Source organism: Perna viridis, chromosome 5 (assembly GCF_037379345.1).
Source record: "Perna viridis isolate PV_CMFRI_1.1 ecotype Kerala chromosome 5, ASM3737934v1, whole genome shotgun sequence".
NCBI classification, from domain to species: domain Eukaryota; kingdom Metazoa; phylum Mollusca; class Bivalvia; order Mytilida; family Mytilidae; genus Perna; species Perna viridis.
Window position 1 is genome coordinate 19413288 of NC_142449.1, and position 116458 is coordinate 19529745.

At 32.2% G+C, this 116458-nt stretch overlaps 7 protein-coding genes across 14 annotated transcripts; 4 read left to right on the top strand and 3 right to left on the bottom strand.

The window, feature by feature from the left end:
* Positions 1-10405: 10405 nt before the first annotated feature.
* LOC148616410 (charged multivesicular body protein 1a-like) lies at positions 10406-27862 on the bottom strand. The gene is made up of 8 exons (XM_088583424.1): positions 27776-27862; positions 25215-25234; positions 22805-22882; positions 19488-19634; positions 18848-18916; positions 13750-13809; positions 12804-12997; positions 10406-11169 (listed from the first exon to the last, which is right to left on the bottom strand). Exons 1-8 carry the CDS (start codon positions 27780-27782, stop codon positions 11148-11150), a joined length of 597 nt encoding a protein of 198 aa, XP_088439550.1. The 5' UTR covers positions 27783-27862; the 3' UTR covers positions 10406-11147.
* A 163-nt stretch (positions 27863-28025) lies between these two features.
* On the top strand, positions 28026-35157 carry LOC148616411 (uncharacterized). Of its 3 annotated transcripts, none has more exons than XM_088583428.1 (2): positions 28026-28271; positions 33821-35157. In XM_088583428.1, exon 2 carries the CDS (start codon positions 33915-33917, stop codon positions 35037-35039), a length of 1125 nt encoding a protein of 374 aa, XP_088439554.1. In that variant the 5' UTR covers positions 28026-28271; positions 33821-33914; the 3' UTR covers positions 35040-35157. The 3 variants fall into 3 exon arrangements, with proteins under 3 accessions (XP_088439554.1, XP_088439553.1, XP_088439552.1); XM_088583427.1 differs by lacking the exon at positions 28026-28271 and adding an exon at positions 31138-31240; XM_088583426.1 differs by lacking the exon at positions 28026-28271 and adding an exon at positions 32574-32758.
* A 5747-nt stretch (positions 35158-40904) lies between these two features.
* Positions 40905-48704, bottom strand: LOC148616412 (uncharacterized). Of its 2 annotated transcripts, none has more exons than XM_088583430.1 (6): positions 48553-48704; positions 47297-48149; positions 45351-45477; positions 44896-45005; positions 43065-43174; positions 40905-41715 (listed from the first exon to the last, which is right to left on the bottom strand). In XM_088583430.1, exons 2-6 carry the CDS (start codon positions 47972-47974, stop codon positions 41619-41621), a joined length of 1122 nt encoding a protein of 373 aa, XP_088439556.1. In that variant the 5' UTR covers positions 47975-48149; positions 48553-48704; the 3' UTR covers positions 40905-41618. The 2 variants fall into 2 exon arrangements, with proteins under 2 accessions (XP_088439556.1, XP_088439555.1); XM_088583429.1 differs by having other exon boundaries at positions 47033-48149; positions 48553-48703.
* A 4203-nt stretch (positions 48705-52907) lies between these two features.
* On the top strand, positions 52908-63758 carry LOC148616413 (allurin-like). Its single transcript, XM_088583431.1, has 6 exons — positions 52908-53090; positions 54765-54867; positions 60639-60772; positions 62226-62332; positions 62738-62841; positions 63356-63758. The coding sequence occupies exons 1-6, from the start codon at positions 52941-52943 to the stop codon at positions 63592-63594; spliced, it is 837 nt and encodes a 278-aa protein (XP_088439557.1). The 5' UTR covers positions 52908-52940; the 3' UTR covers positions 63595-63758.
* A 1107-nt stretch (positions 63759-64865) lies between these two features.
* LOC148616414 (glutathione S-transferase kappa 1-like) lies at positions 64866-72234 on the top strand. 3 transcript variants are annotated; one of them, XM_088583434.1, is made up of 8 exons: positions 64872-65027; positions 67036-67120; positions 67348-67448; positions 68302-68430; positions 69262-69297; positions 69941-70057; positions 71487-71580; positions 72064-72234. In XM_088583434.1, exons 1-8 carry the CDS (start codon positions 64959-64961, stop codon positions 72111-72113), a joined length of 681 nt encoding a protein of 226 aa, XP_088439560.1. In that variant the 5' UTR covers positions 64872-64958; the 3' UTR covers positions 72114-72234. The 3 variants fall into 3 exon arrangements, with proteins under 3 accessions (XP_088439559.1, XP_088439561.1, XP_088439560.1); XM_088583433.1 differs by lacking the exon at positions 72064-72234 and having other exon boundaries at positions 64866-65027; positions 71487-71642; XM_088583435.1 differs by lacking the exon at positions 71487-71580 and having other exon boundaries at positions 64868-65027.
* Positions 69434-78693, bottom strand: LOC148616415 (uncharacterized). Its single transcript, XM_088583432.1, has 7 exons — positions 78621-78693; positions 76028-76159; positions 75042-75246; positions 74434-74623; positions 74060-74108; positions 73240-73442; positions 69434-72789 (listed from the first exon to the last, which is right to left on the bottom strand). Exons 1-7 carry the CDS (start codon positions 78669-78671, stop codon positions 72480-72482), a joined length of 1140 nt encoding a protein of 379 aa, XP_088439558.1. The 5' UTR covers positions 78672-78693; the 3' UTR covers positions 69434-72479.
* A 2811-nt stretch (positions 78694-81504) lies between these two features.
* Positions 81505-115589, top strand: LOC148616416 (integrator complex subunit 8-like). 3 transcript variants are annotated; one of them, XM_088583437.1, is made up of 28 exons: positions 81505-81846; positions 83282-83413; positions 91960-92062; positions 92565-92711; positions 93109-93171; positions 94922-94982; positions 95369-95542; positions 96144-96236; positions 96739-96891; positions 97565-97662; positions 97867-97999; positions 98683-98747; positions 99321-99508; positions 102612-102701; positions 104264-104400; positions 104665-104775; positions 105297-105504; positions 106613-106722; positions 107456-107540; positions 107782-107909; positions 108584-108643; positions 109614-109675; positions 110001-110119; positions 110467-110570; positions 110915-110965; positions 111412-111550; positions 112284-112327; positions 113935-115589. In XM_088583437.1, exons 1-28 carry the CDS (start codon positions 81714-81716, stop codon positions 114049-114051), a joined length of 3108 nt encoding a protein of 1035 aa, XP_088439563.1. In that variant the 5' UTR covers positions 81505-81713; the 3' UTR covers positions 114052-115589. The 3 variants fall into 3 exon arrangements, with proteins under 3 accessions (XP_088439563.1, XP_088439562.1, XP_088439565.1); XM_088583436.1 differs by lacking the exon at positions 102612-102701 and adding an exon at positions 101916-102020 and having other exon boundaries at positions 81576-81846; XM_088583439.1 differs by lacking the exon at positions 102612-102701 and having other exon boundaries at positions 81576-81846.
* The last annotated feature ends 869 nt before the right edge of the window (positions 115590-116458 follow it).

Here is a 116458-nt window from a genome sequence, read left to right on the forward strand (position 1 = left end):
GTAAAATCGCTCTACTGAGAGACAGTGTAAACATTCTTGTTAGACAGGAATGGGTGAACTGCTAGATACATTTTCAATAGGCTGGAGATGTCGGTATATTGCCACTTACAGGTGAAATTTAAATATTGGAAATTTAAAATAACCAAGTTATTCTTCAAGTTTAGATTATTTATTTACAGATACAAATTTTATCATGTTGTTTTTTTTTTCGCAGACATGCATCCCAATATGAAGAATATAGATTACCCATCATTACTGTCACCAAACAGCTGTACATAATATCTATTTCTATAATCGATAAAAGTTTTCATGAACAAAGGTTTTGAAAGATTTAGTTTCTTAATTAAAAAGGCTTATTTTCACAAATTATCATTGCATGTTAAATAAGACCTTAAGTCAGTAAATGATCATTTTCCGGACGTCGTGAAAAATAGTAAGTCAAAGTCTGACTTGGCATGACACTGCGTCAATATTGTTTAGAGTTTAAGGAAAAATAGATTAAATAGAAAACAAAGTCATCAAACAAGTAATCAATACGAAGTTAACTTTTGACTTTAGAGCTTGATTTTAGTCTGACAGGAAGTGAACTTTTAACCTTAGAACTTTAATTTTTTCTAACAGAAAGTAAACTTTTAGTACCAAAGGTAATACAAAGCAAGGATCGTTTTAGTTTACTATGCTTAACAACATTAAATGTATATAACTCGCTACCTAGAGTTTTGTAAACGTATGTAGAAAAATTAATCCAATGGATGTAAAACTGTTAAAGGCATTACTACTTTCGGCATTTTTCCTTCGCGATCTCAAAGTTGCTTATTCACTTTTGTTCCTTTGAGCGTATTATGCTGGTCATTTTATGCTCTTTGTTGTGTGTGTGTCTTTTCCAGGTCTGATCTTTGACTCTGGATTGTATTCTTTTTATTTCCGCGAGAATCCTTTGACCTTAATTACTATATGAAAATATCAATATATTCGACTTCATCCTTTTTCAGGTTACATCTTTAATTTAATCAACCATAATTGTAGTAAATAAAAGTTTCGTTTTTAATACTCAATTTAGAAAAGTATTCTGTATTTGTTTGGCTGTAAAACCTGAACTGACTAAATTTTATGCATTTCTTCTTTTGTGCCACTGTAAAATAATGACAACACATGTAATTTTCAAAAACATAAAAAAATGGTGCAGGCTATTTAAACCGTATCAACAAATTAATGGTGTACGCAGGAAAAAATTGCAGCGTAAGTTTTTTCATATGTTAATAAAACACTTAAGAATTATATGTTTATTATATGTTTTCATGTGTTTAAGAAAACTATGAAAAGCATATGTTTCTTATTAACAAAGATATAAATAAAAAAAAACAATTAAATAAAAGGCATATGATAATTATATGTTTTAAATAGAATTTCACATACAAAAAAGAGTGTGGTTTTCTTATGATTTTCAAAAACATAAGTTTTCATCAGTTTTAAAAAGCAAAACAATATCACATTTTACCATAATGGTCCCAAACATATGTTTATATCTGTTTCAAAACATATGAAAATATATGGTGCAATTTTCTTTTTGTAATTGAATAATTTATAATGTTCGAATTTAGTATTAAATTGTAGATTTGCTTGCACAATTAAAACTTTAATTTTTTGCCAAAGACTTCGTCATATTCTTTATATTCCAAATGCGGGTTTCTTCAGTCAAAGTACATTGTAAATATCTGTTTAATCGTCAAGTATTAAATATGTTTTGCCTTAATAAAGGGAAAAAAAGACATAATCAGATGAATATCACTTGGTGATGCGAAACAATAATTATTTTTAAATTAAGAAAAGTAAGTAAACATCTTTATTTGACGAAGATGAAATACTATTTAATCATCGCATATTATCACACTTGAACGGAATAGTATTATCACATAAATGGAACATGTATAGATCAAACAATTATTATTGACTGTTATTTTGAATACATCGTATGTTTGCGTTCAATATAAGATTATGAAGATAGGAGAAGAATTATATATATGTCAATTTTATATCATTATTTTAATAAATGTAAACACCTATCAATGATTAAGAATTGAATTATTTGATATAGAAATAGTTAGAGTACATAAGTGGCTCCACATAGACTGACTGAATCGCTATTCTGTCTCTTTGTCAGTGGAAGGAGATAAGATATGGTACAGACCATACTTTGCTTTAAAATTAAAAAAAAATGTCCGGAATAACGAAAAAAAAGGATTAATAATTTTAAGTTTTTATTTATTTATTTATTTATTTATTTATTTATTTATTTATTTATTTTTTGCAAATCAATTACTGATCATAGTAAAATCAGCTACTCATAGAAATTGATTTCTGTTTTCTATGAAAATTGAAAATAAAATGTGTGTCTATTCATTGCTCTAGACTACTAATCGCGCATATGTAGAACAGTTAGAGATACCATATGTATGTAGAACAGTTAGAGATACCATATGTATGTAGAACAGTTAGAGATACCATATGTATGTAGAAAAGTTAGAGATACCATATGTATGTAGAACAGTTAGAGATACCAGTGGTTATATTTGGTAGCTTTCAATATCCATCTGCAGATATATATTTTTTTATCTAAGAATTCAAAGGATCATTGACCAATTCTTAATCATGGACAATAATCATCTTTTGATTTCCGCTTGAATCTTGGTTCCCTTGATTACTCTTATATTTCCCCAAGCACATCTCTGTATGAACCAGGCAGTGGGTGAAAAATGGTATGAAACACTATTTAGAAAGTTTGATTTGACTATTTGCACCATCAGAATAAAAGACAAAAATTTCCATATCATTTTGGTAAACTTAGTTATAATTTCATTGAAATGCACTGAAAATTATTACCATTTCAAGGGTGGATAACTCTGTCAAAAATCCTCGTTTTTCAAATATTCTGTCGGCAGAATTCTGCGCAAAGCCAGTAATGCAGAGATCAACTAATGGTCTTATCAAATAGAGAAAGCATCTTTGAGTGATTTGATACTGTAAAATCGGGGGTTTTGACATGCATGTTCCTGGTTCTTTCCATTTTGCCTGATTCTTACAAACACTGACACTTAATCTTCCTACGGTATTTCCTATCATTAAAACCATTGAGCGATTTAGCAAGGTGTTGACACGAACATCAGTAATCTTTAATTATCTCATTGGCAGTCATCAGGCAATAGTAAAGTTATTTATGCACATATATATATGAAGCCTAATCTTCCTATAAAATATCGTCCAAATCACATAGGTTCGAGAGAAGTTGCACTCACAAGAAGTGTAGACAGACAGGGTGATCAAATTATGAAAATTATTGCAATCATGAACCTTTTAGATTAGTTATCTTCAAAACATAGATTGTAAGAGATTGTAATTAGTTGTAATATATATATGATACAACGTATGTAATTAAATCACGATTCTACAAGATTGCAGAGATACCTTCTTTTTTTTAATTTAGAAAACGAAATTTGACGTTAGCAATGTTTTTTTTTTTAATCATGTGTTCTTAAATAATTTCATAAACAAGCAGTAACAATGAGTTAAAATAATGAAAGAGTAATCAAGGGAACCAAGGTTATAGCGGTAATCAAAAGAATGTAATCCAGAGACAAAGACCAGACATGGAAAACAGACATTCACAACAAAGAACATAAAGTAACTAAAATCATACATACAAAGTGACAAAAGTAAATGAGCAACTCGGACTCCACTAAAAACTGGGAGCATGGACTAGGTGCACCGGTATGGTAAGCGTCCTCTGCTTTCTAGAAACACCCGCCGAATTGCTCATAAAAATTCAAGTCCGGGGTAGACAAACGAGGGAAGGAAAACTATGACCCGTTGAATAAATCAGTTTTCATGGTGTTGATAGATACATCATAACAATCCACAAGTTCATGATAACGGCCATAAAACTTCTGTAGTGATGACTTCAATCTTGTAGCAACATAACTCTGTTCCAGAAGCCTATTTGTTAGAGTTCTAGCGCGATACAAAACGTCTGTGTAGTTTTGGCAAGCTCTGGCATAACGTATGAGTTGTGATATGAACACTCCATACGCAGGAGCCGAAGGGATGTTGCCACAGATGAAAGGAAAGTTGACAATTCTGAATGAAAAGTCATCACGTTTGTCGTAAAGTTTGGTCAATAGTTTTCCTTTACCATCGATTTCTAAGTGTAGGTCAAGATATGAGGCTGACTTCACAGTGTCTGTAGTATCCTTTATCTCAAGTTCTTTTGGGTAGATACGATGTATCAAATCCCCGAAATTAGGATTTTTTAAAGATAATACGTCATCTATATAGCGGAAACTGAGATTGAAGGATCTAGCCAAACGATATTCTTTCTTTCTGATCAGATCAGCTATAAAGTCAGCCTCATAAGAGTGAAGAAATAGGTCAGCAAGTATGAGTCTTTGTTTTAATAATTGCCTGACACCAACGGCAATCGTGCAGATCACTCTATAAATGCATGTTTGATATTTAAAAGTGAAACCAAGGGAACCGAGATTGGAATGCTAATCCATTAACATAACATAATCAATGGATTGACAAAAATATACAAAAACATGCCACAAAGCCCCTAAAATAACCATTTTTATATGCACAAAAAAAAACAAAATAAAATTAGCAATCCGAATTCCACAAACTGAGCATGGACAAGGTGCACCCTGCTTTTCTTGAAATACCCGCCGAGTTGCATTAAATGACGTAGGAAATCTATGACACGAAAAGCGAAATGGTTTTCATGATTTAGATGGATACAGCATATCACCGAGTTCATAACGACGACCAAAAGCAGTTGAAGTCACGAGAATTAAAACACGCACGCATCAAATAATTATGTATTATAATGAGTGATTTTTCTTACATTTTGTATTTACTCATTGTTGAGTAGTAGAATAACAAAGAAACATACGACAAACATCTTAAGAGAATTTAGACATAAATATTGGTTAAATTGCTAAAAGGGCTTATTTCATTATTTCTAAAGAATACATGAAGGCCGAAAGAGGTAAGAGAATAGTTTATGTTCCAAGTAAAAATCATGACATTGTATTTGTAAAATGAAGAAGATAATGTGATAACAAGAAGTGGCGTTTACCTGTTTAAGTAACAAATACAATTTAGATCCGAAAGATGTTTTCGTTTTGATATCATTATTAGGTTTCATTTCAAACATTGATCTTTAATTGTATTCTTTAAAGAATAGAATAGAACAAATGAAAATAATTAACTTCTTAATAAGAAGAAATATCTAATTTTGATTATTTATATAGTAATGTTATGTCGTTTTTCATTTGTAAATAATCAATAAATTTGATAGTAGGATAAAAGAGGTTTAAAAAGTCTTCAAATAACGAAGTTTAATGCACCGACATATAATGCAGCTGTATCTGGTATCACATTTTAGAAAAATCATCTACTTTCAAGTCAGAATTATTGTGCAAACGAACTGCGGGCAAAATTTGTAAAACTTTTATTTTTCCACCACAAATACAGAAAATTTTGACGTACTTTTGCAGACTGTAGTTTTGTGCTAATATTCAACCAATTTTCACCAATTGTATATTGTGCATGTTTGTTGACTACAACGGGTTGTAAAGTACAGATGTTGTAACCAGGTAATTTCTAAATGAACTATCAATGTTGTTTAATGATGGAAAGTATTTTTAATTGGGAAAAAAATGTCAAAATCGGTGGTAAAACAATGATTCTTAATTGGCAATTGGACATTTCTGCCGCTTATGCATGCTTTCTAATGTGACTTCTTCGTATCGTCAAACAGTATATGTCAGTACAAACCCACCTTCAGAACCTGCGCACTGTCTCTTTTCTTTCGCTGTCGCTTCGAGACAAAACACTCATTTTAAAACGTTTACGCGATGATTTAACGGCTGAGAGGCTACCTAATACTATACTGATACTGATACTTATTCAATATATGGTTTACTTGGATGTGTGGTTCATTTCTTAATTAATCCAACTTCCATAAGGGGGCGGTTAAACGAAACAGTCGTTATTTTGGCTACGCCTAGGAAAATTTTTGTTAAAAAAAAGTTACAAAAATATATTTCAATATGAAAAAGGAGAGTTGGTATACAAAGGGGTAGAACAAGATGCTTTCTTCAATGCGATCACGGCAAGAGGCCGGAACAATGAAGTTGATATATATCCTCTCTTTTCCGCCGAGATTTTCCCATAACCTGACAAACTTCAAAGCCAAGGCTATTCCAGCATCCAGTCACTAACTGTATATTCATAACAAGTCTGTGGGAAGGACACAAATTTGTATGTCAGAATGTTCAATAATTTTACTCGCTTTTAATTTACGACAAGGTTCTCTATTAAGAACCTATTCGTTCGACACATGGTTACTATTAGTAACATCGAGTTAGGTTTTCATTCAAGAAAATGTTCGAAGTCAATGGTTAATAACCTTCTCAAGTTAAAAAAAAATCTTTTACCTGATACGAATAATCAAACGTCTTAGCGGGGCAGTTTTCTTCTTGGCATTGGAGGACCTGGTACCACTATATAATAACATGGAAATATTTTCATTCTTTCTTTTGGCTTGCATTGGCATGTTTAAGACGAATATTGGCGCTATGGAGTGACAAAAACCAAGATACAATAATGCACTGATTAGTCTTTTGCATTATAAGCAACTGTTAATAACGAACTGTTGTCGGAGCTATTTTCTGTGAATTGTATTTCTTGTATTATTGGTATTATCATTGTTTTCAACGTATTACGTGCTCTCCGTATTTTTTTGTAAACAAACTGATACTTTTTACTTTTTGTCGTAGCTAGGCCAACAAGAAATTATGAACAGGATATCAGTGGTGTTCGTTTGAGACGACTAATATTCCACGTTTATCTCTATTTTTGACAAGAACTGGAATGGTTATAAAGAAAACTTATGTGTACTAACAGTTTTGTTAGTTATATGAAATATTGACAAACTTAACCAAATAGGAACTTGTATTTGAACTAACTAGGAAATTACACTTTCAAAGCTGCTATTTAAATTGAAAATTGATATTTTACTGCAAATGTTAGATGCCAAAAAATGATTTGAAAATGTGTTTTATTAAATACTTCCTTTTAAATTACAATTTTGAGACCTAACAGGTCAAGGTTGAGATTTCATACCGGACTGCTAAAATTTGAAAAATGCTGGCATGTTTACCAAAAACTGCTGTAGACGGTACTGTTTTCTGGTTTTCTTAAATGTAGCGATTGTTTCTTGTATGAGATGGAATTTGCGCTGATCTAATGTAAAATACTTTAGATTTTTCTTACCAGTAAAGGGAACTAAGTCATACAAAAATTATACAACATTATTTCGTAAAAATAATGATTGAAATTTGAGCTCATTCTGTCAGATACGTGACCACAATCGATGCGTACGACATCGATATTTCGATAGAGCTTGAAATAAGCATTCCATCGACATATAATTTAGCCGTATTATTTTCAGGTGCATTAAATTATCAAAAGTCGATAGCCTGTTACATTGATACTTTTAACCACATAACTTGGACTTTGTATGACGTATAATTACGACGGTTTCATCTTTTATCTAATTTCTATTTTCGTCTCTTCTTTATTATTGCCCTTTACTTCTGCAAAATATTTTGCTTTTTTATATCTGTCTTCATAGGTTTCAGATAAACGTCTCTGGTATACATTTTTTTTAATTTGCTCAAGGGTCAATCTCCAACTATATATTCAGATTTCCTTTATGATCTGTTTGATTAATGATTAAGTATTTGTAAACGTATAATTCGTATCTATCTTTTCCGAACAGCAATGATTTTCACATTGTCAGGAAATCGATACAAATATATAGTATTTTCTATAGTAGTTAATAAAAACGACTGTAAATTTTGCCATCAGCGGCAAAGGATCGCATGAAAAAAATTCTAAACGATGTTTGACAATTATGGAGACAGTAATGAGTGATTTGCTTTCTACCAGTTCTCTTGTAATAGCATCTATAGCATTGATAGCAAATACATTCGTTTTTATGTTGTTTATAGCAACAAAACATTTACGACAAAATCTGTTTTTCCGCCTGTTGTTTGCCGTATTCTTGTATCATTCTCTGAGCTGTTTCACTATACTCATCAATCAAACTTATGTGACAAAGAGGACAAACTTACACTGTGTTATACTGAAAGTGATAGGAACGTCTTGTAGATTGGGGTCCGTCACACAACTTGCAATAATTGCTGTTGATAGATTCCAGGCAACTTTACCAAAATGTAAGTCGGTTATCCTCTCTAGACGAAAACGTCTTGGCATTGTGTCCATGATTGTTAGTGGCTTCATATTTGTTGGATATTTAACTGTTGGACTATTATTTGGAACTGGAAAATGTACAATGTTCAACGGATATGGAGATGCTTCATCGTATATAAGAAGCGTAACGGCACATTGGATTGTTATAAGTATATTTTTCTTTGAGGTTCCTTTTCTAGTCGCAACAGTTATAAACGTGAAACGAACATGCAAAAGGATTGGTGTGTGTTTATCCGCTGGGCCAGTACTGCGTCACAATGAAGGCAGCTCTAATATCTGCGTTTACCCCACACCAACTGTCCAGCAAAGCATCAGACAAAAAGTAAAGGCACTGAAAATACTAACCATTCTTATCGCGACTCATGTCATAATATTTGTTCCTCAACTGGCTATTATGATTGTAGGCGAGATAATGGATACACCCAAAAGCATATTGTTTAACTATGGAGTACTGTTACAAGCAGTTAACTTTTTCATTGATCCTATTGTTGCTATGATTACTGTTAAACAACTTAATAAATGTATCATTACAATGTTCAAATGTAATTATTAAAATATATTTCAAATTGATTACTTTTTTGACGGGTTATTTTGGTAATAACAGTGTTATATCAATGTACGCTAGTCAGTGTTAAGACCGTTTTAATTGGGTATGTTTAAGATTATATTGATGGTTTAAATAATTTTTGTTGTTGGTGGTGGTGGTTTTTTTTAAATATTGTGCTAATTTTGTAAGAACGAACAGTGTGTACAGTATATTACTGTTCAAATACCGTACAAGTTGAATTATGTCCATACCGGAATGTGCAGTGAATTCAAAACAGTGCTTATATACTACTTTTTGAATTCAGCAAAGTATTTATTCACAATGTCCCTACTGTATTAAGCTTCTATTGAAGAACTTTTGTGAAGAATTTTTAAATTCTTGCTCTTTACATTGAAATCATCATATTATACCTTAGTTTCGCATAATGACATATTTGAACGTATATTACACGACAAAAATACTGTGCTTTTTCTGAAGTAAGCAAATGCATTTTATCAATGTTCAACTCACATTCTACCTTTCAATGATTCCAGACTGTGTTATGTATTGAATGTGTGATATGTTGTTCCTGTGTGTGTTTATTACTATATAACTGCATGCTATTTTTACGGATGCTTGTTTCTAATCTTTTTTTAAGACCATTATTTAATCTCTGCATCACTTGATTTGCTCAAAAAATGTTTTTCAATATTAGAAAAAAAAAGTTCTTTGCCTTTGAAATGTCCTTTTTCAGTACATTTCAATGAAAATATTACTCAGTTTACCAAATTTAGTGATATAGAAAATTTTATCTTTTGTCCTTGATTCTGGTGGTGCAAATAGTCAAATTAAACTTACAAAATGGTTGATTTTGTCGTACCATGTTTCACCCACTGCCTGATTCTTACAGAGACCGACACTAAATATCTTATAACTCTTTGTCTAGAATAACTATACCTTTTTTTAAAATCTATTACATTGACAGTGGTTAGTATCATCAATGGTTGTTGTATAGCAATTTTTGTACCTTTTTCTTGCTGTTCTAAAAAATCTAGGAATATTATCAACGTGACGACCTCAAAAGTTCCTTTATAAATACGTACATGCAATGGTGTATATGTTTTCAGAATTCGCTAATGTATTATCGCTCAAAGTTTCTTGTATCTGTGTACATTGTCAGTTCAAGGTGGTGTATTTTTTTCAGAATCCGTTTCTGTAATTGTCTCTCATTGTCATTGTCCTGTAATGTTGTTTGAAATGTCTAAAATAAAATACTATGATTGTCAAATAAAAAAAAACCTGAATGAGCTGAAGATTTTTTAATGATATATGTTTACAGTGACAAAATAATGAACTTAAACTTCATTTTGTGGTTTCTAAAAGTAACCATGGTTTCTAACACATCAACCATTCCCAAGTTGGCATACTACAGTAATAATAAACAGGTGTGAACCAATTAAAATAAATTGGTTCAAAACAATGCTTGAAATTGACTACTATTTATTTGTTAATTCTTTACAAATTGCATATGATAGATGAAAAAGACAATTAATTATAATATTTATTATATCAAATCAACAGTTCATTTATAAAACAAATATCTATATAAACAAGATTCATTGTCAATACAGATGTCCAGAGAACCTGCAATTTATATACAACTCCTCAAGTTAGTTTCGCACGCTTACCATACTTTGACAGAACGTTGAACACTAATTTTACCATAGAAATGGTAAATTGAATTCATAATACATAAATTAATAAGAAAAGGGAAGTGATATGTGTACAGAATAACAGTATACACTTCTCAAAAGCATTTATGAAACACACACATACTTACACTACTTAATGGTAGTTTCTATTGAAAACTGCATGGAATACAAAGGTACTTACAAAACAAGACGATTTTTTCTACTCTCATAACCTATGCAAGAACTTTCATTTTGCACATGAATTAAGTTTTAGATTTGGTGAAATATCACTGTTTCCAAAATTTTAACTTCATGAATTTTCTTGGGAATCTTTCTAAAACTGCCAAAAAAGTAAACGCTTATGTGTGCATTCTCAAAAATATATAGAAATTAGCAACCAAGAAAATTAAAAGGTCACATCATACTTTCACAGTTGATGCCAAGCCAAATTGACTACACAGAAAACAAAATCAGCAAAGTTGGACAAAAGGATGTGAAAATGGATCATATAAACATAATATTAAAGACATCATGATAAAATATCAGCCACTAACAGTCGTTTACACAAGTATAAATAACAGATTATGAAATATTCTGGTTTAATTCCGTAATGCTTGTAACCTGAAATAAAGATTGAAAAAGAGTTAGCAAAATGAAAACAATTAAATCAATGGAATAAATCTCACATATGTGTAGGTTATAGATTTATATGCAAACATTTACAACTGATAGAGTTTGTATTTGATTCATGAGGATGGAGTAACCATCTACCAAAGCATTTTTAATAACTGCATTCATATTTGTATAAATATGGCTTAATAATGTGCAAATCATAAAAAAAAACATGAAGTTACTTATGTTGTATTTAGGTTTACCCCATTCATACAGGAATTGGATAATGGACAGCAACAAAAATTGCTTCCAACCTATGTCCCATAAACATGAAGCCACATCAACTGAATGTTGGCTGGAAAATGAAAGCTACAATTTGTTTGACCCATTTATAAATAAAAAATATATATTTTAAGACATTACTTAATGTTGTATATTACATTATATGTAAAGGACCATATGACGAAATAAAGCTTTTTATTGGTTGAATGCTGTATAATGAAATTCATCTACTAAATGATTATTTATAAAACTTTACTTTGAAGTCTTCTGTGTGTTGTTCAACCTATAACCAATCATGTAGATTTACAATGACAAAAAATGCATCAGGAAAAATCAATTCCAGATGCAAATATTTTAATTTCAAATAACAAATACAAAGTATGATAATACAGTAAGGTAGTGTGGCACATGTCATTGGTATAACCATACAAGGAAAATACATTAAAATAAGTAAATAAGAAAATTAAAATGTTCCAACCAACATCTTGGGGAGGATTACAGCTCAAAAACAACTGCTTTTAAGAGGTAACCACAGAAGTATCTTTAAATTCAACTTTAAATTTTTCAAGTTTAAAGAATGTGTTCAACTAGTAAGTGATTTGTTTTGTCTGCTACATGCTAAAACAGAAAAAAAATTTTTTGAGTAATGATGTTTCAATCCACTTTGCAGATTTGGTACAATACTGGCATCAAAACTGGAAACTCTTAAGAGTAATCAAAGAAACCAAGATTCTAGTGGAAATCTAAAGAAAGCAATCCTGGGACAAAGACCAGACATGGAAAATAGAAACACACAACAAAGAATATAAAACAAAATAATAATACATACATACAAAGTAACAAAAGCAAATGAGCAACTCGAACTCCATTAAAAACTGGAAACATCAACTAGGTGCAACGATAGGGTAAGTGTTCACCCGCTGAGTCGCTCATAACATGTCAAGACCAGGGTAGATGAAAGAGGAAAGGAAAACTATGACGCATTGAACAAATTAATTTTCATGGAGCAGACGGATACACTGAAACGATCCACGAGTTCATGATGACGACCATAAAACTTCTGCAGTGATGACTTCAATCTTGTAGCAACATTACTGTTTCAGAAGCCTAATTGTAAGAAGTCTAGCGTGATACAAAAAAGTCTACATAGTTATGGCAAACTCTGGCGTAACATATGAGTTGTGATATGAAAACTCCATATGCAGGTGCTGCAGGGATGTTGCAACAGATTAATGAAAAGTTGACAATACAGAATGAAGTCATTGCATTTGTCGTATAGTTTGATCAATAGTTTTGCTTTACCATCAATCTCTCTGAGTGTAGATCAAGCTATGAGGCTGACTAAATCATTATTACATTACCTTCTAGATAAATCATCCTCTTTTTTCTGTTCGGTTGATTTAGAAGAACTAACAGAAGCTGTGTTTGGGTTAAGGTCTTTCAGCTGATCAATCATCTCTAAACCTTCTTCCTCAGCTACCTGTTGTATTAACTGATCAACCTGATCTTGTGGGGTAGATAGTGTCATTGCTGATCCCATAGAATTCTCTATTGTCTAAAAAAATAATTTGCTTCTATTGAATACAGGGGTCCTAGGTTTTTAAGAGAAAGAGTAAACATTCTGCTGCAAGCTTTTGCTAACTACCAAATCTGGGTCCATAAAAAATATAATGTCTATTTATTGACAAGTCAGGAACTTTGAATTCCATAACTAGATCAAATTTCAATACCCATGAAAACTGATACCAACAAACCTTAGTAAGTTCTTCCACAGTATCACATATTGCCAAAAGAACTGTAAAGTTAAAGTCATTTCTAAGTTGGAAAAATTCCATAAAATCAAAAAAGATACTACTATACATGTTGTAGTGGATATTTTACCCAAACAATAGATAACAATAATACAGTGAGACTTGTTTTTGAATCCCAAGTATCAATAATTTAAACTAAACATATACCCTAAAGAATAGGTTTTTGATGGAACAAAGGATTTATATAACAACAAAATAAAGATAATCCAAGATACAGTAAATATCTACACTACTCAAAATACAACTTTGAATGGTTCTTTTGTCCGGATGAATTGTAGTAAAATTCATACTATCCATAAAACACCAGCTGCATGTCCAAAATACATTTATATTGGTTTTATAATACAAGGTTATTGCATTTAAATTGGTGAATATTGTCACAAGTATATATTATATTACATGAACTTGTGGTGCAATATACTCTGGGAGGAATGATACATCTGTAAAATAGAAGAACATGAAATATCAATGATTCAAAAATGATTATTAAACTTACAGAAGTTCTAACATCAAGATCTTCAAACTGTTTCTCAAATTTCTGCATAACTGACTCAACCTGAAATAAAAAAAATGCAGATTTTAGCCTTTGGATTGTTATTGATATAGATAACTGAAGTGTGTGGTACCATTTCAAAACTACTTCACCTTTAATCTATACTTCACCAAAATCTCAACTAAGACCCAAAACAACCAAAAATATGAAGTTGCATGCATAGTTGTGCTACGTAAACCTCAACTCGTACAGGAAGCTAGTATTCAAGAGCAACCAAAACTGCTTCCTACATATGTCCCATCTATATAAAGCCACACATTAAATATGAAATCAATCCATTCATTGGGAGCCTAGAGAATTGCAACAAAAATTTGGACAGACAGACAGAGGAGCAGACAGACAAGGTAATTCCACTTGGTGAGTGGAGGTATGATATGTGGAATTTGGTGTAAAAAAAATTTTAATCAAAAGTACAAAAATAAAATTGTCTTAATTTCTCAAATTCCTATTTGAAGTCTTCTAAGGTAATGTTAAATTGCAGGAGCTATACAAATGCATGTTTGTAAACTATAATGTTTACAATGGGTTACTAGGTGTAAGCTTTTGCATTAACCTTAATTTGAAAGGGTAGAATACAAAATTAAGGGAGATAACTCTCTAAATGAAACTAAAATACAATAGAAACTATTGGCTTTTCCAATTGGATTATCTCCTAACAGCAGACAAATTGTAATGAATAATTATACAGTTCATCATATAGACCTATAAAGCAACTTAATAACAAAAATAAAAATATGTAGCCTTTTTTTAGGTGCATCACATTTTACAGAATTTGCATGATTCTTAAAAAGACTGGTACTTAATTACCAAACAAATAAAGGCACTAAACTCCACTTGAAATGCACAGGAATCAGTTACTTTTAGAGTTTACTGTACAATATTAACCCATGGAACTTATTACAAGTGAAAACAATGCTGTGATGATTATTCTGCACAATTAAAGGAAGGGGAATAACACAAATAAGAATATTCAGAATATTTAGCATACATTTGAACCCAAAATTTCAGAATTGAAAACTAATTGTCCCTTGTATTTAAGGAGGTTTCTAACAGTACAAATACAGGAACTGAAAGTTTAGCACAAGACTAGTCAAAATTTTAATATCAACAAATAATTTAATTTCAGATGAAACACGCTTTCTGATGGGATGAAAAATTTGTTCCATCATCTCGTAGACCAAATTTTGTTATGTGACTGTGATGACATCAACTTTTTTTGATGATTAATAATTACTTGTTAAATTTTGATACTAAATCTAAATGACTGCTATATATTTTTGGTCTATTTTAAATCACCCCAATGCCCATGTAGACACTTAAATATAACCTGCTACACTGGTTACATAGTGTGAACCACATGATTGAGGTTATTTAAGAATTGGCAATAATAAAAATTTTGTCTACTGAAAAATAACATAAAATTTCCATGTGCATACTGTTTATAGTGCGAAGTGCAATAAACAAAATGTGCTCATGGAAAATTTATGTTATTTTTCGATAGGCAAATTTTTTATCATAGCCAATTCTTATAAATCAATTTGAAAACATATTTTTATCTTTAAACATGAGAAAAGTAGCTCTGAATTTAACTGAATAGGGGCATGTCAATATTTTTTTATCCATTGAGATATAACAAAACTATTTTAACCAATCAGATTACAGTAATTATCTCAAATTAACTTATTTCTTCATAGACTGAAAAATATAAAAATCATTCCCGAACTATTAGATGTAATTCTCCCACATGTTGAAATTTAAACAAATTCTTTTAATGTCTTAAACAGGACTTGCTACAAGACCATCATATAGAATTAATTTAATTGACAGCTGTTCTACACAGTACAGCTTTGGCTGCAAATTCTTATAAGACTTCAGCCACCAAATGTAAGGTGACCAAAGATTAGACATGGCTGCTGACACTTTGTGGAACAATCTACCTACCTAGTGATTTAAATAGCATATAGCTAAGACGGTGATAGAGCAGTTTGTTATCGAAAAAAAGTTGTTGTTACCTGGAGACGTAGCCAAAAGTGATGATGTATTTTCAAGGGGTAACAAACTCTCTATCACCCTCTAAGCTATATGTTATTCATTTTCTATCGTCATTCTTTTTCAAACTACATCTTAACAATAAGTTTTTTTTTATGTTTGTCTTTGATTTTATATTTTCTTCAATAAAACTGTTTCATTTCCTTTCAATTTCTTTCAAGAAACTGTAAACATCAATTGTGAATTCCACCCCTTTTGTGACCTTTATTCAATGTATCGTTGGTGAACCTTTTCCCTGCTTACAAACAGAAATGACAATAAGATGTCTTTTTGTATTTTTTTTTCTCTGTTAATTAGTTTACGAGGCAGAATTAACAACAACAAAAACAAAAAAAGGTCCAGAATTAATGCAGTCTATGGAAATTGAATAACAATGACATACATTCTCATTTGAACACTATCTTTTCCCTTTCCAGCTTCAGTCACTTTTAAATTTGACAAAACAATTAGAAATGTTTGGATACAAATTCGTAGAAGATTTGGCATCATTGTACTTTATTTTTTTACAGTAGTTTTATTGAATAAAATTTTACCATTTTATCTGAATTTCAGTAAGACAACTCTTCTCTTAATATTTTCATATTTTAAAGAATTGAATGTTTCTTTATTGATGTTCCATCAGTGTGTAAAAGCACTGAACTGAATTATCTACATTTTGGAACATGAAGCATGCTAAACTTCATTGAATCATTCAATTATTATAATTACATTTCATGTGTTTCACTCACTTTTTTTCAATTATATTTTAGATAAACATAGAAAATAGGCAATACACAGTAATCAATAAATTCCACTTAATTGTGGGCATGACCTATATAAATAGCTTCAAGATGTGTTTACAATTTCATAATTTCTTTATGGTTCAATTTTAAATAACTTCTTAATTTTTGGTTACCTGTGTTTTGTTTCACAAAAAAAATGCAAGTGCAAAATAAGTCATAAGTTATGACTTCCAATTCTTTCATCTATAATGATAAAATAACTTACAATTTATTTTACTTTATGCATATTATTTTTTTTTCTGTGAAAAGGACTGCTGTTTAGTACATGTACATTTTCTGTCTAAAATTAGCTCATTGCATTTTAGTTTTTATCACTGTCAACTGCATAGAGTAGTTTTTATTTAGATAATAGGCTAAAAAAAATTGTTAATAATAATAAAATTTTTAAGATACATGAAAAGAGGCCACAATTTTAACAACAATTTAGTGTCAATTGAATTTTAACAGGAATTAAGTATCAGTACTAATTAAACTTATACAGGATGTGATTCAAGTTTTTCAAAAATTCATTGAATTCAATTTTAGTTCTCATTAACATACAGTTATAGACCACATCACCAGTCTTAGTTTGTCATTCGTTGTTGTGATTTTGAGGTAAAAGTTATATTGTGTATGAAATTGCCATTTAGCAAGAGTTGCTGTTCTTGATTTGTTTGATTAATGTGAAATTAAATAGTTTTATCAAATACTTAGATTTGAATACAGAAAGGGCTATTGTAATACAGAAAAGGCTATTATAATGTAAAATACGGAAAGGGCTATTGTAATACAGAAAGGGCTATTTTAATGTAAAATACAGAAAGGGCTATTGTAATGTAAAATACAGAAAGGGCTATTGTAATACAGAAAGGGCTACTGTAATACAGAAAGGGCTATTGTAATGTTAAATACAGAAAGGGCTACTGTATATTGTAATACAGAAAGGGCTATTGTAATACAGAAAGGGCTACTGTAATACAGAAAGGGCTATTGTAACGTAAAATACAGAAAGGGCTATTGTATATTGTAATACAGAAAGGGCTATTGTAATGTAAAATATAGAAAAGGCTATTGTAATACAGAAAGGGCTATTGTAATGTAAAATACAGAAAAGGCTATTGTAATGTAAAATACAGAAAGGGCTATTTTAATGTAAAATACAGAAAGGGCTATTGTAATGTAAAATACAGAAAGGGCTATTGTAATACAGAAAGGGCTACTGTAATACAGAAAGGGCTATTGTAATGTTAAATACAGAAAGGGCTACTGTATATTGTAATACAGAAAGGGCTATTGTAATACAGAAAGGGCTACTGTAATACAGAAAGGGCTATTGTATATTGTAATACAGAAAGGGCTATTGTAATGTAAAATATAGAAAAGGCTATTGTAATACAGAAAGGGCTATTGTAATGTAAAATACAGAAAAGGCTATTGTAATGTAAAATACAGAAAGGGCTATTTTAATGTAAAATACAGAAAGGGCTATTGCAATGTAAAATACAGAAAGGGCTATTGTAATACAGAAAGGGCTACTGTAATACAGAACGGGCTATTGTAATGTAAAATACAGAAAGGGCTATTGTATATTGTAATACAGAAAGGGCTATTGTAATGTAAAATACAGAAAAGGCTATTGTAATAGAGAAAGGGCTATTGTAATGTAAAATACAGAAAAGGCTATTGTAATACAGAAAGGGCTATTGTAATGTAAAATACAGAAAGAGCTACTGTAATACAGAAAGGGCTATTGTAATACAGAAAGGGCTACTGTAATACAGAAAGGGCTATTGTAATGTAAAATACAGAAAAGGCTATTGTAATACAGAAAGGGCTATTGTAATGTAAAATACAGAAAGAGCTACTGTAATACAGAAAGGGCTATTGTAATACAGAAAGGGCTACTGTAATACAGAAAGGGCTATTGTAATGTAAAATACAGAAAGGACTATTGTATATTGTAATACAGAAAGGGCTATTGTAATGTAAAATACAGAAAGGGCTATTGTAATACAGAAAGGTCTATTGTAATGTAAAATACAGAAAAGGGCTACTGTAATACAGAAAGGGCTATTGTAATACAGAAAGGGCTATTGTAATGTAAAATTATAGTTTATGTAGCAAGAAACAACATTGTTTGTTCAGGTGGGTTTTCTGCACCATAAATGACCTCTACTAGTGGCAGAGAATTTTATATGAATGAATACTTAATTCTGTTGATCATGACAAACCTTTTCTAAGTCCATAGAAGACATTGCTTTATCTAATGCTTTTGTCACACCTTCCATGTTCTTCATTACCTACAAAATAAAGAAAGTAAAACCACCAATACAATTTTGAAGTGCCATACAAGAAAATGCAGCCATGTTTCTTTTCTTTTTCTAAAACAAGTACTTGTTCATTTAAAAATACTTTGACTAAACAGTATCAAATTTAAGCTTTAATAATCTCTGGACTCTACTGTAAAACCACATTTTTTTAACAAGTGATTTATTTTAAATAAGAAAAATTGAGAAATACATACGGGTAAATAGAAGACAGACATGAAGTTTATTAACAGCTAAAGAGACAATTGACATCCTGAAACATGGAAGAGTAATCAAGGGAACCAAGGTCATAACAGTAATCAAAAGATTGTAATCCTGGGACAAAGACCAGACATGGAAAACAGACATACACAACAAAGAACATAAAGTAACTAAAATCATACACACAAAGTAACAAAAGCAAATGAGCAACTGGGATTCCACTAAAAACAGGGAGCAAAATTCCACGTATGCTATTATGGGCAACTCTATAATAAAGAGGGACAAGACAACCATCATAATTGATTATATTGATCCCAGTTATTTTCTACTGGGTTATACCTACTCCCTTCATGGTCACTGCTGTCTGTACTTTGGAAGCCACACCATCTACCCGAGCAGCCATGCGTAGATAATTTAAACTCTCATTCTTCTTTCTTATAGCATTCTCAGCATATATTCTAGCACCCTCTATATTTTTCTGCGCTATTGCCTAAAATGTAAATAAACAAAATTGACCTTCAAATAACAATCACATGATTTAATACTGCCTTTTCCTTAATGTCTGATACTTCTATGTCAAACTGTGAAGATTCTAATATTCAGATTACCACATTATGAACTTCTAGTAATTTCACTAGTATTGTGAATTATTACAGTATTATTGTGTAGGGTTTTCCATATTGGCTTATTTATTGGTCAGAGACTAGCCATATTGGACTGAGGGGTAGTTATTGGCTTGTATAAATATGAGTGATTACTGTCTGTTTTGACTCCAAAACTGCAGTTTTTTTTATTAAAGTTACTATCTATACATTTAACAGTTAAATCAATGAGTGTATCAAAACCTTTATACTGTCAGCTAACATAGCATTATCGCTTAAGCTTTTCCAAATAGGCTTGATTCTGGTCCGAGACTAGCCATATTAGACTGAGCGTAGACCATTAACGCTGCCAATATGGAAAACCTTACACAATTATACCTTTATTGACACGTCCAATACACCATATTGGCCTATGCAAATATGATTTTAATCAGGCCAATATGCATATCAGACAGGTAAAAGCCTATTTGATAGCTACATCACGTCTTGGCAAACTTTTGTATTTTGTATTGTACTGGCAGTTTGGATCATATTTAGGCTAATATTCAAATAGTAGTCTATAATAATCTATTCAAACAACCAAAATGCATAAACAGACTATTTTTCAATGATATTTATTCACTGACAGTGACTGGGTATAACCTTTGAACTCATACATTTGGATTGTGAATAAATGTTGACTCATAGTAAGATGTTTATCAGGATCAGAGTGGCATGTCTTAGGCCCCCAATTCCTTTAACGTTTTAATCACAATCCTCAAAATCAAACTTCAGCTTCTTTTGGAGGTATGTCACACTGTGGTAATAGTCAGGTTATCAGACAAATGCAGGTTTATGACCTCTAATTCTTGCACCTTTTAAGTCATAACCCAAACTACTGGCTCAAGAGAGCCTGAATCGCTCACCTGGTTAACCATTTGCTTATTTGAAGAACTTGAGAAATGAGACAGGCTAAATTAAATCAACTAAATTGTCAAATGCAAGAAATGCTTTTCATAGCATTTTCATGACCTGAACCAGAATTTTGCTAAAGGCAACAATTTTTTAATTTTTTTTTCAAAAACCTGTCTTATGACCCCTAAGTTCCATTTTTAGTATAGGCAGCCATATCTATTCACGGATTAAAAATCACAACAGTCATTTTGAGCACAATACACTAAAGAACTATTATGCTTATTTTCATTCAATGATCTTAAATGGTTTTAGAGAAGAAGATTGTACATGTGAAAAAAAACAACAAAAAAACTGTTTCAGGGGTTGTAACTCCTACATTAGTCAATGAATGGTTTTGAAAATTTCAGCATAGGTCCTTCTCATGATGCTAAACAATTTTACCCATGCCAGAAATTTGCTAAAGGCAACAGTTTTTGAGTTATTTGCAAAAAACTGCCACCTGACCCATATGTTCTATTTTTAGTAACGATGGCCATGTTTTTTCATGAATCAACCATCCCAACAATCATTATGTGTGGGATACCCTAAGGAACACAAATGCTAACTTTCATCGAATTCTGTGCCATGGATTATGAGAAGAAGATTTTTAAAGTTGCACATGCGAAAAATGAAAAAAAAGACTATTTCAGGGGCCGTAACTCCTACATCAGTTGACCAACCTTTTTGAAAATTTTGGCATAGGTCCATCTCATGATGCTGAACAATATAACCATTGCGAAAAATTTGCTAAAGGCAGCGGTTTTTTAGTTATTTGCAAAAAAACTGCAATCTGACCCCTATGTTCTATTTTTAATAACAGCTGCCATGTTTTTTCATGGATCAAAAATCCCAAAGGTCATTTTGTGTAGAACACCCTTAGGAGCAATCATGCCAAGTTTAAAATCTGTCAGTCTAGTAGTTTCAAAGGAGAAGATTTTTAAAATTTGTCCACGAGGACGACGAAGACGATGATGGACTTTGCCTTCGGCCAGGTGAGCCAAAAATTGATCCCACCTTTCCTATTGTGGTATGACACATTTTCAAAGTAAATCTATATGCTTAAATGGACATTCTTATATGTCGTCTTCATATCGTCAAACAGTATGTGTTGGTACAACCCCACCTTTAGCACCTGTACACTGTTTCCTTTCTTTCGCTGATGCTTCGAGACAAAACACTCATTTAACAAGAGGCTCCCAGGAGCCTGAATCACTCAACTTCTTGAATTTTGCCTTTCAAAGGCAATAAATTAAACAAGAAGTTGTCCAACAATTTTGACTAAAGAAGTCTTTGGTAGGACTATCACAAGATCTTTTCAACAATTGAAAATTGACGACAACAGACGACGATGGACAACGACGACAACGCAAAATGATGGCAATAGCTCACCTGGCCTTTGGTCAGGTGAGCTAAAAAGGTTTACTTGATAATTTAATGGCTGAGAGTTTATCTACTTGAAATCAATTATATAAATACACACATTTAACACATACAATGACATAAATATACAAATTTATAACATAAATGTACATCATCTACATTTTCCTGGCGGCTGCTCTCATTGCCTCCTATGAAAATTAGCGGAGATGTAAACACGCATTTATCCAACTTCCATACTGGGGAGGTTAAATGGAACAGCCGTTATTTTGGCTACGCCTAGGGAAATTTTTGTCACAAAAATTACCGCATTTGTCATACATGTATTAGAAAAGAAATAATTCCTTCCGGGGGTAGATTTGTACTCATTTTAACATGGGTTAAATATAAATGCCCTACCCATGTTAAAATGAGTACAAATCTACCCCCTCCACAAATTATTTCTTCAACAAATATTTTACAGGTGACATTATGCTGGAACCAATGGCAATGACAACAGCACCATACCATTATATAACAATTTCCAACTCCATTCACAGATTTAAATTCTTATGCTATCTCATTTTCATTTTAACATGCTATTGCTGGCTATAGAAACTTAAATTTATAATGAAGAAATTGGCATAAGATCTTGATTTTAAACAAATTCTTCCCCAAACAATGTTCAAACCTCCTTTCACTTGGTCTTTAATTCTATTACACACACTGTAACCTGAAATCCTGGATCAGCTACTGCCTTAACACATACCTTTTTAACTTTAGCTTGTTCTTTCTTCTGATCTTTTTCTGCTTTAGAAGCTAGTCTTTCTAGTTGTTTATTTGTAAACTATAAACAAAAGAAATGTACATGTATTAACAGATACATGTAGTGACTTTGTCATGCTACAAAAAAGTACTGGACCAAGCCCAGATTTAACTATGTATTTTTTTAATTACATGTATCAGTGCTTCATTTTTCATGTATATGTCACTTACGGTGATAAGTAGATTTAATAGAAAATAAATGCTGAACTAAATCACATGATGAGACTTTTAAACTTCTGTGGTGTTCAAAGTTCTGTAACTATTAACTATGGAAAAAATACTGGAAAGCAATGAAAACAAAAGGAATAATTTCATTAATGCAAACACTGTACCAATACATTTTGTAAAGAATTAATTTATTAATAGAAAAAGGAATGGATATGGTGAAATGCAGCAAATGCACTAGCAGATAAATACAAAACAGTAAATACTTTCAGAGATCACCAAAAAGGTCTTCAACATTTATGTAAACTCTGGAAGGCCCAGATCAAGGATTTATTAAGAAACATGTCAACAGACTGATCAACTAAAGAAAATCAGTATACCATAATACATTTGTAAGGTCACCCAAAAATTGGCTTATAGAGCCTACATGTTGGCAAAGTTCAGTACAGTAAGCCTGTAGTAATTTATCTCATCATTGAACATGTTTATGTACCAGTATATATGCACTTTTTATTTTGCTGTGAACAAATATTAGTACAATACCAGTAAATCGTTTATTCTTTTAACCAAACCCTAATGTAAAATCAAAAGTACTAATGTACTGAATCAATTTATATTGATTATTTGAATTTTTACACCGCAAATAATCGTCAAATTGCAAAAATAGGGTATAACAGGAAAGTTCAGGGATTGGATTCAAATGTATCTTAACAAAAGCTTATTATTAATATCCTATTCAATTCTTTTGATTTATTTTTAAATCAATCATTCTGATTGATTAGGATATTAATTTTTTTTTTAATGCACACACCAAAATTCACGAAGCCTCATAGCAGTGGGCCAATTTGCGTGATATTCAAGCTTGATGTCAGTTTACATGGAATCCCTAGATGAATGAACACAAAACCTACAACATACTGCATAACTGAACTACAAGATGTATTACACTGTACCACCATTTTATGTTCCCATTACTTTCTATGTTAAATTCAGCTATTTAAGGCTCATAACAAATAATATGAGTACAGATGGTGCCAGAGGGGTTTCATTATGATAGGCATCCTTTATCTTAACTCTCATAAAAATATCAACATGGCATACATGTACCTTATGTGTCTTCTAAAAAAGAATCGAAGAGTGAAAGTTGCCACATGCAGAAACCACTACTTTCATTTTGATATGCCGTATCAATGGCATATAGTTTTTGTTCAGAATTATTTTACCCTACACTTACACAGAAACTGAAATTTTTAAACATGTCCTAAGATATATGTCCCTCTCCACTAGCTACATTTCTCTGTTGCTACGCTTTATATCTCAAGTGCTACAAGTTCACACACAGACATCTACATGTACATGTATGTGTTATGTAAAAGCATGTAGTTCCTGGGCACCTACATGTAGTTTTAGAGACACATACATTAGAATGGTTATTACAAAAAGCGATATCACCAGATCACAGACAGATAAATAATAGCCTGGAACAAGTTTCTTAATCGGAATGCTGTCCCATTTTTGTAAATACTTAGTGTATGGAACCTCCAGGGCCTGCATGAAATATCTGAAGACAGCTCTTCCAATCGGTACTCAGCATTCCTCTTTATATTTCATTTCTATGATTGATGACTATCTATAATCTTGCAGGGTTTCCATTTCTAGCTCAACATCAAATGGTTTATTATGAGTCTACAGGGATTTATATTTTTAACTAATTAACGTCTATAACTAAGAATAAAGCATTTGTAGGCATCTTGAATATATTGACAGTAAAAGACTGGTTTATTTGGGTAAATGCATAGAAATACAAACCAAATTAATCAGCATATTTAGTTTCGTGTAAAAGTTGTTTATGGGGTTTGTTCATTGTAAATAACATCGAAATGAATACATGTACATGTATGATGTATTAGAAATAATTATCAATTACAAGTCCTAATAAAGTGGACCTAACTACATTTTGTATCTGCATTTGAACCTTAATGAGGTATGCCAATGGGACAATTTTTCTGTGGTAGTGCAAGATAATTGCAGATGCAAGCAGGCTTTATAAAATCGAAAGGCTCTTGCAATTGCTATATCAATCTGATCTTTGACCTAAATTGATAATCAATGTACACACTGTGACATTTTAGTTCCTAAGAATGCATTGTAGATTAACTAAAAGACAATGAACAAGACATAGAACTTACCCGGAGTTGGAACAATGTATCTGAAATGTAAAAATAAAAAATAACAAACCTAGTACCGGTAGCTGTTACATGTACACGTACATGTGCATTTTATGGAAAGACACTCATTGTTGTATTCATTGGCCTTTGTTACTTGTTCTTCAATTTTTTAAACCAAGATTGTCTTTGATTGATATACATATATATACATGTACCAGTACTCACATCATATAGCATACATTTTACATGAACAATGTCAGTCTTTGCAGTCTAAATTTCAGACAAGAAGTCCTTACTCATAATCTGAAAAGAATTTTATATAGGATACATTGGCTTGGAAGCAAAATTTATGCAAGCTCTTCCCTAATTTTAACAGCATTGGCTGGTGGGCTGGTCCAAATTTCAAAGACTACAATGTACATGTAAATAAGGAGTAGTTGAACAAGTAATGAGACAAGATAGTGTTGTACATGTACACTAAATGTACATGTATAAGTGCATGGCATCACAGCCAGGTTTAGTATAAAGAAGCAAAATCATGACAAACAGTATTTTAGGATTCTTCGGCAGAATAAAATGGGCATACACATACAATACATGTATACTTCATTTTGAGTAGGGTTATGATCACACTACAATATTTTAACCGTATGCATTCTTGGTTAAAGAAAGCATTACATTTAGGTGCATGTAAAGCATATACTGACATTTGTAATCATTTTTTTTTGTTTTATAGGCACTGCATCCCACAAATCAAATGAATACAAAACTTAATCTTTTGAAAATAAATTGTACTTATCTATTTATTTATTCCAACAAAAACAACTGTTAACAAACAAATTTGTCATGAATCAATAAACTAAAAAAAACATTGAGGAAAGCTCACTTGTTGATATCCCCCACTCCCTTGCCCAGTAAACTATATACATGTAGGGTACCCCAGAAGTGATGTGAGCATTCAGAAGGAAAAACATTATAGAAGGTGCAAAATGGGATCATGTAATAAAGAATGTGTGAAAGTTTCATCAAATTCCATTCAGTGGTTTGAGAGGCGTTAGAAATTAGAAGATGAACAGACTAGAAATTTCATTTTAGCTCCAGTAATTCCTTTTTTTTTAATTTCATAATTTGTACATTCCTGGAATAATATCATTTTCCCATGAAAGGCGACAATGTTTTACACAAAACCTATGATGTAAACAAATGTACGTCAATGATTTTTAAGCACTGTCTATTTCAAGAAGACAATGAATACCTTTTCTATGGTAGCTACATTTGTATGCTTTGATTTGGAGACTAAGGCATGTTAGGGTCTTGAACAGCCAGCAGAACCAAACAGCAGAGAAAAGTACAAAAGTACATTTCCTGTAATTTTTAAACCATATTCATTTATTTTATAAAAATAAATATAATTAATAAAATAAATTTAAAAAAATATGTTTTTATTTGTTTGGCTTCAGAAAATGTTAAATTTTCTCTGTAAAAAAGGTCAGTTTTTGTTACTTCTGGGACACGACATTTTTCATTGGTATATTGGGGAATCTAAAAGGGAAAATTAAGATGCATGTAATATCCATAGAGCTCACACTGCTTCGTGGTGCTGGCTATAACTAAGAGTCACATTGTTTCACTGCATTCATGGAAAAAATTTACAAAATTTTACACTCCAGCAAGAAAAGCAAGAATTTTAACTAAGGACTCCAGCAAAAACATGTACTAGTCATACAGTCGATCTTGACATTTTCATGACAGGAGCAGTGTTCTCCAAAGAAATTTTGGATAGCACTGTATAGATGAGTTACACATTCACTGTAAATTCAAATTGCATGTATTTGGAAGTACTTCCACACTTGCAGCCTTTTATCCTTTCTTTGTCTTGAAAAAACCGGTAAACCAGTTTCAATCATGTTTGACGTGAATGGTGAATGTGGAAATTGTCTATTCACTGTGTGTGACATGACATTTAAGGATAGGCCTAGTCCAAATTTCCTCTGACCCTGCAACCCTCTTCTTTGCATAATACCAGAGAAAAATTACATGTCTGCTACAGTTCTGTTCCAACAGTAACAAGCTCCTCCTAGTCTCGTCTCGTGTCACTACACATGCATTATTATTCAAAGTGTCCACAAAACAGGGTCTCTCTTGAAAAACGCTCTAGACTTAAAGTTCGGGCATGAACTTGTTTGACAGGAGAGGGTGAATAATCCAATATGAGAATTATTCCTTGTAAATGTAATTATAGTTGCTGAAAATATCTTCAGGTCTTCTCTGATATATATAGTATTATATGTGAATGTACAACCGAAAATTTCGTTTAAACACATGAGCTTGAAATCTTATTAAAACATGCCGGTAAGCTGTAAAACATGGGTAAACTTCAGAAGGAGGAGATACATGTACATCATGTCCATAGTTCAAAATCCCTTCTCACATTGAGAACGTACATGTACATGTATATGTGTTGTACAAAATTATTAACCATGTGATTTGAGCATTTATTGAAAACTGTACATGTTCAATTTCACGTAAGCAATAATTCTTATGACTGTGTGTAAATAAGAGACAAAATTTAACTAATTTACCATCCATTTTTGTGTTCAGATCTTCAGTTGATAGATTTGTTTATGACAAATTCTCACAAGAAGTGACGTAAATTTATCGGTGTAAATGTTAAGCGAGATTTCATTGGTTAAAAAATAATGTCAACAAAGAAATTGGATTCCGGGATTCTATTTTTAGAAAATCACATGTCACATGTTGCAACAATATAGTGTGTATTGTGTGGGGGAAAACGTACCTGTATACATATATATGAACACTGCATGATAATATGATTGACAAATTCATTAATTTTATGTTGATCACTGTCAATCACAGTAATGAGAAAATAAGCTTCCATGTGTAGTTCCTAACAAAGCCAATACACAAATAATCAATACAAAAGCGACTTCTTTGTCTAAAATTTAGACTATCTGCCGAGGATTAAGTTTAAGAGGATCAATTAAAATTATTATGTCATCTCGTATGGCTTACGTGAAATGTTGTGGTGGCTCAATTTAAGTCAGTATCGAAATGCAAGTAAGTGGCTTTTCAAAACTGTATTTGATCTGTTATATTTATCAAAATGTGCATTTTCAGAAACTAAATATTGTAGATTTTGTCACTGGATGTTGTTTGTCAAAATTAAAGAAATTCAATAGCTTTCGATTAATCATGCATTGATACTTGATAACTTAATCTGAAAGGGAGGTTTATATATTATTGCCGGATCGTACATATATGTTTTGTGATAATTACAACATTTTCAAAATGGAAACGTGATTTATTCTGTATCCCGGCTATACCGTGTAACACCAGGTATACCACACTTCCCGTCAATCTTTCAGTCTGTCGATCTGTTCGTTATTCACTTTATAAAATCTGATCGATAGGCTCGGTGATTCATGCACCAAGTTTGCATTTTATATCCAGAAGTACCTAAAGACCACATCGATAACCAGCCTTGGTTTGCCATTCAATTGTTGCGCTTTCGAGATAAATAAAATATGAAATTTACACCTTGCAAGAGTTATCGTTCTTGTTTTGGTTTAATTTGATTGATTTTATTCGGAGATGAGTGTATTGTTTTCTCAAAAATACAGATACATGTATGTATGCATAAAGGACTATCGTTACGTAAAGATATACACGTAGCATATATAGACCGAAAAAGATAACTTGTTCGGTGGGTCTTGTACTTATATATAACACATTTATCAACTTCTGCTTCACTGTATGTGCAAGTTGCACATGATATTTCATGTCATTCTTGCCAGTTTTTCAGTATTATATATCACTTCCTATTTATTTTTGCTCCTGGATTTATATGGATTGTTAGGGGTATGCATGCTTGATTAGCATCCCGATATGAGTGACCTAATGTTCGACTCATATTATGTTTTTTTTTTAATTTAATTTTAATTTTGCAATTAGAATTTAAATGTTGCGTGTAGTTCTGTATGCATGCAATTCAAATGTTTTTAAAAATATACTTTGAAATTGTTAAGTTATTCAAGGGTAAAAAAATCATGAAAAACAAAACTTACAAATAAAAAAAAATAGCACGTGTGGTAAGAAACCACTAGCATGTGGGTCATGCAAAAAGTATGGCACGTTAGGCTTAATGAGTTTCCAAAATTAACCCCCCTCCTCCCCCAACTCTCCCAACATAAAAAGAGTTTAAAACTCATGTACTCTGTATCACCTTACTAGTCACACAACACGGACTTTACGACGTATGTCGTCACAGTTGTGCAGAGTTTTTTTTTACATTCAACCAGGAAATAAAACGAATACGGGTTTTCAAGTACATTGTAGTTTGAACCGTCTTAAAGCATATTGTACGTACCCTTGACTTATAATGAAGGGACAACCATGGCTTTATCTCGATCACTTGCTGTGCAATTCGAAGAATTATAGTTAATATACAAAGGAATGAATTTAGATTTAACCCCTAAGAACTTCATTCATATACTTGTGTTAGCTGTAATTTGGTGCAGGTCGGTACACCTAAATTTTAACTTAGAAATAAGATATGTCATTACATATTTTCGCTTATAACTAGAAAGTTACGAGTCGTTGTGAATACTGAACTACAATTCAATGTTAGTGATACAGTTCAATTATGTTAACAGGTTTTCTTTAAGAAGCATGTAAGTACGAAACAGAATACACTGATAATATCAAGTTTTATTATATACATCTATAGGATAATAGAAATATTACCGTTTCTCCTTCAGGCAGTCGTAAAAGTGTCGTTCGAAAATTGAATTTTAATAACAGGTCATCAGAATTTGTTACAAATTAATTGCCTTCTATAACATAATTTGTCTAAAGAATTCATACAGTTTTTATCATATACATTAAATAAGGGAGAAAACAGTGCAGGGTAGGATCCAGGATGTTCGTGGGGAATGGAAGTCACTATTAATTTTACATTTGTACCGTTTACTACATGAATTTTTATGCAAAACTTTGGCAAGATTAGCAATTAGCCCGTACCCTCCCACTCCCTTTTACAAAATGTCTGCAATACCCGTACTTTACTTAGTTTAAGAGTCACACACAATAGCCTAGTAATCATGACGCATTAAATTTAAATTTCTATTGAACTTCTGGACCTTATGAGTACCATATACGACACGTTTTATTCAGAACTTATGTAAGACCAAACATGCAGACTGAGTATACAGTACAACAGTATAAATGTACATCTATTGCTCAACGCATGTCGACTTCAGTGTTATTTATACTTTAGATGTCATGCTGTGCATCAATATATACCTGTAGTACATGTTATAATTAGAATAGTGCCTCAAATTCACAAATCTCTGACCGAAATGCATAAAATAGACTTTAAAGTGAATTTCAAGACAATCATGTAGATTTGAGAATTTAAACTTGCCACATATTTAAAATTCATAATGTTATATGTTTTAGAAGAATCATTATTTTGTTTTATTCAATAATTTGAGTTGCTTGTAATTTAATCTGGTTATCCTTATCCATAACCTGTGGGTTTGATCTTTCACTCAATTAAGTTTCTTTGTGTCAAGTCCTCTTTTTTAAATCGTATCCTATTTACTCATAAATTACAAAGAAAACAAATTGAATTTCTCTTAAAACAAACCCCATCAAAGACCACAAACGACTACAAACGTTCTTATAAGACTATAATCCAGATTATTTAATGATGAACGTTAACTTGAGTTGTTTGTTTTGAATGTTTGTGGTGTTTAGTGAGGTTTTATTCTTATTGACACCAAAACCATTAAAATTCAGTTAATGGATAATTATAGCTGTAGTCCACGTGTCTTTGACAAGTAAACCCTCCCTTAATAAAACGGTTTTTATATTTTCTTCCCTCTTTACAATTAAATATATAATCATTTCCGCCTTTTAAACCCTACACTTACATCGGGATAATGAATTCTGTTTTCCGTTAAAACGGAAAGACAAACGGATGAAAGGTTATTGTACCATTACATGTGAACGGAGAACAACAAATTGTAAGTTGTATCAAATATTTAATTTCTTAACACATATTTATGTATAATCTGCATTATATATAAAATAACTGAATATTGCATTTGAAATTGCATAGGATGCTGAAGGCAGTACGTGTGTATTTGGTTAATGCATTTTATTCTCTTTGAATAATTGTAAATACAATGTTCTGCGGTCTCAGTCATCAATCTCATTCAATCTTGTAAGTTTATCATTCTTTTTCGATACCCTTACAAGCCTCTTACTGTAGATTACCATACTCTCGACTTTACTTTACTTGCTGTTAATTCGAACATTGGGTGTAGAAACTAAGCTTTCATCTTCTCTAACTTGTTGACACTTCAGCAAACAAGAATGATGGCAACTTAGAAGCTAATCACACAATCTGATTTTATTGTAAGTTAATAACATTATGATATTTATTCTGGTGTTGACATTGGACAGGTACATCGCTGTATAAAGCATTTTAATGTTCAGTTACTCAATATCGTTTTATACACGCATGCTTTACATGATTCAAGTTGATACTAACTACAAAAACATTCTAAAATATCTTATTTCCCTCTTTTTTTGTACTTAATATCTTTCAGTCCTAAATAAGCATGAGTATACTCTTGTATAATTGGATCTACTACCTGGGTCTAGTGTATGTTTGTGCTAGATGGTAAGCTCTATACTGCATAATCATATATCTAGTGCTATTTAGGTGACAGTAAGAATTCATAAAATCCATATATTGTACCTTGTAGTCTTCGTTCTCGTGTACTTCTGTTCTAAACTACTTTTGATATAATGGGTTCGTTTGTTTTGATTCAGAATCTGGTCACAATGCCAACACTCGTGACTATGGTATCTTCAACAGGTGTATTTCAGTATTGATGGTATAACTTCCTGTTGTTATTTACCTAAAATTGTGTTGCAATTGAAACATTAAATATTATGATATATTTCTTATACTCAGTGTAATGGTATTTCTAGAATCTAGCTGAAAATATAACATACATGTATTATTGCAATCTATTTTTGCTTCTTGCAAATGTATGTTTCTATGTTTCGTTTCTAATGATGATAAGCCAATTTTTGGCACTAGCACCTTATAACAGAGCATCTTACCTACATAGGGAGAGGCTCAAGTAGGGATAAAATTTATTATTCAAAACATTAACCTCATCAAATTTTATTTTCAATCGATGAAACAAAGAACTCGATTATCTTTTAACGAGATTGTCAGGTAACTAATTTGGGAGGCGATTAATGTGCCAGATTCCATTTATAAACGATGCCTAAATTATCTTCTATCTTATCACTAAATCATAGCTCTGAGATTCAACAGCTTAGTCTACTGATCAGCTGATTTCTCTGAGTATCTTTGTGTTTTTGTTTGCGATGTTGACCTACAAGATTTAGGGTAAAGCAGGTAGCTTTATTGTGATGGAATATTGCCATTTCTTCATGTGACTTTGTTTCGTTACTACGCATTTATGTCAGGTTCAGAAGTATAACGATTCCATGTAACCAAAGTAAGTTATGATACATTATAATTCATTAAAAGATCGCAAACCTTTTTGTTCAATACAGGATTAATTGAAATTTAATTTTAAGTTTCTGTAATTCTTAACGAAAGTTGATAGAATTAAATGGAAATATGTAATTCGCTTTAGTAATTATCATATCAGAATCTAATTAAAACCGCTATAAGTATGAAACCGGCCATCGGTTCAGCATCCTAATTGTCAACTTCACATTTACAATGAATAATACATTATATGCATTGCTTAAACAAGTAGTCCAAGCAATGCACTAGCACCTCAAAGTTTTTAATTCTTAACAGCCTTCGGATGCTTTCAACAATATTTTTTGCACCTGTGCTGATTTTTTCATAGGTTCATGTCTTTGTTTTGTTGTCAGATACAGTATTGATTATTGAAGTATCGTATAATTTTGTGTCCATTTTTTATTTTCTCATTATTTCTTTTCCCTTTTTTGTTATAATTGTATTGACTGATGCACTCATCAAGGTCGTTCAAACTTGAAGAGAGAACGTACGAAAGAAACTCTTTTATGACGAATATATCAGGCAAAAAACCCATAGTGCTACTTCTTTCAATTCTTAGAAACGGACCCACACTATATTCATGCACCAATATCACTGAATAAGGACTTAACTTTTGAACGCGACAATTGTGACTTTAATCCCTTTAACAAGGTTTTACTAGGGATGAGTTATTTATAAAGTTTTGTCGTACAGTTTATTGCAGCCCCGGTTATGATCGAACTAGCTTTGTAAATTCTTTCTTAGTTCAGTAAAATGTTCTTATAACACACATTCACAGCACGCAAAACTTGAATCGATATGCATTGTACTTGAAACTGTAGTGGGGAACACTTACCTATGTGATTAAAATGAAGCATATTCTAGTACATTGCACGCAAATGAAGATATATCAGCTTTAATCATATCTCTGCATTAATGCCGGGTTACTACTGGTAGATTTGAAATGAACATTATTAACTTAATGCGCTACATATAAGCTTTTTAAAATTAGCCTTGTGTATAGTTTGTCATTCTTTATTCATTGCAGTTACTGAGCTTGAGAGAGGAGAGGAAGTCAAATTACATCTGGCAACGAGAGCTGGTAAATAGGTACAGCAATGAGATAGTTTATCTCTGTAAAAATGCCAAACAAAATCAACGTTGATGAGGATTACTTCTTACTTGATACTGTTAAATCAGGGAAAGAAGACCAAGTGAGAAATATCTTAGGAAATGGTAACTATAGAAACCGGGATTACAAAGATGAGAAGGGTAAAACTGCATTCCATTGGGCAACGGAGTACGGGTATGATAAAATTGCATACTTGCTGCTAGACTCCGATTGGAATGTTAACTCAACTGACTTCAAGTTACAGACTCCACTGCATATTGCCTGCAATCATCGGCGTTCGGACATTGCATTGGCCCTTATTCTTGCCGGGTGTGACATAAACGTTTGTGATGAATCCGGAAATACTCCTTTACAACGTGCAATACACAACAGTTTAGACACTGTGGTTTACATGCTGTGTGAAAAGGGTGCAACAATTAACACACGAAATAAGAATGATTGGACCCCGCTTCATGAAGCAGTAAGAGTCGGCAATGAATATTTCGTTGAAAAACTTTTAAAAAGGAGCGCCGATGTAAATGCAATAACGGCATATAAAGCAACGCCATTTTCAACAGCAATATTTTACTATAGAATTGCTCAAAGAAACGCTTATCCTTCTATAGATAGTATTTTAGAAATGCTCATACATAACGACTGTAGGCTTAGTCAGTGTGACGGACAATGGTCTCCGTTGCTGTCAGCCATTTCTATATGTAACAGTCGTATTGCAGGGATGTTGTTATGGCATGGTTGTCTCATAGAGACCAGCATGATGTACAGTAGAAACTTACTTGTTGACACTTTTGCCCGGTGTGAACCAGCTGCTGTCAAACTTTTGGTGCTATGTGGCTATCAACTTACATTTCAGGAGGTCGAACAATGCCATCGACGTATTCCGACGTTTTCACGGTCTTTTAGACGTCTAGTGGCATCGGATATGAAGAACGGCACTCATGGCGTCCAGATTATGGTCTGGCTGCGTGAGCGAGCAGAAAATGCTTTGACTCTGTCAGAAATTTGCCGAATATCAATTCGACAGTCGCTAAACCGTGGTGCTGCTGATACGTCCATCGTTAAAAATATTGAGAAACTTCCATTGCCTAAATGTTTGAAGCAATTTATTAGAATGGACGAATTTAAGCATTCTTTCTGATCTAAGTCGAATCTTGTGCAATAATTTATTTAATTTATATTTTTATGATTTTATTTATTTATTTATCATTGTCATTTTAATTTTAAAGAATTAAATCCTTCGTGTTATTCATCTTAAATTGGCTTAGTGCACTATTTTACTGAGCGTGCATCATTTGTATCGGCTTCAAAATACTATAAGGTATTGATAAGACATGTTTTCTATACAATTAGGCCAAATGAAAAAGATGTGTGTTTTCTATTACCCTACCCACCCTAAAAATAGTATATTCTAAAGTCTTTCGTTTATTTGTTAGTTTTTTTTTGTTGTTTTGTTTTGTTTTGTTTTTTTGTTTTGTTATTGTTATGTTTTTTTGTTTATGATTTTTAATAAGCAGTCTTAAAGTCTAAAATGCTTCTCCAATGGACCCAAGGTTAAAAATGTAAAATAAAAAAGAATACCTACCTTCCTACCCTACTTGTTTTCAAAGGTGTAGTAGGAAACACATATGAATGATATTGGCTTAAATCATCCCAAATAACGTTAGTTTACCTAGTTTATCTAACCTATTTGTTCATGCCATTTCTTCAGAGTGTCTAACTGTTATTCGTTGTCCAAATTTTGGTAAATTTATCTATCAAAAACATTGTGAGAGGTAAAAAAAAACAGTTCGTTATAGACTGGGAAAGGCTTTGAGTCCATAGTATAGTTGTTATCTTCTCGCATGTCAAATGGGGTCATCCCATGATTGCGTTGGTAGTGGTCAATGCAAGTCGTCTAAGCATACGTCAATTCGATACCGTAGTTTTATTCTTATTTGAGTAAAACACTGCATTATCCTCAGATTATTGAAGTTTTGTGGCACCGGGCCTGGTATCGAACTGTTTATTAACTCCGCCATTATAAACTACTAATCTCTAGCCTGTATTAAGAATAAGGGAAGAAATTACTTTATTACGTTTTAATTAATGTTGGCAGATTCATGATAGAAATGAGTCTTGAGAATTTTGGGGGGAGTGTGGGATAAATTTACGTCAACTCTTTGACAAGCAATTACTGAATGTTAAACATGCTGCATCAGAATAAAAAAAAAATCGGACTAAATGGGTATTCACTTTCTGGCGGCCTGTTCTTCCTGAGTCCAGAGAAGTATTTTGAAATATACTATGATACAATGAGACCCTAGTTTACATGCATACATGTGAATATATGGCGAAATAAATTCCCATATATTGTGCAATTACTTTTACATCCACTTTCACAATTTGACACAAAAAGATTGCGACCGAAGATATAAGGCTTTAATCTCATATTTGCTAAATGGTTACCTTCAGTATATCAACCAGCGCTCGAGATGGAGACCACAGAAACAGCGTTTACTGCATCTGTTTTTGGACCAACGTTTCGAATTTGACAACAGTGGTCATCTCAGCTCTAAGATTTATGATAAAAGAGACGACTTTAGTTTTATGAATTTTCCTTCCCTGTACAGCAATACACCTTCATCTCCTGCGTATGGTTTATATATTCCACAAATGATTTGCTACACTGAAGCAAGTACAAACTACTCTGATTTCCTTGAGCGCCATAAATATCTATGTAACAGACTTCTGAATCAGGGGTATCAGAAAATGCATCTCAAAAGGTCTCTTACCAAATTAAATTTTTAGATATCAGTCCTTGGTTGAAAAATACTCAGCTTCTTATGAAATAATGAGCAATGATTGTTTTTTGTGCTGATGTGACCATGATTTACTAATTATGAAGCAATCGCATGCAAATGCTATTTAATCACCACCGGTATATTCACGCTGAAATGGAAAAGGGGGGTCTACCGCGCTGTAAAATCTTTGAAATGCCTGTACCAAGTCCGGACCATTTGCGGTACCAGCTGCTCCGGTGATGTATTGTCTATTTTGCTAGATTTGTTTTGGTTTGGCTTGATTATGGATCGGATTAGTGTTCCGGTAATTTTGTTTTTACCTTTGTTTCTTTATTTCTTTTAAATAAATGAACTGAATCCTTTCCCGAGTGACTGAACTCTGGGGGCCCACATGGATCCCAATTAAAACATATACTTGTAATTAGCCTTTACACTGGTCGAGTCTAGCATATGTCTATATAAACATACCGATAGAATAAGTCATCTATTTATTATAAAAAACTTCATTTATGCAATATCAAATTTTGATTTTAGGTGTGTTTATTATATTTGCCATTTCCAACGAAATAGAATTTGTGGGGTACACAAAACTCGATCCCTCTGAAACATTTTGTTATTTCATGTCAAAATACGTCAAGATGTACACATAATCAAGCTCTGCAGGTTAATTGGTACTTCATTTGTTTTAATAATTTGTCAGGCACGTGTTTCCTGGTTAACCATCTAATTGTTAGGGTTACACATGTAAGGTATCACAGAAATGTACGTGGATTTATCTTTTTATGATGGGGTTACATTTGTGAAATATCATGTACTTACACTAATTATCTGTTTTTATTGGTAGACACTGATTTACTATTTATTTATGTAAAAAAATCAGCGAATTGAATAAACACAGTTTTGATTATTGCGTAATAATAATAACGCTCTGCAGAACATCAAAATCAAACGAGCCCCTAGCGAAATATTCTAATGGCAGATAAAAGTTTGATGCAATTAACAAGATTGTTTAAATCAACTGTACGTTTATATAATTATGATATCTCAAGTCTTTCTTTCCTGAGTCCGGAGATATACCCTATTCGTTTTGAACTACGAAGCGATGGATGGTTAAGTTTGACTCCTGTCATCTTTTGACAGTTTTAACGACAAAACGGTCCTTGTTTTTTTGAATAAACCTTTATTCTAAGTAGCCTCAGTTAGTACATTTTGTATTTCGAAAAAAAAAAAACCGCCATCATGGAATTTTCATGCACCGTTTTAAAATACATAAATGGTACAAATAATAACACCAATTAGATAACAACTAAAGAAAACGGAATAAAACAGAAATAGCAATATAGCCGTAAAATACTCATTAATACAAATGTTAAACCCGGTACATGAAAGAAAAGAAAATAAAAAAAAATACATGGAATCATAGCATTTTTAAAATAAAATTTTAAAGAATACACCCATTTTTTATCGGCCTTTTAGTTCAATCTGAATCTCTATTAATTTGCGCGGAAGTTTTCTAGCAAAATAACAGTAAGCTAAGTTCGAGTGAAATGTCACCAGTGTTGTCTTAAACAATCGAGGCTTGATTCTTATTCCTGCTGTTGTCTTGTTTACCGACTTTAAAATCTTGTTTAAATAATAATGATACGGTTTTTACGGGGATTTTCAAATCGCTTTTACTTGAATTCAAGATGGGTAAATTAGCCAACTTTGATAAGAAAACAAAAGTTATTGTTGAACATTCTTCAAATCAATGTAAAGCTGATTTGATCAGTATGGCTGAAATAATGTAAACTTAATCATGGCAATATACAAATATTCAAATGAATGTATTATGCCTTTTTGTAATTGATGCTTTTGCATTACGGTGATAAGTTACAAGTTTAATTTTCAGTTTGGAAATTAAGCTGTGGTAATACACTAAAAGAAACTCACTGCAGATCTACATTTCACATATACAAGAATAACAAATTTAATTTTCAGTTGGGATATTAAGCTGTGATGGTACAATTAAAGATAATCACGACAGACCTACATTTCACATATAAAAGAATAAATTTATTTTTTCTTATTTTGTTTTATACTTGTCAATATATCTTGAAGTTATCTTTCTTTTCAATGTGTTAAGCTTAATATGTTGATGAATAATTCAAATCACTGACCAGGATTATAAAATGAGACCACTAGAACAAGGTTTTCTAAAGTTTGTATGGTGTAAATAGTCATATAATTCAAAGAAAATTTAAATTGTTTACGTGTAAGTTACCAAACATGATGTCAAGAAAGTCAATGGTAAATATTAATACAACGACTCCACATTCCTATGTTGGCACTCCGCACGTTGGTGGTGACAAATTGCTTTATCACTTATAAATATGATTAGAGTGTTTGATCAAACATTAAGATTGTTAAGATTGACAAAGGAAAAATTATATAGATAGATTTTATTTATTTTTTTGTTCTTTTTTATGTTTAGACAAAGGAATTCAAACAGAATTAATAATTCGCTTTTAACGTTCTTAGTTCATGCTCCCAGTTTTTAGTGGAGTCCAAGTTGCTCATTTGCATTTGTTGCTTTGTGTGTATGATTTTAGTTACTTTATGTTCTATGTTGTGTATGTCTGTTTTTCATATCTGGTCTTTGTGCTTGGACTGCATTCTTTTGATTACCGCTATAACCTTGGTTCCCTGATTACACATCCATACCCGCCAGACAAAATTCATCAAAGAGCTTATTCTTCAAGGGGTACTAAAATATTCATCGAAATCTATATTCATAACTTGCAACGAGTATAATTTTTTTTGTTTTTTTAGAGGGGGGGGGTTAGAAAAATGTTTTTTTTTTTTTTTTGTCGGTATAGTTCAGCTAATCATGTTGTTGGGAGAAGTTGATAGGGGGTGGGTGAAATAAAATAAAAATATAATAAATAAGTAAATAAATTTATATACAATTTATTGATATTGACATATGGAATATGGTGAAATAAAGATACGGAGCTCTCTCTCATTGCTCTGCAGAGAATCAGGATTTTACGAGTTCCTGGTATTTTGTTTGAAAGCCAAATATTGGTTGCTAAAGAAATGATTTAAAAATCAGCCATTCACCTGGTATATAAAAAATACTTACTTTTCTCGAGCGAAATTAACTGACCATCCATATTATATTTCATTTAGTCTTTAGTACTTTTCGAAATAAAAAGTACCAATTACAATGAAAACACAATATGGCGTCATTTTGTCTCTAAATGTCGATAATAGACCTCAACGGGTTGAATGCTAATCTGTCTCAATATATTTCAATTTGTTAAATTGTTTTCATATAGTTCGAGTGTTTTTTTTTTTTCGTCTTTTTTTTTTTTTTGTTGTTGTTGCGCTTTTCGACATTTTCTATTTAAAAAAAGCTGTCCGTAGCGATTCTGTTTGTCTATGACCCTTGAATTTAACTATGGTTACCCCTGACTAAGAAAGACGGATAAAGATGTACAATTGCTTAAAGTACATGTATCTGCAGTTGGAAGGGAATTTGTATACAAAATTAAGTACATGTGCATAACGTCGTTTAACAGGAACGAATATTGACGTGCATGGGATGCTTTCAATGAAATGGGAATCGTGAATTCAAGTTTTTGACATAATATCAGAACATTTTGATCAGAAAAAAGAAAGAAATGAGAAGAAATTGGCGGACGGGCATGTTTTATACTAAAATAAAGAAACCTTAAGCTCGTACACGACAATCTTTCATGCATTTTATTGTTGTAAGTATGCGCTTCTGAATTTGTCCTTTTAAACGCTGTAGTGATACAAATGCACTTACTACATTGAAACTGAAATGCGTAAATTGTAATATATCCATTGCTTATAGAATGAAATGTGTAATTTTGTCGCGCCATTTAATTTAATCTTATTTCAGAGTAAATGTTTTGCAAAATAAATCAAGTACAATGTAAAATTATCTGACATTAACTTTTCCAGCAAACACTGCAAAAGCTTTGTGTTATTTTTAAAAACGCTTTAAATCTTGACCTTTAACTTATTTCAATATGTATGTATTGTTCTAATGTATACTGTCCTGTCATACCATGGTCGTAGACCATATTTGTAAGACTCGAGTTCCGTGTTCTGATTTGCTCTAGTTATGAATAGGAGTGCAAATTCGTAACTAGAGCAAATGAGTTAAAACACTAAAAATTCAACTCAGCGTGCTGGATTAATACCTAGCAAGATTGTAGATTAGCCCACTTAGATAAGAAAACAAAAGTCATCGTTTCACACTTATTTAATAATGTTATTTTACAATCAGTGTTTTGATATGAACTGTTTGATACAAACTACTGACAATAATAACAAAATAAACAAATCATGTTGAATTTGTATTCATATATATTACAACGGTACATTTACTAGATTTCATTAAATTGACTTGCACTACTGTACGTTGAGTTAATAAAATTGTTCTGATACCTTTAAAACTAACTGAATATTTATAAATTAGCAATTCTTTACATGTAGTTACATGTAGTTACCTGTAGTTCACTTCTAAGCGATGTTGCTTGAAGCCGAAAATCACAACCTGTTCCATTCCCAAGCATGGAAGCCAAAATGCTTTTGAAAAAAAATTTCTTCAGAACAATAATAGTATTTCAACTTATGAGGACTTTTTTCCGACACGATTGTATACTCGTAGAACTGCTTTTCTCATGTGTTGAAGAGGTCAAGCCAATAAGACTGAAGCTATGTATTCACCATTTCTTTGCATTCATGTGGAGATATGAAATATGTGAAACTTCTCGGGTTTATGTTTCTTTTCGTTGATTTCTCTACACACACCATAACATCTAAACACAAGAAAGACTATTTGACTTGGAATCATTGAGGAACTGTATTTCTCTTCATGAATTCAGATGATTTCTCAAAACCACGCACGCATTCCGACACATCTATATGCAGAGACCATCCACACAAGTTGGGTGCTCATTGTCGCATTTGGTACATCTTTGACCAATATGATATGGTTTCTGGCCGATAATGTTCCCCCTTGAAAACCAAACACAAAAGAAAATGAATGGAATGGCGGTCAGGTAGCGGAAGTTTAAATAAAGATTAACAAAGTGACTGTTTAGGGGGTATATTGGGAACTTCTATACCCTATGATCTCAGATTATTATATTTTCTGATTGGAAAGGTCAGTAACTTGTATGTATGATTGTCGCAAAAGAAGCATAATGTCTAAAATGAATAAACCGAGAAATATACTTCATAAAATAACATGTCTTTTCGATATTCTTACTTTCTATTCTTATCTTATTGACAGAGATATCAAGGAAACCAAGATTCTAGCGGAAATCAAAAGAATGAAATCCAGGGACAAAGACCAGACATGGAAAACAGACACACACAACAAAGAATATAAAATACCCAAAATAATACATAAAAAGTAACAAAAGTAAATGAGCAATACGGACGCTACTAAAAACTAGGATCACCGGTAGAGTAAGCGTCTTCTGTTTTTCTAGAAACACACGCCGAGTTGCTCATATAGTCAAGCCTAGGGGAGACGAAGGAGAAAAGGAAAACTATTACACGTTGAACGAATCATGCAGTTTTTATGGTAGGACTTATAGTATGATAACTATGAAACGTCTGTAGTGATGACGTCAGTCTTGTAGCAATATAACTCTGAAAAAAGTCTAGCGCGATAAAAACAATCTGCTTACTATGACAAGCTCTAGCACAACTTATGCGTTGTGGTATGAAAACTCCATACGCAGTTGCCAAAGATGAAAAGAAAGATGACAATAAGGAATGAAAAGTCATCTCATTTGTCGTAGAGTTTGGTAAATATTTTTTTCCTTTACCGACGATCTCTAAGTGAAGGTCAAGATATGAGGCTGACTTCACAGTGTTTGTAGTATCTTTCATCTCTAGTTCTTTGGGGTAGATGCAATGTATAAAATCCCCGAAACTAGGACTATTTATTGATAATACGGCATCTATATAGCGGATACCGAGATTAAAGGGTCTAGCTAAACGATTTTCCTTCTTTTGGATTAGGTCAGCCATAAAGTCAGCCTCATAAGAGTGAATGAAAAGGTCAGCAAGTAGAGAAGCACAGCTTGTTCCAAAATGGAATGCCGGTCGTATGTTGAAAGCGGTCATAAGGCATCAACTTATGTTGTAACACTTTTTTGTCTGCTAAGGCCAGCTTAGTATTATGTTTAGATAATTATCTTTAAAATGTTCTGATGAGCCCTTCAGGTGTTTACTGCTATAAGATTTAAAAGTTAATTTGAATTGATGTATCTAACGTGATAGACACACCTGTATGTACTTTTGTAGACACGAAACTCCAGAAACAGATGAGTATGGTTAAACAATATACATACCCAGGCCCATAATTACAAACAATAAGATAAGCGTTTCGCCAGCCTAATTTATGAATAAATGGACATTTCCACATAGCACATCCTACCGTTTCGGTATCAGCCCAAACCATCTGAAAAAAAAAACATATTTATTAAATTTGCACTCACTTGAACTTGTGTATAATGTCCGATTATAAATGATCTCCACAAACTACGGGTTTCAAATCCAGCCCAGTTTAGACTTCAAACTTTATGGGTTAGTTCTAGGGAGTGAATTTATTGCTTTGACATTCGTTTGGTTCAACTTCAATTTGTGAGTTTAGGTTTATCTGTTGAAAGATATATATCTAGAAGGGTCTGAAAATTCCCGACGATGTTGGAACTGTCAAATTTGCAAAGCACATTTTTGGTCGTTCCCTCCGCGGGACTCGAACCCGTACCGCTGTGACATCTATGGTAACACCGCCTGCACTAAATCCAGCGCCCTAGACCACTCGGCTAGCTAGGCTATGTAAAATGTAGCTTTCGCTGGCCGGGTCATTCCTCCTCGTAGGATTAATCTAGGACTGTAACTTAGTACACGATGTATGGTAGTATGGGACAGTTTATCTAGGTGTTATCATGTAGGATAGAGGATCACAGCGGTACGCGTTCGAGTCCCGCGGAGGGGACGACCAAACATTTCTTCGCAAATTTGACAGTTCTAACATCGTTGGGAATTTTCAGACCCTTCTATACGTTTACGTTATCTTCCCTGCATCAATTTGATCCGATGGATATATATATATATATATATATATATGTATGTATGTATGTATGTATATTGAAAGTATGTATTTCTTTTTTATTCGTCACAAATATCTTAATTCAAATCCCACTCCGTATACAATTCAGACAATGTAAATGGTAAAGCTAGTTCAAGGTGCAAAAAGATGATTGTTTTGTCTTCATATTTTATATTGTACGTAACTTATTTCATTTTGTTATTTGTTTTGTTTTGTTTGTTTGTCTGTTTGTTTTTGTTTTGTCTTGTAGAAAACCACACATTTACCTCACACATCTATCAACAAAATCAAGAACGGTATCTCTTGTGAAGTGCCAATAACATCATTTTTATCTCAAAATGTAACAATAAAATAACAGAGACTGCTTATGTGGTCTGTAACTGTTTCTTATTTAGAAATTTGTTTTTGACATGCACCAATCAATTCCTGTGTGAAGTCTTATAATACTGCTGCTTAAAAATATACTCATATGATTCTCATGTGAAAACCTTGGCGGTGTTCTTAGAAAAGCAGGGGACGCTTACTCTACCGGTGCACCTGACCCATGATCCCAGTTTATAGTGTAGTCGGAGTTGCTCATTTACTTTTGTTACTTTGCATGTATGAATTTAGTTACTCTATGTTCTTTTTTGTGTATATCTGTTTTCCATGTCTGGTCTTCGTCCCTTGATTACCGCAATAACCTTGGTTCCTTGATTATTCTTGATAACACATGATTATTATATATTACAAAAACGTATAATTATCGACTGATAATCACATTCATTAACCATATTAATATAAAGGAAGTTTATGTGTCGGTAAATTTCGGTAAACGAAATCCATCTCCAAGATGTTCTACCATGTGCAATACAAAGGACAATGTCAAAACAAAAAAAATTATGTTTACCTGACAATTATCTGTGCATCATTTAACTACAATAAAGCAAAATGTGGTGACAAAATTCAGGGGAAATTCGTCTGGATTGGAATTCGAGTGTAGTTAATTTTGTGCGAAAACAGAACAATTAACGCAAATTGAAAAAGTTCAATTCAACTAAAAATTTTCTTGTAAACTAAAAGCATACCTGTTTGTAATGACCACACATTTTGCCGTTGACGCATCTACCAGTGTGTATATTATAGTTTGATTTTTCTGCTTCCCAATTAGATGTTGCTCCCAAAATGTTCCGTGTGCCTAGATTAATAAATATACTCACTATAGAATCAATATATATTGGCAACAAGTTATAAACAGTAACAGGAATATTATAAAGATAGCAATGGCCTACGCCTTTCAAAAAACTAAAGCATTTAATATTTTTTTAACTTGTCATTTTGTCGGTAAACGCAAAGGATGTATTGTATTTTATTGAACAAGTATATATATAGTAATCAAAATGTCTACATGTAATGCCTATTTTTATGAAGTTTGAAATAACAACAGGAAACGCTTTAATATGTAGATGAAGTTATCTGCAATGTCAGTAAAACTTTTCCTTGTAAGAAAGAATAACCTAGTTTTTAATGTTATGTATTATACCTCTTCTCGCATGCATGTTTTGTCCTATGTAATTATAGGGTCCACGTGAAGATCTTGATTTGTCATGGGTCCAGATACATTGTTTAGCATACTTCTGTGCAGACTTTTCTAGATCAATATCCCAGATCTGTAAAGAAGGAGGCACGTATTTAAAAATATGAACTATCTACATGTAATTTAATTCAAACAATGACAAATCAGTTAACTGGGAGCATGGACCAGGTGCACCGGTAGGGTAAGTGTCTTCTGTTTTTTCTAAATACACCCGCCAAGTTGCTCATAAAAAGTCAGGGTAGACCAAAGAGGAAAGAAAAACTATGAGACGTTGAGCAAATCAGTTTTCATGGTGCAGATTGATGTGATCCACGAGTTCATGATGACAACCATAAAACTTCTTAAGTGATGGCTTCAATCTTGTAGCAACATAATCCTGTTCCAGAAGCCTAATTGTATAAGATGTCTAGCGCGATACAAAAAGTCTGCGTACTTACGGCAAGCTCTGAGCACAACTTATGAGTTGTGATATGAAAACTCCATACGCAGGTGTAAAAGGAATATTGCCACAGATTAAAGGAAAGTTGACAATACAAAATGAAATGTCATCGTGGTGTCTATAGTATCCTTTATCTTAAGATTTTTGGTGTAGATGCGAGTTACAAAATCCCCGGAACTATGATTGTTTAATAAATAGAACTATAAAGAGTTGAAATATCACTGGTTTTTAATGCTACTGTGTTCTGATAATAATCTTAAATTGGGGGTTTCATCAGACCTTTCGATTCTTTTCATGATCCACATTGAATTAATACCACTACCGGAGTAACAAGTGTCATGGTAGGCCTGGATACCCTTAGAGGTTGAAAGAGGTTTGTTGGCCCCTTCTACAGATCCACCTATGTAGCGTTATTTGTAAAGATTCTTGTGGCGGTTAGGAATCCAGTACATAGACGGTAGACCACAATTATTGTCTTTGGTAGAGAGACCAAACGATGACAAGACAAATTTATGGTTTTCCACTATCTGTTCTTTGAAGAGTGTGGTAGCAGTATATGTCTTACTACTACTATTATTTTCTACGTCTACGAAAATTGCGCCTTTGGGAAATAACCTATATATAGGGCAAGGATTTCATACAGTTTAAACAAAAAATTCTAATTGAAATTCCTGATGTCCATTACAGTTTCCATTGTCTTGAGTTCCATATATTGAACTTCAAAGCGTCCACAATACACAAAAAATGTTCCGATATGCATGCCATGTGCAATCATATCTGGTAATTAATAACTTGCTCAAATACAGAATGCACGATGTATTCCACCCATTCATTTTCATTTATCATATAATTACATTTAAGATTCAAGGTGAAAAGATGAACACGTTTGTAAAGTGTTATGTAACATAACGTATGAGGTAATTTCGAAGGTGCATTTTTAAGGACATTCAGTTAATAAATGTATTCGAAAAGCAAGGCCGGGTATTAAAAAGTTATTGTTAAAACTATAGTTAATGGACATGGACCTCCGGAACTCAAAAGTAACACTACAGTAATTATGATATTTCATTTATGAGTTTTAGCAGGACGACAGACAGTACAAATCATTATTAACAAAACTTCGTACTTTATATCAGGCATGACTTAATGCTTTGGTAGCACTTCTATTTTACTATTGTAAACTACCTACAAGTTTTTTCATATTAGCTGCTGATGGACTAGCGCCTTTCCTAACTCTATTATGGTCTTCTAGTAGTAAAAACTTTTCGTCTTCATTGATAGTTTTGCCTTTACCCCCGCTGTATGTCACTATAGGTTTACCTGGCTGTGGTAAATGTCGGTCTTTTTTCTTAGGTTTGCCATGTCTGAGGACGTCTTCTGGACTATTCGGGCCGAATTGATTATAACTTATTCTAGTACCGCCTGGGATTTGTACACTAGAACTTCCACTCACCCTTACTTTAGCTCCTGGTGGTAAGTTAGCCAGGAAATCATTAACAGAAAAACCGATATCACTGCTATTTGTTGTAAATAACGGGAATGAACCACTCCATACTTTCCTGCGAACACTGGTCCCTGTATGAGTATTCGGAGAGACATTAATCGTGCTCGTGGAAGAATTAAATTTGATGGGAACTGTTTGTGACCACCATGACTTATGAAATGACTTCGGTTTAGATGTTTGATTATGTTTAGGTGATATATGATGAATCTCACGACCATCAGGGCCAACTATAGTTCTTCTTGTTGCAATCGGTTTGTAAGGATTTCCTACATGATATCGTTTTGATGTAAATATCCTAGTTCCAGGAGGCATATTAGCCAAAACACTATCTGGTATACTGTCTGAATTGAACCTTTTAGCAGTGTGACTTCCACTACCACTGTTTATAACGTGTTGGTGTACTGTTGGTGTCCAACTTCTGCTTCCTTTATGGAATGTCTTTGTAGTCCAAGTACGTTTCCCTTTATGGCCAGTATTCGTTTGTGTACTCCGATGTACGTTTTTATTTTGCCCATAACCAATCGTCTGTACTATCCTTCGAGTGACAACTGTTCTGCCATTACAATATTGCAGGGATGTGTCCAACAAAATCCACAGATAAAAGTAATCTAGTGACATTTTAAACATATATTGTAGTGCATCTTTTCATTAATATACTAGTAAAATATCAGACCATTACACCTACAAGTGACAGTCAGCATGGAAAACACGAGGCTCTCAGCTATAGGTGACATAATTTACTGCAGTGACTATTTAATGTTTCTTCACATGCCAGAGAGGATGTTGCCTCAGTAACTACTATCTGTAATTAATGTGCACAAAAGGGATATTACCACTTCCGTGGAAATTAATATTAGATAATAAAAATGTTTTTCTGTTGAATTTTATTAGAAATTGGTTTTCATATTCGCATATATTGCATTCAAATGATGTTTCCTTCAATTTGAATTGTCGCTTATTAAAAATGCAGAATAAAACCTGTTAACAAAAAATTAAGTTTGTTTGTTTGTTTTGTTTTTATTTTATGATTAAGATTTATCAATAACAATAACTTAAGGCAAATGAAAATCGATTCACCATTTGAAGTCCCATAAACAGTACTACGTGAATGGAAGGCATTATACACCACAATTATATACATTAATTTTCCACAATAATTATGAAGTGGTAAGAAAGGAGTATGCAAAACTATATTAAGTACATACCTGTATATTACCTATAATAGTCCTGTCACTTCCGCTGTAAATACTAAGCCCTCAAATAACAAAATAACAAATTAGTTTTAACATGGCGGGTTGATAACCTCGTGTAATAGAAAGTGATTTACTGTTTCGTCCGATTTCACTTTCGCCTTAAACATAACTACTTATATAATCCGAAGATTTCGTTTAATGTACTTAAGTAACAGTTGTTGAACAAAATGAATATAATTTCATGAAATTTTGTATGCATGTTTGGTGATTTCCTAATGGCTGATCACAAAAAGATTATTCTCTTTCAGTCTGACGTAAAACATGCATGTTGATTTATTTTCTTGAATAGAATCAAGAAAAAATAGTAAGTCCTCAGAAAAACAATTTTTCGGTCATATTTAGGTCAATTAATATACCAAAAAAATCAACTTTAAAATTGAATTAGTGCAATGTATCAAGCCTCGACAGTTTTGCTGATTGTGGTCGGTTTAGAACGATTTCTTCCCATGTAAATTCTAAGGGAAGCGAGAAATATTTAAAAAATCCAGAAAGAGTTACCACACACACACACACACACACACACACACACAAAACTAAAATTTAATGCAAATAGAATAAAAATTCATATGCGAGAAAAATATTCTATGGATTAGAAAAAAAATGTAATGGGAGTTTTTAATAATACCATAGATCTCATAAAGTTATATGAAACTTTGAGCAATTCCATGCGATTTAAAAACAATACTTTGGGAATTCTCCTATAAATTTAAATTTTATATCGAAATGCATTAAAGTATGCAAGTCCACATCCAATCGTTAAACATTGTAACCTGGTAGTTTGAGAGTAGGGCAAAGTTTGCGACTTAAGCTTTATTTAACTGTAATGTGCCCTCTGTCACATCCTTCCTAGTCATGGTGTGGAGTTAATATTCATTCTAGATTCATTCAACTCAACATCTCTGACATGGTACGGTACACAACTCTTTAAAGTCAAAGGTCGAAGGAAGAGACGGAAAACTAGCATTAAAAAGTACATACTGAAACAGCAAAACACGTCTTTGATCTTTCAAAATTAAACTTGAGAGCATAAACCAGGTAGGTCGGCGTCCACTTATTTTCTACTTGGTTCATGTACTTGTGAAAGGTGAGGATGGTGTTGTGTCGATCGATCGACAAGTTATCGCTTTGAGCAGTATTGCAATGCCTTAAATATAAGTTTGGGAAAGGTTAAGTACGACTACAAAATTAAAGTTATGTAAGCTATTGACAGTTCGTATCAAAGAGTAATCAAGGGAACCAAGGTTATAGCGGTAATCAAAAGAATTTAATCCAGGAACAAAGACCAGACATGGAAAACAGACGTACACAAAAAAGAACATAAAGTAATAGAAGGACTTATAGCAATTATAAAAAAAAGAACATGTGTGTATCCACCATACAGCAGATGGTATAAGAATTATTGGGGGAAGTTAGGTCATTAAACTGTCATAATATAGTTAAAAAAAAAAGAGTGAAATCCATTAAATTAGAACGAATCCCCGTGTCTATACTGATTTCTGAAGTCATGTCACTCTTCATTTTGTTCAAAATATGCATTATATTTTGTTACTTAAAACACGAAACAAGTTCTTAGTTAAAAATCGATTAAAAATAATGTTGGTTACTCAGCAATATTTTTTAAGCATTTAATTTTAATCGTTAGAAATTTTAAAATCGTAAAGACGGCAATTTTCCACACTGTTTCAAGTATATTTCACATTGTGAGCTTTAATGTTTGTTATTATAACTTGAAAAGCGGCTTCGTACGTGGCCAATCAATGTGCAGTCAAACATATCATATACAAATAGGTATAACGACCTATCTTACATTGTCGTTGTTTACTTATATTAGATTATACGGTCACAGTTGGAATGGCCATGAAATAGCTTACCCTTTTTGAAAAATATGTTTCTACCTTTAATGTTTTCTCCATATCATGTTTGATTGCAGATGTTTTAAAATCACGTTCCCACGAAAACGCCCTTGTAACGATTTAAGACTTACAATGTAAGTAAAAAGGATGGCACAAAAATGGTCAATATTTAAAGAAAAACAATGTTATGGTATGGGTATCGTTCCTACGCTGTTGTAAACTAAGTATGATTGCTTCCTTTTTGGTCAATTCTTTTTAAGTCGCTAATATTGTTAGCGACCTCTTGCACTCGTAATTTCAGCACTTCACATTATTATATATTACTACTCCACATTATGTTGTTGATCTATGCCGTGTTTACCGTCATAATTTTATATAGTTCTATCTTTTTATGAGATCAATATGTACCCTTTAAAAATATCATACACATGCGTTCTGCGTATGTTTCTTTTATTGCTTGTATGAGAAGGGGAAGTTTATATTCAAGATAAAATGATCGGTTAGCATTGGAAATTACTTATTTTCCGATTCAGACACAGGGGTTCGTTACAACTGACTATATAGGCCATATAAATTATCAGAGCCCCGATGTATAAATAGTCATTGACAGTTGTTTAATCTGGTTCCTAATCTGGTCTCCTGGTCAATGTCATTAATGACCCAAAGATCGCTAAAAATTTGAGATAAACTTGTGGAACGAAAACATTACCCGCACTTCTTGGTAACCAGTTGTTTTGATTGAAAAACTTTCGGGTCATCACTGTTACATGTACGAAAGAGTAATCATATCAAAGAACCAGGCGGAAATCACCCGATTTTAGAGTATATCGCATTCTTACCGTTTCTAGTGTTTCAAAATCAGTGGCATAGAATAATGGACGATTATCGACTTTGAAAACTTCGGTCTCTGATTTCTATTAGTTTTTGTTTAGTTTATCGATGTATGTTTTGGATTTATTGTGAAAATTAAACAAAAACAAAAACAAAACAAAACAAAAACAAAAAAAACCAAAAAAAAAAAAAAAAAACATGAATGCATGCATACATGAATAAAGTTATTCTAATAACATCGAAAAGTTTTTTTAAAATGTGTTGATCTTGAAACAATATATATCCATTCGATGAAATTAACATTTTTTTTTTTTTGTATTCAAATATTTTTTACTTAATCTATATAAATTTCTCAATAATGCTTTACGCTTCAGAATTTTAGTCATTCAATCTAATTAAAAAAAAATGCCTGCTTCGATACTTATTATGGCAAAACAATGTCAGGATATGTTTGAGCACCTAAGAAATATGTACACAAATTCATCTGGTTCATTCATTTGCAGCAGAATAGAATTTATAACCAAACAAGGATATAAAGTCGTCTTTCTTATCATAATGCATTTTGTTGTTATTCCATTATATTGCACTGAGGGTATATAGTGGCATGGGTATTCGTCCTTCCGTCTGTACTTCTGTTACATGAGTGGCATGTATATTCGTCCTTCCGTTTGCATTTCTGTTACATGGAGGAGTACTCTTGACTAGTTCCTCATGCTTGTCCGTTTCACATTCTACACCACTGGATGGAATTAAATTAATTTTTCATAAAATATTTATTAGATATCTTAATTTCAGATTTCAAAAACATTGTTTGAAAATTGAAATTTGAAAATTGAAGATTGAAAATGCTTTAGGGACATGTTCCATTTAGATTTCCGCTTATTTGTCAAAGAAAATTCCGTTTTTAGCTAATTTTTTTTGTTCAATTTAATTGGAGAAGTATTTAAAGCCAAATTTTAATTGTAGAAAAAATCGTTTTACAAAAGTTGGAAAATGCAAAAGATAATAGAGAGAGCAATATTAATTAATATACAAAAGTTGGCATGACGTAACTATTATACATGTATATAATAGTCATAAGTTATGGCATATACTTCGTAACTACATGATTAGTTTTCTCTTTAAGCTTTTTTAATATTATTTTTTTTATCTGTTTATTTATTTATTTATTTATTCATTTTTTTTCTCTTTTTTTTCAATCATTTTTATTAATTTTTATGTCCTATATATTATACTGGACGTTCGTTTATCGTGAAAATGACTTGAGGATTTCTCTAGGAAAACACGAAATAACGGATAATTCTTTACCACCACCCATCCTGTTAGAATTACATCAAGTATATGCATGCGATGTCAAGGGTGAACCACAGTGGGAAATTTTCAATGATTTTAAAACCAGCCAAGGGTGTGATTGGCTGCTAGAAATTTTAACTTAAATCTTAAATCGCATAAAAGTGTTACATTTCATAAAAAAATATTTCTCAAAGTATACACAATACAATCAAACGCATACTGAGCTTTCAAATGAAAATTCTAGTTCTTTCATTAAAGTCTCCGAAGGGAGCCTTCATTTTTTTTAAACAGGGTATAAAATAAACCAATTTAGAATCTACTATTACACTACATTGTATCTGATCAAGTCTTCTTATAGCAGTGATGTGGACATTGATAGTATTGATTGCATGTGTTATTGGTATTGGTAATGGAGCGTTGTCGGGAACAGAAAGGAGACTGTTTAAAGATCTTCACAATGAAAAACGAAGAGAAACTTCTATAAAATACAGAGTTTCTAACATGAAGGAAATGGTAAGATAACTTTAATTTGAAAAAAGTACTACATTCAGGTCAATTATATTACCGTAAAACTATTGATTTTTTTTATTTTTCATACAATTCTAAAACAATTTAGAATTGTATCTGTGAAGAATCTCAAAAATTGAAAGACTAGAATTTCAAGTTTATTTATTTAAAGATGAGTTGTTAATAGAAGTTAATTCAGTCGGATAGTCCGTATATAGATAAAGGAATCTTTATGGTGTAACGCAACATATGTACCACCGTACATAGTACATATAAGTATATTTTCAGAGATCACCAAAAGTCTTCAACAAATGTAAACACTATACCTTTAAGTATGTTTTGAAAGGCCCGACAACTAAAGTAGGAGAAATCATTTTTATTTCGAATCACTAAAAGATAAAATTATGTGACATGCAATCTGAGGATGGCGGAGATGAATAGGGGAATCATATGATTTTCATTATAGTTTTAAGCATTATAGTTATTTCCTAAAATATAATTGCAGTTTATTCCTAAAGCAGAATTAAACCTGACCGTCATCTGACTAGCAATTACACCTATCCTTTTTTTCATTTTATTGATTATTCATGCTAGATTTTCATATGAATGGTGCTGAACACGGACTCAATCAAATGCAGCCTAGGTGGTTATCTCATATTTCAGTGCGCCTTTATTGTCATTCGACTCAATTATAAATGTTATAGATAAATGAATCGAAGGAGATTGTACGAAAGTGTGTAATCATAAAGTTGAGAAGGATTACTTACATTGTAAATAATAGCATTCCAAAGCCATACTCGCCGACTTAAACTGATATGGAGGCAATAACATTAAATATGTGATTATGTAGTCATCATAGTCAGAAACAAACTGCAAGAAAATATACAACAAAAATGTTTAATGAATCTTTTTTCAATGATATTTTTCTAGATTTTTAAGTCGTTAATATTATGAGCGACTTCTTGCACTCGTAATTTCAGTACTGTATATTCGTATATGATTAGCTTAATTATACATTAGTACACCACCTTATGTTGATTATATGTGGCATAGAACCATCATTTCTAGCTTAATACGAGGTCAAATTGTATCTCTAAAATATCATGTACGTGTGTTCTACGTGTGTTTTCTTTTGTTACTATGAGAACGAAAAGTTAACATTAAAAGATGAAATGATCAGTTAGCATAGAACTTTCTGTAATATAACTGAGAAACGCTTAGTCCCCGAGAGGTTGCCAGCTGTATTCGGCTCACCCGATGTTAGAGCATATCGCAACATCGCTTGAGTTCGTACCATTTCGGACTCGCTCGAAGTTTACCGATCTTAGCAGATTGACGAACGGTTGTGTTACATTCTTAAATTTCGAAAAAGAAAGACAACTATTTTGATAGTAATGTGCAAATGTACGATGTCAAAAGATGTGTAATGAAAAAGAACATAATAGTATTTTATCAACTGTCACCCTTGCATAGTTTTCCTTAAATCGACCTAAATTCTTCAAAATTTTTTTGTGATTTTGTGAATTTTAAAGTCCATACCCCAATGTTTGTTGTGAAAAAAAATCACTGATTGCTTAGGAGTTAATTTCAGTAAAGCACAAGATTCGTTAAATGTTGAAAGCGGCATAGAATATTTGACGATTAGCGACTTTGAAGACGTCAGTCTTTGATTTTTTTCAGAAATGGAATTCAATATTACAAACGGTGGCACAGGAGGTTGCTGATAAATGTGTGTTTGAACACTCTAAGCGGGGATATGGTGAAAATCTGTTTAAAACATCAGGTATGCCACTCCATTATATTTTCTTTTTTTTTTGAACGGTTGAAAAATATTGCGTACAAATCTCCTTCATAGCATATACCCGTTAAGAAATTATAAAATTTCCTTATATAATAACAAAATTAAATCGTTGTTCATGCTTAATTATTCAGGGTAAGGGTTAGGGTAGTGGTTCACGTCATTTTGATACCCCGCCTCACGAAGTGGCTAGGCATTATGTTATTCTGTCCGAAAAGTTACATTTCCATCCGTCCGTCCGTCCAAACGGTTTCTAGATGACACCGAGAACGGGTCAATGATTGTTTTTAGAATTTGCATAGTGTTGAGTACCAGGAAATACAGGTTAATTTAAATTTTCGGCAAAATCCATAATGCAGTTTTCGCGTTTGACTATTTCGAGTATTTGCCTTTCCCTATTTTGTACTGGCAAGCTATGTTCTATTTACAATATGATATGAAATTCAATACATAGGTGTTGAATTGATGTTTCCACGGTGAAAGGAAAGTTGACGATTGGGAATGAGAAGTCATCGTGTTTGTCTTATAGTTTTGTCATGATTTTTCCTTTACAATCGATCTCTAAGCGTTGGTGACAATATGAGGCTGACTCTAATATTTGTAGTGTCCTTTATCACGAGTTCTTAGGGGGGTGTAAGAGAGAGTAATCAAGGGAACCAAGGTTATAGCGGCAATCAAAAGAATGTAATCCAGGGACAAAGACCAGACATGGAAAACAGACATTCACAACAAAGAAAATAAAGTAACTAAAATCATACATACAAAGTAACAAAAGTAAATGAGCAACTCGGACTCCACTAAAAACTGGGAGCATGGACCATGTGCACCGGTAGGGTAAGCGTCCTCTGCTTTTCTAGAAACACCGAGTTGCTCATAAAGTCATGTAAGCGATGTATGAAATGCTCGACACTAGGATTGTTTATAAATAATACGTCATGTATATAACGGAAACTGAAATAAAAGGATCTGGCTAAACTATGCCCCCTTTCTTGGATTAGATCTGCCATAAAGTCAGCCTCAAACGTGTAAAGGAATAAGTCGGTGAGTAGTGGACCACAATTTGTTCTCATTGAAATACCGACCGTTTGTTAAAAAAACGCGTCCACAACACTGGGCAAACATATTTAAATGATTCAGCATTTTGATAACATCTTTTCCGGTCGGTATATTTGGAAGATGATTTAAAATAGTTTTTACAAAGTATGAGGACTATGTATCTGTATACCGGTGTACCGTATTTTCTGGAGAAGCAGCAATGTTTTAACTGGATAAAGCACGTGACGTAAATTTCGAAATCACAATATTATAAACATATTATGACATCTTATGAATAAATCAAAGACTGAAGTCTCCAAAGTTGCTAATCGTCAAATATTCATTGTCCCTGATTTTGGCATACTTTGGAATTGTCAACTTCCCTTTCATCTGTGGCAACATCCCTTCAGCACCTGCGCATGACCTGTTCATATCACAACTCATACGTTATGCCAGAGCTTGCCGAATCTACGCAGACTTTTTGTATCGCGCTAGAACTCTAACAAAAAAGGAACAGGGTTATGTTGCTATCAGATTGAGATAGGGAAAACGTCCTTTGCCTAGAAAAGCAGAGGACGTTTTCCCTACCGGTGCACCTGGTCCATGTTCCCAGTTTTTAGTGAAGTCCGAGTTGCTCATTTGCATTTATTGCTTTGTATGTAGGATTTTAGTTACTTTATGTTCTTTGTTGTGTCTGTCTGTTTTCCATGTCTGGTCTTTATCCCTGAATTACATTCTTTTGACTACCGCTAATCTGAATAAGGATTCATAAATATCGGGGCGTGCTGATGCATATGACCTATATAGTCTAGTAACGAGTCTCAGTGCCTGAATCGGAAACTGGGTAATGTTCAAAGTTAACCGATCATTTCATGCAAAGTTCCCTTTCTATACTCGTACAAGCACGAAACACATGCACGTAGAACACACGTGTATAAAACTTAAGAGGTACATTTTACATGAATCTAGAACTATGACGCTATGGTGGTGAACACGGCAAGGATTTGCAGCATTTATCGGCTATAACTACATATTTATGCAAATCACATGCGAATATTAAGTACAACAATTACGAGTGCAAGAAGTCGCTAACAATATTAGCGATTTAAAAAGGAATTGCCTAGAGCAGGACACTCTGCATTGGTGCACTAAAAAAACATTAACTCTTAAAGTAAGAAAAAAATCTCAAACACCGCCAGAAAATGCAAGATTTTAGTGCAGAGCCTCTTCAGAAATGTATTATCTTACTCTTAGGTGTGAATTTTCTCTGTCTCGCAGTTTCAGTTATGTTAGATTTAAAATGTCTTAATTTTCATAGCAGTCAATGGCAGATAACTTTTCATTGACCATAATTGAAGACGGAATCTAGGTTATAGCGGTACTATTTCCCGCATGTGCAGTACGCTGTCCTCTCTGGGACAATCGGAACTACTCGGTCATTTCCGCCACACAAAAAATAACCTCTGATGCAGAAAGAAGAATTTCTTCTTTAAAAAATTGTCGGAATTGTAGTCATACGCGAATCTAATTAGTTTTATCCACCTGGTGGCGCTAAAAAATCAGTTGGATAGCACCAGAAATAAAGAAAACACAACTTTTCCAAGAATTTTGGCGCGAAGCGAGGAGCTAGGAAAAAAGTAAAAGTAAAAAATTCAACCAGTTTAACTATAATTTTAGAATCGGTTCGGTCAAATTCCGGGCAGATCCATCCGTCTAGTGCCTCCGAAGTTTTTCTTTTGTGTAACTTGAAAGGCTGGGGTGCATGTTCCGATTGCTTTCTGGGAGTTAGTTAAAGTATTATTTACAAATTGCGCCAGAATGGCTTTCAGATTTTTTCCCTTTCTTATTACTTTTTATTATTAAAAAAAAACTGCATTCCATACATTTATTATGACATGAGTTTGTTTATATTCGAAGTTTAGTGTCACATTATGTGCTGATTATATGTATAATGCTTTATATATGATTATTGAAGATGTTTATTGATTATAGTTAAGTGTGCACATCCTGCTCCAAACACTGGTTTCTTCTTCAATTAAAGTTTACATGCCAAATAATCATTCCAAAAAAAAGGTGCAGCTTTTTTATCAATTGAGATCGAATATAAGAATTGATATAGCAGTTGCCAGAGCCTTTAGATTTGTAAAGCCTGGTAGCATCTGCAATTATCGTACATTACTGCAGAAAAATAGTACCATTAGCACACCCCACTAAGGTTCAAAAGCAGATAGTATGGTCCACGATATAGGTGCATGTATTTCTAATTTAAAATATTTGTGTGTGTGTGTGTGTGTGTGTGTGTGTTATTTACGCCAATAAACAAACTCAATAAATAACTTAAGCTGCGAACTATATATGCTGATTAATTTGGTTTGTATGAACCACGGTCCAATTAAAAATAGTTGACCTCTAACCTCTTATCAGTACCTGTCTATGTCTGTGCATTTACCCGAATAAAGCAGTCGTTAAGTGTCGATATATTCAAGTTGCCTATTTATTTTTAGAAGCATGAAAAACCTCTTATGCTCATCTAGAAATGAAAACCCTGCGAGATTATAAATAGTCATCAATCATAGAATTAAAACATAAAGAGGAATACTGAGCGGAGTACCAATTGGAAGAGCTGTCTTCAGATATTTCATGCAGGCTCTGGCGGATAAAAGGGGCAGTGGTTACGGCCATGAAACGTCTATAAAGAAAGGGGTTTCAGACTGTTATTTGCCACTTATCTTTTGTCAATTTTTTTACAAAATTGTAGCATAACCCCCGAGACCATTCTGACGTATTTTTATTGCGATTACCCCCTCGTGACATCACAAGCCCTGATCTGACAATTAAAAATGAAACTTTGCATAGACGATGCCAAAGAAATTTCGATTATGCATTTCTCGGGGATTGTGCATTTTTTTTCGTCCGGTGTTATTGGTTTTTGCAATAATCATTCTATTTGGCTATTTTGGTCATGTGTATGTTATTATATTAGAGCTGTAGGTGCTCCAGGGACTTAAAAGTGCATGGCAAATAATTCCTGCACCAGACACGATTGGTGAAAATATATTCTAAGACTTTATCATTAATGTTAATATATGTATCTCTGGAGCTAGGTTCCCAGAAACTAAGCCCTTTTACATGACACAGGCGTCTGTGAAATAATTTGTAGCACTTTAGCTATAAAGCTTAACAACTGGGAAATGTAGCTAGTTTAGAGGAACATGTATCTAAGGATATGATTTATTTCAATGATTGTGGCTTAATTTTGACTAATTTAACAGACAGTTTCGACCAATTTAAACACTGTGAATGTCTGACTAGCAGTTTCAGTAGTTCAAACATGCACTATGGCGGAGAGTTTTGTGTTCATTCATCTAGGTGTACCCTGGAAGCCGATATCGAACATGAATATTCTGCAAACTGGCGCACTGCTACGATGCATCATGAATTTTGGTGTGTGTGTGTGTGTGTGTGTGTGGTTTTTAAATATCCTTCGTAATCAGAATGGTGAAATTAAAAATAAAACAAATAGTTCAATATTAACCATTTATAACAATAAGCTTGAGTTAAGATACGTTTGAATTCGATCCCTGTACTTTCCATTTATCCCATATTTTTGCAATTTGACTATTATTTTAGGCGTAAACATTCAAAGGATATAAATTGATTCAGTACATGAGTACTTTGATTAAATTCTACTTTAGGTCGAAAATCGCCCTTTCTGCAATTTAGGTCGTCCTTTAGAAAAGAGATCGTACAGACAGTATAAATACTCATAATAAAAATAGAGCGCTTGAATTTTTACGAAAATGTAATCAAAATATTTTACTTCCTATGCTAAACAGCAGATATAAACAGCTTTATGACAAGCATTTTCTAATATTAAAAAATGATTTTTTTTTAATTACAAAGTCATTTTCTAATATTACAAATTAGATTTCTTATATCACAAAACACCTTTTTAATATTAAAAAAACATTTTTTAATACTAAAAATTCAAATGATTTTCTAATATTAAAAAAACTATTTTCTAATATTAAAAAAACTACTTTTGAATATTAGAAAATGGATTTGTTGTATTCAATGACGATTTTGTAATATTAAAAATTCAATTTGTAATATTGCAAAATGTGTGATATTTTATAATATTACTAAATCAGGAATTTGTAATATTAGAAAATGAATTTGTAATATTAAAAAATACAAGTGTTTTCTAATATTAAAAAATGATTTTTTAATATTACAAATTCATTTTCTAATATTACAAATTAGATTTCTAATGTCACAAAACACTTTTTTAATATTAAAAATTCAATTGAATTTCTAACATTAAAAAAAATTTTAATATCAGAAATTGATTTTCTAATATTAGAAAATGGATTTGTCGTATTCAGTTGCGATTTTTTAATATTAGAAAATCATTTTGTAATATTAAAAAATATGACTGATTTTGCAATATTGCAAAGGGATTTTTTAATATTACATTTTCAATTGCTAATATTACAAACTCATTTTCTAATATTACAAAATGTGTGATATTTTATATTACTAAATCAGGAATTTGTAATATTAGAAATTGAATTTGTAATATTACAAAATGAATTTCTAATATAAAAAAATGATTTTGTAACATTAAAAATTCATTTTCTAATATTACAAAATATCGATTTTTGTCCATTTTGGCTTGCCATACAGCTTAGTTTAACATCACTTCTATTATTTTGTTTTAGGTACGGATAGGAAATCGGCGATAAAAGGATCCCTAAATTCATGGCAAAAGGAAGAAACGGATTATGATTACACTAATGGCAGATGCAAGACTGGAGAAGACGGTGTAAAACGGATGTGTGGACACTACACTCAGGTAAGCTAAAAGCTGAGTGTTGTATGTCTATTTTGGATGGTTGTCTGTTCACAAAACGGTATTTTTACGTTTCCAGAAATTCGGGGGTCAGTTCCAATTTCATACATGCCAACCCTACCGCTTTAGGCGGTAGTCTACCGATATTCTGGTGTTTCTAACGCCTACCGACTTCAGAAACTTTTCTACCGATTTCAAAAATGATTACCGATTTTTATCTTAATTATCTTTCATCTTAATTTAATTCATCTCTACGTTATGGTTGAGTCCATAATGAGACGACTTAGCCATTACTGGGGGAGTTTAGTAAAGGAGAGGGAAAGGCATGTCCCACGTAGTATATACCCCGACCTTTTCATTGGCTATTTGAATATTAAAAAAGTTTATTGGCGCGCTAGATTTTGAACTTAGAAAAATCCCTGATACAATACAAAGATAGGGGATGATTCCCAGAAATGGAATTCCAAGTTATGAAGCGTTATGACAATACATTCAAGTGCTGATGGACCGATAAATTCCCCTTCATGAAGGCCTCACGTAAAGGAAACATGTATGCCTTTATTGAATATTGTCGGACAGGTTTATTTTGTCCTTTTTTTCAAAAATATGCCCAGCACTGGCAGCAGGATGCAGCATTTTTCTTCGTCGTAAAAAAAATCAGGGAGATGGGCAAATATTATGAACAAAACGGTAAGTTTTCACTCCCCTTATCAGTTGTCTTTTATCCCCCAAAATGTGCCGAGGATGCAGCATTTTGCTTCCAGGAAAAAAAATCCTGGGGGGGGGGGGGGTACAAAATGTTGGAGAATTCAAACTTATAAAGATGTGACTGGAAGCACGTGGCCGGTGATTTGCAAGGTTAATTTTTGTTATGTCCTGAGTGCAATCGGAACTACTTGGCCATTTCCGCTACACTAAAAAAATAACGTTTTTCTTCAGTGTAACCAGAAAGGCTGAGGAGTCCTGATTGGTCCAGAGTGCTTCTAAAAATTCATTTGTATCCTTATGAAACGAAGTCCGATCGACTTATATCTCAACTATTTCCATCTATACGTGAACTGAAAAAATTTCGATAACTTCTTTATCTATTGAAAATTTTATAGAGATAACAAGTAAAAAAATCAAAGTAATTTTATCAAAGATAAAAAGTTCAAACTGAACATAGTTTTGTTCATATCGATATTTTGTTGAATGTGTGTAATAGGTTTCTTATTTTCACGTCAGCCAAAATTAATAACGGAATTTCTAAAACGTTCTTGAGTGAGCTATCCAGTCTATTCATAATTTAAGCATGCATGCTTACGTATGTATGCCAATCTTCTCATATTGGATCATATTGTACACTTAGTACGAGAAAGTGGTTCCCTACGCGAAGTAAGAAAGAAAATAAAGATGGAGTTCAAACAACCATCAGACATGTGACAATCTAATTATACCGGCTTATTGGATTTTACAGGTGAATTGGGCGGAGTCTTACCAACTTGGATGTGGGATGCAATCTTGTCCTAATCCAAAGAGACCCGGGACCAAATTTCTTCTTGTAGTGTGCGAGTATTCTCCACGGTGAGTAAAACCCGTTATCAAAGAGTCATAACGCCATATAGAGCTTAAGAAATCCGAAAAGTATCAAAAAGACGTCTTAGGTATAAAGTGTTCCTATACCTTAGTATTTGTATGTCTTGAAAACAAGGAATTGCCATTACTTCCTTAACACTGGGTTCCTGGTTTTCAGTTGTGCTATTTTCTGTATTAAGGACGACACAGTATTTTAGACACAAAATGCTTGAATTTTTAGTCCATCGCTTGATATCACTTTGTCCCTTTATCCATGCTACGATGATGAAGATTTTATCACCATATGCATCTCCTTAATAGTTCAAAAGGAAAGAACGATTCACGACTTCACTGAATAATTTTATCCCATAATGCAAAAGAGGTCGCTTTCGTAAGATTTGTTTTGTATTAAAGGGGCAACATGAAACGTCCAGACGTAGGACTGAAAGCTTACCAGACAGGTTCAGTCATATGTGGTAATTGTCCGCCAAATTGGCAGTGCATGAATTTTCTTTGTAGTAAGTATAGTATTGATGAGTGGAAATAGATCTTCTTTTCAGGGACAAACACGTATAAGAGGTTTGGAGTCAAGTAAATGAAACAAGAAAAGGCCAATAATAAAGAAACTTTTCAAGGAAAAAGAGCACCAACGCAACCGGAGGATTGGCTACCCTCAGTTCTTATCGGTCACACATAGTCACAACTGAAATGAAGACTTATTGTAGAAAAGTTAATGTCATTAGAACCATGTGAAAGTCTTTTAGTGTGGCGACTCTATCTTCAAGAAAAAAACAAATTATCACTTAGTCAAAACTAATGTGTCAAGGGCAAAAGGTCTATCACACAAACACAAACCAAAATAAAATCATAACATTGTTGACAGGGCATCATTGCATTTACATGTATTCAAGAAGAATGTTCAAGGGGTTTACTAGTAAATTGAATTTTAAACCCTTGAACAGCGTATGTTTAACATTTGTATTTGTAATACCTCGTATTGTTTATTTGTAATTCTTTTGTCTTTACTACCAGGGAAAAACTATCTGACGACTTCCCGAACAATTACTGATGTTATTCTTGGGCTCTTAAAAAGATTTAACGACGAAGAAGATTTAGGTGATAGCGACGACAACATCAAAGACAATGGACTGGTGGAAAGGATAGATACCGACAACTTAGATAGAATAAACTTAAGAGGAAATGAACCTATTGAAAGAAATGACTACAGGGCTGATGGCGAAAATAATGACAGTGACTTGATAAAAAAATAGTAATATTCAAGCGGCTTGAAGACGGATAATGATTTTCAACTACCATTGATTAACGACAAACCACAAGCCTTTTTTTGTCATTGCCATTATTAACTACTAAGACGTTGTATATGCCTATCTATTTCATGACATTGTCATTGCAAAATAAATATATCTGCACGTTCCGTTTTCTGAAATTCAGTTATTTTTTCATCAATGGAGAAAAGAACGGACATGGTGAAACTTATTACATAAAGCAGCGTACATCTTAAAGCCAAAATTGCAAATACCTTCAGAGGTCACAATAAAGTTTTCATGCTCTGAAATGCCCCGACAATAACAGTGACAAATTCTTGGTAACAGATTGATTTCTAATTAACAAATGGGCACCACATGTTTGATTTTATTTTATATGTAGATATGGGAATCAATCAACTAATGACTTATTTACACGTGAATATGTATCCATACCTTGATATCCAAGTTACATGGTAAACGATGATTTCTTTTTGGTATAAATGCTTTTTATGTATAGATATTTTTTTAGTTTCATTATGAAACACCGAACAAGCATTTTTCCATTCTGTTGTCTTGCATATGGGTACTTGTAGCATTCCCGGATATCATTTTTACTTCTGGAATACAAAAAGTGTTACTGCAAGAATTAAAGAAAGAAACAAATTATCTCAAACTCAAAATAAGAAGAAAGGGTGATACAGGATATGTTCCAATAGACATAACAGCCCAAACAGATTGCAAAAAAAACCCTAAAAGTCTAATTTGCCTTCAATTCACGGTGAGGAGTTTCCCTAACCCAGAGACTGGCAAATACAAATACACACACAAGATGAACAAAATCTACAAGTTCTTGACATGAGAGATGCGCAGAAGATGTGACAGCTAGAGTTGCACTAGTTTGATGTTGTCCACCCCAAACCTCTCTCAAATGTAGGCCAAAAATACACAAAAACGTTTTCATATTTTAATTGTTTCATACATTCACATTGCAGTAGTTACAAACTTTAAAAAGTAGACTATGTTCTTTTCTTCGAGTAAGCTTAATCTTAATTTGAAACTTCTGAGTGATGTTTTCTTATATTTTAAACCTGGTAATTTGCTAATGATATATGCAATGGCAATGCCAAGTGATCAACATTGTGTTTAACCTAAACATTTCTTTCTTAAATAAGACCACTCACTGAACCATAACGACAAAAAAATCAGAAGTATCAACAATTGGGACATAACCGGTTGATTCCTATTTCCGTTGTTCTAATTTAAGTAATTTTTACATTTTAACGTCCTTCAATTGGTTCAACTAAGCAATTGTTGTATGCCATTTAAACGTTTTCAGTCAACCATTGCAAAAAAGGGAACGGATTAAAATGTCCAACACTAAGACGGTTGATCTTTATTACGATGTTTTGTCACCGTATTCTTGGTTTGCTTTTGAGGTCAGTATATTATAAAGATATTGAATTAGTTCTTGAACAAAGTAACAAAATTTGCTTAATTTACTGCATGTACAACACCCATAATTAACTGTTCAGAAGATTTCGCGATTAAATATACTAAACGAGTCTGAACTTCTGAAAAATTCTTTAATTTAGGTTTAAAATTCCGTAATTTCAATTCTGTACTGTTAACCAAATGTGTCTCCGGTAAACTGAAGCGTTGAAAATAAACAAGCATCATTTTGGAGTGTATTGGTACATCAACTATGTGTTCATAAGATAGGTCAAGATGCTCTTGTTTTCTTTTTTTTTTACTTGAAAAACGACTATCACATACTAAAGCATTTGGTATTTCAAAGATTCTTGAAAAAAACTATACTTGTCTGACAAAGGGGTTACATTTTGTTTAATTCTGCCCTAAACTCCTACAACATAAGAGCTTGGAATTTCGTTCCTCAATACTTCAGCCGTGTCATCAAGTCTGAAAATAACTTGGCAAACAACCATTGCTGGGATAATCTATGTTCATCCGATCATTATAAAGTACACATGTACGTACGGAATACAAACTTGCATTGAACATTTAGTTTTGGGAAGGCAAGTTGACAAACCCCCCCCTTTTTTGAAACCATGTCATCGTCTCTGAAAAGTTGAAAATGTTACATGTAATCTAAAAGGAAGGTCCTACATGCTGCAACACCCACTTGGTTTACCGTATGCTAACAGTACGTCAATTATATTAAAGCATCCTTTCTATCTCGTGCATGATCAAGCATCGTGGAGAATTTGAAGCTAGTGGTATTCGTTGATATCAAATTCTTCATTTCACGGGGGTGGGGGCATCTGGGTTTAGGACAACCTCCATCTGTTGGGAAAATGTGTTAATTTTGAGCAAAATTTAGGAAAAATGAGTAAATAATAGCAACATTAAATCCACCTTTCCAAATATCTCCGGACCAGCACCTTCTTTCGATATTTACTTTGTAAAAAGAAACAGTATTTTCAAAGTAAAAAGAGACATTGATTTAAGCAAACAAGAGAAAAAAACATACACACAAAGATATCCAATCTATAAACAAGGCCTTTCGTCAATGTTGAAGACCTTCATTGTCAGAATATCACTTTACCAAAAAAGAGAGAGAGATATTTATCGCCTTGTAAAATACCAAAGATGACTCATCATATTTATATATAAGTTGTAAGATATGAAAATTTAATACTTCAAATTTCATATGTTTCGTATACATATTTCATATTATATAAATTTAAAAAATCAGGTGTAAGATAGAAAATCACACACACTTCAACGCAATAATTTCATGATTATATAAAATTCATTATCAACTATTAAAAGGCCGTCCGTGTAAAAATCAGGCAGATCCTATGATATGGGTGGCACAGGGTATATTTTATCCCACTGATTTTTTTGTTCCGATGTAACGGCTATACTATACGTATGTCAAACAGTATAAAGTGTTTAAATAGATAATGAATAGCTCTAACAAAGCAACATATTTTGCTCAAATGAAAGTTATCTTCCTTTTTCAATAAATTTCCATGCTTTCTATGCAGTCCATTTCTCCTTAATCATTGCAGTTTATCAAAACCAAACATTCACCTTTGAGAAAGGATGCATTTGTGATATTAAATGGATGAAAAATTATTAATAACAAAATGTCATGTGCCACCCACTGCATGGTTTTTGCAGAGACTCCCTCTTATAGAAATAAATCTAAGCACTTTGTGCTTGGCCGACACTTCGTATTGCCTATTGTGTCGGTCATGTAAAAAGAACAGTTTATGCTCATCTTTTGTCATAGATACGTATACGGATATTTGGCTTAGCAAGTTCGTGGTAATATAGGCAAAAATGGTCTACTTTTTAAGTTTGACAACTTACAGCATAAAGAACCCAGCTGCAGATAAAAAAAGAAAAAAAAACCAGATTGATTCCAGTTTGTATATATGTAGTGACGAGTGTAACGTCATTTAATTTTCATACTGGTAGATTCTGACAAGATACGTCTCAAAATGGAAACAGATGGACCTGAAACTGAAACCAATTGCACTCGCCGATGTTATGGGCTATACAGGTGTGTAAAGGTTATGTTTAATTTCACACGTAAGAAAACTCATTGTACCTTTAAAACGACCAATCTTTAAATTTTATACTATGCTACTTTCTTCATAAGTCTTCTTCATTATTCGAACTTTCCTCAGACAGAAAACCAAGATATAAATATTTCTCGTAATTCTAGTCAAATCCCTATACTACACAACATACCATCAGCCGTTCCATTAAATTTTACTTATAAAACAGGAAATCAGCCTCCAGGAGTAAACCCAGTGAAGATGCAGTATATAGCTAAAGATTTAATGAGAATAGCTAAGCATACCGAGGTCCCCATGAATCTGCCCTCGGTAAGTATACTCCGACTTCACAAACCAATTATAGATCAATTTATTGCTTGAAAAATAAGGAAAAAGCATGATAGGTTTAAACTAAACTTGTTAAAACTCTTCAGACACCCGTGAACGAAACTGTCAATAATTAAGGTACGTTGTACAATACTTATATGACTAAGAAATGGCTGAGAGATTGATTGTTGGTTTAACGCCCGAGCAGCAATATTTCAGCTATATTCAGGCAATGAACATGAAATGGATAATAAAATGAACATGAAATGAAGATGAAATGAAAAGAGGGATGGGACACAAGGATAATAGGTCGACAAATTTTTGATTTCCACTAGAAAAAGGAGGGATGGGTAGGGTCGGGCAATTTAGCCTCCTGTGGCGGAGCGCAAAGGTTCCTACTCCTATCGAATACCACAGCAGGGTTCTTTAACGTGAGAGGAACGTGGCATCTTTCCCAACACGTTGCACCACTATGGTTTGCGGTCGGGTTTTCCGTATTATAGCCTGACAACACCACCATGTAACACACCAGGGGTACCCCATTCCACCATCTGGGGCACACATCCTAGTTGCTCTGTGGGCAGAGCACCCAAGCCCCCCGGCCAGAGTTCTGAGCACTATTCAGTCACCTTTTACAAGCTTAGCGCTGCTGCAGGCCTATTCTTTTGACACCCGGATCTGCACGGGGCGAAATGACTGAGAGGAAAACCAATGTATTATAGGAGTCTGAATAAATACCTACAGCCAATTGCAGCATAGAATGTTTTCTGGTGCAGTAGCGCTTCACTGACTTGTCATCTCATTCTGTGTAACCATGTAAACCAGTTATATTATCCGACTAAATGTTTACAAATAGAACCCAGAAGAGGTTATTTTCAAGAAAGGATCTAAGCCAGCCATGTTATTTGTAACAGCTGTAGATATGGAGTGTCCAGAATACACAGAGGAGCTGTCTCGTCAGTTCTGGATGAGAGTCTGGAGTAGGGTAAGAATACATAGCAGAATAGACAGTAAAGCTAATCTATCAGTTCTAGATAAGGATTTTGAAAAATGTTTTTTTTTTGCATGTTAGATTGGGGTAGAAACTGAGGCAGAAAACACATGCAGTTATTTCTACATGAAAAAGTTATATCCTACTTGTTTGGATGACTTGTGCATTGACTTTTATGCCAATAAGAGTTGGTAGTTCAGTGAAAGTCCTACCCAACCTTCAAGATTACAATATATTTGTCATTCTATCAGACAATCATTCTTGTATTCGTTGTCTAACGACAATTTGCCTCACACTATTTATTATTTTCCCCAAAATCCTGGTATCAATTTAATTTCACACAGGAAAATAAATCATGTGGAAGATAATTTCATTAAGGAACTTGTCCCCATGGAAATCAATGGAACCAGAATGCAAACGTTTAACAGAAGGAACACAATACTAAGATAATGATTAGACAAGTAAAATAGACAGTCACAAAATAGAACAAGAAATAACAAAAAACAAAAAAAAACAAAATACAATAAAAAAAATACAAAAAGAAAGGTAGCGACCTGGAATCCACTAAAAAGTGGGAGTGCCATAAGGATAAGGGTCCACTGCCTTTTTAGAATCACCCATCAAGTTGCACAAAAATGTCACGTCCGAGGTAGATGAAACATGAACGGAAAATTGTAACACATTGAAGAAACAATTTGTTCTCATGAAGAAGACAGAGTCACCATAATGATTCAAAGTATGCTCTGTACTGTCGGCTGGAGTCACAATGTCACATTTTTCTTCTTCTGAGTTGATTTGTATTGTATTTATTTTTTTTGGTTATAGGATGAAGGGATCACCACAGATGAAGACTGTAAACAGGTATGCGAGCCACCTGAAAATGTGGCAACCATATTTTTTTTCACCTACCATCGTCTGCCTTTGACAACTACTGCTATTGGTATATTTGTATGTAATAGTATCAGGTCCTGTGCTACAAGATTTAAATGGACAATACTCATTATAATGGTTTTTTTTTTAATTTACTGTTACAGTACATAATTTACATGCCTATAAAATAAATCAAACACCTTAATACAGAGTGGATTCAGCAAGTATGGTACAGTTATATGTATGATACCACTAAAATGAACTTTCAACAGGACAAATCACATTCAATGTTTGGTTCTCTGTACAACTCCTAAATCATGTTTGCCAGTTATGATTGGTTGATTCTCTATGTGTAACCCAAGTTATTTTGATCATCTATTGGTTGACTTTAATTAAATCCAAATCAGTGAAAAAAACTTTTTGATTAAGGGTCATTTCATAATTTGGACTTGAATCAAGTAGAAATTAAATTGAAAGGAGTTTTGAATTTTTGATTAAGTTATGTTTGCATATACAGCCCTAAATGTAAGTCGGTTATGCAAGTATCACATCGCTTGGTCATAGTTGGAAATCAATCCTTCAATAATGTAGTATTATATGTCCATGACTACCTAGATCTGCACCTCTTCTTCAGGCAGCAAAGAAAGCAGGTATGAAAGATGACATGATCAAAAAGCTGTTGGAGAAAGCAACGACAGGACCAGTAGCTGACAGACTGAAAGCCTTATGTGAACAGGCTGTATCTGAAGGGGTAATACTTCATTGTACCATTAAAAGTATTTACCCTCTGAAGGGGTAACACAACATTGTACCATTGTGTTTTCCCTGTGAAGAGGTAATACTGCACTGTACTGTTATGTTTACCCTTGGAAAGGGTAACATAACATTATACCATTGTGTATCTTGGAAGGTTTAATCTTACATTGTAACATTATTTACCATCTAAGGGGCTACCAGTAATACTACATTGTACAATTAATTGTGTTTATCCCAATTATACATGTATTTATCATCAAAACATAGTATATCATGTTAACATATAAACAAGTTCTTATACCAACTGCTGCAGCTCCCAAACTTACAATATCACTCCATAACAAAATCATACAGTCAAACCTGTTTAAGCAACCACATGTACAAAATGTATTCAGCAAAAACAATAATTAAAATAAAGTATCTGTATGTAATTCATTCTATGTGATATAATCCTTTAAGTATATACAGATCACCTGTTTTACATGACCATGATTTTATTCTCCATTAAAAAGTAATTTAAGACAAGTTTGACTGTATGACTTGGAGTTGAACAGCAGTGGCTCAATCATTGCACATTCCCTAAAATCAACATTTAAATACACTAAAATAAGCTTGTGAAACTCCCGTAAATGCTTTAAAAAAATCTGAACTCAGTGTTTTCCCTATGATTAACAGATAGCAACCTGGTAACCCCCATCTAAAAAATTATAGTATCACATTTATATTGGACCCTATAAGAAGTTCTTTTTGTATAGCATCCTGGTAAAAAATGTAGCACCAGGACAATGTGATGCTACATGGCCCTGGGGAGATCACTGAAACTCAGATTATTACATTATGGTAAATGTCTGAAAAATGTTATAAAGCTGTGAGTACTTAATCTTTATAACAATCAGTCTAGAAGTTCTTTTCTATGTCAGATGTCCCACTACAAGTGATGATAATCAAGAAAGCATACTGTGAAAGTACTAATGTTTGTGGGGTACCAATTTTCATGATTTTCATGGTTAAGCCAAACCACGAAATTTAGTTACCAACAAAAAGGAGATTTCCATTCATTAGTATACTGAAAACCTCAAACCATGATTTCAAGAATCCATGAACTTGTGCTTCTTCCCTAATAAATGAAAATTGGTATCCACAAATTAAAGTATGTTCACAGTAAATATAAATATATTGCATATTGCACTACAAAAGTAAGCATATTTAATCACTGCATTCAGTTCAGCTTGTACAAATACCCTATATTTGGCATTATAGCCCCATAACCTGGTAATATATTCCCAAGGAACCAATTAACTCTACAAAATACATGTATCCTTATGTTATCAAATTAAAATACATGTAAATGTTCACAAAATTAAATAACTTAATAAACTGGACAAAACATTTGATATTTCTTTTAAACATTATATTTATAACAGGCATTTGGAGCTCCATCTATAGTAGTACATGTGAATGGAGAAAAAGAATTTGTCTTTGGATCTGACAGATTCGATATTGTTGCTTCCATTCTAGGTATGTGTACTTGTCATTCATTTCTAAATTTCTCAAATATGCACCTTATTACTATATCTTAGTCAAATATTTCAATTCTAAATTGTTCCCACAATAAAACTGAGAAATAAGGTGCTAGAAAATCAATGACATTTTACATGTATATCAACTTTTATTAATAAACTGCTACATGTAAAAACAACATAGAGTTCATGATAATTTACATGTAAATAACAAACCAAAGTAATGCTATTTTACAGGTACATGTAAATCAACCAAGACTTGTTTACATGTACACGTAAATCCCAACTCAGAGTTAATGATACTACATGTGTGAATCGGTTCAGAGTTAATGATATTTGGGTGCAAGCTATGACAACTTTAATTTGAACAATTTTGAAATTTTGTTTCCATCTTCAAAAATAAGAATCCATGTCCATCTAAGTTTCTGGACCAATTTGATGTAAATATTTAAGAAAATAAATATGATTATTTTATTTGTAGGTGAAAAGTATGAAGGTCCCAAGAACGAGCTGTCCAAAATAAAAATCTAACTGGAGCATATTGTTTAATTAAATGACATTCAACACCATACTGGGCATTACCATCAGTGACTTTCATAGAAAATACTGTGTTAACTATGAAAAATTCCAAATATATTTTTAGAAATCCGAATAGGTAATTTCTTCTTTAGTCCTCTCCATTTAAAAGTATTATGAACAACAGTCAATGATAAGTTTGTCTTTATCCCAGAACCCATGTTAATTAACATGTGGCAGAAAAAAAATACTACAACATGCAATATCAAAATACTTAAATAAAAGCACAATATGAGTCTTAATGAACTGTATTATGCAATAAAAACAAGTATATCACAGAAAAATCATGTTAAAAAATTGGAGCACAATATGTTCCCATTACTATACACCATTCAGATCAATATTCATTGGCATTAAGAAGTCATGCATGGCATATTTCCAAGTCCACAATCTAGCTATCCTATTGAATTCCTTCTTATCTTTGGTAAACAATTTCCCTATAGTTGGTTCCATACATACATAACAGTAAGGATCAGTAAGTAATGATTGAATACTAATTAACACTTTAGATATCGTCAAAGCCAAGCTCCAATTATGATGTATAGAATCTAAACCTACATCACCATGTCTACTTATATTAGGATGAAATATCTTAGTAATGAATCGAACTTTTGGTGGCCGCATTGGATAACTGAAAGAAAACATTATTACAATGTACAATGTATGTAAATAAAAGTAAACAAATCTACTTTAAAGTAATGTTTTGTTACGTTAAGTAAATATATAATGTATTATGTCAAAATTACACCAACATGACAAAAATTCTATGTGCATGTATAATACATATATTTATTTGGCTTGAATCAGTGAATGGACTGAGTCATCTATTCATTCTCTCTTCATAGTCATTGTACTACTGTTGTCTTTATAAGGGTTTATGTTGCCATGTTTATTGGCATGTTAAACTTAAAATATTCCAGCATGATTCACTTGATGGAAGGTTAGATTTTTTTTTAATATTCTTGAAATTCAAGACATTCAAGATCTTTCAACTACTGGTAAATACAGTGAGTAAAGTTTGAAAGTATTTTTATCAAATGATTCACAGTTAATTAAATTCCAACTATTAATGAAATATTACCTTTGTGGAATTTGTAAATAAAGTAGGAACAATCCACCTTCATATGGACTACCCTGTGGACCTGTTATAGAGGCTTGCCAATGACAGCAATGTCTATCTAATGGAGTAGCCTTGATCCCTTCAGGAGGGTCAGACTTTAAAGTCTTTAATTCACTCCTTAATCTTCTGTGTCGCCATGAATTTTCTTCTATTGGAGGTGTACTCTGACAATATTGAATGAATCAAAATGCATCAAAATCAGTGATCACACTGGTTATCAATAATATTGAGTAGGTGATATATGTCGGTATAGATTGCCATAAAAATTTACAGATGAAACAAATTATTTGTAATGATAAAAATTATTCTTTAGAGAAAAAAGGAAGATTTTCTAGTGGATGAGCCAAAAGAAGCAAAAAACACCTTATAGTGCACTGGCATGGACGTTTTCTGTTGGATATTTCTGGCTTGGTTTTCATTAAAACAACCTCAATTTGAGTATTTCCTCTTATCCTGTGTTTTTCCTCAAATCTTCAATTTCAAGAAATCTGATTGGTCGAAAATTGAGTTTAGGAAGAATTTGAGGAAAATCTAAATTAGAGATCTTTTATGACCCTGTTCATTCTCAAACCAAAGGCCAATTCAGAAATCTAGAACTCGAAGGACTATAGGAAACTTTTATCAGACTTGGTTTACATCGTACTGTCTATGGTATATACTGATTTGGATTATGGTACATAACAGTAACTGTTGTTAGTAAAAGAAAATACAACTGAAAAATTTCAAATGATTTTAAATTGTTACCAATAGTATTTATTATTGGTATGTCAAACAAACTGACCTGTAGCATCATACTCTCCAAACAGTATCTACACGGTGAACTCTCTAATCTGTTAATGTAAAGGAAAGTTAATAGTTCAAGATATTTTCAATACTTTTTTACAAAAAGAATTATATAATTCAATATGCATCAAGCAGTTTTAAAGCTGTCTATTAATTAAAATGCTTGACCAAGGTATCAGGTAATTAATGCTAACCAAACGATTCATACAGAATGACTATGAAGATTTTTTTTCAACGTACAAATATAACTTATGAACCTTTTTTACAACTCCTGACCATATTAATTTCAATTTACAATGTATATAACCAGGGCCAAAATGATATGTTCCACACCAAGACTTTTATTAAATTCATTTTGCATTAATATCTTACAATTTAGTGTATATAGTTTTCCAGTCTTTAACTCTGTACTGGGGATAAAACAGTGGCCATCGCAATTTACAGAATTCTCTCCACTGAAGTTCAGTTGTCTCCCCTTCTAATATTTGACGCCATCTTGAACATACACGACCAGCAGTCCATAATGAAATGTCGTCCAGATATTTGAATACCACTAGAAGAACTGAGAAAAAAAAAATTGTGTAATATTACTAATAGTTATAGCACACAAAATGTGAAATTTCATGTATGAAACACGGAATATATTTACAAAACATTTTAAATCCAACGAAAAATGTACTAATTAAGACTATAAAAAGATTGGTAAGAATGCTTCCCTTGAATCCCTTCTATTACCAGCAAAACAAAAAAAATCTACAATGAAATATCTGAACTTCGTAAATATATATTTTCATTTTATGATAAGAAAAACATTATACATGTAATCAAACTTTAATAATCTAGTAATATGGCTCTAAAATAATACATGTAATGGAAAACAGAAATCATATAGCACAGTTGGACAGACAATATTTATATCACACTCCCAGACACATTGTGATGTAACATAGAACAAGAAGACAATGTCTCATTAATTTTACCTTCTGGTGGCATGGAATCAACAAGTCCTTCAGGAACACTGCCTGGTTCTCTTGGAGTTGTTAAAGCTGTTATTCTCTCTGCTAACTTATCTGTTTTATGGTTAGGTGATTTAACTTTCCGTGTTCTATATTCCTCTTGGTTGGTGTAGAAATCATAAGCCCCAACTGGTTCCTCATTGCCAGAGTCAGCATCAGAATCATCTTTCTAGAAATCAGAAAAAAAGGTAACTTGTTGTAAAGTACCTGGTAGGCAAATTAAGTATAATAAAAAAACAACTTTATTCCATAACAATAGTAAAAGTCAGTCGGTTGTAAAGGATGTTAAAGTAGGCATGTGTTGTGGCTGATCTATTTACAATGTATAGAATCTAAAAAGCCATATACAGTGCACATGTTTTTGAAGCTTTGTGTCACCTTTCATGTTGAAAATAATTAAAATGTCTAATGGTCATATAAGAATTAACAAAAATCATGGAGACTCCAGTTTATCATTGATTAAACCCTTTAGTAAAATGGTCTATAGTAAAATAATGATATTAAACTGGTGTATCTTTGAATTTGTTTTTACTTAAAATTTAACATGCCAGGAACAACTATATGTACAGTATGTACATGTATTGGTTATGGTGTTACAAATCAGAAAATGAAGTCAATAAGCATGTACACTACAATATACACTGTAAAAAATTGTTTATAAATGTGAAAAGGTATGGAACACTACACACATATTTACAGGGCTTTCCTTCAAAATTCTCAATAACTAGCCTGAATAATAATGGAATATAGGATTCAACTAGCACACATCATTTCACTAGCCTGAATAAATTTTTACTAGCCCTGGGCTTCGGACTAGTCGCTTAAGACAAGCACTGCATTTACATGTGTATATATAGGGCAAAAATGAAAAGTAAACCTTCTTCCAAGAAATGTATCTACACACAAATTCTTGATATTGAGAAATCGAGACAAGCTGCATTTTAATGTACCTCATTATAAATTTCTTGTTCTCCTTCCTCTAAGTTAATATCATTTGAGAAGAGGAAGAGATGGCAACTGCTACACACAGGCTGTCCAAAGTTACTACCATAGAACCCATTACATACCATACACTGGTCATACTGGAAACAAATGATACAAAAAAGTCAGACACAGTCTCTTTTTTAAATAACCAATGTTATTTGTATATATATAAAAATAAAAAGCAAGAGGATAACAATGTTTGAAAATTAAATATTTATCCATCTTAGGCCATATACATGCTATTTAAAGTGGTTTCCATCTGAATTCCTTTGATTGACTAATAAAATTAAAATCTTATCTCATAACGAAAATGAGAATTATTGATATGTAATATATTGAATAATTCGTTGTTAATTTTGATAAAAGATTTAATGGTGCAACTGTTTGACTACAACCAAATGGACTACATGTACATATGTACATTCTACATAGTTTTCGGTGCGATGTCACACTTTAATTTGATTGGTCAATTAGAGGAATTTAAATCGACCAGAAGCCATTCAGAACTACATTTTATTGTACCATGTTCATCTGCCGAGATGGAAAATCCATATTTTTATACTTTTCATTCAGAATTGTCAACTCTCATTTCATCTGTGGCAATATCCCTTCAGCACCTGCCTATGGAGTTTTCATATCACAACTCATACGTTATGCCAGAGCTTGCTGTAACTACTCTGACTTTTTGTATCGCACTAGAACCCTAACAAATAGGCTTCTGGGTTATAACTGGGTTATGTTGCTACAAGATTGAAGTTATCAATACAAAATTTTATGGTCATCATCTTGAACTCATGGATCGTTACAATGTATTCATCCACACCATGAAAACTGATTTGTTCAATGTGTCATTGTTTTCCTTTCCTCTTTTGTCTACCCCGGACTTGACTCTTTATGAGCAACTCGGCAGGAGTTTCTAGAAAAGCATTGTTAATTGGATTTAATTTATTGTTATTAGGTAAGTCAGTTTCTGAATGTATTACGTGGTAATACAGGGCTGTGAAACTTGTGTGTAGCCACGTGCACAAGGCCTTAAATTGTTTACCTTTCATCAGATGATGAGAGTTTTGATTGGCTCAATAATATATGTACATTTGATTGACACCTCCCATGAGGATATTGTCAGTCATGGTCGCCTGGTCTAATTACCTTTAATTGCCTTCAGTCGTTAATTGGTCATAGTCAATTAACTCTGACCAGGTGTCAACACAAAATTCGAGAGAATATCCGTTTCTAATAAACTTCCTGTCAATTTTAATGTACAAAACCTAGGCGCCAAGAAAATCGCCAACTGGCTATTTTTGTCGCCAGGTAAAATAAAAAATCGCAAATTGCGACATTGGCGAAGCCCAGCGCGACCTCTGTGTTGAAAAGAAGATTTTTTTTAAAGGAGAGTTTTTCATGATGTCAATAGTACTTACATGTACCTGTGATTTGGTTTTGGTTGGCAAAAAATCCACTGAGTGGCATGGACTTCAAATCATAACTTTTTAATTTTTTTTAAGATACATGTAATTGCAATATTGGTTCCCAAAATTGTAAATAAAATTCTTTTATCCATTGATTTTTTAAAATGAATATTCAGTATTTAGACTAATGTGCATAAGATTTCAATTATAGTTTTATACTAAAATAGCAGTATACAAATAAATATCACTGAACCAAAATTGGATATAAAATAACAAAGTTAATAAGTTTTGAAAATTGGAATTCTAATAATGAAATTGTCAAGTGTTTATGATAATACTTTATTTAGTTGTATATTTGCCCATCAATTTGACACTTACAATAGGTTATTGATATGCAAATTATTGAATATGACATCACTAATGAGATGGGCAAACTCTCCTTTTACACTCCTTGAAATGTTCATGTTTCCCATTTAAGTGTTCATGCATCATTTATTATGCATTTACACGTCGACTTGCATTCATTTAAATGCACAATAGAAGAGTAATCAAGGGAACCAAGGTTATAGCGGTAATGAAAAGAATGTAATCCAGGGACAAAGACAGACATGGAAAACAGACATACACAACAAAGAACATAAGTAACTAAAATCATACATATAAAGTAACAAAAGCTTGTTTTAGAAGAGTTCGTTTAAACGCACGATAGAAGTATGCATTTAATTTTGTACTTTGACTATGGACTTTGATTCAACTGTTATTTTTTTTATATTATTTGCCTTTGTTAATTTACATATTTTCTTTAATAAGTCCATTTTCTATTTTTTCTTTCGTCATTATTTGTTAATATTGTTATTTTTCATCTTTGTCTATCGTGCCTTTAAATGCACGATGTGAACGTTCATCTATCATGCGTTTAAAGCACGCAGGGAGCAATCGTTTATCGTGCATCAATAAAAAAAAGCCACCTGAAACCCGTTGTACACATTTTTTTTTCAGACCTGACCTGTCTCAAAATTTTTTAACAAACGAGACAAAAACTTAGTCCTCATCATTTATCAATGTTTTAGTGAAATATTGCACTCTACTAAAAAAGACGTTGGCAGCTTAACAAGAGAAAGACAATTTCAAATGAAGTTGTGAGACTTGCCTCTGGCTTCAAAAAATCATTTATGTTTGCTTCAGAACTGGACGTCGCCATCTTTGTTTATGCACGTGGGGTGGATAAGGGAATGACTTCGATATCCTATCAGATGGTAGAGTTAAGGTACATACCATGTAGATAATAGTTCGATTGGACATACTGTTAATGAAAACTTATGATGATGATAAATTGGTAAACAGGACCGATAGTGGTTTAATTTCCACTGAGAAATTCAGCCTAATGAACAGCGCATTCACCCGTCCACTTTGTTCCTTTAAGTGGAGTACGGGTTGCTCATTTGCTTTTGTTACTTTGTATATAAGATTTTAGTTACTTTATGTTCTTTTGTGTATTCAATGTCTGGTCTTTGTCCCTGGATTACATTCTTTTGATTACCACTATAACCTTTTACAGAGGGCATTTTGTATGATAATGAACCTGTTTATAGGATATATATTGGGCAAGATTAATCAAGGGAACCAAGGATAGATAGCGGTAATCAAAAGAATGTAATCCAGGGACAAAGACCAGACATGGAAAACAGACATACACAACAAAGAACACAAAGTAACTAAATCATACATACAAAGTAACAAAAGCAAATGAGCAACTCTGACTCCACTTAAAACTGGGAGCATGAACTAGGTGCACCGGTAGGGTAAGCGTCCTCTAATTTTCTTGAAACACCCACCGAGTTGCTCGTAAAAAGTCAAGTCCGGGATAGACAAACGAGGAAAGGAAAACTATGCCCCGTTGAATAAATCAGTTTTCATGGTGCAGATGGATACACCATAACGATCCACGAGTTCATGATGACGACCATAAAACCTCTGTAATGATGACTTCAATCTTGTAGCAACATAACACTGTTCCAGAAGCCTATTTGTTAGGGTTCTAGTGCGATACAAAAAGTCTGCATAGTTTCGGTAAGCTCTGGCATAATGTATGAGTTGTGATATGAACACTCCATAGGCAGGTGCTGAAGGGATGTTGCCACAGATGATAGGAAAGTTGACAATTCTGAATGAAAAGTCATCACGTTTGTCGTAAAGTTTGGTCAATAGTTTTCCTTTACTATCGATTTCTAAGTATAGGTCAAGATATGAGGCTGACTTCACAATGTCTGTAGTATCCTTTATCTCAAGTTCTTTGGGGCAGATCCCCGAAATTAGGATTGTTGAAAGATAATACGTCATCTATATAGCGGAAACTGAGATTAAAGGATCTAGCTAAACGATATTCTTTCTTTCAGATCAGCTATAAATTCAGCCCCATAAGAGTGAAGTAATAGGTCAGCAAGTAAAGGAGCATAATTTGTTCCCATTGGAATGCCCACCGTTTGTTGAAAAACACGTCCACCACACTGGACGTCGATTAAAAATTCCAACATTTTGTAAACATCTGCCTCTGTATATTTGGAGGATGGTTTGAAAAAAAACAACGATGTATAATGTTTTTAAGTCGGAATTTGAACTGAGTATGGGAAATAGAAGTATAAAGTGTTGAAAAATCATAGGTTTTAACGCTATTATATTCAGATAATAGTCTTGAACTGATTGTCTCCAAAAGATCTTTCGAATTTTTCAGATCCACATTGAATTAATACCATTTCGGGTGTAACAAGTGTTGTAGTAGGACTGCAGACCCTCTTTGACAGTTGTGAGTATAGAAGTTAAAAGTTTTGAAAGAGGTTTGGTGGTACATTTTGCAGATCCAGCTATGAAACGTTGTTTGGATGGATTCTTGTGGAATTTAAGGATCCAGCACATAGACGGTAAATCACAATCATCGTCCTTGGTAGAGAGACCAAAAGAGGATAGCACAAATTTATGGTTTTCCACGATCTCTTCTTTGGAGAGTGTGGTAGCAGTATAGGTTTTATCACTGCTATTATTTTCTACGTCTACCTCTGATAATAAACATTGGATGTAAAACGTCTTGCAGGCAATGAGTTTATTTACATTTTTCATTTTCTTGGTAAATCCTTATATCAAAAAAGTTTTATTGGTTTCTTTCTGAAAATCGATGATCTACCACATTCCAGACGTTTCCGTTGAGCAACAATTCGTGAGTCGAATTTATGCGACTTTCTAGGGAAAATAATTAGAAAATACCATTATTATGACATATTAAACAATTATTTAAAATAATAATAATAATGGTATTTTCTAATGCATTTAAAGAATCCCATAAGTATCAATAATGATACTACTACTCTTTTTTTGCGACGAATGAGTTGTTAAATTGGAGGTATAAGGGAATTTGAAAATCATATTGAACTTGGAGAATGGGTGTTTGGGAAGGTATCTTAGCCTACGTGTAATGTGATAAAAAGGAGAATTTAAAAAAAGCTAAACACCCCTCGCTATTGAAATGGCCGGTGCCTAAGTTAGAAGGGGCAGACTTGAAATTGTGTAGATGATTAGTCGGCTTTATCAATGACTGTACATATGGAACAATTCATTGGCCCGTACTTTTAAGATCCATACACGTGATGGATAGTACATGTTGTACCACCCATTGAAAGTATAACTAATCAAATTAAGAAGCTACGCAGAAGCTATCAAATATGCAACCAACTAGTATATACAATGTAGCCAGTGGGAGCGAGCCCCTTTGATCAAACTAAACGAGCCCCTGTGATACAACTGCTAAAATTGTTATTCGAGAGTCATGGGAAAAAGGTAAAATATTACAACAAACTTTTTCCGACTTTGGCTTCAGTCAACTTTATTTCTTTTTCAAATTCAAGATACTTATACTAAGTTAAAAAATATGTAATAAAATGATAAAATAAATCCTTCTTTATGCTATTTAAGAACGCACAACCACGAATCAGAAATGTTTTTTCTTTTATTCATCCCGTACCGGAAATATGCTGAAGATTTACCTCCCTTGTTCTATACAAAGTGCTTGCTTGTCAACGAAGTTGTGCGGAATTCGGCAACTAAAAATACCATTATTACGTGTTCAGTTCTTTTGAATGCTATACCATTTGGAGAAATATGGGTTTGAGTCAATTGTAGTAGCTTTGAGAGGAGTTGCCTTTCTCAGTAGGTGATTTTTGCATTGCCGGTTGTGCTAAAAGTAAAGTAAACCATGTCAGATATCGTTATGCCAAGTGATCAAATGGTGAGGAATAATTCCTCTATGTCTATGTCTAATGTTTCCTGGTTTGAATTTTTGTTGGATGAAAATAAACTGGATAACCATTTAAAGCAACCAAATCCAGGTAAGAAATACAATATAGAATTAAAATTTACATGTATATGCTAAGCAGCTAAGTCAGTAAGTGTTTTTATTCATATTGCATTGAAAAGGACAACTCAAAAATTATTCCACAGGAGCTTGAAATCTTATTGATGAAAGCCTATTTTTTATTTTGATTTGGTATGTAGTGGTTGGGTGATTGATCTGCTACTCAAAAAATGGATTTTTCAAATTACTATGCCAGGAGAGGATGAAAAGCTGGTTTGTCAAAAGGTAAAAAGAGCTTATGTTTATTATTATGTATTTCATGCTGACTCTAAATAAAACTTATTTATTTATTATAAAGCTACACTTCAGTTTCCAGTTGTTCAAATCATGCATGTCAGACCTGCTTGGAACCTTTAATATTCAGCTAGGGATTGAACCCTCAGCACAACTTCATCATTTCTTCCAAGGTTGTCATAGAGCATTTTGGAATATGTAAAAATATATATTAGTGTACATGTATTTGTAAGTACTTTCTCTGCAGTCTAAATTTAAGACAAGGCCCTACCCTTAATCTATAAAAATCTTAAAAAGAAATTTATATAGGATACACTAGCTTGGAAGCGAAATTTCTGCAAGCCTGCTGCTACTTTTAGAAGCATTGGCAGGTGGGCTGGTCTCAATTTCAAAGACTGAATCATACATGTTTACAATAGTTGTATGCAGTCACCTAGATTTACATTTATGCTGTAAATGTTGAGTGACATGAAATTTAGTGCAATATTACTTCTAACATTCTAAGAGTAACATAAACTGTGTACACATGTAAAATCACTTTTTGTCGTAACAATTTAGAAATACATTTAGACCCCAAAAATGATAGTCTTGTTTCCTACTACCAGCAAGAGAAAAAAAGTAGGTTGGTAGGGCAATTATTTTATTTTTCAAAAACATTTTATATTGAGTTAATGGGGAAACAATCTAGACTTTGACACTGCTAGAGCCAAAATGGCCTTAAAATGTTTAGGGTAGACATAAACAAATTAGGGTAGGTACATGTAGGGTAGCAGGAAACAGGCAAATTATTTTTTTTTTTGGCCTTATGAGTCAATTCATTTAAATTTTTTAAACAATGCCCCTCACTGTCAACCAAAATATTCTCATCCTTCTGTGATTAGAGATACAATCCAAGGAATGGAAAAAACTTTTTATGTTAATTACAGAAGAAACAATTTGGCAAACCATACAATTGTACTATAATTACCTTACCATTACCATAGGCCTGTAATTACAGGTCTGTGCCATTGCATATACATGTACATTTTCATCGAAACATACAAACATGTTATGTACATGTACATGTAGATCTTTTTTTTTTAAAAATAATAGACATTAAAGAACCAAATCAATTCTCACCATCTTATTGTTGTGACATTGGTCATGAATAAATTTTGTTTGTACTTTTTTAACAGATCCCTCACCTTGTCAATTGATAATACAGTTCTTACAACAAGCTGAGGCTCACCTAGCTGCCAGCACTGCTATAGTCAGGGAGATACCAACTACCCCTAATGGTCAAAATGATTGTAGGTCTGAGGATGGAGGTATACTATGTTTTTAATTTGAATAATATGATTAAGATTTACACATGTACACGTACACTACTGTCAACACAAATTTTAATTTCTCCACTCTCCTTAGTGGAGATATTATGAGTGGAATCACAGTCTCCACTCTCCACAGTGAAGATATTATGAGTGGAATCACAGTGTCTCCACTCTCCACAGAGAAGTCACCATTTCCAAATTTTTTTTGTAGTTTACTACTCCTGTCTCTAGACCAAAGCATATTTAATGGTTCTAGCAGTTTAACAACATTTTTCAGTTATGGACAGAATAAAAAATACTGAAAAGTAAAGAAATTGAGCAATTTTATCCTAGTTTTTACTTATGTGGAGTCACAGTGGAGGACATGAGTGACTCCACTGTGAAGAGTTGAGAAAGTAAAATTTTGGTTGATAGAAGTGAACAAAAATGTATAATGAAAATCTGCATGTACATGTATTGGTGGTTATTTACAGTTGTACAATCAATACATTGTATGTGTATTAGGTTTAGCCTTATCTGGTTAAACAATGTTAAAAATGTACATGTATGAAATCAGTTCCCTTGGTCACATTTTAACAGAAATTTAATTTGTATTTTTGGTAAACCTAAAAAAATTATAAGTGTTTCAGTGGTTTGGAAAGAGGTTTTTTTTTTTCAAATAGGCCATTTTTAAATTGAAGTATGGTAAAATTAAATTGAAAGACCTGATAAGGAAAAGATGATAGTTATCAGACTGAATTTTTTTGAAAAAGTGAAGTAGGTTTTCATGTTCTTGGCAGAGGGTGGTGCACTCACATATTCTTTTGCCATGTTTTTATCTACCTGTAGGTTGCTGGTACAAGTGTGTGTATATACTAATCATTGATTTTGTTACCCTTTTATTGCAGTCGACTATCGACTGTTTTCCCAGGAGACTTTTCCCAAAATGTTAAAAAAATTTACCAAAGGGAGGAAAATTCCCAATTGTCAGGCATAATTTTTTGAAAACCATATTAAGAAGCCTGTGAAATGTTCTTTGAGGCATGATTTCTTGACCTGTACTTTGTTCACTTCTGGGGAATGTTTTTTTGGTAAGTTTTTGGGAATGAATATTGTGAGTATGTTTTTGTCATTTTGGTATTGGGTTTCAATTCCGGATCGGCATATGTCACGTTTCTGTCCCCCGTACCATATTTCCCAATGTGTTGAATATATTGCAAAAATTTCCCAAAAATAAAGGGTTGGGGCTGCTTTAAAACAAGGAACAAAATCACTGCTAATGAATTTTTCAAGTAGATTATAAATATTAAGCTATTATTGACTAAGAGTACTTTATTTTCAATTTGTGCATACATGTATGACAGACTTGTTTAACATGAAGTAACTGTAATTTAAATTATATCTACATGTACATGTAATGTGTATTTCTTAATATGGTGACTCTGCCTTGTGGGTCTATGATATTGGATAATGAAGGATGCTTCCAGTACATTGTACTTATCTTTAAGAAGTTTCAGTTGTAAAACTATTTTAATTTCTATATAGCCAAAAGTAAATAATTGTTTGTTTCCCCAAACCTCACCCTAGCAAGTCAGATGTGGGTAGGTAGGTAGGTAAAATATTTTATTTTTTTGGAAATTGCTTTTTTTGGCATTTATAAATAGGAATTACAAACCAGCATTATAGGCCAGTATTTTAAGTTTTATGGTGTATCAATTTATCATTTTCCTCATGTCAGATTTACCGAATAAAACTTTATGTATATTTTGAAATCATTTATATTATTGGATTTCTCTTAGGTGGTATTTTGCCAATAATAATGCAGTCGCTGCACACTGGTAACACAATACGATGTGTTTTAAGGGCCTTCTTGCCCTTTGTTTGTTGCCCCAAAAGCTGCACAGAAGGCAAAGAAAACTATACCCTTTAGTACTGAGTTATATAGCTTACTTTACACAAATATTCAGAAAAAAAAACAGTTACTGAAGTAAAACAAGGTTTATAATTAACCTATCCACCACCATTATCATTCAACTCAGGATACCATGTTTATTACAAAAACCAAGGATTGTTGAAAATCAAGCAAATGTATATAAATAAAAGCAGGAAAGTAACAGCACTTTTGAAAATGGCTGCTCCAATCAAATTTTCAAAATCACTGTTCAACTCAGGATAACATGTTTTCCTACATGTACTAAATTTAATTGAAAATAAAATAATTTTTCAAATACTGCCCAAAAATGGCAGTTATTTTGAAATGCTACCAAGTGATTGGTAAAGGGGGTATCATGCACTAAAGAACGGTGAATGATAATTCATTCCACTGTTCATGGAAAATAAAAGCAAATAAAATCCCTCAGTTTGTGGAAATTTGAAAGTCACATGCATGATTAAAAAATGTATCTGTAAAAAATGGACTATGATAAACTTAGTACAAATGAGATAGCATGCCCTCAGTGTCGAGTGATCTGAAACATGTTTTATCTTCCAATTTCTTCATTATTACTTGATATTTCTAGCTGGAAGTTGGTACACATTTGCAAAATGATATGATGGATAGGCTTGAATTAATGATTTTTAAAGCATTTGTCGAGAAAATAGATTTTATTCGATTTTCTGATTTCAAAAGTTCTAAAATGTGTAGACCCGAAATTCCCGTACCCAAAATCAAAGTCCGGTATTTTTGTTATCTGTACTAATGTATTGCATATTTGACAATAAAACGTCATAATATAATAAAAATTTTCATTGATCATAAATTAAAATATCATCAGACTCTGTTTATGAGATTTTGTTTTTCATATATTCTGGATAAGATCATATCCATTCTTTGCTGGCAAGGAGATTGATGCTAGGTACATTATTGAATTCAAACTCAATCACTACTTTTTTTTTTTTAAATATCAAATCTTTCAAAACGTTATAGGAGAAGTTTTAACCTCTTTAATAATTTTAGAAAAACGTAAAATTGGGATAGGTTAGTGAGAAACAGTCAAGAAAAAGTTGGGTACGATAACTTCCAGTTACCCATTTTAGACTTAACAAAACCAATCAAACAAGAGATATCAGAAAAATATACATCAAGTTCTTGATTAGAAATGAATTAAAACGGACTTTTCCACATCTCATGCAATTTTCAGTTCTTAAATGTGGCGTATGAAGGAATATTTTAGCAAAACAATATTTGGGTACTGGGAAAAGTTGGTACAGATGCGGGTATAGGTTACACATTTTAGACCACAACCATATGAGTTATCAAGATTGGAAAAAAATAAACAATCCTAATCAGGATGCATGTAAGATAAAAAATGCCCGGAACATACACGAAAATAACCCCTTACCACCCACTACCAGGGGAGAAGTTTGCGCTGTCTGCTTTTATGAGACTAGTGTGGGATGGTTCTGTTCAAATATTTCCATCTTTGAAAATCTCCGCCATTGTTAACAACTGTTTCTAGTTGCCAGCCGAATAAACGGCAACAGAAACCGACAGAATGGTGTCTGTGTATATTTAAATTTACGAACAATCTAGAGGATATGGTAAAGACCTGAAAAAGCCTAGTCGCATCATTGATGCGTTTTCATCTATGTCGATAATAAATGTGCTTTAAAGAACAGCATCCCTTTCTTATGTATTTGGCTCCTCCATTTTATAGGAGCACCACAGCATGGATTTTAACAACAACTACAAAAATAATTTCTACACAAAATTGGCAATAAAATTATTTGGGTCGCGACGATTTTTTCGGGTCGGTCGGGATTGGGGAAACAAAGAATATTTTATTTTTGGCCTATTGATGAAAGCTTCAGTACAGAATTTCGTATAGTGGACTAAGGTTACCCAACTGACCCTAACTTTATGGCGTTGGCAAAAAAAAATTCCAGAATTTCTGTGTTTTCCACTGTTGATTTGTATTTTATTGTATTTAAATTGCTCTCTGGTGTGTAGACCCATTATCGTAGTAAGAACGCTATGGCTAACACCAGTGCAAGTTCAATATTTGCAATCAAAATTGCAAAATGTCAGCACTTTGAGGATAAAAACTTACTGATCATAGTTCTTTGATTAAGCTTGAATCACCTATGACTACTATGGCTTATCCGTATTGATGATCTGCACCCCCACCCCCTCCCCCCCCAAAAAAAAACAACAAAAAAAAACTACCTACCCTAATTTTGAGAAGGCCGTTACCGGAAACACATTTTTTTTGCCTAAATCTTATATCATGTTATTGTATAAATTGTACATAGTACAAAAGTAAACAGTGTACTTGCTTGTAATTGTATACTGTTTAAGTGTCAGTCCCTGTAAGAATCAGGCAGTGGGTGAAACTTGGTATGAAAAAAAAACATCATTTTGATAGTGTATTTTGACTATTTGCACCATCAGAATCAAGGAAAACAGACAAGATTTTTCATTTCATGCTGGACATTGAGTTACAATTTCATTGAAATGCACAGAAAATGAACATTTCAAGGGCAGATAACTATCAAAAACATCATTTTTCTAAAATTTCTTTGCAAAGCAAGTGATGCAGAGATAAAATAATGTTCTTTTCAAATAGAGAAAGTATTCTTGAGTGATATTACATTGTCAGGTCAGTGGGGTTTTGACATGCATATTGCTGATTTTTCCTATTTTGATGATTCTTAGAAACACTTACACTTAATAAGAAACAATATTGACAAAATTTCTAGTGTTTCAGTTTGTATTGGCATACTTGTACTTTAATAGATTTTATATTACATGGTGACACTTTAAACAGAAAATTGATTTTTTTTATAAAGATATTTGTTGTTGGTTTTAAAACCAATATTTATATTATTAAGTCTGATCCTTGACATGCCAAAAACTTTAATTTGATGTACATGTATACACAGCATTTTGTTGATATTATTTTAGCTGGTTATTTAATTGATACATAATATAAATGTATATCTTCTATGAAATGTAGCCTGAGCAAAAAGACCATTTCTACATTATAAACAATGAATGCAACATACTGTAATGTGCAGAATACATGTACAATGTGATGTGTATTTAGTGTACACAGATTTGAGACATTGACACAATTTAAAAATATTACATTGTGTGTTATGGAACAATGCACTTATTGTTATGACAAAAATGTATATTCACTTTTTTATGAACATTGAACTTGTTTAATTTATCAAAAAGATTTCTTTATCAGGAACCTACAGTGATTTAATTTATTTTCATTCATTGACAGACAGAATTTAAAAGTCATTTATTTGGGTTATTGGTGTAAGGTCAACTTACTGAATGTCTGTTTTATGATGAAACATTTTTATTTAGAACTTTCATTCTGTTTGTGTTGTATGCATTTATAAAGGTGTTTTGAGTTAGATTTGGGGGTAATCAATTATAATGTTTAGCTGTTTATATAAATGTTTAAAAATTGAATTGAGGAGATTTTTAATTTATTTCAAGTTGTTTTGTAAAATGAGTTTCAATTCACTAAATATTATTAGAATCAGAGAATAGCAACCTTTTAATCAGACACCTGTATTTTGGTAGATCTTACATGTAATTGTTTGAATTTCTTGGTGTTTTTTTTTCAGAATGTCAGCAGATTTTACCTTATGTCATTTTTTTCAGTTTTTTGAAATTGGTTGTTAGTTGATGAATTAGTCTTTATTATTTTTGTCCGATGATAGTTAAAAGACAACCTTATAAGATGTCTTATCTGACTACATTGATAAATGTTGTGAATGCTGCCTTCTGAAGAATATTCATTTCATTTGTCCCTATTGTAAATCCAGATACTTTTTATGGTGTAATTAAACTATTTTTCAATGAATATTGAAGAAATAAAGCTATTAATGTGGTCTAGGCTAAGGGCATGTGGCTCGCACTGTATCATGGACTTTACAAATGACAAAAATATTTGAGCTTTACTGGTATGAATTGTACTGTCATTCTTTTAAAGTTGCTCATTTGCTTTTGTTACTTTGTATGTATGATTTTAGTAACTCAATGTTTTTTGTTGTGCATGTCTGTTTTACATATCTGGTCTTTGTCCCTGGATTACATTCTTATGATTACTGCTATAATCTTGGTTCCCTTGATTATTCTTTAAACTACGTTCATCATATATTATGTTAAAATTAGTTTCAAAGGATGATAATATGTTATGAAGATGATCTCAATATTTTCTTTTATGCATCAATATAATAGGATTTAAATCACATATTATTGAAACAAACATTCTTTACCATGGGATATCTATCGGTGACAAAAGTATTTATGTTTATAACTATATTGTACAACACAAGGAATCTTCTATAGATACTGACAAGTTTTTATACATATTAAGTTTCTGTTAGCTTTTAAACCTGAATGTCAGTTATGACGTGGTCTTTTGATTAGATTTTGTTTGAATTTCCTATGGTGTCGCATGTTTAAGGCTTGTAATTACTACTAAAAATTGAAGTACATATATGCGTCATAAAAAATGTGACAGAACATTATTACATGATATTAAACTTTTTTCACCTGTAATTCATATAAAAAAAACCTTTAAAGGGATTCAAGTACACATTGATATAAACACTTACATGTATGTATAGATCTTTTCATACAATTTCATGATTTTTTTACCCTTCCTACATGTGCACAAATTGTATGCACATGTACCAGTTCTGTACATTTACTGGTACACTATTTAACAAAAAAGGCATTGTTGTCCCTCAAGGCAGTTAGTTATAGATGTGAATCCTCTTGGATTGGAAAAATACAATTGATCCTGCAAAACTTCATGGGGGTGTCCGTCATTGCTTCTGTTTTTCATCTGCCGTTTCATTCGTAACAATTATTTGTCAAAGTTTCTTTGGCTCCTACAGATTTATTTCAGGTCCAACAGCAGTGGTATCAACCCATTGGTTCTTAAATACAAAAAATATCAGTTTTATATATTGTAAGTTTTGATATGCTGTACACATGTTTCATGGAGTGACCTCTCATCAGCAGCATTAAAATCGAATATGTAGGAAGATCATAATCAAAATATTACAAGTAGTACTCAAAACTATTGAAAGAGGAAGCCAAATCCATCACCGAGAGGTTCTACCATATGCAATGCAAGGAATGAAGTCTCACTGTTTTGAATTTCATAAAGACAGGTGGCCCCTTGGATCTGTCTATGGTTAATCCATCAGCTCTATGGATTTTCTCATTTTTCTTATAGTAACAGGTAAATGACTGAATCTTAAAATTTCATTTTAAAAATGCTTAAGTTAACATATCACTGGAGTCTTTTTAGACTTTGTTAAATATAAACTAAGCTGATATAGTTACTTATTTGATATTATTTATACATATTAGGGAAAATACTGATTTCTCATAAGGTAAAGAAAGACATTGTCAGTAGATGTTTGAATATAGAACACTTTATCCGACATGCCTCACATGGTTCATGTTTATGGAAAAAATGGGGTCACCAAACTTAAAAAAGGATGATTCATGTACAATTGTTGTGATTACCAAATTATTTGTTTTCACCAATAATCTACCAAGTGTTTTAAAAATAACTTAAGTACATTGTATTATCAAATATGTATCAACTATTATGTTTTTATTATAGACTAGTTAATTGCCTTCAAATTGTAATAATGACCCTTTGAAGACTGCTACAATGGGGTAAAGCCCTCAGCCTTGCCTTGGGCCATCACAGTATTTCATCTGTCTCTGTTACACTAAACCTTTGACATGAAACTAGTCCTTTATGGAAACCCATTTATTGATTCTTAATTAATGAACTTCATTCAAAGTTCATTTGGAATGTGGTTAGTAAGCCTAGGAAGTTTAGGTGCAATAATATATTCCTGAATAGTTTGCCTTTTAACACATTAAGTACTTCTTAATGTAAATCTTCTAATCTGTTGAAAAAGTACTGGGTCAGTAGACCATGAAACATTGTACTTCTGAAGGTTATTTATAGGTTTTGGAAAGGGCTTATGTATATCATCCATGAAAAGTATTTACATGTTCAATGCTTGAATGACTTGAACCACTTTACCTAAAATAAATTTCTGCATGTACAGTATTATCTTTATATTCTGTAAAGTATCAATTAGCAAAGACTGGTTGGAAGATTCAGTGGGAATCAAAAGTAAACCACTAAAGCAGTTATTTTAACCAATTTATTTAGAATGAAGCTTTATAATGAGTTTAAAATGTTAACAATGGTCTGATAATAGTTACATTAATAAAGTCAAAGTAACATCTTACAATGTACAAAAATGTAAAAATGAGTACATAATGTGAATATAAATACATGCATATTCAATACATGCATGTACATTATTTCATTGATGGATCGGAAAGATATGTCCTGTTTTGAAATTTGGCAATATGGGTATTTTACTAAGGTTGATGTAGACATAAGTTCAAACACTTAATATTAATATGGTGTTAAGCCACTAGCAAGTACTGATACATTTCACAGTGGTTCTGTTAGGTGGCTGCATATCAATTGTGGAAGAAAGTCCCTGTGTTTGATATTGTCTTGCATCCATTCATGTATCTTCAAATCTATTTTTAGATAAACTTGTTGTCAAAGAGAGTAAGAAAGTGATAGCACTAAAGCTTCTTGCCCTGAAAGTTGCTGCACATTTAAATTGGAATCTTAATCTGATGCTGAAAAAGTAAGTTCTGGTAATGTGTTATATGTGGTAAGCATTAATAGGACCTTTATAAAGATCACTATTGGCAATTATACATACATTTCAGATTAAAAATTACTTATACATTTGTATGTAGACCTTACAGCTGATTTCTGCTGATTTCATCTGTTTCGAGTATTAGTTCATTCTGCATGAGACTCACTCACTTTGAAGCTGATTTAACATCATTTTTCTTTGATCAGTTGTTTTTGTCTTTAACCTTTCAAAATTTTGCCAAGTCTCATGCATTTGCATTTTAAACGATAAAAAATATGCATGAACATCGAAATAAACAGATTTGAAGTAGACAATGTAAGTTTGTATAACTTATGTCGTTAATTAATTTACAAATAAAATATGCTTACACATTTAATTAGGTCAAAAGTGAACAATGTTTTGTTGTAAACATGAATTGAGAATTTGGAAGAACATGAAATGTTATATAAGAAATACTAATAGTTATGATTCCATTTGTACTAAACAGCATCCCATTAGCATTACTACAGATCCTTATCAATGAACTGATGAAGTTGACATTAGAGGGTGACATTGAGGAGATAAAGACATCAGTGTCAGATTATGACAATGTCAATGAAGAAGGACTGTTTGCATTACAGCTGTTTCATAGATGGTAATGTCACTTGGAGTTTTACAGTATTTGTGCATATAATAGCGATACTGACTAAATAAAGTTGAATATTTTAAAATTTAAACAACTTATTTAAGTATTATTTTGAAATTACTAGTCCTGTTCTGATTTACCTTGAATTTTTGCCAGCTTTAAATACATGTAACTAGGCATCAGGTTTGTAAAAATAAACGTGAAAGTATAGGCAGCAGATATATTATGTATATAAGATCACTGTTAATAAACAGTAACTTTTAAATTATTTAAAAACTTCTCGCATGTTCATATATAGAAATAAGTCATTGCTAAACCTTACATGGTTTATAAATTTTGAGTTTGGTTAAATAAGTAGTAATATAATTGATATTCAACTCTGTTACCACATTATGTTTGTATTTAGGGCATTATTAGCAGTAGTTAGAGATAGCTTTCCAAGAAGACCAATCAAGTCATTTGTTCAAGTGTAAGTAATTAGGATACAAAGAAAAATAATGTAATGTTTTCACTAGGAAGGCTTTTCAAGTGCATCATGTACCAATGAGGAACTAGTGATTTTTCACTATATTGTATTTTTGGACACTGCTTTGCGCATCTCCACATCTCAATGGCAAAGTTGAAAACATAGATTTTAAGTTTGATCGACAATCTATCCTTTGTCTTTTCCATTGTTCTGAATTAAAAGTGGTGCACAGAGCACGATTGTGGAATTTACTGTGAAATAACTTTTTAAATAAGAATAAATACTCCTCTACTGACAAAATTTTGACAAACCACCAAAATTGATATGCAGCAATGAAATGACTTTCACAGTACATTGACATATCTACACTACAGAAAGAGACATACCGTGACTAATCACTGACATGATGGTGTATCACTGTTACAGTGGCAATAAATATCTTTTTAGTTGTTGAAAATATTTTAATGTATTTCTCTTCATTTAAAGTGGTAGAGGTTACCATTCACAATATTAAAGAAAGTAACAAAAGATCTCATACAGAAGCAGTTTAGAACCACTCAGTGGCACATCACTATGTCAGTGTTCAGTCATGGTACTCTACCTTTGTATGGTCAGTAGAGACTACATAGTCACGTTTTTCAGTCTTTGAAGATATTTTTATATTTTTTTTTCTGCATTTGAAGTGGAAGAGCTTACTACTTACAATATAAAAAAAATCAACAAAAAATCTCTTACAGAAACAATTAAGAACCGCTCTAAATTTGGTCCATCATTTTGTCAGTCATGGTATGCCTCGTTATGTACTGTATCTTTGTACAGTCAGTTGAGACTACACTTTCTCTTTAATTTTACAGTTTATACCTGATATATAAATCAGGTAATAATTGAACAATGATTGTTTTATTCCATGTGTAATGTCCAGATTTTTATTGTGTATCTTTTGGTGATGGATTCATCATCATCATGGTAGAGGATTCCTCATATCAAATTGTACAATTACCTATATCTCACATTTCGTATTATGAACATTGTCGTGTAAATTCAAATTCTATTCTGTGCATTTAAAAGGTACTAGGTAGTAAACTGATGTATTGTGACAAAAGTTTATATATGTGTATATGTATGATTGAATCCTTTTGAAATTTTACATACTATGCTGCAAAAGCAGCCTCATATAAAATGAATACATTTAGATTTTCCATTCATCGTCAAATCCCAATGAGTTAATAACCATGTTTTATCACACTTAGATGTATTTAATTTGGTCAAAAATGTTACATCCAGTAATTGCTCATAAATGACATGGTATTCATGGTTCCTTATTTGTTGTGTATTAGAGAAATGTGAAATGTTAGCTCGGGTCTAAGGCCTAATTAAGAAAAAAAGCATATGTTTTATACTTGCTACATTCATAACTAATAAAAGGTAATGTGGGCTGTGTTGATTTCTTTACAACTTTTCTCATGTGTGTATTTCCTTCACATTTAAAAGAAAAAAGACAAAACATCATATCGTATGAGTATGAAAGGACTTTATAATAGACAAAAGAATTTTATCTGAAAGTGTACATGTATTGACAAGAAAGATAATACAATAAAAAATCTCCAACAATTTGATATATCAAAGACTAATTTTTGCAAGTTTTTTTGTACAGAAATTAAGATTTGCAGCAGTTTGAGAACTTTTTACCTGTAGATAGTGGAAAAATATTATTGATAAAAAATGTTTAACTCTCTGATTTAATCTATTTCAGTCAAGGGCAGATGGATCCAGCAGTAGCCTACAATGCATTAAATGAAGTCATCATGAGAAATGTAAGTAGATTGATGGAGTAATGCATTTCTTCCGTTGATCATTTGGGTTTCGTGTAAAACAACTTTTGAAGTTATTGGGTTGTTCTTCTGATACCAGCTGGATGTATACTTTTCAATTTTATTTGCTACATAAAAAAAATACTAAGTAGTGGTACTAATGTGTTCACTCTTTTTAAGTATATTTATGTAGACAAAAAGTAAATGTCTTTGTGAATTTTTACAACACATTAAACATTACATGTTATTTATAAGGAATCTGTTAACAGTTGTTATATTCCTATGGGATATGAAACACAAACTGATAGAATAAAAAATGAGCAATCCAGATTATTGTAGCAAAAATGAAACTTACTCTTTTTTTAAGAGAATGATATTTTTTTCAATAGTTGAAGGAGTCCACAACAGTAGCTGTAGAAAATTTAGAGAAGTGCATCCAATGTGGGCGTGTCCTGAAACTTCCTGTTTATGACTGTTTCCCAGTACCTACAGACAATAATGAGAATCTTAGTGTCATGTGGGAGAGTAGTGTACAAGTCTCACCACAGGAATACCACTGTCAAGTAATAAATGTCTTCAAACTTAATTTTATTGATATTCTTGGCTTCATTTTTCTTAGAGAATGGTTTTGGCAAGAGATTTTTCTAAAAATGTATGAAGTTTACAATGATACATTTTGTTGTCATTTTTAAAACATAATTGTTTCGCCACTACAATATCAAAGAGTAATCAAGGGAACCAAGTTTTGAGGGGAAATCAAAAGAATGTAATCCAGGGACAAAGACCAGACATGGAAAACAGACAACAAAGAACATTAAATAACCAAAACAATACATACATAGACATAGCAACAAAACTTAATGACCAACTCAGGCTCAAATAAAGACTGTCAGCATGGACCAGTGCACCAGTAGGATATGCATTCTCTGCTCTTCTAGAAACACCCGCCGAGTTGCTTATAACAAGTCAAGTCCATGGTAGACGAAAAAGGAAAGGAAAACTATGAAATAATTCATGTTCAATGGCAGCTTGCATGATTACCATTTTTCTGACATGTTTTACATTTCTTCCTAATAGGAACTGATATGTGATGTTAGCATTATAATCGGCAAGTCCTTTTCTACCCATCTTTTAAAAGTACAGCTATTTTGCTTTCTGTTGCAGCTGTACTATGACTTAGGAATTTTCTACTTTTACCAAGAGGCCTACACACAAGCATATGCTATGTTCAAGCACACATCAGATCTTATTGTAAAAGTAAGTAGAACCAAATAACATCAATCTTACATATATGTTTGTATTTAGACATTGAAAGCATGGAGTTTTTATTGTCGTCCCTATGTACTTGTGTATATCTGTCCCATGATTTTTCATAACAGATATCTCAGCAACCCTTCCTCAATTTAAGATTTGGCATGTTGATTATGCATGACTGAGGTGTGTAAAACAATTGAATGGTTCCAAATCAACTTCCTGTTTGCTGTTTACTTATCGTTTGCTTTTTTTGAGGTTTTGACTTTCTTTCAAATAAATTTTTACAACAGTTTGTTGGAACAATTTGAAATGTGACTTTGACATTTGTCACAAATTAACATCTTTAGTAACAATTCTTAAAACCTTTGGGATTATGATGCAATTGTGTTACATGGACACATTTCTACCAGTAATTAGCACTAGGTGTCCATTGTTTTGCTTTAATAATGGACAATAGATCCTTCTAATTTTCCCAATAATTCCACTTATTGTTGGTGTATTACAGGTTGATAGTCCTGTGTTCATTAGTGTAGATAATGCTAGGTTGAAAGGATACCACCATGGTTGTCAGAGTTTACAAGGTATACAGCATGAGGATCCTCCTGCTATGCTCACACCATACGAGAGAGCTGAAGCATGCAGGAGGAATGGGTTTAGGGTTAGTATGATAAAACATCATGACTTTAATATGCATGTAGAAACATCCCATTATGGTCCTGTAATAAGAGTATATCATTTGCTAAAGATTATGAAATTGCTTCACAAATTGGGCTGATATTGGATTGATACTTAGGGTATAATTGTTCCCTTTGAAAATAGTTTATTATGAGATTGGAAAATTTTTTTTGTCTTTCCGCAAAGCTGAAATTTAATAATCAGTCATGTTATCCATTCTTACTTATTTTCTAATTGAAACTTATCCATGATTTCCAGATCTGGAATCCTATTGTGCCACTATTCCATACCCTCCTTTGTTACGTAGTATGATTCTTGTATTGGTCTCTTGAATTAGAAAATAATTATATTGAGAATGGATATGGTTAATATATCAAAAGAGACAACAACCCCACCAGGATCAAAAATGTCAGCTCAAGGCAACCCATGGGTATTCGGTGAACAACAGGGAAACCCCCACACTACTGGGCAGGCTGCAGCTGGCCCCGCTATTGTATAAAACCCTCACACGACTGGGTAGGCTGCAAACTGAACCCATTTGTTTATGAAACCCTTACACCACTGGGCAGGCTGCAGCTGGCCCCATTTATTTATAGAGTTGTCATAAAAGAATTAGTTTTCAAACTTTGATAATGTTAGCATTATTTAAACTGTAGGGTATAGTAGACGTATTGATAGAGGATAACTTACGACAGGATCTAACAATGATCTACAGAAGTGAATTAGAAGATGAAATTGCCACAAAAGGAGACAGGTTGGTCAATACTAATTAAGTCAAAATGATGAATTTCCATTAATGAAAAGGTTTCAAAATTTGTGATTTTGTACTTTTTTTATCAGAAATCATTTCTTTAACTATCACAACTATCAATTAACCAGGTGAACAACAGTAAAAACTCTAAATATTAATTTCAGTGTTTAGTACACCACCAATTTTAGTCATCTATTCTTATTTCAGTTTGAATGAGACTTACATACAAGTTAGTATATGCAATGTTGTAAGAGGTGTGATGGAAGGAAAAGCTCTCGTCTCATTACTGGCTGATGTTGTAGAAGATGCTGATCCACAAACCATTGAGTTTCTTATTTTGGTAATTATCTCATATAACATTTTAATATTTCATGTATGATGAAAAATTATAAATGTTTTATTGAAGAGGGAGAAAATACAGAATAACAATAAACATCACAAAGGTTAAGATAAACATCTAGAATCCATTTATTGATCATTTTCTAATGACAGTTTTTCCATGAATAGATCTTGAAATAATCCTTAAAGGCTGTGAATAAATGACAAAGCAATAAGTTAATGAACAAATTTCAAATAATCGACCTTGTATATGTGTAATTATACCCCACACAACAAAGTTCCGACGGGTATAATGTTTTTGACCTGTCCGTCAGTCCATCATCAGTTTTCCAGACTTTTTTTGTAAACGCTTTTAGATATTGACATGGTTTTTCGTATACAAGTTCACCATGATAAGTTACAGGTCAAGGGTACGTTTTGTTCTGCTACAATGATATTTACTTTGGATTAACTGAAACACAAAGAAATCACAGTCTGGAGTTTGAAACTACCATTCTGAGTAAAGTAACAGAATTTAGTTAGAAGAAAAAGGTCTAAAGCCTAAAAAACACTCTTATTACTTTTTTATCGGGGTCCTTCTACATTTTTTTCTCTTACAAACAAATTTACTTGAGTATCCAACATGGGGACGTGTGGTGGTATGTGAGTGCACTCACTAAGGTTCTTTAATTGATATATTTCCAGGTATTGGGTAGAGCTCTGAATGGTTCCTCATTTACCCAAAAATCAAACCTTAAATGTTTTGTATGGTAAGATAAATTATTAGCATTTACTGACTGCACAAAAGATTAAATCAAATAGTTCTCTGCGACATAATATCATTAATTTAGGAAAACATGTTTCTATTATATGTAACAAATACAAATAAATTTTGAGACTTGAAAGGTAATAAAAATGTATATCTCAAACCACCAAAACCTAGACAAGACAAATACTTTATTTAAGTCTCACCTCTAAATATTGAATAAAAATTTCCATAAAACACACAAAAGCCACTGTAAAAAGATTTACAAGAGACTATATCATATATAAAAATACATATATATTAAACATAAGCTATCAATAATTATCTGTATAAACATGAAAATGTGTTAGAGTTAGAATCTGTAAACTCGTGAAATTTTAATTATATTATCAACAGTGATTCCATTATATAATTAAAGATCAGATAAATACTTACTTAAAGGACCAAGTTCTAATGAAATCTATTGCTCTCATTTATTATTTAACAATACTGAAGTGATATCAATATCACAACGATTAATATCTGTGCTACAAATTCTGCTTTGTGTATTTAATTCTTTAATCCAATGTATTACCAGGCATTTAATGGACCTATCATCACCTGGATCACATTTTAACCATGCAATAATGAATGGAGATTTTAAGAGACATTTCTCTGAACAAGAGCTTTTGGAAATGAGTGTTTACATTAGGGAACCAGAATTAAGTTATGCTGACTCTTTTGATGATGCAACCTTGACTTGTAGTAGCTTTCCCTCAAGCAGAGGTAACTATCTTCAAATTAAATTTTAAAGTGCACTGATATGACAGATTTAAATTGTTGTCAAATGAAGCACATGCATATTTCAGACCTGGCGAAATCATTTTTCTACCTGTCGTACATTTGGTCCAGCAGCCTAACAAAATCTGCTGGACTGAACAATTATCTGCCGGACCGAAAAAAAAACAAGAATCAGTAGCCACGGATGGCCAACTTTCCATTCTGGATTAATACTCCTCGTTTTACATTTTTCCTCATATTACTGTTGAAGAGCTTTTACCTCTACATCAATAAGCTTCCTTGTTAAGGGCTTTCCAGGGATGGCATCCCTATTATATACTAAAGCTGGAATCATTTTTCTGATCCAATTTAAATTTGCCTCGATTCGGACGCCATCTTTAAACCGGAAGTTTCAGTTGAGGCGTGTCTAATAAATAAAACCTACCGGACATCTGGTCCCGAAATCACGCAAATTTTTTACCAGACCAGCGGCTAAAAGTACCGGTCATGTCCGACGGTCCGACGAATTTCGCCATGACTGATATTTTTGTTCACTAGCAAGATTGTAGTGATTCCATGTGTCATATAATTATAGGTTTCTCAATTAGTTAGAATTGTATATCACTTGGTAACATCAGGAATTTTGAATTTAGACAAAACACATTGGCAAATTTATTATTTTTATTATTATATTTTAAATTTTATAATGAAAAAGGATATCATGTCATTTTCATGAATTGTGAAGCATACTACTTTTAGAATCTTTCATTAGATTATTTATCTGTCGATGGCATAGGAATATTGTTTCATTTCTTGAAATGAATCTGGTTGCTTTTGATTGAAAGTAAAAGAAAAGCAAGAAAATTTGCATTGGTGAAATGAATTGACCCACCAAACGTACCCATTTTTTTGGTATATTTAATTTGTATACAATTCTACACGAAGCTTATTGTGGCTTCAAGAATAGATTATGTGTCATCATAATCGAATTCCTTTTCTATTTGTAATATGGACTTTGGATTTTGTTAGTTACCAAATCTATTTATAACACCAAATTATTTATTTGTAAAGTTCTTTCCCTTATCTATCAAGATATTTTAATTGACAATTCCTTATCCCTTATTTTCAAATTTTGTATTTGTGATGCTGGTACTTAGCTCAGTTTAAATTTGAATTACTCTTTGAGCATGTTGGTTGGTGCAAAAAAAATGTATAGAAAATTGAATTTTAAACAAAGCAAATCCAACATTTTATTTGATATATAACAATATCAGAACATGTTTTTGACATCTACAATTTTTTTAAGGTTATGCTAGTTTCATTTATTTTTCCCATCTGAACAAAACTGATTTTTTTTATATCATTAGTTTCATTCATTTGATATCTATTTGTTTTTCATAGAATTGACAGGTTGGTAACAGTCTATGTATAGTTACATTGCCTTTTCATCATTTTCCCATTATGTATCATTATTTTAATTTAATTAAGAATAGGAAGCAACTCACGGAGAATTAAGCTAACTAGGATACATTTATTACAGTTGAAATAAAGTATAGATATGTATAGTTGATTTTGGAGACTATATACCCAGTGGATTGTTTTACTGAATATTTCTCCCCATATACATGTGTATGAAGATTTAACTTACATAGGGAAGTTAAATATTTGGTCAATGAGTTGCCTCCCTTTTAAATGATAAAAAACGGTCCTTAATGCTGTGTGGATGAGAAAATTGATTGTTTTTACCGTTTCAACTCTGAGATATTGTAAATGAATTTTAAAATGAAATACCAGGGTATGGAATATAGGTAGCTCATTTACATATTGATAATTGCAAAATAAATATGTGAATAAACCCAAATTTGATACTGCTTAAAAGACATTGATTTTATTTTTAGCTACCAGAACATTAACTTCTAAAGTTCTATTCAAACAAAAAATTAATCAAAAAGACTGAAAATCTCAGAAGTGGAATGTGGTTATAAATTTGTTACCCATCAATAGTTTGTGTTAACATGATTAGTGATTAGCTTTATCCCATTGTTTTGTTTTAGTTGATGAACCAATGCAATAACTGTCGTTCCTTAACATAACATTATCATTTATATCCCTTCCTATTTGTTATATTTTTTAAGACCCATTACCTTCATTCTTAGGAAATTTGGTTTGCATTCTGTTAGTTTGTTAATTATGAAATAGATTCCACATTTTTAAAAAAATCTCCATACAAACCTGAGCCAATTATTTTGTCAGAGCTACTGCCCTTAGATAAAGGATGTTTAACAAATATCTATTAGGATATGAATTTAGAAAAAAAACATGTTTACTGATCATTAAAACTGTGAACAGTATATGCCTTTTTTTCACTTAAATGAATGTTACTGATTGAATTTATCTTGTTTTTGTGTTAAAGTTCGTAAGTCTAGCTATTCTCGGTTCCCACCAATTCAAAGGTGTGCTTCATTGACCACATTCTCTGCCACAAGTCGTCCATCAACATCAGGTGCTTGGTCAATAGGTAAAATTATTTGGTGCACAGCTAGAAATTATAGACTTCACCATAGTAGTGGGTTCAATAATTTTTAACATATTTTGTTTATTTTTCATTCTATGAGAGTTGAAAAAAAAGCTTTTTCCAAATCACATCTAGAAGTGATCACATTAAAGAGATATACTAGATATAGACACACTGTCACAAACTGTTACTGATCAGTGTTTGCATCAGCTATGCCTAAATACTAAACATACTTTATCATGAAGTGTTCTAGTGTAACTTTACTCCTAATTTTGGTTTTTGTACATCATGTTTCCTCAGTTCTATTTGATTTTTATTCCTTTAACAGCCATAACACATATAAGTGTTTTACTTGTTATTGTAAACTTTAATGCTAACAATGAACCACTTGGCTACAGATGATTCAATTAATGAAAATAAGGAATCAAATTTAAACAAATTTAAGATTGTGCATTAAGCTTCTCAAATATATTGCCCCAAAGAATTGATGTAAAAATTGGTATAATTTCTTTCATGTAATATTTGGGTCAGAGTTTTGGCATACTAAGTGTTTGTATTAAATGTTTCCCAAATGGTTTCTCTGTTGTATTGTAGTAGACAAAAATGGTTTACGAGGATCTCTCCTAACTTCTAGGAGTATTTCATCAGTTTCTCAGCAGCCTACAGAGTTACAAATAATCCGAGGTATTCAGGGTGTAGCGCATGATGTGGCTGGAGTATATTACATGGGCAAAGTTCCTACTGCATGACCAATATAATGGTTAATAGAAGTCTGATTAGTAGCTTGTGTCATCATATTCTAAACCTGGATTCCTTCAAATATGTTCATAATTTTCTAGATCTCTTTCAAAACATTACAAGATAGTAATCTCATTTTTCTCTTCTTTAATAAAGTAAAAAGACTTTGTAATAAAAATAGAAATATGAACATGTATTTTGTAACTGTCCTAAAATTATGCAACACAATATGTCAAAACATGTCCGAACAAGAATCATTTCTGGTAAATAATATAAAAAAGTTCCATGTACATTTGTTAATTGGTCACTTGCTATTAACCAGATTTATCCTTTTTATATGTAACAAAGCTACATTTATGGTTTTTATCCTGCTGCAGTGATAATAATGTAGGTATACAGAATAAACTGGCTAATACCCTGCTTAACATCCATGTGTGTCTTGATACTTGAAGTCTGTAATGAAATATTTGATATTTTTTGTAGAGCCATGTAACTCTTGATACTTTCAGCTGATATGACGTAGGAAAAGTCATTAAAAGAATATAGCTAATATTTTTAACAATATCTTCAGTTTTATATTAAAAGAAATGACAGAAGAAAACTTGTTTTTAGTTTGTATGTAGCACTCTATGGGATATTTTTAAAATTCTTTGATGTCATTTAAATTTAAAAAATAACTGTTTTTAATGAAAGTTCTTGTTATATTTTCGTAACAAAATATTTCTACATTCAGAAAAATGTTCAAAACATTAACAATGTAATAAAATAACCTTTACATTGCGGTCTGGAAGGAAATTTTGAAAATGAGCCATATTCAGCTTTTTTTCAAATAAAACTAATTGTAATGGGGACACACTATAAAATTCCATACTTAACTTTTCTTATTGGACCATGTATATCTTATTGTAAAATAACCCATGGTCTTCCCCTGTTATCATCCTGATAAGTCTACATAGGTCAACATCCAATCCTACTGTACTAAAAAAGTATTACTTAGTACTATATCTTTGAATTGATATTTTGTTAAAACATTGTCTAGTTTTATGCTAGTCCAGTAAAGCCTACACATGTTGGAGATTAGTTGTAATAGAGTTCAGTGTATATACTATATTTATAATTTGGATATCAATCTAGCTATTATATTTTGGTTTTTGGTATTTTCTAAGTTTTATCTAGTAGCTTAATGGTGAATATTACCAGAATACTTGATAGAATATATGTGAGCTTTAAGTAATTGGAGTTTTTGCATACGCTTTTAGCTTTATAACTTTATTTCAGGTTTACCTTTGTTTTTATCGTTATTGGTTTACAATGTCAATTTTCACATATTAATTTTGGCAAAGCTAAATTATGGATTTCTTATTTTAATTGATTTTTAATGCTTGTAAGTGAATTTTCCTTCCTCTCTACAATGCTATTATTTTTTAATAAATTGTACATAGAAATAATTAATACATGTACTATGGGCAAAAAATAATCTCTTACTCTACCATTCAAATCCATTACAGATTCTTCAGTATCATTAAGTAACCCAGAACAACAGCTGATGTATTCCTATGATCCTGACATTATCCGTCACGTTATCTCTGATCTGTGTACAAAGTTGGGAAAGACACCTGCTTATATTATGTCACTTAATGAAAAGGTTTGTACATTTGTTGAATGAATTCTCTTCATTGATTCAACTTTTTTTATAAGGTATTTAATATGTATCTTGTTTAAAATTGAAAAAAAAACTCTTTTGATTAATGCACTTTTTTAACATTTGTGTAGGTTTACTTGAGATCTTGTCAAAATGTTTCTGTTTTGATTTCATGTTTTCATCAAGTAAAAGTTAATATGATCATTGATAATTTTATATTTTACCGTGTTATATTTTTCATTTTTCATTTATTTATTATACTTTCAGTGGAAAGTGCCTAGAGAAATGCACCAGGTTATCTACAAATTAAGCCCCAGTCTGGATCAGGCCTATATTTATGTCCTCATAGGGAAGGCATGTCATCTTATAGATGTTAGGGTAAGTCAACCTTTAACCATTAGTACTAGTTCATCAAGTCAAAAGAAAAGAAAATGAAGAGTACTTTCCAAGGCCTGTCAGACTGGTTTACACTTGTTATTCCAAGGCCAGTCAGACTGGTTTACATTTGTTAACATTAGGTTTGGTTCTATCAAAAATTTTGTTTTTATACTTGATATATAATGAGAATTGGTATGGTGTGTATGTCAAAGAGACAACAACCCTATCATGATGAAAATGTCTGCTCAAGGCCACCCATTGGTCTTCAGTGAGCGACAAGGAAACTGTCATACCACAGGACAGGCTGATGCTGGCCTCAAAACATTATACACAGATACAGCAAAATAGTTGCCACTGTATACTCAAGTAATGTGTATGTTTTTGAAATGCCAATGAAAAGTGTATGTTATGTCAAGTAAAGTTTATCTCCTGTTGTGTCATAATTGCTATGTGATGAAATGTATATTACATCATTTACCAAGTACAATGTATGATGTAAGATAATTTTCAATCTTTTTCAGATTTATGAAAGAGCCAGGCAGTTACTATCTATAGCAGATCGTGTTGTAGCAGAGGTCTCATATACCTTGTCTAAACATGTCAGATGGTATGTCCTCCTAGCTGATCTACAACAGTATAACATGAACGAGTCATTAGGAGAAAATACTTCACTTCAAGATCTGGTCAAAAAGGCAAAGACTTGTATTACATCAGTCAGATTAGCTCAAGGTTGGTGTTTTCCCTTTGAAGTTCTTATTATGGTTAGGTAATGGAAGATTTACCCTTTTCTTTATTATGTGAAAATATGGACAAACATGAGCAATAATAGCCTGGCACCTCCTTTTACAACTTTCTGGACCGGACCTCCCTTTTTATAAATTTCTTGATTGGCCCTCCTGGTCTGGTTTGGTTTGTTGAAAAGTTTGTCATTGGAATTAGTATAAGTCTGACGTAGTGATGAATGTTTGGTCTCATTGTTAAAAGGGGTATATTAAGAAAATGTCATACTGGTTAATACTCCCTCATTTTAGCTCTGTCTCCCACAAAGGGTATTTCTGCTGTGTGGGTGGCCAAAATATTTTCTCAAAAATTATATAGCTGCCATTATAAAATTTAAAAAATTATCCACCATTTGAAGATGAACAAATGCACATACATTTCTTAAAATATGAACACTTTCATAAAAAATCCTTTGAATAAAATCAATGTTTTAGTTTCCACTTCTTTGTTTTATGTCATAGTTTTAGCACAAAAAGTTTCTCTCACGAAATCTTCAACATAAAGTAATGAAATAAAGGAGATCTCCCTAATACTCCTCCTCTGAGGTTAACAGGTATTAAAGGAGATCTCCCTAATACTCCCCCTCTGAGGTTAACAGGTATTAAATGAGATCTCTCTAATACTCCCCTTTGAGGTTAACTGGTACTAAAAGAGATCTCCCTAATACTCTCCCTCTGAGATTAACAGGTATTAAAGGAGATCTCCCTAATACTCCTCCTCTGAGGTTAACAGGTATTAAAGGAGATCTCCCTAATACTTCTCCTCTGAGGTTAACAGGTATTAAAACTTGCCCCTAAAGTGTACATTCAAGTGCCAAAGTGTACTTTTTATCACTAAATAAGATGAAGAAATATTCTGTACTTGCAAACATTACAGATAAATAAAGTATTGAATAATGTACATACTGGATTAACCTCAACCTTTGTGGTCAGGTTTTCCCTAAAGCCCATATTTTTTTTTTATCAGAAACATCTCAAAAGTACTGAACCATAATTTTATCCTTATTATAATTTTATGCAGTGAGTTTTTATCTGAAATCCTCTTTTATTTTTCACAGATATCCAACCTAGTCATAATATCATTCAGCATTGTGCTGCCTTTCTGATGAATATTAGAGATATAGGCTATGTCAGTAATATGGACCAAAGTGGAAGTGGACATATAGAGGTAAGATGTAAGAGATATAGGCTATGTCAGTAATATGGACCAAAGTGGAAGTGGACATATAGAGGTAAGATGTAAGAGATATAGGCTATGTCAGTAATATGGACCAAAGTGGAAGTGGACATATAGAGGTGAGTTGTCAGAGATGTAGGCCATGTCAGTAATATGGACCAAAGTGGAAGTGGACATATAGAGGTAAGATGTAAGAGATATAGGCTATGTCAGTAATATGGACCAATGTGGAAGTGGTCATATAGAGGTAAGTTGTAAGAGATACAAGTCAGTTATACAGATCAGAATGGAAATTAACATACATATATGGAAATATGTTGTCAGAGATATGGGCTTTTTCAGTAATATGGACAAAAGTGTAAGTGTATTTATGGTAGTATGCTGTGAGACATCAAGTCATTCAGTAGTGTTAATGGGAATGGACATATAGAGAAAATGAGTATTGTAATTATAAGTGATGAAAGATGTGTCAATAATCATGATAATGTGAACTGAATATAAAATACCATAAGTATATCGATTTTGTAGCTTTGGTGATAATATGGAATGTTAAGCTTTTTTTGGAAAAATTTAACAATCAATGTGTAGAATTGCTCCCTGTTTAGAAAATATCTACTTTAAGACTAAGACCAATGACAATCATCTACAAATAAAAAACACTCAAGTAAACAAATCAAAAGTCAAGTCAGGTATTGTACTTAAACAATATGTATTTATCTTTCAGTTTTGTAGACAAGTAGCCTGCTTTTTAAAGGAATTACCTGCTGTAAAAACAGCCAGAAAACATGCCAGAGAAATATGGGACACAGGTATTTTATATATGTATTTGTTGAAGAATGATATCTAGTATTTAAGTTGTCTTCCAACTTGCATTGAAATCAGCCAGTGTTAAGATTGTAAAATACTTTATGTGAAGTTAATATTCAAAGTCTTTAAAGAAAATAGCAAAATATGGGCTTCATACAACCATTCATAAAATTATGAGTGAAAATAATTACAAAATTTAATAATGAGTTAAAATCAAATTTATTTGTGTTTTTAACTTTTTAGTTAGAAACATCTATACAATAGGCAGTCAAAGGATAAGCAGCAGTGGACGGCATAGTGCAATACACAGGGATCCCACTATAGCTATCATGTCTGTAGAGGCATTCCAAACATTCCTTACAAAGTTCAAGGTCAGTCAATAGTTATATAAGCTATCATGTCTGTAGAGGCATTCCAGACATTCCTTACAAGGTTCAAGGTCAGTTAATATTTATGTAGCTATCATATCTGTAGAGGCATTTCAAATATTCCTTACAAAGTTCAATGTCAGTCAATAGTTATGTAGCTATCATGACTATAGAGGCATTCCAAACATTCCTTACAAAGTTCAAGGTTAGTCATAGTTATGTAGCTATTCCAAACATTCTTTGCAAAGGTAAAGGTCAGTCAATATATATGTATCCTAGTTTTCTGTCTAGATGCTTTCCAATATTTCTGTCATAGTTTTAAGGTCAGTTAATATAGTTATCATGTCTAAAGAGACATTTTTAACTTTTCTTACAAAGTTCAAGGTTAGTCAATAGAGCTATAATGTTTGTTCAAGGTCAGTTGATGTAGCTATGTGTATTAAGGCATTCCAGACATTTCTTACAAAGTCTAAGGTATGCCATTATAGCTGTCTTGTCTATAGAAGCATTTAAACAAAGTCTTACAATTGTTGAGATTAATCACATTAAGCATTTAAAAAAAAAATTTCAGTATTTTAAACATTTCTTATGAAGAATGTGGTTTCCGCACATTCATTTTGTCTCTGATAACTTTAGGTTATTTTTTGCTTGAGTTTAACAGACATTATATTTTTCAGGATCCAACAAGTCTTTCCATTTTGATATCATGTTTCACAAAGTACTATAATCTCCTTAGGGTGAGTATCTAAATGAGGAATTTGTTAAATTATTCAATACAAGGTCAAAGTGAATGACTTTTATTATAGATATTCATTGGTATATTGGAATCGCCTTGTCCATTTGTCTATCCATCCATCAGATTTCATTGAATTGGTCTCATCTTCTAATGAATGGATTTGTTTTAAATTTGGTATGTTGGACACCATCTTACTATTTCTTGGGACTTTGCTAATTTTTGCTATATGGAATTATAGAGAAAATTTCGTCACAAAAATATCATATCCCAATGTATGGATTGATTTCAAATTCATATAGATAAACAATATGTTGTACTGTGAAAGTACTTTAATTCATGAATAACAATTTTCATGGACTAGGGAAGAAACACATTTTCTTGGATTCTTGAATTTGTGGTTTTGAGGTTTTCAGTATACACTTAAGTGGAAATCTCTTTTTCTTTGGGAACCAAATCTCATGGTTTGGCCTACACACAAAAACCATGAAGATTTGTACCCCATGAACAATACTACTTTCACAGTAAGTGATTTTGGCTGCTCTACCATATCAACTTCCTGAATGATTGGGGGTATGCCTAGCACGACAAAGTGTACAAATTCATGCTTAGTTTATAGATGAAAGCTGATCACCAGTAATATATTAGGAAAACACAATTACATATCTATTTTATACTCTTTGTCCAAAGGTGAAAAGGTGCAATGGGTCTGTCCTTGTTTCTTGTTATATTTTTCTCTATGACTACTCATTTACAGCCGTATGATATTTTGACCCAAGCTTATTTTGTTATGTGAGAATCACAGTGACTATGACATTCATGTGAATGTAACTTTATTTGTTAGGATGATATTTCCTGTGAGATCCACAGTGACTATGTCATTCATGTGAATATAACTTTATTTGTTAGGATGATATTTCCTGTGAGATCCACAGTGACTATGTCATTCATGTGAATGTAACTTTATTTGTTAGGATGATATTTCCTGTGAGATCCACAGTGACTATGTCCAGTTCTGGCCTACAGTTGTTAATAAGTAAGTTTGTGTATTAACCTTTTACTGAATAGAAACTTTGGATTTTATTTTGTGCTCTATAATTAGTAAAAGGATGATTAATCAGTTAACTTCAAAGTTTAGTATTATTATAATTTTTTTTTCTACTGTTTATGACTTTAGTTAAAGACAACCAGTATTGAATATGCATTTGCTTAAAAAAGTTAGTTTTTCATCTCAGTGAGTGAACAAAGTGTTTAAAGTACATGTATGTATATCTACTTTTAAAATTTCTCTTGCTAATATGGTAATACGTTCTTTACAATGTTAAACTTCTACACCATTGTAGTGTTATGTTCTATTGCAGTCCTAATTCAATAAATATAAATGCAATTGAAGAAAGTTTGTCAACATTAATGGCCCACGTATTAGCAACAAACCCATCTCAACCATCATGGCTGAGAACACAAGCTGACATCAATTTTGGTAGGTATCTATGGTTACTGAAATATTAGGAGCATGAGTTCAACACATTTTATGTATTTAGGACATTTTCTTTGTTCATATCTTGTGATAGGATTCACTTAAAATCAAATATATTAAATGTTAATTGATTTTACACATTGTCTTCAGATCATTGCCTTAAAATATTTCTTGAATTATGTACCAATTGTGTTTAAATTTTGTTTGAGAAATGAACTAAGGTTTGTTCCATTTTAAAGTTATGGTACTTTGAGAAGACACTTTTTTGCCAGGGGTATTATTGATAATGTCCTTCATTAGTTGACACCGTTATACATGTACAAATTCAATTTTTTGTTTTGTGATTACAGCAAATAACCAGTATTCTCCAGCAATGAAGTTTTACATGGAGTCAGGAGTCGTAGCTTCAGATTTTTTCTCCATAGCTGTACCTAAAAGTGTTTATGATGACACAGTTAGTGTTTCTTTATGTTACATTATAAATTATAATGGGTAATTCACTAAAAAATAATCTTGTAAAGACATCTGAAATGAACATCATTGGCAGAAAAAGCCAAAATGCTTCCAAAGGCTCCTACTTTGTCCTTACATATGACTTTCATATTTATGTAGATGATTATAATGTACACTATAATGTGGCATTATATGGTAGAAATAAGTAGTAAGGTTTAGTTGTTTGTTGTTCAATGTCTTTGGTATTATTGTAAAGAAATGTTCATTATATTAGATGTTAAAACAAATTTCATCATGAGTGAAAATTGTGTTTATTGACATGCTCATTACTTTCTTTTGTTTCAGGTTTACAAACGAATGATCAAATGTTGTTTATATCTACAATGTCACACTCAGGTTAGTAATTGGGTCATTAAACTGTATTTAATTTATAGCCTTCTCATGTACATTTTTGGTCAAGCAATTAAATAAATAATTATTTTTCTTTTTATGTTTCTGAGTTATTGCCCTTTAACTTTAGTATTTTGTCACAATTATAGATCTTTTATTTTTGCAGTGTAATGGGTACTATGTAATGCTATTTAGGATATTCAGAGAATTTGATTTATAATTTTATTCATTAGTAGATAGTTTAGCACCAATGATATCAATTTTTTATTCAAACCTTTATATTTATGGTCCTTTAACAGCATTCTCCAAGTTGTTGGAGAGTGCTCCTGAAAGGTCTTATACTGTCTCATGTTTTTGAACCAGGCAGCAACAATACTACTGGTTTAAAAATCCACAATGAAGTGTATATATGTACATGTACTAAGTTCAATAGTTTCTCAATTCTATTTTAGGTAGCAGTTTTATGTCAGTTTACAGACGAGCCTGACTATACAACAGCATTTAAAGCATTACAGGAGAAGAACTCTTATGATGCTATGGACTCATACTATGCATGTATATGGGACATCAGTATTCTAGAGTTCTTAGTTCGTATCCTTTTGTTGAATTTTATGATTTATTACTGTAGTAATTTTGTCCAACATATGCATGTATTTATATCTTTATTCTTGAAAACCATATTAGGTGCAGACAAACATACATGAACAAAAAAATAAATATGAAATTGAAACAAAAACTTTTGTCAATTTTCTGTTGAACACATTTTTATATTATATTTGTAACAAAGATATTCAACGCTTTTGTATTCAGCTTAATTCAATTTTTGTCTGGGCTGTTGGAAAATTTAGGAATGTTTTTTTTTTTACAGTTCAAGATAGCTAGGTTTTTAGGGAAAGAAGTTAAAGTTTCATTTATTTAGCTTTTTCAATTTTTTTTCAAAATGGGATTGGAATTTTGTCTCAATAATTTTAACATTTTTTTTATTATTTTTATATTTTGTCATGATGCAGGATTTATCTCAGTATTGCAAACCTTAAATCATGAGTTTGGTGAAAAATTTATAACAAAAAAATCTTCCTAAGAAATACAAGCAATAAATTCTAAATACACAACATTTTTTACAAGAAAATATTTTCAGTGGTAATATTCTTTTGTATTTTAATTTTTCTTCTGTATAAGAATTAAAAATTAATACACAATCTATTACCCTGTATACAATTTTGATTGTTTTGACTTGGTATTCTGTATGCTATATGGAATTGAATTTCAGATATATGTTGTTTTCATAGCATTGAAAACCAATATATTTCTTAACTCTGGAAAGATTTACATGCTAGACGAGGAGAAATGGACAAAAAGCAAACAGCAGTAAGTAATTGATTTCAATGATTTCAATATGAAATATTTCTGTTTGTTCAGTAGGGTTATGCTTAACATCAACACATTTGTTGCTGTGGTACCAGTTTTTTTTTCTCAAAAAACATTTTTCCTAAATCTAATTAAAGACTTTCTTAAACCGGGTGTTTCTAGTAAAGCATAGGACGCTTTCCCTACCTGTGACCTGATCCTTGCTCCCAGTTTTTAGTGGAGTCCGAGTTGCTCATTTGTTTTTGTTACTTACTATGTATGATTTTAGCTACTTTATGTTCTTTGTTATGTATGTCTGTTTTCCATATCTGGTCTTTGTCCTTGGATTACATTTAGATTATCGCTATAACCTTGGTTCCCTTGATTTTTCTTTTAAACTTGAATAAAAATGTTGAACTTAAGAAATTTAAATAAAAATAAACTACTTAAGGCTACCAAAAGAGAATATTTTCATGACCTTGATGCCATAAACAGTTTAAAAAAAAATCCCTTCTTCCGATCTCATTTAGGATTTCTCCACAAAGAATAATATTCTGCTTAAATTAGTTGAGAGGTTTTCTGGATGGAGACTTAGACATATAAAACTACAGTCTAACCTTGATGTGTCGAACTCGGATTAGTCGAAATCTTGGATAACTCGAACTAATTAAGAAGTCCGAGCAAAACTTCCCTTACTCCAATACAATTTTACCTCGGATGAATCGAAACCTCGGATTACTCGAGGTAATCAAACAGTCCCCTCGATAGGACTTCGAGGTTAATTAACCCAGATGTCTCAAAGTCAGCTAATTAGTCTGACAACTGATTGCTTCATTACAAATCAAGTGTGTTTTGACAACAATTAGCATGGCTTTTAAAATTAATTTGTTGACACTCTTTATGGTTTGATTTGTTTATTTAATTAATTTAAAATTGTGCGTGTTGATAAAAGAAACAAATTTTATTAATAACACGTGGGAATTTACAGTAACAGTGTAATCGGATATTTTGATATTTTGAAAATTTTTTATAAAAGATACAGATGAATTGTAATGGTATCTGACTACTTAATGAAATATCAAACAGACGATAGTAAGGGTATTTCAACGACTACAGTCGTTTCACTTGTGAATTTGAAATTTTATTGTAATATTGTAGAGCACATGCTTTGACGGTACTCCTGAATGTGAATCAAACAAAGCAACATGTTTTGAACTAGGACGTTTTTTGATATAGAAAAAATAAAAAGGAAATTTCACTAAAACACTTGGTGCCGTTCAGTATTTCAAACATGATATACAACATACAAAAAAATATCTTCCGACATGAAATGCATGACATTACGAAGTACCATGTAAAGTGAAGTTCATGTACATGTACAACAAATGATGTAACTACAGAAACAATCATGGACCAAACTACTAGTATTTCCGGTTTATCCTCGACCTGGGATTACTCGAATCTAGGATAACTTGAACATGCTTGCATGGTCCCTTCGACTGCGACTTAACGAGGTTCGACTGCAGAAAGTTTTGTAAGTTGGTGAGGATCTTAGGCCAACACTGATTCTTGCATACTATTTCTTTTGTATTCATTGTGTTTTATTTAGCATAAATTTGTTATTACAGTTGAAAGCTCTGAGTCAGTTAGACCTGAACAGTAACAACCCTGATGATATCATACAGAGAGCTGTACAGATTAGAAAGAGAAAGTTCCTCAGAGCTCTAGCTAAACAATATTTATGAAAGTTGAGAAATTTAAAGGGACTTTTAATAATATGCAATTTCAACAGTCAGGAATCAAGTTATGATTGTGTAAACTTGATGCCTACCAGTGCTAAAATTGTAACTAGATCTGGTTGAGGGGTTAACTCTCTAATATTTCTAATTAAACTAACATTGCATTTTGTATTTGTAAATGTCTAATGATTCTATTGAGAGAGGCTAATGCTGGTAACTGAGGATTTATCAGTATCCATACTGCATTAGCATTTTACATTCTAAGTAATTTACAATTTTTTTTTACGATGGTCACAGTTTTCCAGGTTACAGTTACCTCTTTTTTCAATGATTAAGATCATTCATTTTCATCTATTTAACCTTTACCATTTCATATGAAACTATTGCAGACAAGAATATTTAGTTTTAAACAAGCACTCGCACAAAGAATATTGAAGTTTTTTTTTTTTCTATTCATACATGTCATGTACCTCTTTCAAGTAAGTTGTGCTGTGTTCTAAGGTGTTTTTTTGTTTTTTTGTTTTGTATTTACATTTTGTTGGCCATCTGCATGATTTCAAACTTTCCAGGTGAGTGTTTTAGGCTCTTTTCCATTTAGAATTGTGTTCTTACATAACCTTTGTTTAGTTTGTTTCTGAAATAAAATGAAGGTACACATACATATAAATTGTGAAATTTTATTGTTTGTAAAACAATATTTATATGTTGTTAAATTAGGTAAAGAAAAGATAAAGATTTATCATTATATTCGTGTAGGAAAAAAATATCTCATCTTACGTTTAAATTAGATAAGGCCATACTCATTATATCATAACCAGTTGATACAGTAATAGTGCCAATATCTATTTTTATACCTGTTCATATTGCAATGTTGTTGAACCTTTGTTAATATCTACCATTTGTTATTGTATTGTTAATAATATTTGATTTCAAGTAATTTGAATAAATGACCGAAATTGTCAGTAGGTGACAGTTTTAACAAATGTGTTTGTGTGTAACAGATAGCAACTCCTTGTGTGTATGGAGCGTACATTTTTTAAAAATGTAGAATACTTATCTGTCTAATCCTTTGTACTATTTGTTCTATGAATGTTAAAATCTTGGAATTTGTAAATGAGTACTATTACTAAAATTGGCAGGTAAAATATTACATGTAGTAAGGGTAAATCTTGTCTCAATCGTTCTTCTTTTACTTGAAAATTGTCATGTAAATTTATTATAAAAAATCCATTAATATTAACTGAGTAGTCCAAGGTTTTCATTAATATAAATTCAGTAGTAAGTTTTGAAATATGACAATTTTTAGTTTACAGTCTACATATTGGTGGTATAATGGTAATAGGAATGAATCAATGAAGTACAAAGTTGTCAATAATTTAACATTGTGTCTCATTTAAAATAAAGAAATTTTTGATTTTGTATACAAATTTTTTTTTAATTATCTAAAATATTATTTGAATAACTTGTATAACATTAATACAGATAATGTTCTGTTATTCTTTAGATATTTTTTTTTATGGAAATAAAGATATGTTTCAAACTTGTGTAAGTTGTCTGTCCAGATTAGTTTAGTCTAAGAGTAATCAAGGGAACCAAGATTCTAGCGGAAATCAATAGAATGTAATCCAGGGACAAAGACCAGACATGGAAAACAGACACAGACAACAAAGAACATAAAATAACCAAAATAATACATACAAAGTAAAAAAAGTTAATGAGCAACTAGAACTCCACTAAAAACTAGGAGCATGCTGTCAAGACAACTTACAATGAACTGGTTTTAAACGACTGTCCATGAAGAAACCAGGCAGACACAATTGTATTGCTGACAGAGAGAAAATTTAATTCCACAATTTGTGTTGTTCCAATGTAATGGTTAAGTCATTATGATGTTGGGAAGAATATGTATTTTTTCTGTATCAAATGTGGATGACTTGGAATATATATTCAAAGTTCTTCACATATCAAATAAATAATGACCATATCAAAGAGTTATGTCTCTTTATTTTACAGTTTCTAATGCTAATTTATTTCATTTTTTATTTCAGTACATTCATTTTTTTTTTAGAATATATGAATTTGTGATTTCTACATGGATAAAACAAATTAGAATTCAAATTTGACACTGCCTGGTCTTTCATTGATTTGATGCCTAAATACAGATTTGAAACATTTATTGAACATACTTGACTATGTCTCAGTCATGCCAGAATCACAAAGAGAATGTCTTGAACAAATTATTTAATGTTACACCTGTAAATTATGATTTTCTAATTTAAATTGAGTTTTATAGCTGTTGAATTGAGCGGCAAATGCAGAAATGATACAAATGAGGATGATGTAAAAAAAATTTAGAAAGATAGGTATTCATAGCATATATTAAACATATACATAGTAATAATTTCAACAATGA

Excerpts from the sequence above, each read along its gene's own strand:
- LOC148616411 (XM_088583428.1), top strand. The coding sequence starts at position 33,915 with ATGCCAAACAAAATCAACGTTGATGAGGATTACTTCTTACTTGATACT.
- LOC148616413 (XM_088583431.1), top strand. The coding sequence starts at position 52,941 with ATGTGGACATTGATAGTATTGATTGCATGTGTTATTGGTATTGGTAAT. Across the intron at positions 53,091-54,764 it reads TTTCTAACATGAAGGAAATG|AAATGGAATTCAATATTACA; the intron begins GTAAGATAACTT and ends GATTTTTTTCAG. Across the intron at positions 54,868-60,638 it reads AAATCTGTTTAAAACATCAG|GTACGGATAGGAAATCGGCG; the intron begins GTATGCCACTCC and ends ATTTTGTTTTAG.
- LOC148616412 (XM_088583429.1), bottom strand. The coding sequence starts at position 47,974 with ATGTTTAAAATGTCACTAGATTACTTTTATCTGTGGATTTTGTTGGAC. Across the intron at positions 45,006-45,350 it reads AAACATGCATGCGAGAAGAG|GCACACGGAACATTTTGGGA; the intron begins GTATAATACATA and ends TTATTAATCTAG. Across the intron at positions 43,175-44,895 it reads TGTGTGGTCATTACAAACAG|ATGGTTTGGGCTGATACCGA; the intron begins GTATGCTTTTAG and ends TTTTTTTTTCAG.
- LOC148616410 (XM_088583424.1), bottom strand. Across the intron at positions 13,810-18,847 it reads CTTCTATGGACTTAGAAAAG|GTTGAGTCAGTTATGCAGAA; the intron begins GTTTGTCATGAT and ends TTTTTATTTCAG. Across the intron at positions 12,998-13,749 it reads ATCTTGATGTTAGAACTTCT|ACAATAGAGAATTCTATGGG; the intron begins GTAAGTTTAATA and ends TTATTTTTTTAG.
- LOC148616414 (XM_088583433.1), top strand. The coding sequence starts at position 64,959 with ATGTCCAACACTAAGACGGTTGATCTTTATTACGATGTTTTGTCACCG. Across the intron at positions 67,121-67,347 it reads CGATGTTATGGGCTATACAG|GAAATCAGCCTCCAGGAGTA; the intron begins GTGTGTAAAGGT and ends CTTATAAAACAG. Across the intron at positions 68,431-69,261 it reads GGATGAGAGTCTGGAGTAGG|GATGAAGGGATCACCACAGA; the intron begins GTAAGAATACAT and ends TTTTGGTTATAG.
- LOC148616416 (XM_088583436.1), top strand. The coding sequence starts at position 81,714 with ATGTCAGATATCGTTATGCCAAGTGATCAAATGGTGAGGAATAATTCC. Across the intron at positions 95,543-96,143 it reads CACAGGAATACCACTGTCAA|CTGTACTATGACTTAGGAAT; the intron begins GTAATAAATGTC and ends TTTCTGTTGCAG. Across the intron at positions 105,505-106,612 it reads ATCAGTCAGATTAGCTCAAG|ATATCCAACCTAGTCATAAT; the intron begins GTTGGTGTTTTC and ends TATTTTTCACAG.
- LOC148616415 (XM_088583432.1), bottom strand. The coding sequence starts at position 78,671 with ATGGCGACGTCCAGTTCTGAAGCAAACATAAATGATTTTTTGAAGCCA. Across the intron at positions 76,160-78,620 it reads ATGATTTTTTGAAGCCAGAG|TATGACCAGTGTATGGTATG; the intron begins GCAAGTCTCACA and ends ATTTGTTTCCAG. Across the intron at positions 73,443-74,059 it reads TGGAGAGTATGATGCTACAG|AGTACACCTCCAATAGAAGA; the intron begins GTCAGTTTGTTT and ends CAATATTGTCAG.